This window comes from Ochotona princeps, chromosome 1, assembly GCF_030435755.1.
Source record: "Ochotona princeps isolate mOchPri1 chromosome 1, mOchPri1.hap1, whole genome shotgun sequence".
Taxonomy (NCBI): Eukaryota; Metazoa; Chordata; class Mammalia; order Lagomorpha; family Ochotonidae; genus Ochotona; species Ochotona princeps.
The window spans coordinates 158,784,837-158,926,434 of NC_080832.1; the positions used below are offsets into that span (position 1 = coordinate 158,784,837).

The following is a 141,598-nucleotide window of genomic DNA, read 5'->3' on the forward strand; positions in this document are numbered from 1 at the left end:
ACCTACCAGTTTGCATGAGACAGGGAAGGAGCTGATTGAGTAGGGCCAGGTTCCAGCGGCAGCCAGCAAGAGATAAGACTGGGGGCAGCCAGGGCAGGCCAGGATACAGCATCCAAAGACCAAGATAGGTGAGGGACTATGTCAAGCTGGGTTGAAGCAACCACTGGCCATGCAAGATCTGTGGCTGGGATTAGGCATGGTTGAGGAGCAAAGGTGACGCCCATTGGTGAGTGTGAAGGCCAGAGTGGGGACTGATGTCTAGTCTGGACATGGCTGCAGTGTCGCTTGGCACAAGTGTGGTCTGGATCTGGAGTACAACAGGCTGGGCTGGAACTCAGCACCCACTGATGCCCGTGAGAACCAGGGTAAGTGTAGAATTGTCTAAGCTAGGTCTCTCCCCTGTAAAGCCAGATGTGAGTTGTGTCTGCATGTGGACCAGGCTAAGCTGGGCTGTAACACCTAACAATAAAAATGAAAACGGGTGAGGGCTGGTCAAGAAAGGCCACTGTTCCTGCTAGGACAGGACTAAGTAGGGCTGACTCATGGACCATTGGTATGCTTGAGTTTTGGCATTGGGAGAGGTTCTGATGGAAGAGCCAGGGCAACTCCTCTGGTAGGACACAGTCCCTGTAGCTGAGCAGGGAACAGTACCCATTGGCAAAAATTTGAAGCAGGTCAGGGCCAAACCAGACTGGGCAAGTTCATATCATGCACTGGTGAATTCAAGCATTGGAATGGAGTGTGGGTTGAACCAGGTTTTGTCGCAACACACAGCAGTACACATGAGGGCCAGGACTTGGGACTGGCTGGGCTAGGCTAGGCTGCAGCCCCCACCAGCATGCCTGGAACCGGGGTTGGGCCAGGCCCGACCAGGCTACAGTACTCATTGACAAATGCCAAGGTGAGGTGAACCATGCCATACTTGGTTGCAGCACCCAACCAGTACATGTGAGACCATGTGGGGAGGGGATGGAGCCGGTAGGGAAATGTGGAGGGCTCCTCTGCTGGAATACCACTCCCACTGGAGAGCATGAGTTGGGATGGGGGCAGACCAGGTCAGACAGGGCTACACTACCTGTTGGCCTCATGTGAGCTGGATCAGGGAAAAGCCAGGCTGGGTTGACTGTTCCTACTGGTGCAAGCATAAGTCAGAGTGGGTGTGGGTTGGTTGGGCTTTGCCACTGTATCAGCTGGCAGATTATGGCACAGGGGATAATTCTGTCAAGTTAAACTGCAGAACCACCTGGAGAGTGCAAGATCCGGAAGTGGGAGTCAGCCCAGTAGAGAAACTATGGGCACCTTCCTCTTGGGTTGCCACTCCCACTGGTGAGCATGAGAACCAGGACTGAGGCAGGCATGACTAGACAGAGAGTGGCACCTTCCAGCACATGTGTGGGCTGGATAGTGGGGTTGGTTGGGTTGAACAAGGCTTCAATGCCCATTGACATGTAAGAGAGCTCAATGGGATGTGAGACAGACAAGACCAGTCTGTTGTACATACTGGCAAGCATGGGAACCAGGGCAGGGTGCTGGCCTGGTGGGGGTTATTACAGGTTGCTCCAATGAGGTGGCTGCTCCATGGGCATATGGGAAGGCCTTGTATGTGGTAGACAGGATTGGGCTGGACTCCAACACCCACTGGTTTGTGTAGAAGACATGGCTGGAGACAGAACTGACCCAGCAATTACAACCACCAGGATAAACTGATTGGGGTGACAAACTGTGCCAGACCTTGTATTGGCAAGCACGCACAAGAACCAGGTCTGAGATCACCTCAAATGAAGTTTCTCTGGGGATCCCCCAACTAATTGCTGGACTCAGAACCCCAATCACGGAGAGAATTGCTGTTCCATGGTCTGATCGTGAAGTGCATGTGTCAGAGCTGGACCTCCTCAGTGGCTTAAACAGAGCAGTGGACAGCACAGTCAGGTGCACATGGAGGGAATGGCAGTACATTTGAGTCTGCAGAAGACTCCTGGTACCATAACAAAGGATAGAGGACAGAACACATTGATCAACTACCCCAACCAAGTGTAGGCAGTGAATATCTGGGCAAACAGAGACTCTAAGGTGGACTGTGTCAGCCAGTGGATTCTGGAAAGATTTCATCGTGCTTGGAGTGGCAAGATCAGCAGTAATTCGGAAGTGCTGAACTATCAAAACTTCATGAGCAGGACCTTCAGGGCATGCCCCACGGCAGGGACCCTGGGGTGGTGTTGGGTGACTGTTCTCCATCCCATGGTGCAGAGGCCTTTGGGAGACTGGGTGTGGATTTCTCCTTATCTTCTCCCTTCCCCCAGATATAGAAAGGGAAAAAAGAGTGTGGAAATGGTGATCTCACCCACCTTCCTGTAGCCCTTGGCCCTTACCACCCTAATCAACTATGTAAAAATCATCCAAAAATAAAAAAATTAATGAAAAAAAAAGAAAAGCTCCAATATAGAATTGAGTTTAAACCCAATAAAATTACAATGCACTCCCCTGCCTAACTGGCAAAACAAGCGCTCTTTCATTCAGTCATTCATCCAACAAAAATCCACAGCACCTCTATTGCACGTCCGTGATGTGCTGGTATGAGACACATAGTGATGGTCTTGAATTAAATAGAAGTCTTTGCTTTTGCAGATCACAGAGATTGGTGGGCTGCCTCAAGAGGAGGTGCGAGTATCAAAGCTCAGCAAAGCATTCCAAGCCAGAGACCAAGGGCAGGAAACTATGTGGACAAAGTGCTATGGATGAACTAGCTCCCTACAGAATTGAAACCTACAGAGCAGAGCTTTGAGGGTCCAGCATGGTGGTAAAGTGTACTAAGCCACTGTTGTTGATGCCAGCTTCTTCCCACATGAGCAGCAGTCTGAATCCAGCTTCCTGCTGCTGGTTTCTAGCACACGTGTGGGAGAGCTGCAGGGAGTTGCTGACTCCTCGCTCCAGCCTGTCTCAGCCTCAGCCACTGTGGCCATTTGCAGTCAACCAGGGGGTGGAATATTTTCTCTCTTGCTCTTCCTGCCTCTCTCCCTGTCACTCTGCTTTTCTGATAGATAAATACATTTTTTTAGAATGGGAGATCAAAACCTCTGTGGTTTGAGAAAGGTCAGTCAGGTAAACAGCCAACAAAATTATAGCAGCCTCAGGGACCAGCAAGTGGCAAGGCGTTGAAACAGCAGAGCCCACAGGGCGCTGAGAAGGTTGGGAGGATAAGGTGCAAAGGGAAGCAATAGGGTAAAACAGACTGGGAAGGAAAACAGATTCCAGAGCCTTGAAGCTCAAAACTAGGAATTTAGATTGTGTGTCAAAAGCAACGACAAACCGCTAAATAATTTTCAGCAGGACAGCTGCATGATTCAACCCATGCTGACGCTATGCAGCAGAAAAAACTGCTACAAAGTAGTACAGACAAGAAATGGTGATGGCTTGGACCAAAGGACAAGAGTCGAGATGGAGCAGGTGGACAGATTAGACGGATGTCATTTAGAGGTAGACTCAGAGACACTTATTTGTGGTTTCTATGCGGAAAATAAGAGCAAAGGAAGAAACCAAGAAGCGCTCTCAGCTTCCGACTTCAACAACCTGAGTGGTTGGTAGTGTTGCTCTCGGAAGAAGGGACAGCCAAGAGAACAATCGTGAAGTTATGGCCGCTTACTGTGTGTGAGTCATCCCAGTAATCAGAGGGACGGTACTCCTGCGGCTCTGTAGAGAGGTCTGAGCTGGAGATAAAAATTGGAAAAAAATGAATATGGAAGCTGGATTTTTTTTAACATTTATTTTTATTGTAAAGTCAGATATACAGAGAGGAGGAGAGACAGAGAGGAAGATCTTCCATCCGATGATTCACTCCCCAAGTAGCCGCAATGGCCAGATCTGTGCTAATCTGAAGCCAGGAGCCTGGAACCTGCTCCAGCTTTCCTATGCAGGGAGCTGGATAGGAAGCAGGGCTGCCAGGATTAGAACTGACAGCCATGTGGGATCCTGACATGTTTGAGCCACTGGGCTACTGCACCAGGCCCGGAAGCTGGATTTTAAGGCAAACTAGTGTTGCCTGTAGCAAAGCAAATTCATTATCGTCACATAAAATCTAAAACTCAGTTTCTCAATGTCAACGGTCACATTTCCAAATACTTGGGAGCCAGTGGTTGTTTCACTGGAAAACACATTTCTAGAACATTTCCATCCTCTTAGAAGTTCTTATTGGATAGTGTTGGTGTAGAGATGGGAAGAACCTGGTATGATTCTATGTGGAAGGCCCAACTTGGAGTTCAATCTTCTCATGAAGAAGATGATACCCAGCCCAGTGACTGCGTGGGTGGAAAGCCAGAAGAGAGAAAGGGTGGGAGAGAAGCAACAGGCCAGCCTCGCTGCTGCTGGGACACATCCATGGGGTCTGTCAACACGCACCCGGTGGTGACCATAACAAAAGTTGCTTTCATCTGATGAAGGGACTTGGTGAGGCACACAAGAATGGGCAGCCAGCCTGTGGAAATGCAAGAGAGAGCAAATGCACTTTGTCATTTCCAGGGTAAATCTAAGTCAGCATGCTTCATTCAAAACCATCTTGAGAGCCTTCGGCTTTCTTCCATTGAACTTGGCCTTGGTGACAGGGCTGCCAGGTGAATGAAACAAATAAAAATACAGTCAATCCAATTACATTTGAATTTCAGAGAAACAACATGTGATTTCACACTACTTGTGTTAAATACATCCCAAATGGTGCATGGACATAATAACAATACTTCATCATTTCTCTGCAATTCGAATTCAGCTGGGTGGGCTGTATTTAGTCTTAGAATTTACTGCTCTATTGAAAACATGACAATTTAATTTCATTCTTTTCTGAAAATTTGGCAAATGACATTAAACTAAGATGCTGGCAGTACGTCTATATAAAACAATCTGTTGGCTATTTATTTATAAGGGAATCATATTGAACCCCTTTAAGAAGGGCAAAGCTTATTTTTATAATCCTCTGAAGCCTCTACATCACAGATAAACCTCATAAAATATTTTTAAAAGCTCCCAATAACTCTTTGAACATTTCCATTTACAGGCCCCACAGAATGAGCAAACTGAGCTCCACCGTCCCCGTCTGCGGCTGGCAGCCGGCGCACTGCTCACATCGCCAGCCGTTGCAGTTCAAAGCCACGAGTGTTCTTTGGCTGCCGCGCGGTAATGCACGTTTCCATTCATCAACCCATTAGAGCCCAGTTTTCTGATCCTCTCTCAGACAGCTCAGCTACCCACATGGTATGGTACTTTACGGTTGGTCTGATCAATCGTTTCAGGGAAGAGGCCTTGTGGAGTTGTGGGCCTGTGGGAAAAGAGGGAGAAGGAGAAACCCCGTTCCAGCCGCGGCCGTCTGTGTCTCCCTGACAGATGGATCAGAAGGGCCCTGCTGAGTAAAACTGCCACCTGTCTGCCCAGCGACGCCTCCGCTGCAGGAATAAAACATTGTCATCTAAGGCTCCTGAAGGGCATGGGTCTTAAAAACCCTAATTGAAAAACCTTCTTCTCGGGCTCAGCAGCGTGGCCTAGTGGCTAGGGTCCTCGCCTTGATCCCATATGGCCGCTGGTTCTAATCCCGGCAGCTCCACTTCCTCTCTGTCTCTCCTCCTCTCAGTATATCTGACTTTGTAATGAAAATAAAATAAATCTTTAAAAAAAAAAAAAAAAGAAAAACCTTCTTGAACATGGTCTGCTTACTTATGAGCTCCAGTCCTGATCCAGTTCTGGAAACCACCTTTTGGACATTCTTTACTCACCCTAAGCAATATAGTTATTAAAATCTTTTCTGGCCATTGCCAAAATGTAACCATAAATCCCCTAAGGCCAGTGCATCCAGGATTGTAGCATCAGTCATGGACTGCAGTCCTTGTCTCCATGGGTTAGTGCCTTCCAATGTCCATGTCACTGTCCCCCCTGTAAGCGTATGACTGTCCTCATGAACTCTACGAGGAGCTTACAGAATCAAGGTACAGCTCTCTGTTTCAGGATTATGTTGAAGTCCAAGTTCATCAGTAGATCTGCAAGGTGACTCAGAAACAAACACATCATGACACGTACATCAGAATTTATTCTCTTGCTGGGTGTGAAGCGCTCACCAGAGGAAGTACAGAGGGTGAAATGTGGCCTCTGCTGGCAAGAAGGCTGCAGGAGGCAAGAGAAACCAGACGCCCAGCAATTTGTTAAATAGCAGCACAAGACCACACATCATCATAAGCATAACAATCACCTTTTACAGATGTATTTCTCTTTATTGGAAAGGCAGATTTACAGAGAGAAGGAGAGAAAGATCTTCCATCTATTAGTTCACTCCCCAAGTGGCCACAATGGCTTGAACTAAGCTGATCCAAAGTCAAGAGCTTCTTCCAGGTCTCCCATGCACGTGCAGGATCCCAAGGCATTGGGCCGTCCTCCACTGCTTTCCCAGGCCACAGGCAGGGAGGAGGATGAGAAGTGGAGCAACTGGGACACGAACCAGAGTCCATATGGGGAGTGCTTGTCAGGGAAGGATTAGCCAATTGAACTGTCATGCTGGCCCATGATCATTTTTCATTAATAGAAAAATAAAACCACATTTGTAAGAATCTCTCCTTACTATTTTCTAGGGTTGCTGAAAACATTAAAGGTGAGCATTACATTTGGTTCTGCAACTGTGTGGCGGGACCTTCTGCCAAGGAAGAGCGGGGCGGGGGGAGGATAAACCAGCACTTCCGGAGAGAGGTATGGCGTGCTTCCTCTCGGAGCTTTTCTTTTTCTAGGAGATTTGTTTATTTACTTGAAAGTCTGGGCTACAGAGAGAGAGTGAGAGAGATATTCCATCACTGGTTTACTCCCCAGGTGGCAACAGAGCCCCCCCCCCCCGCACCAGGCAGGCTGAAGCCAGAAGCCAGGAGCTTCCTCCCACTCTCCCACAGAGGACTCCAGACGCTTGAGCCATCCTCCGCTGCTCCTCCCAAGCCATGAGTGGGAAGCCGGATTGGAAGCAGAGCAGCCTGGACATGAACTAGTGCCTCTTTGCGATTCTCACATCACAGGCAGTAGCTTTACTTACCTCAACCTAAGCTTTTCTTATTAAAATAGTTTCCTGGGTATTCTCTCATGAAGATGTTCTTCTATAACTCTTAATGCTTCAAATGATCTAATAAGTAGTTTTTTTCATGAAACAAAAAAATTATCAGGAATATATGCTTTTTTCTACGCATTCATAATTTTTTAGAATAAATTATTTTGATGATATTTACATAATTGAGAGGAATGCATGCCTATCTGAATTGCCAATTAGTGGGGAGGGTTGAGGAATGGGAGAAAGTGGATGAGACAGCTGCCTCCAATCTCCTTTTTGCTTCTGGCATCTGGGGAAAGTGAAGAGAGAAGGGGAGAATGCCACTTGTAGCAATCCAACTGCATCGGTGCCAGGAATGGGGGATAGCCACCCGATGCCATCCCAGGGTCCCCAGCATGTTCCTAGGATACTTCTTAAGTGGTTTCGATAATTGTGAAATGCTGTTGATTTCATTGCTCCAAGGTTGAGGAAATCCTTCCAAGGTCCATTGGCTGATATAGTTCAACTTAGAGTCTCGACTCACCAAGATACTTGTCCAGTTTGTTCTGCCCTCCATGGCCATGTCCCCTGCAGGCCTCATTGAACTGGCTGTCATGTCCCCCAGGAGGATCTGGGCATGCCATCCACCACACAGGCCTCAGCAACCATGGAGGCTCAGTTCTCACACTTGCACTCCATGGTTAGACCACAGATCCTATGATCGTCACCAGAGTTGGAGTTCTGAGTCCAATTATCCAGTTGAGACAGGAGGAACCACCAAAGGTAACCCAAACCAGACCCATGTGTGTGCCAACCAGTGTGAGTTCTGGCTCAATCTATCACCCACATCAGCCTACACACAAACTAGTGGTTGCAGTCACCTGGTCAGTTCTGTCCCAAGCCCCATCGCATAGGCAAACCAATGGATGCTGCAGCCCAACCCAACCCTGCCCACCGCACACATGGCCATCATACACATCAGCCGGAATTGCAGTCATGTCTGAACAATCCCCAATAACCCCAGGCCTGCCCTCAACCCCAGTTCCTGCACATTCTGGTATATGCAGCAGACTGGTCCAGTCCATACCACATCACGTTCAACTTTCGTACACATCAATGAGCATTAGAGCCTAGCTCAACTCAACTGACCCCACTATCCAGCTCACTCTCACGCTGACGAGCGCTACTGCCTGTACATCCAGGTCCATCCCTGGTTCTCTTGCTCACCTGTGGGAGTTGCAGCCCAGCAGAGAGGTGCTCACAGTTTCCCTACTGGACCTACTCCTAGTCCCAGATCTCGCACTTTCCAGATAGTTCTATGGTCTAGTCTGACAGAACTTGGCCCCCAGTCCCAGCACTTGCCAGCTGATGCAGGGGCAAAGCCCAGCCAGTCTGCACTTACTCGGGCTCAAACATACACCAGTGGACACAATCACTTAGCCCAGCCTGAGTCTCCCCCTAACCAGCTCACATGCAGTCCAATGACTGTTGTAGCCCTGCCCAGCCCGATCTGCCCCCAGTCCCAGCTTTCACAATCACCAATGGGAACAGTGGCCCAGCAGGGGAGCCCCTGCAGCTCTCCGGCTGGGCTTCCTCCACCCCTCAGTCTTATGTGTGCCCATGGGAGCTGTGCCCTGGCTGGCATGGCTCAATTTACCTCAGCATCCACCTGAGGTTGCTGCATCCTGGCTCAGCCCAGCCTGCCCTTAGTTCCGGCTCATGTTGGTAGGTGCCACCGCCTGGCCTGGCCCAGCCAGCACCCAGTCATAGCCCTAATGTAAACTGGGTGCCATTGTGGCTCAGTCTGGCTCCTCCTGAACCCCGTCCTGGTTCTCACATCTGGCAGCCTGGCCTGCCCCAGACCTGACCCATACATATGTCAGATGGTCCTGTAACCTAGCCTGGTCGGTCTGTTCCCAGCCTTGGTTCTTGGGTTCACCTGCAGGGACTGTGTCCTGACAGAGGAGCTCCTCAAGCTCCTCCATCAGGTCACCTCCCAGTGGCAGATCTTCACACACTTGTGGATCCTTGGCCTAGCCTGACTTGGTCCACCTCTTGTCCTGGCAGGAACAGTGGCCTTGCCCAACCGGCCCATACCCATTCTGCCTCTTAGTGGGGGCACTACAGTTCAGACCTCATATGGTTCAGTGAGTGCCAAGACCTAGCAGCCTATCCTAAATCTACCCTAGCTCTTGTGAGCACCAATGAGTGCTTGAGTGGTACATCCTAGGCACACCTGTGCCAAGAAATGCTGCAGCTATGTCCAGCCCAGTTTACCACACCTTTCCAGTTCTCATGCTCACTGATGGTATCACAGCACAGCAAGAGCAACCCCTTAGTTCCCCAACAAAACTCATTCACACCCATAGATCTTATGTATACTAGTGTTTGCTCTGACCCAGTCTGGCATAAGAAATCACCCAGCTTTGCCTTTACCATCAGATGCTGCAACCTGGCCTGGTCCTTACCAGTTCCAACTCACTGGGGGTGCTATAGTCTAGCACTACCTAGCCTGTCCCAACCCCTGGCTTTCATGCAAACCATTGTGTGATAGCCTAGCCTAGCTTGGACTGATCTGCACATGCCAGTATACTATGGTTTGGTCTGGCCCTACCTGGTCTGCACCCACAGAACCAACCCATACACCAGTCAAGAAGTGAAGCAGCCCTAGCCAGCCTGACCAACACCAGCCCTGACAGTCATGTTCACCAATGGGATGCTACAGCCCCCAGGGAGTTCCCCAAATTGCCCTACCAGGTCCACTACCAGACACAGATCTCACACATGCCAGCAGATGCTAAACCCTTAACCAACACAATTTGCCTCCCAGTGCTGGCCCTTGTGTGTTCTGGTGTTGTGACCTGGTCTGCCCCATACCCAATTCTTGGGCGCACCTGGGAGTGCTACAGCCTGGGCCAGCCCAGCCTGTTTTCAACGCTAGTACCCATGAGTGTTGTGAGTTCTAATGGACATGCCTAGCTCAGCTCACCACCATCCCAACCCTCAAGCAAACCAGCTGGTATGGCAGTCCCACAGGGGTGAGTCCATGATTCCCCACAGAATCTGCTCCCAGACCTAGTTCTTTCAAGAGCTGAGAAGTGTCACAGCCCAGCCTACCATGATCCATGCCCTGCCCCAGTAGTCACTGGTGGATATTGTGATCGAGCCCTGCCAGACAGGCCCTCAAGTCATGGCTTTTGTGTGCACTGGTAGGTGGTGTTTGATACCAACAATGCCAGCTCAGGTCTCCCACATGGGCAGGTGTATTGGGTTGGCCCCAAAAGGTCCTCTGGTTTCCCTCCTCTGAACCAACTGGTCTCAGACCCCTCATTTACCTGCAAGTGCAATAGCCACTCCTCACCTCTCACATTCTCCCTCAGCAGTCTTGCCTCCCACACATCAAAAAACCCACTTCCCTGATCAATCTAGAGCTCCCTACCCATGCCAATAGACCCCTATGCGCAGTCCTCTGGTGATGTGTAGTCTGGGGCCCTGTCTGCCTGCTCAGGGCCCATACACCTTGTGTGTAGGTCCCCAGAACCTGTCTGTTGAATGCCAGCATCCACACCCCACACATCTTTCAGAAAAAAAAAAAAAAAAAAGAATAGGCAACTATGCTGCATACTGGTATAGTTACCACAAATTTGGCTTTAACCAGGCCCAGAATTTCCACCAGCTAATAGCTACTTTTCTCCCAGCAGTGTAACGCTTGTCTAGGTACACTGCAACCTTGGCCATTGCCTGCAGCTAGAGTTCCTGAATATGTTCTTGATTATGAATATCCATAAAAAGAATACACTTAATGAATATGACAGAGGCTGGTGCCATGGCTCAACTGGCTAATCCTCCACCTTGTAGTGCTAGCATCCCAAATGGGTGCCAGTTGGTGTGTCTGCTGCTCTGCTTCCAATCCAGCTCTCTGCTTATGGCCTGGGAAAGCAGTGGAGGATGGCCAAGTCCTTGGGCTCCTGCCCTTATGTCGGAGACCCAAAGAGGTTCCTGTCTCTTGCCTTCAGATCAGCTCAGCTCTGGACAGTGCGGTCATGTGGGGAGTGAAGCAGTGAATGGAAGACCTTCTCTCTGTCTCTTCTTTTCTATATAAAATCTGCCTTTCCAATAAAAATACATATTCTTAAAAAGTATGACTGGGACAGTATTTCTCTTTGCAGATAATCTTTTAAAGAAGTTTAGCCAGGAAGCATGGAGAGAAGTAAGCAGACAGAGCACTCCTTTCATTAGTTCACTCTTCAGATGAACTCTTCAGCTTGTTTACTTTACAATACTGTGCACCCAGGGCCTAAGTCAGGCTCTCTCCACACCCAAGATCTCGTCCTAAGGAACAAAGCTACACTGGGTTACAATAAAGAGGATGGTCATACTATTGCTCCCTCCTGGCCCTCGCCAGAAAATGAAGTGACCAGTTAAGGCACAGAAGATGGGAGGAAGATGTCACAGTGAGCAGTAACATTGCGCCCTGAAGCCTTTGCCATGAGCCTTAGAATCCATGGGTCAAGCTGAGCTCTCCAAGAATGGACTCAATACATCGTAGAAGGAGGTTGCAGGATGAGACCACTGCATTTACGGGATGTGGGATTTACAGTGTTGATTTCCATCGCTGCTTCCTACGATTCATTCAGGACAAAAGCTCAGATCAGATGTATACACTGCTTTTCCATAAAATACAGCTTAACAATGCTAAACACTCTGAAGTCTTCACTTGGCTAACTTTTTAAGTAACATAAAAGATCAGGTAATAATGCATTTCGAAAATTAACATATTCATATGGCAAAGAAACAAGGATAAACAATAAGCAAAAATATGTGTCAGACTTTGTTAAGCAAAGGATATGGTAACTTTGCAGTAATAGTCTGTAACTCCATTTCTAGTTACTCTGTAACTAACTACTTTCTCCTCCAGCCTCTGCTACTGATGGAAGATAGCCACGCTTGGCAGTTCTGCCCAGGACGCCCTGGGAGACCACTTGTCTTGAGTCTGTGAAATGTTACACCAGGTATTTGTTGGATGTGAAGGAGGGAGCAAGTGGTGACAGAATAATAAATGTTATCACTGACCTGTGTCAGCTTTGCAAATGCCGGGAAGATCATTTCAAGGTGATTTCTCAGGCATCTGTAATAGATCATAAATCCAAAACGGCTGTGTGGCAGTGATACCTTGCACCCGAGCTTGAATACCTAGAAGAATCCTTAGACTGCAGATAGTAATGAGGAACAGAAATGAAAAGTTGGTTTCAAAAATACAAGAAAGAATGGCTGAAGAAAATCACAATTTCCACAACTACCTCATAGTCTTTCAATGTCCTCCAAAAGCAAGTCCAGATGGAGAAACTCATCCATTGTAAGATGCAGGAGAGGAGTAAGAGATGAACTCTCCACTTTTATTTTACTTTTATTGAAAAGGCAGATTTACACAGAGAGGAGAATGATACAGAAAGATATTCCATCTGCTGGTGCACAAGTGGCCACAATGGCCAGAGCCAGGAGCTCCTTCGGGGTCTCCCACGCAGGTACAGGGTCCCAAGGCTTCGGGCCATCCATTATTGCTTTCCCAGGCCACAAACAGGGAGCTGGAACAGAAGGAGATCAGCCAGGACACAAATTGCCACTATATGGGATCCCAGCACTTGCAAGGCAAGAATTTAGCCACTGAGTCATTGTGCTGGGCCCAAATTTTGCATTTATAATAGGACCTTTGGAATGCCTTTCTCTGAGACACTGGCGTCTCGGGAGTTGTGGTTGGTTCCATTGATTGAAAATTTTACCTCTCAGATTGAAAGGGCTTTCTCTGGCTACCCATTGTTCTTGCCTGTTCCCTTCCCACCTCCAATCTCTCTATCGGAGTCCTATTTCATTCTTTCTGACAATTTCATTTTCTTCATGGAAACTCAGCTTTTCACACATTGTTTCTATGGCCCACCAGTTTGTAAGTTCTATTTGAGGAGATCTTTGACTATCTCGTTGATCGCTTCTTCACACAGAAATAGTTCCAAGCATTTTTATTTATTGACTAAACTAATAGGCTGAATGAGTTCGATAGCTTAGGTAGCTTTTGCTAGGATAGATCAAATGAGAAGACACTTGTGAAAATAATTTAACTAAGCTAAAATTGCCCAAGACTGGAAAGCCAACTACTTGTCCTAAATTATCTTCCAAACTACACAAAATAATTCGATTCCTCATTCTATATTCCTGTTGAAATACAGTGTTCTTGTCCCCTACTTATGTTTTTGGGTGTTTGTTGTTGTTGTTTGTTTTTGCCAAGGCTACATATCTTTAGTTCCTCTCTGAGATGGCTTCCAGAATCTACCCTATCCTGTTTGAATACAACTGAAGTATCTCTTAACAGGAGCCTGTCCGAGTGAAATACAATACCTGGAGGTATTATGATTACTGCAAGAAGTCGGACCACCAAATTATATAGCTCTACCAATTTTTTACAACTGTATTAGTTTTACCTAAAATATCTCTTCTAGGAACTGTACTACTCTTCTTGAAAGACATATGGCATGCATGCTATGGTGATTAATTATTTGCAGAATACTTGTTTTTGTGCTGAGCAAAGTGCCTTATGGGGTTGAAAATAACTACATATTTGTCTTCACAGGCAAACCATTACACATAACCAGGATTCTTCAAGTTGGAAGAAGCCTAAAAAGGCCCCTCGGCTCGTTTCCTCTGATTATGAGAAATGCAAGCAGGCGTCTGAGTAGCTAGTGATGAAATGATAATGAGTAAGGTAGACATGGTGAAATCAAGCAATAAATCATTCGGTCCAGACAAGAAGGTCAACACACAAAGTTCACAAGGGGCAGAAAAAGTGGTGAGAATCTCACTGAAGACGTGACCTGAGCCTTGGGCTGTGCAGAGAAAGTGGTAGGTACAGAGACAAAGTTTGGAAAAAGCAAAATCCCTGAGGGTTCACACGATAGCACAGAACACAGTCTGTCTCTATGACAAACTCTCGCGAAGAAACGCACTGCAGCCAAACGGTTGGAACTGGAGTAAAATAAGCCAGATAAATATTGCATGTTCATGCTAATATGTGATGGTTAGAATGGAAGGAAGGAAGGATGAAATGCCTGAATTTATTAGTGTTGCTGCAGATATAGAGTTCTGTTCACTCTGTTTTGAGTAGATGTCAAGCAAAAGTGATGGTAATTATGCTCTATTAGAGTGACAATGATTTTATTTACTCTCTTAAAATTTAACTTTATATGAGTGAGGCTGAACATCTTTCCTTTTGATTACTGTGTGTAGCCTTTGCTTACTTTCCTGCTATGGACTATACACTACGATCTTTTTACTTACTGGATTCTTTCTTTAGTGGAGCCAATAAGCTTTTCACTAGAATGTAAATTAAAGATAATATGTGATAGCAGAAAACAAAGAAAACATTGAAAATAAAAACATACAAAAAGAATTACCCATAAAAATACCAATATGTTCTATAATACGTAATAACTTAAATAACTAAATAAAGGCTCTATAAAAGTTACAGTACAATTTTTATCAAATGATCCTCGCTGACACTGGAGAGCGTAAACTGCATGATTAGATCATTCTAGAGTAACTATGAGAAGATGCTATGATCAGTAGTAACCAACAACCAAATAGGAATAGAAGAAAATGTGTATCACTAAATTCTGTGTTGCTAGAGGCTGTGGTCCCACAACAATGGGAATATATTAAATGTCATGCGTTGTTCAACTCAATTAGAACAAGCCTGTATTACCAGCCCAGAGCAAATATCCCATGATGAAGAAATAGAGATTCCTAAAACTTATATAATCTTATTAGTCTATAAATACAGGATCGGATCTGCACTTAATTCTTCAGATTCAAGTGACCCATGGAGCACACTCATCTTGCTTACGCTTGCAGCACTGTGACACCATGGAAATGTCGCTGTATCTAGCGTCATAAGCCTTGTGTTTGATTATGGTCTCTGAAATGGACTCGGTCGTATATTTGGGCTTGGTCATATAATCACCCTGAAGGTAACTTCTTCATCACACGATCCAATATGCAGCTCCACCTCACAGTACTATCAGACAGCAATGTGTTTGGCAATGACTTCCACTAGTCACTCAACAGGTGTATTTGGAGATCCTACCCTGTTCTATACCCTACTGAAGCATCAGAGACTTACCTCTGGTTATGGAGCTTAACTGTGCAGTACACAAGATCACAGCTAGGAAGTAACTGGTCTGGCACACAGTGCTAAGGAAGAAAACAAAGCAAAGGAGGTGCCATGGCTTGAATGTGTCCCCCTAAAGCCGATGTCTGAAAACCTCATCCCTTGGGGATTAGCTGACTCTGCATGCAGTGAGTTAAGCTCTTGCTGTGACGGCAGCCTTGTGTATCAGAGTGCTGGTTGGAGTCCCAGCAGTCCTGCTTCTGATCCAGGCTGCTGTTCATGCACCTGGGAAAGCAGCGGATGAGGGTCAGGTGTTCACGCCCTTCTGCTTAGGATGGAATTCATGGCTCCTATAGTCAGCCTGGCCTAGCCCAGACCATGGCTCCCATGTTTCCAGGCAATGGAAGATCTCTCTCTCTCTTCTCTCTGTAAATTTGCCTTTCAAGTAGAAATAAATAGCTTTAAAATTTACATAATATTAAAACCCTACGTGGATGAAATAGGGGTTGTTTTCAAACACTTGTTTTAGTTTTCTAAGTGTCTCAAATTAGTTCCTGTCCCCACGTTGGGCATGGGAAGCCATGTTTGTCTGCTGCGTGGAGAGGGGCTGGTGCAGACAGAACTTCAGCACAGGTGAGCTTGCAGGCAGGGGCCCCAGTCCCTGCATGCTGGCTCCCTCTCTGCTCCATCAGATGGGGCTAAGTCTAATAGATATTTCCTTACATTTGAGAGGCAGAGAGACACAGAAATTAAGACACAAACACACACACACACACACACACACACACACACACACACACACACATCCCCTCCACTAATTAACTTACAAAAAAAGGAGTGAGACAAAATTGGGAGCTAAGGACTCAGTCCAGGTCTCTCCCGTGGGTGGCAGGAGAGCCAGCTACCTGAGCCCTGTGCTGCCACCCGGGGGCTGCCACACTGCAGAGTCAGGTGAACGTGGGAATCAGGAACTGGAGCTGGGTACTGAACTAGGTACTCTGAGACAAGATGCAGTCGCTTAACTCCTCACTCTACTGATTAACTTTATAGAACTGGTTAAACTTAACAGAGCAAAATGTCTTCTATTAAACAGAATTAGGTATCTCAGTAAATACCTGTAAAAGTGAAGTACAAAGCCACTTAAAAACTACAGTTATTGCTCGAAGACTTATGCTTTCAAAATGTGAAAAATTTCTACTGAATTGACCTTCTGTGCTGAAAGAAGCTAAATGGATTTCCTGAGTTCTTCTCAAACACGGTCCTAAAATAAACAATCATACATTTTAAGACCTCATGCAGAGAGGAAATGAAAATTGCCATTTCATTGCTTATCTTGTTTATTTCCCTCTAATTTGTCCTCAGGCTCGGTTCGGAGTTCTCAGATGTCATTTCAGCCAGGCACATGGTGACAGATCACCTTACGATGAAATCTTCCCAGTCAGTGCATAAAACCGATAAACAAAGTTGCTGGGCCTAGGAAACACTGATAATGATCTGTTCCACAAAGTCCTGATGACAGAAGCAACGGTGCTAGAGGTGCTATAATTTATTGCTTCCTCCTGAGCAGGACAGCCTCCAGACACATCTGTGACAAGCATGAAGGGAAGTGGCTCAGGGAAGCAGCTGTTGGTCGGTCTCAGGTTCCCGCACCTGCCACATGGTCCCTCGAGACTCCCAGCGTCATACATAGGGATGTTTTGCAGCCAGAGTTGTAACGCAGGGCTTTCAGGTCACTGTCTTTTGGCCTTCTAAGTATGTTTCCTCCCTGGCCTCTGTTAACAACTCGTCTGACCTCCATAAGGTTGCGGCAGAAGGTCCCGGTACTGTGATGGCATCCAGCCAAGACCCTGTGGTGTGACATTAGATGGAACTGATGCTCTTAATTTGAAAGAAGATTTATTTATTTTAAAGTCAGAATCACAGAAAGAGAGGAAGAGACAGAGAGAGAGCTTCTAGTTCATTCCCCAGATGACTGCAACGGAGGCCAGGAGCCAGGAGCTTCTACCAGTTCTCCCACGTCAGTCGCAGGTGCACAAGCACTTGGGCCATCTTCTGTAGTTCTTCTCAGGCCATTAGCAGGGGAATGGAGCAGTTGGGACATGAACCAACATCTATACAGGATGCCGGCACTGCAGGCAGCAGCTTTGCTGGCTATGCCACATGCCACCCCAGTGTTCTTATTAAAACACACACACACACACACACAGCTGGGCACAGTGCCATGGCCCACTAGGCTAATACTTCTCCAGCAAGTGCTGGTATCCCTTATGAGTGCCAGTTCATTGCTCAGCTGCTCCACTTCCCATCCAGCTCCCTGCTGTGGCCTAGGAAAGCAGTGAGGGATGGCCCAAAGCCTTGTGATCTTGTACCCATGTTGAAGACCCGGAAGAAGCTCCTGACTCCTGACTTCAGATCGGCTCATCTCCAGTAATTGTGGCCATCAGGAAGTGAACCAGTGGATGAATCTTTCTCACTGTCTCTCGTTCTCTCTGAAAATGTGTCTCTCCAACAAAAATAAACAAATCTTTTTAAAATATATATAATGTAAAAAGCCACAAACTGAGATGACTGTTAAAAAGGAAATCCTCACACATATTCTGTCCATTAGTGAAAAATCTCTGTAAAGGTTTACTAAGACATTTCTTTTGGTTTGGAATAAGCTGTTTGGAAAGGCTTTTGATTGTTGAGTCATTTATTTACTTGAAAGGCAAAATGGAAAAGGATAAAGAGATTACCCACACACTGGTTCACTCTCCAAACACCTGCAATGACCAGGGCTGGGCCAGACCAAACCTAGGAGCTAGGAGCTTCATCCATGTCTCCCATGTGAGTGGCATGAACCCACCTATTTGGACCACTATCTGCTGCTTCCAAGTGTTCTAGTAGGGAGCTGTGCCACAACACCCACCCCTGATCATTTTTGTTTTTCAAACTTTTAACCTCTCTCTCTCTCCTTCCTTCCTTCCTTCCTCCCTCCCTTCCTTCCTCCCTTCCCTCTCCCTTCTCCCAGTCCTTCCTCCCTAACTTTTCTCATTCTGAAACCCCACATGTCCCTCCCAGCGACCTCCAACCAGTTCTTGGACTTTTCAGATTCCCCTCCCTCACTTCCACCCTTCTGTCCTCACCCTTTAGAATGTCTTCTTACAGTGTATCTCACCTGTATCTCTGACTTCATCCACAGCATCACAGTGTGTCTCATTTCCACTTGGACAGAACTAAATGACATCTGTATGCCCACCTCTCTTCTAGTAACCTCCATTTGGATCTTCCTCCAACTCAACCTTTCAAAATGGGGATTGTTTTCTCTTGTACTCTTCATCTTCAGATCTGTTCCTCTCCCCGTATCTCCCAACTTGGCGAGGGCACCACTGTCCCCCATTCGCTAAGGACTCACAGGCCTATCCATTTTAACGTGTAAGTGTCCTTTAAATGCTGTCCATCTCTGTCCTATTGCCATCACCCCCATTTTAGCTGGGTCTTGATCATTCCTTCCTCATTGGCTGCGGGAGCCTCTTTCTGTTGCTTGCAACTACCCTACTCACTGCTGCTCCCATTGGTCATCACAAAATACAGATCTGAATATGCCACTCCCTCTGTGGAAGTGCACCCCTGAACCAGTCCATCAGATGCCCGAGGACCCCAAAACTCATACACTCTCAGCTTACGAGGGTGCTAGCAGGAAGCAGACTTCCTGTGTGGGACTGTGGCTGCCTCGCTGGCCAAGCATGGTGGGGACGAGCAACACCTCCCTGTGCCTCCTTCCTCATTAGTTGCTTGTAACTGAGCGTATCCCCTGCCTCAGTTAATTGGTTGGATTGTTGGAATCTGTTCCTGAAAAACATGCTTACTCCTTTGCCGCTACTGACATACATAAAGGCCTGACCTTCCTAAGTGGGCATACGAGACCGCTGTTGCCTCACCAGGGCTCCAGGAATTGAAAGACACTATTAAAAGGCCAAATATTAGTTATGAGAGTCCCAGAAGGTGCAGAAAGAGAAGCTGGGTTTAAAAATGTATTTAATGAAATAATCAGGGAAAATTTCCCTAATCTAGAGAAAGAATTGGGAAACAACATCCTGGAGGGACACAGAACTCCCAACAGGCTTGACTAAAAGTGATCTTCACCTTGACACATGATAATCAAGCATTCTTCAATTGAACATATGGAAAAGATCCTTAAATGTGCACATGAAAAATTCAATTGATATAAAAAGGAATGCCAATTAAATTCACAGGAGACCTCTCACAGAAAATTCTACAGGCCAGAAGAGAATGGAGTGACATATTCCAGATTCTAATAGAAAAAAAATTATCAGCCCAGGATAACATACCCAGAAAAACTTTCCGTTGTCTTTGAAAATGAAATAAAATTCTTCCACAGTAAAGAAAAGTTCAAAGAATTTGCCTCTTTCAAAACTGCTCTACAAAGGATACTTAAGGATATTCTCTTGACAGAGAAAATGAATAGCACCCACCAAAACCAAAGGCAAATGTGAAGAACATCCCAGCAAAATAACAACAGTAGACTAAATCAACGAACAACCCACTGCTAAAATGATCAGACCAAATTACCACCCATTCATATTCACCTGAATGTAAACAGTTTAAACGCATCAATCAAACACCATAGATTAGCAGACTGGATTATAAAAGCAAAACCCATCTATTTGTTGCCTAAAGGAGACACATTTCACCAACAAAGATTAACGGAAACTATATCTCATGGATTTTGATTTTTTTTTATTTCACCTCTTCAAAACATTTTATCATTAAATTCTTCACTGACTCATAGATCATATAGTAGCATCGTTTTCTTCAAGAAGATTCTGGATTTTCTTTTTCATTTCTACAGTGACACATCAGTCATTCAATAGCATGTTACTTAACTTCATGATGTTGTTAATTTGTTTTTTTTTTTTCTTCCTGTGGTTGATTTTGTGTTTGGGTTTTTCATTTAAGGGGATGTATAGTAACTGTGTAATGGAGAAGCAGCATGTTACTTAACTTCATGGAGTTTTTAATTTCCTTTTTTTTTCTTTCTGTGGTTGATTTTGTTTTGCGGCTTTTCATTTAAGCAGCTATATAGCAACTGTGTAATGTAGACTAACATATCCAGTGTGAGGATACAATGCAGTATGCATCTCTACTTCCAGAGAAAGATGGAGTCCCAATGAAACTGTTTTCTATATCTTAACAATAGGATGATGGACTCTCCGCCATTGTCCATGATGGATGCATAACTGTGGTTGAAGAACTATGCTATAGTAACGATATAGGGGAATTCAGTGAGGGTGGGAGGGAAATGGGAAGGCCATAAGGGAAATCCCAGGGCCTATGGAAAAGTATCATAAAATGATAATAATAAAAAGTACAATTAAACACACACACACACACACACACCAATAACAACCTGAAACAAACTGCAAAGGTAATCAAGATCCTCCCAAGTATCCAGTCTGAACTGCAGATGGCACTGCAAGCTCAATAGATTGTGCAGGTGCAGCCTTAAGCCATGCCCTGTGGAGGCGGGACCTTTGGGTTGGCCTATGGGGCATTGGTGGCCAGCAGAGGATCCAAGACACAGGAGAGGTTCTGAAAAAAATTTACTGAAAATAAAAGGTAGACACTGATGGAGAAGACAGTGTTGCTTACAGGCATTGCATACATGGTCATGGACTAAGGGGCTGAAGTTCTTGTACTGTACAATCTTTCAAGGGAAGTATGAACCTAAGAATCAGCTGTAGGGCCTGGCACCCTACCCTAATGACTAAATGCTCACCTTGCATCTGCTGGGATCCCATAGGGACTGCTTTGTATCCCAGTTGCTCCACTTCCCATCCAGCTCCCTGGCTGTGGCCTGGGAAAGCAGTGGGGGATGGTCCAAAGCCTTGGGACCCTGCACCTGCATGCGAGATCTGGAAGAAGCTCCTAGCTGCAGATCAGCTCAGCTCTGCCCTTTGGGGCCACTTGGGGAGTGAAGCAGTGCATGGAAGATCTTTCGCTCTATCTCTCCTCATCTCTGTATATCTGACTTTCCAATAAAAAATAAATAAATAGATCTTTAAAAATAAGTAAATAAGTCTTTTAAAAAAGACTTTGAAAGAAAAAGAATCAGGGACCTGCGGCGTGGCCTAGCGGCTAAAGTCCTCGCCTCGAACGCCCCGGGATCCCATATGGGAACCAGTTCTAATCCCGGAAGCTCCACTTCCCATCCAGCTCCCTGCTTGTGGCCTGGAAAGCAGTTGAAGATGGCCCAATGTCTTGGGACCCTGCACCCGTGTGGGAGACATGGAAGAGGTTGCTGGTTCCCGGCTTCAGATCGGCGCAGCACCGGCCATTGTGGCTCACTTGGGGAGTGAATCATCGGATGGAAAATCTTTCTCTCTGTCTCTCCTCCTCTCTGTAGATCTGACTTTATAATAAACTGAATAAATCTTAAAAAAAAAAAAGAAAGAAAAAGAATCAGCTTATTGGTATTTTATCAAATTATTTTAGGAAAATTCTATGATGCTAGGTTTAATTTAAAAAATATTTTCATTGTAATACATGAATAGATTATTGTCCTTTGGACAGGCATGGAAACTCCACTATCAGATATGTTTAAACTTCTCTAGTAGTTAGAATGAGTGACACAATTGATCTATATAAAAAGTTCCTTCAAATTCTTACTTCTCCACAACTTAACTTCTGTGTAAATGATGCTCTCAGTTCATAGTCAACAAACCTAGCTTACAGATCCTGAAAAAAACAAAGTAAACTTGGCTCAGGTGTACTCTGAAGCCTCGCCCCCAGGAGGCGGGGCTTCGCGCCGGTGGGCGGGGCTGCGGTGGCCACGCCCCCGAGGGTGGGGCGTCGGCGAGCCCGGCCTGCCGCGCGGCAGCAGGCGCGCCCGCGCCGTTTCCTAGGAGATGAAACACACAAGACGCCGGAGCTTCACAAGGGAGCGGACGAGGTGAGCCGCGGGCGCGGGCAGGTAATCCCGAGCTGGCTGCGGGGCCGCCACCCTCCGTGCGACCCGGGGCCGGCCGGCACTTCCCCTCGGCGCCCTGTGTCTGCCGGGACGCCGGACCAGGAGGCCGGTAGGGAACGGAGGGGTCCCGGCTGCGCACACCGCGGCCGGGAGGGTGGGAGAGGCTGCGCTTCCCGACCTCGCTCCCCTCCCTGCTCGGTCGCGGCTGGGGCCGGAGGGACGAACCCCCTCTGGATGTGCGGGGCGGGAGGCCTCAGAGTGGAGCTGTGAACTGTTCGGAAGTTTAAAAGCGGGAAGAACACTCTGGGTCCGAATCCCGCCTTCGCTGGGGCACACCCCAGATCACGCATAGATGGAATGGGCTCCCAGGCGACCTGCGCCCCTGGGTCCCGGCAAACAGCCCCAGGACTGCTTCTAAAGGTCCTGGTGCCAAAAAGCTGTTCCTTTACTGCGGATGGACCGCGTTAATTTCAAGGGACAACGGGTCAGTCGGGAGCAAGAGACCTGTTTCTTAGTGGTTAGCAATCCCAGCAGTGCAAAGAAAGAGATTTACCTGACGGTGTGTAATTGCCTTTTAGACGGGTATTTGTTCGGGGAACCAGGCCTCTCGGGGTGTATTTTAATCAGAAAAATGACTCATTGAGTCGCAATGGTGGTGGAGACAGAATTTACCTTTTAGCAGGGTCAGTTTTTTTTCTTCTATTGCAATAATTAGTCCTCTTTAAATGTCTTTAAACCTATCACTTGGGTAATAATAAATCTTTTTGTTTTGCTTTTTAAACAGTTTAGTGCTCTTAAAAACACCGGTTACTGTTTTGTTTTACAAATGTTAGTACGATCCTACAGGGGAGAGCATGAAAGTGCATTCTACAAAGACCAGCTGAATACCCTGCACCCTCCAGGTGCCCTCTCTGTTAATCTCTTTAATCCTTTCTAAATCCCTTACTAGCTGGGACAAAGCTGTTGAGAGCCCAAGCTTACAATAATTGTGCACCTAACTGAAAATAAGAAAACTAGAAAGGGTGTTTGATGAAACACTATGATTGAGATGCTAAATAAATGTTATTTTATTTAAATCGAACGCTAACTTTGTTTAATCCATACGAAGATCAGTAAATATCGCGTAGCCTGGTGGTAGACAATTCTAAGTCCCTAAAACAGTTAATTGAGGATCATATTTCCCTTGTGTTTTTGCTTGGTAGTGCCAATTATATGTCATAATCTATTCAAATATATAAGAAACCATGTCATGCATGGATGTCAAGATTTTTTTTTTTTCCTGCAAAACATATTTTTGTCTTCCAGCTGTATTTTTCGACGAACTTCAGGAAGCATGGTCATGCATCCCTGTTTTGCAAAATCAGTTCTCTCTAAATCTACAAAGAAAAATACGTAATTTAGAGACAAGTGTGGTACAAGTGTTGGGGAATGATAAACTACATATTTTAATTTACATGTAGTTTTAAAATTCTAGTTCTTTATTTCAAAGGCAAACAGAGAAAGACCAAGATCAGTGTCCCACTCACTGCTTCGCTCCCCAGGTACCTATAGCATCCGTGACTCAGGGGAACTCTCTCAGGCCTCCTGTGCGGGTGGCAGGGGGCGTTCCTTGCTGCCTCTGCAGGTGCACACGGACAGGAAGTGGGAATCAGGACCAGAAGTGCACCCAGGCACTGGGACATAGGATGCTGAGGTTGTCCCTGAAGAGCATCGTGGCACAGCGCCAAGCACCCGCGCCTGTGTGCTGCCTGCCGGTGACAAGCAGTATAGAACCTTGCTGTCCTTTCCCGGTGAATGCAGTCTGATTGGCTCCCACCCCGCAGAGTTGTATGTTGTAATTAGGGTTACTCACAAGAGGCCTTTCTCAGGTTTCTGTTAGACAGCACAGCGTATAAATCTACCCCCCTGACCTGCAGCCGTCCTCAGCTAGGACAAAGTGTATGTTTCCCATGTTCATGTGTTGCTCTAGGTTGCAAGCCAATGACTTGACACTCTGTAAGGAAAATGCATGTTCTTTTGTACTTTTCGCAGGGTATTCCTAAGGATGGAAGCACTGTTCCCTTGCCGTGTTCCCTGTTACCCTGTCTCATAAACCTTCACAATCTTGGGGAGGAGTCCTTGTTTACTGGATGAGCGACAACTGTGAGCGAAGCGATCCCAGGCTGTGACTTTGGCTGCGGTCTTTGTGCACGATGAACCGATACACAACCATGAGACAGCTGGGAGACGGCACCTATGGGAGTGTGCTCATGGGCAAGAGTAACGAATCCGGGGAGCTGGTGGCCATCAAAAGGTACCGCGCGTGACTCAGACGCTCCCCTCTGACACACCCGTTCCTGCTCTGCTGCCCTGAGCAGACAGCCACGTGCTGAGCGAGCTCTAGTTGAGGTCCCATGCACATTTGGCTGATGGGTAAAGCCAATCTGGAAAAAAAAAAGAAATTACCCGAGAGGAATATTCTCCTGATGTCCATGTTATGTTATTCTCAGCTCAGTAACACACCCTCCCACAAGTAGTTGTGTTATGTTGTTTATGATTAACATATCGGGCCTAAAGCTAAAGGGAATCTTTGTCATTTTTACAAACTGAGAACAGAGTAGAGCTTATTATTTCTTTAAAATAATAGACATCCAATCAGCTGGTCTTCATAGTGTCAAATTGAGCCTGGCATACAGGAAAGGAAATGAAATTAGAAAAACATTAGAAGAAAATGAGGATATTTTAGAGCAAAAATAAAGTCTTGGAATCCATTCATAGTTTTGGCATGAAATGTGCATTCCCAGGAACTTCCTGAAAACTCCTCCTCTGCCTTCGTTTCAAATGCTCTTTTGTACTTCAATAAATGTACGTATAAAGGCCACTTTCTAGGAACCTGTTTAAAGTGTCCGTCCATTTTCCTGAGCTTACCAAGCAAGTAGAATGAGGAATGGTTAGTTTGTTTCCTTTCATCGCCTGTGTTTTCTGTGCTACATCCTCAGAAGTTTAGTTGATTGAAAATATGCATCAGAGAATCTTCCACCCACTGGTTCCCTCCCCACATGGCCGCAACAGCCAGAGCTGGGCCAGACCAAAGCACAACCCATCCACCACCTGCCCTATAAAATGCATTGTTTTTCACAAATCCTGTAAAATACTATGATCAAAAACATTACATGTTTAAGGAAATAATTTTATAAAATATTTTCAGATTATCATTATCAAATGAGTGCACAGTAAGCGAAACAAAAAAAGTATCGAACCAGCATCCCACGTGGGTGGTAGCCTTACCAGCTAGCCGAAAGCACTGGCCCGCAGACCTTTTCTATATTTTCATACTGAACAATTAGAATTCATTTTTGATAATCGGATACGTCTGCTGATGGCCACATTCTGGCTCCTTTGCTTCCGGGCATTGTGTCTGGTCTAATGTGGGGAGAACAGGAGTAACACTAGCATACTCTCCCCTCATCTTTTATCAGGGAGTGATATGTCTTTGTCAGAAACTCCCAAGAACTTCCCCTAGACCTTACTTCCAAAAGAGAACGAGAAAGTACAGCTAGAATTGGAAATACTTGGGGGGCGGGGGGGGGCGGATACCGCATCCTGCCGAGCTTGCTGAGGCTGTATATTCATTGTTTCACAAATAATGCCACAGAACTACTGCTTGTATCATGTTTACTCTGCATCAGGTATTCTAAGTAACCTGGAGGTGATTTAAAGCATGTGGGGGAATCGCTTCTTGGCCCTTTGGCTCAGATCAAGTGTGAAGTGTACGGGGGAGGATGTGCGCAGGCGCAGGCTGTGTGTATGCTACATGTTTGATACGAGGAACTTGAACATGCTTGGGTTATGGTACCAATCCCATGAAGTTACTGAAGTTACTGTATTTACTTTTCCAGCCCCTAAACAGTAGCAGGTAGAAGCAAAAAGGTTGAAAGTAGCTTTCTAGCATCCAGACACTATTGGCTGCCCTAGCGCTCCTTGGAGTTGGAGACGATGGTTTAACTGGGAACTGGGATGCTGTTCCGTTGAAATAGTCGAACAGATAAGCCAGATAGCAGCAAGGCAAGGAGTTATTAGGAGGTAGTAGTGGAGTTTTTGAACAGTTCTAAAGTGGTAAAATTACTAAAGTGGTCAGAAAAGGATCACCAGGTATTGGTGAGAGCCCACCTGCAGCTACAAGGGGGAACAGAAAGGTGGATCTCCAGGGAGTGTTTACGTGACGTTTCAAGAATGGAAAGGCTAGAGTGGTGGCATGTTGGGAGAGGCGGGCCCTGAGGACACGTGTGTGTGACCTCGAGAAAATGGTGGAGAGAGGCTGAGCACGCGACCCAAGCTGCAGGAGGGCACAAGCAGAGCCAGGAATGCAGCGGTGGTGACAGCAGAGTGGCCAGAAGGGCGGATAAAGTGGAGTCAGGGGCAGTGGTGGTGACGGACAGGAAGTTATGATCATGCCTCCTGATGACATGGTGTTCCTGAGTGACCGTGGCAGGCTGGGGGTGAACATAGCTTTGTAGCTCAGGAGCTGTGAAGCTGGAGTCCTAGCAAAGCTTATCAGTAGGACCGTTTCCTCTGGCCATGACTCCTGAAGGTTGTGGACAGTGTAGAAACAAACACAGCTCATCCCAGAAGGCTTGGGTGTTTCATTCAAGCTGATGCAGAAGAACAAACTTGACCTGCAAGTTACAAATAGTAGACTCCTGATTTTTCTAATCTCAGTTTGCTCCTGTTATCCAAATAGCTTACATCCCAAAATACCCCATCAGGATCATCATTTTATCTTTGATGGTATACAATGTTCAGCCTCACCAGTGTGGGCTGTAAATGTTAAGGGTATAGCACTTTGGGGGCCGGTGCAATGGCTTAACTGGGTAATCTTTTGCCTGTGAGTACCAGCATCCCATATGGGTGTTGGTTCATGTCCTGGCTGCTCCACTTCCCATCTAGCTCCCTGTTTATGACCTAGGGAAAGCAGTAGAGGATGACTCAAGTCCTTGGGACCCTGCACTCATACGGGAGATGTGGAGGAGGCTCCTGGCTTCTGATCGGCTGAGCTCTGGCCATTGCAGCCCTTTGGGGAGTGAACCAGCAGATGGAAGATCTTTCCCTCTGTCTCTCCTTCTCTCCATAAATCTGATCTGGCTTTCCAATAGAAATAAATACATCCTAAAGAGAAAAGCATTTTGTGTAGCAAATGAAGAAGGGCTGCCTCCCCTAAGGCTCTGATGCACAGTAAATTGACGGTCTAGAAGTTAGTGGTGGTGGTTTTTTAGACTTGGAGCTGGTCAATGAAGAATGACGACTGGCAAGAGCACCAGCCTAAAAGAGATGGCCCAGAGACACAGGGTGGGGCGAGGCAGACATCAGAGAATGGGCACGCTGGTGTAACCTGAGACTGTGAACACCGGGGAGAAAGCTTGCAGGGGGCTGTGGCGCGTCGTGACCTTGGGTTCAGCACCAGGCTCACGTGCTGCAGCGTGAGCACACAGCGCAGGTGCTGTCATGGGCACACATGTGACACACTTGCCGTGGTTCAGTGACGTGCAGCTACACTTACTAAGACAAGCATTTGAGCAGTCTGGAAACACAGTCAGGGCTGGCTAGGATGGGTTAGAGGGTGAGTGGTTGTAGCTCAGAGGAAGAGACTGGGAAGACCCACAGGAGAGATTTCCCTTTTGAACACTGCCTTCAGGGGAGTTTATTCAGGGCACTGGTGAACAACCTTTGCTTTACCAGTTGCGGTTTCCTTGAAGAGGTGTAACAGACCATTTTTCTAGAGGATGGTCGTAATGAGAGCTCACCTCCTGCAGTTAGCCTGTATTGATTAAGCTCTGCCTTGCAGGCTTTGAGAAGCACTTCCGAAGGTCTCCCGTGTTCTCTCCGTGTTCCTGCGTGTGTGCCTGGCAGTTCATCCCGTCACTTAGCAAATCTGTGTTGAGAATCTACTCCGTGCCAGTGACTGGTCATGGTATTTGGGCATGTCCTCAAGGAGCTTATGAGGAACTAAACCTGAGACATTAGTATGGCAGAAGCGCATGAGCCATGTGGAGGGAGGAAGGTAGAGCAAGAGGGGTTAACAAGGATTACGATGGATCTTCAAAAAGCTCATAAAATTAAATTAGGTAAGTGTTTTTGGTGTGAACATTTTCAAAATCTGGGCATAGTTTTTACGTAATACACTCATTCTCCATGAGCTCTTTGAAGACCCCTTGGAGAGCTGCATTTCAAAACTTTTTGGGTAACAGAATAGGCTTGTCTTTAATTCTACTTTCCAGAAGCTTTTGGGATTGTCTTTGATGAGAGCTTCATTTCCTTGTGATGGGTAGTTGAGAGTAGCTCCAGATATTAATGAAATAAGGACCTGCCGGAAATGACTTCTCATTTCCCCTAACCGTGTCGTTCTTACTAGATGTTTCTCAGATTTCTTTCTCTGCATGTGCTTATACTGTGTCTTTCAGGTTCAGGTGCAGTGTTACCTTATCAAAACAGTAACAGATGGCCACGGTGATGTCCTTGTGTCTAATTTTCACTTTTGACTTGTGTTAACGTGTTTCCTCTGTTCGATGGGAAACACCCTGGTGACACTCCCTCATTTGTTCCTCATCCTGAAAACGTGAGAGAAGATGGCAGGGACCTAACAGGGACTGCCTGTTCTCAACCTCTCTTAGGAACTGAATTATCTGAGCGATGGTTAAGTTGTGAGGAAACTCCTGTCGAAGCGGTAAGGTGCATCACCTTAGGGAAAAATTTCTGAGATTAGTCACTTTCTGTAGCTGTCATAGAAAGTTGATCGAATCCATTGTCTGCATTTTTTTACCAACGCTTGAGTTTTCTTCTCTTGCCCCTGTCTGCTTGGCAGAGGCCTCTGGCGTGCCACATCCAAAACTCTGCTTCAGTACAAAGGTGGCTTTCCACGCCCCATCCTCTCTGGGTTGGTTCAGAGCATATCCCTAATCAGGTGAAAATATTCCCCAAGCTGCGGCAGGAGAGGAAACGTGGGAGAAGTCCTTTCGGACAAAGCGTAAACGTGTGAGTAAATGTTAGGTCCCCAGGAAGGGGAGCTGCATGACGCTCCTTTGGTGTTGGTCGGATGTTGCACAGGCAGGAACAGCCTGGGCTCTGTGGGAAGGCGGTGACTTCCGGTGAAGGAAGAGGAGGGACTTCCGACTTGCCCGCCATGAACCGTAGCAGAGTAAGAGAGCGAACAGCTCAGTCCTTGTACGCTGAACTTTTCCTGATCTGTTTCAGGATGAAGAGAAAGTTCTATTCTTGGGACGAATGTATGAACCTGAGAGAAGTGAAGGTAAGATCCCGGAAAGAGAACTGGGCAAAGTTCTTAGCTCTGCTTCATTCCTGAGGCTCGGAACTGAGCAACTTGCTCCCCGTGGAATCCACTCTGAAGATAATTTTACGTTTTTCTTTATTTTTTTGAAGCATTTATTTTCCTGCCTTTTGGTTCTGATGTCAGTGAAGAACAGAAAATAATTACTTTCGAACCTGAAAATTTTACCCTCACTTCTTTTTTTTTTTTTAAAGATTTGTTTATTTGTATTGGAAAGGCAGATCTGTAGAAAGGAGGAAAGAAGAGAGAAAGATCTGCTGTTTCCTGGTTTACTCCCCAACTGGCTGCAACGGCCAGACCTTAGCAGAACCCAAGCCAAGAGTCAGGAAGCTTCTTCCAGGTATCCCACGCAGGTGCAGGGTCCCAAAGTCGTCCTCTTCTGCTTTCTCAGGCCATAAGCAGGGAGTCGGAACGGAAGTGGAGGAGCCGGGACATGAACCGGCGCCCATCTGGGATGCTGGAGCTTGCATATGGCGGAATAGCTAGCTGAGCCATCGTACCAGCCCCCCTTCCTAAAAGATAACTTTTTAATTTACTACATGCTATTTCCTTGTATTTTATAGTTAGATGACTTGGACAAGTTTTTGAAGTTTTTTGGAATGGATATGTCACATGATTAAATTAGGGAAAAAAGTTAGTCCTATTGAAACCAAGCAAAAAGATGATATTGAAGTGTGCAGTAAACGTTTTTGCACTTACTATTCCTTACTCACAGGAATGAGTGCATGCCTTAAATAGACCTCTGGGACGTTTTAAAGTTGCAGGGGTATTTAAATGTAATTCGTTAGTAAAGCTAGGAGAAACGGAAATTCCTTAAGGTGATGGTTGGCTGTAGTTCATGAAAGGTTGTCAACTTGTGTGACTTCTCTTGTAGAAACTAATGCTTTTGTGCTGTTCCACAGTCCCTGAAGAAACTGAATCATGCCAATGTGATTAAATTGAAAGAAGTTATCAGAGAAAACGACCATCTTTATTTTATATTTGAGTATATGAAAGAAAACCTCTATCAATTGATGAAAGACAGGTATGTTATTATCCTATGAAAACTGTGATTTCTCCCTATTGTCCCTCATAAGTTCTCGGGATCCTACCAATATGTCATCTCACACAGTAAACCAACAAAAGAAATAGATTTTACCCCAGTCCTCTCTGTTGTCTTTGTCAAAGGGGAGCAGGAGCATCAAAGAGCCATTCACAGCGTGATTTTTTCTGTCACAACTCCTTAAAATTAAAGGTAAATAGTTCATGTAGGCATACAGACTTACCTGGTAATGTGTTTGCATTTAAAAACCTATCTGTCGTTTAGGAAAAACCTTGGGCAGACTTGAGAAAGTGGGCTTCTTTTTTCTCTTGTGAAAGGCAAATGAGAGAATTAGAGCCAGGAATCAGACATCTTTCTAGAAAGGATCTGTAAGTGAGTGGTGGGAGTCAGAGTTACCAGTCCCAGGGGGATTCTTGTTGAAATAGCTACCCGGACAGGGACTCGAGGTCTCCCCCTAGAGGCCAGTGCTAGTCTGGCTGCTCCTGGGAGCCGGAAGTCCATTCCACCTGCTTTGAGGACTAGGCCCTCAAACATTTAGAAATGCTCCCATTGTTATATTAATCTAATTTAGTGGTGATTAAATTTATTTGATCACTAAAAATGCTTTCATGATGATATATAGTCTTTAATATTTATTTTTTTTTTTTATTGGAAAGACAGATATACAGAGAGGAGGAGAGACAGAGAGGAAGATCTTCCGTCCGATGATTCACTCCCCAAGCAGCCGCAGCAGCTGGAGTTGAGCCAGTCATAGCCAGGAGCCTCTTCCGGGTCTCCCACGCGGGTGCAGGGTTTCAAGGCCTTGGGCCGTCCTCGACTGCTTTCCCAGGCCACAAGCAGGGAGCTGGATGGGAAGTGGAGCTGCTGGGATTAGAACCAGCGCCCATATGGGATCCCAGCGCATGCAAGGCGAGGACTTTAGCTGCTATGCTATTGCGCTGGGCCTGATATATAGTCTTTATACTTACAGATATTATATTAAATGGTCATATTAACCCCAATTTATCTCTTTGATCTGTTTAAAATGAATAACTATCAGTAGGAAAAAAGGCTGATAACTATAGTAAAAAATATTGATGAAAAGTTACGCAGTCATTAATGCTGAAAGTGAAAAGGATTATAAAAGTGCTTATAATGAAAAAACACATCCAATTGTATTTGTGTGACTTTGATGCCTGATATAAGGTGCAGGGAGGCATGTTAAGCCATTACTTGGGACACTTGGGACCAATATCGGCGTGCTCTCTTGAGTCTTGGCTACCCCATGCCTCAGGTCCAGCTTCCTGCTAATACATCTGGGAGACAGGGAGGCAGAGGATGATGCCCCAAGGGTGGGGGCCTTGCCACCCATGTGGGAAACCCAGATGAAGTTTCTTGGCTCTTGGCTTCAGCCTGGTCCAGCCATTTCAAGATGAACTGGCAGATGGAAGATCTATCTCTTTCGCTCTTTCTCTTCTCTCTCTCTCTGGCTCTGCCTTTCGCATAAATATTTGGGAAAAATGCACCTTTTAAAAAAAAGGTCATGCAGATTAGGACTTGAGTGGAATGCTGAAAAAATAAAAGCAGAGTTTTCATCACAGATATTGTTACACTTGCTGAAAAAAAAATAAGTGCATGAACAAGTAAGTACACGAAATAACTTTCATCTGATTTTAAATATATACATGGACCTGACATGAAGGTTGTTAATGAAGTAGATGAATACTCTAAAGAACCTAGGTTGGTTTTATTTATTTGTCTTCATTCCATGTGATGGACAGACAAGCAAAGACAGGTGTCCTGTGACTTCTCCCACCTACTACTTCACTCTGCAGATGCCCTGTAATTCAGGGGCTGGGCCTAAGCTGGAACTCATGAGTTTCTCACTCAGCTGTCAGGGACCCAGGTAGCTGAGCCATCACCACTGCCTTACAAGATGTGCGTTAGCGGGAATTGGTAAGGACTGGAATCCAGGCACAGCGCCCAGTGTGGGAGGCGGGCATTCAGTGTGACTTCTGAGACAGTGTGCCAAACACAGACCCCAGAACCAATGGAAATGTCATTATTCATCCCTGCATTTCTAAATGAAATTAAAAGAAAAGTGATATTGCTTAGACTGTTATGTAACTAGTAATGCCCAAGAAATAAAACAGTTATGCAGGATAAGGATAACTTAAACAGCATTTGTACATTTTATTTTTAGTGATTTTTTTTGAAACATTATATTGAGGATAGAAAGGGATCCAAAAGCCTTCTGTTCAAATAAGGTGCTTTTCCATTTCAGTTGAAGATGTACAAACCTTCTACACTGACACTTGTCACCAGGATTAGTACTAGTAATTGAGCCTTCAGCGTATAGCACTCTTTTTATAAACTGTCAGCAAGGGTAAAAATATTTCAAAATCTACTTGATAGTTTATGAAAGTGAATTAAAAAAAAGGTCAATAAAATATAATCCAAAATATTTTCAAATACAAGATAAAAACCAGTGTTTTCTGTATGTTTTGTGTTTCTAGCCCATCTGGCGGGACAATTTACAACACATTAAACACATATAACATAGCTAACAATATAATTTGGAAATACAAGCGATTTATCACAGTTGAAAGCATCTTTAATTGTCCCTCTAAATTAATCCAGTTAGTCAATATGGGATTTAATTCTTGGAAAATGTTTCAGTTATGATGAATTTGAAAAGCTTCTAATAATAACTTATAAAACAATAGCATAGCCATCAGGGTTGAACAGTTTTGCGCCAAGGCTGAGATCAGTATGCTTTCAGTCTTCATTTAACCCAACTAGGATGTGATTTAGACTTTACATAAATAGCCTATAAAGCTGTACTGCCCCAACCCAGCGGCCACACGTGGCTACTGAGCTCTTGAAATGGCTGAATTGAGCTATGGTTTAAATGTAAAACAAGCTACATAGCAGATTCCGGAGACTTGGTACAGACAAGAGAAATTTATTGACTTTATAGTGATTGCATGCCATAAATAATACTTGGTGTGTATTCGGTTAAATAAAACAGATAGTTAACACTTTATTTCACCTGTTTCTTTTGCTTTGTTAATGGGGTCCCTGGACAAATTTGAAGTCTCACAGTTGTGCTCATTAGTTGCTCTGGCTGTATTTCTAGTGGACAGCCTCAATATGCAGCACAAAACAGGAATATGCGTGCTGTAAAATTCCCTTAAAAGCCCCACAGCACAGAGTGCCACAGCTGGCTTAGCGGGTCAGCATCCTAAAGCCCCACAGCACAGAATGCCACAGCTGGCTTAGCGGGTCAGCGTCCTAAAGCCCCACAGCACAGAATGCCACAGCTGGCTTAGCGGGTCAGCGTCCTAAAGCCCCACAGCACAGAATGCCACAGCTGGCTTAGCGGGTCAGCGTCCTAAAGCCCCACAGCAGAGTGCCACAGCTGGCTTAGCGGGTCAGCGTCCTAAAGCCCCACAGCACAGAATGCCACAGCTGGCTTAGCGGGTCAGCGTCCAAAAGCCCCATAAGCACAGAATGCCACAGCTGGCTTAGCGGGTCAGCGTCCTAAAGCCCCACAGCACAGAGTGCCACAGCTGGCTTAGCGGGTCAGCATCCTAAAGCCCCACAGCACAGAATGCCACAGCTGGCTTAGCGGGTCAGCTTCCTAAAGCCCCACAACACAGAATGCCACAGCTGGCTTAGCGGGTCAGGGTCCTAAAGCCCCACAGCACAGAGTGCCACAGCTGGCTTAGCGGGTCAGCGTCCTAAAGCCCCACAGCACAGAGTGCCACAGCTGGCTTAGGGGTCAGCGTCCTAAAGCCCCACAGCACAGAGTGCCACAGCTGGCTTAGCGGGTCAGCGTCCTAAAGCCCCACAGCACAGAGTGCCACAGCTGGCTTAGCGGGTCAGCGTCCTAAAGCCCCACAGCACAGAGTGCCACAGCTGGCTTAGCGGGTCAGCGTCCTAAAGCCCCACAGCACAGAGTGCCACAGCTGGCTTAGCGGGTCAGCGTCCTAAAGCCCCACAGCACAGAGTGCCACAGCTGGCTTAGCGATTCAGCGTCCTAAAGCCCCACAGCACAGAGTGCCACAGCTGGCTTAGCGGGTCAGCGTCCTAAAGCCCCACAGCACAGAGTGCCACAGCTGGCTTAGCGGGTCAGCGTCCTAAAGCCCCACAGCACAGAGTGCCACAGCTGGCTTAGGGGTCAGCGTCCTATAGCCCCACAGCACAGAGTGCCACAGCTGGCTTAGCGGGTCAGCGTCCTAAAGCCCCATAAGCACAGAGTGCCACAGCTGGCCTAAGGGTCAGCGTCCTAAAGCCCCACAGCACAGAGTGCCACAGCTGGCCTAGGGGTCAATGTCCTAAAGCCCCACAGCACAGAGTGCCACAGCTGGCCTAGGGGTCAGCGTCCTAAAGCCCCACAGCACAGAGTGCCACAGCTGGCTTAGCGGGTCAGGATTTACTCTTCCAATTTACTTTGCTCCTCATGGGACCGTTTTTCGAATCTGGCAGTGGAATTCTTGTACAGTGGTGTTGGATTTGAGTTTTTATGAACATCAGCACAAAAATACTCTTTCATTTTAATTTGTGACCTTTAGAACTTTGAGCGTGTTTTTATCCAATGTCATGTGTCAACAGTGTCCCCAGGCCATTGGTAATGAAAGCTTGGTGGCTGGTTAACAGAATGAGGTGACTGTTTATGTGTTCGTTTCTTTACAGAAACAAATTGTTCCCTGAATCGGTCATCAGGAATATCATGTACCAGATTCTGCAGGGGCTGGCTTTCATCCACAAGCACGGTAGGCTTTCCAAGTCTCGTTTGCCTCTGAGAAGGCTGCCAGGGAACACACCGGAGTCATCTGAAAACTCTTAACTAATTTACATCAGTTAGGGGTCTACATGCATTCACTTATTTTTAATTTAGAAAATTTACAATTTCTCCAATACTTTATAAATTAGAATATCTATGCTCTGTAGCCATCTTCCTCTGTAGCAGATTTTAAAGCTAAATGTATTTGAAAGCTGGAGTTATAGACAGAAAGCGAGACAATGAGAGAGAGAGAATGAATTTTCCATGGGCTGGTCACTCCCCAAATGGCCACAAAAAGCCAGAAGCCTGGAGTTTCCTCTGGGTCTTCCACATGGGTACAGGGGCCCAAGCACTTGGACCATCCTACAATGCTTTCCCAGGCACATTAGCAGAGAGCTGGTAACCATATGGGATACTGGCACCCAGTATGATATGCCAGGGCACTGATTCCCAACCCCCCAGTTTTTTTTTTTTAAGATTTATTTATTTTTATTGGAAAGTCAGATATACAGAGAGGAGGAGAGACAGAGAGGAAGATCTTCTGTCTGATGGTTCACTCCCCAAAGTGGCCACAATGGCTGGAGCTCAGCCAGTCTGAAGCCAGGAGCCAGGAGCTTCTTCCAGGACTCCCATGTAAGTGCAGGGTCCCAAGGCTTTGGGCTGTCCTTGACTACTTTCCCAGGCCACAAGCAAAGAGCTGGATGGGAAGTGGAGCTGCTGGGATTAGAACCAGCGCCCATATGGGATCCCAGCACGTGCAAGGCAAGGACTTTAGCTGCTAGGCTACCACGCCAGTCCCCACCCCCCAGATTTCTTTAACAGGTTTTTCATGAGGCCACAGCTCAGTCAGAATGTCCTCATCTTGCCATCTCGCTTCCCCTGATTTTACGTGGAAGTTTTTTCAAGGCTCCATGTTGGGAAGACTTGGGTTCTTTCATTCCGCATGACCCGTTACTGGCATTTTAAATGCTTGCAGGTCCCCGAGGGTGGCATTTGGCAGCTTCATATAGTATTTACATCCGTTGTTTCTATTCCCCAAGGGAACTCAAAGCGGGTGACTCTCCTTATTTCCTTACATTTCTCATCCGTATATAGCTTTCACATATCTTCAAATAAAAAACAATTATTAGTCCAAAAAGTTAATGTTATTAAGTGAGCATTGGTTCAGAGTCACCATGTAATGTAATAGGTATTTAGAGAACTGTGCACCAGGGGCCGTGTTGTGGTGAAGTGGCTTAAGCTGATACCCGTACGCTGTGAGGGCTGTTTGAGTCCCGGGTGCTCTGCTTCTCATGCAGCTCCCTGCTCATGGCCTAAGAAAAGCAGCGGAGGACGGCCCAGGGATTTGGGTCCCTGCACCCACGGGGGAGACCCAGGGACTCCTGATTCCGGCCTGGGTCAACATAGACTGGAACAGTCATTAGAGGAGTGAACCAGCAGGTGGAAGATCTGTCTTTTCTTCCATCTCTGTGTAATTCTGCCTTTCAGGTAGATAAATAATATTTTTTAAAAGATAAAATAGAATTTAAAAATGTATATTTTTTTAAGAAGAAAACTTTGTGCCTTAGCATTGCTACATTTTGCACACATAAAACAATACTTCAAAATGTTCTGAAAGATAAAATTAAAATGTAAATGCATTTTGGTTCAAAAAGCTTTAAGATGCTTGCATGTCTTTTCGTAGTATGCATTCCCACAAGCTCTCGGAAGACCCCTTGCACTGAGTTTGCAATAGAAGCGGTAGGATGGTTGGTTTTGTCAGCAATGCAGCTGCCCCGGGGAATGGAACTGTGGCGGTAATTTCAAATGAAGAAACTAGTTACCATGTGTGGGGCTCCATTTTTATATGTTGGACTTCTCCAACAAGCAATTCCATTTAAGGAGTCCTGGGTTAAATTACAATGTGAAGGATTGCTGTCTTGAGCCTAACTAGAAAGTCCTCCTTAAGCATTTCTAGCCTTACTTAGATTGTTTCTATCTGGGCTTCCTCCCCACACCCAAGAGGTAGCAATGATCATAGTGTAATGATATTTGGCCCAGCACCTGAACTCTGAAGTGAGGAATAACAACATGTGTTGGATGGCTGTTCATTTTTACTGATGTATTATACTATGTGAACCTTCTTACTAAGTCATTCTAAAAGCGTTTAAAAACTAGCTTATTGGCCTTGGATGAAGGAAAAAGATGGCGCTATATGTCTCCTTAATCCCAGGCGTTGCTGGAGCCAGGAGAGGGAGAAAAGCTATGCAGGAAGTGGTGCAGCCACAGCACAGGATCACAGGGGGTCAAAAGTGGTGAGCCAGGAATCGGGGCTATGAGAACTATGGTAGAAGCCCAGCACATGGGCCCAGGTCTGAAATTCGCTGGAGGGAATGGCACAAGAGATTGAAAATGAAGAACCGGGTACCAAACACAGTCAATAAAATTGACCTGTAGATCAGTGGACAACACAGCGTAGAAACTTGCCCTGAGAAGAGGAGTCTGCCAAAGAGGATAGCAGTGACCAAGATCTAAAAAAGAGAGAGAGGCACAATGAATATTACTGATGCCTCCACTGCAAGGAGCAAAAGCCTTTGTCAACCTCAGAGTGAACTGAAGAAGACGGAGAAGATGGAGGATAAAGAATTTTAAAAGCTTGTTATAAAGCTTCTTAAAAACAATGAGAAGCACATACAAGAGTTCAGGGAACTTAAGAAATATGTTAAACAGGAAATAGCAGCAATGAATTAAACAAAAGCTGATGTGTTAGAAATTAAGAATGCAATGGAGCAAATTAAAAATGCAGTGGGAAGCCTCAATAATAGAATGAGTGAGGCAGCAGAAATAATCTCAGAACTGGAAGATATTTCTTGCCACTATGGGAAAACAATTTAAAAAGTTGTGAATGGATTGACTGAAGCCAATAAAAAAGTATTCAAGAATTAAGAGAGCATTATTAAAAGGCAAAATGTAAGAGTTATGGGAGTTCCAGAAGGTGCAGAAAGAAAAGCTGGGTTGAATAAAGCTTTCATTGAATAAAGTTGTATTCAATGAAATATTAAAGGAAAATTTCCCTAATATGAAGAAAGAATTGGGAAACAACATACAGAAGGGGCACAGAACTCCCAATAGTATTGAAAAGCAATCTTCACCACAACACATCATAATCAAGCTCTCTGCAGTCAAACGTAAGGAAAAGATTTCTAAACATGCACATGAAAATGATCAGTTAGCATTTGGAGAAGCCCCAATTAAACTCACAGCTGACCTCACAGAGAAACCCCTGCAGAGAATGGAGTGACGTACTCCAGACCATCATGGAGGGAAACTGGAAACAAATAGCTCACAATACCCAGAAGACATGCAAAGTCTTGCAGACTGGATAGCATGCTGCTAAATGAACACTGGGTTGTAGAGGAAATCAAAGAGGAAATTCAAAAACTGCTTGAAACAAATGAAGGCATCAACACAACATATCAATGCTTATGGGACATGATAAAGGCAGTGTTAAGAGGAAAGTTCATCTTAATCAATGCTTAAGAAATTTAAAAAGCACCAAGTAGATGAGCTGACCTTAGAGTTGAAGGAGCTAGAAAAACAGTAGCAAGGCAATGCCAAAATTAGCAAGGGGAAAAAATAACCAAAATAAAGGAGGAAAAAAAAAAACAAATACAGACCAAAAGAACAATATATAAGATCAGTGAATCAAAGAGCTGGTTCTTTGAAACAAATCAACAAAATAGACCACATTGAGGTTCCACCTCACTCCAGTGAAATTGGTCAACATTCAAAACTCTACCAACAACACCTGCTAGCATGGATATGGGGAGTGTAGGCTAGTACAAACACTATGGAAGTCAGTATGGAGAGTGCTAAGAGAGCTGAAAATTGACTTGCTGTATGGCCCAGCTATCCCACTTCTGGAAATATATCCAAAGGAAATGAAATCTGCATATGAGAAAGAGTTTTGTAATCCTATATTTATAGCAGCAAAATCTACAATAGCAAAGACGTGGAAACAACCCATCTAAAGAGAAGTGGATAAAGAAACTGTGGTACATCTACTCCATGGAATACTGCTCAGCCATTATAAAGAATGAAATCATACCCTTTGCAACCAAATGATCCCAACTAGTGACCACTATGCTCAGTGAAACAAGTCAATCCCAAAAGGACAAATATCATGTGTTCTCTCTGATATAAGGCAACTTTCATGCAAAATACAAGATCAGTAGTTCTTTCAATACTGCTGTTGCTACATCTTGGGGGGGAGTTGATATTTTTATTGTTATTTTAATTTATTCAGAGAAGTTTTTGTTTTCTTTATAAATTTCCTCACTGACTCCCAGGTCATACAATAGCATTGTTTGCTTCAGGAAGTCTTTGATTTGTTCTTCATTTCTTCAGCAACACATTGGTCATTCAGTAACGTGTTATTCAACATCATGCTGTTGTAAATGTTCTGTTTTTCTCTATGTTGTTGGTTTTGCTTTATGGATTTTCAGTTAAGGGGGTATATAGTAACCAGGTAATAGAGGCTGTCACACAGAGATGTGAAGACGCAATGCAGTGTGCATTCTTCTTCCAAATCAAAGATAGACTCCCAATAAAACTGTTCAATATATCTCAACGATAGGATGCTGGACTGTCTGCCATTGTCTGTATCTACAATGTAAGCTTACACTTAAATAGGCGAACGATGGACATGTGACTGTCCATGAAAGATCGTAATAATATGGAGGAAATCTATGAGGGGAGAGGACTTGAGAAGGAGAGGGGAGACCTATGGAACCGCATTGTAAAATAATAATATTAATAAATGAATAAACAGTTAAAAATAAATAAAGCTCCTCTCTGTGAATCTGCCTTTGCAATAAAAATAAATATTTTGAAAACTAAATCTTTCTTTTAAAAATAACTACTTTTACATAAATTAAATAAAGCTATATGTCAACATGATGATTTATTTTGTCTTCTCTTTTATATTACAAAGGCTTTTTTCACAGGGACATGAAACCTGAAAACTTACTCTGTATGGGTCCAGAACTTGTGAAAATTGCGGACTTTGGACTTGCTAGAGAGTTGAGGTCCCAGCCACCGTACACTGACTATGTGTCTACCAGATGGTGAGTAGCTCTGTGCCCGTCTCCTACGGCATGCGGGAATGTTGAAATACCCCTGGGATGGATGCACTTCCGTCTGGCTGGAGGCTCCATGTTTAATATGTAAAACCACAGTCCAGGACTGAATTGAAGATGCCCTGGAGATGGAATTGGCTCATGAATGCTATGATCAATGATGTAAGGGTATGATGGCAGATTTCAGCTTTGTGTTTTACTTTAAACCCAGATCTCAGAACGGCACCGGCCACGTGGTCGATTCCCGATAAAGTTTTGTCGAATGAATGACTGTCCACCACCTCCAGGATCCTGAATTTACTGTCTTCAGGATTTTTCTAAATCTGACAGTTGTTTATTTTCTTATACCGAGCTAAAATCTGATTTTACATAGCCTTTTTAGTAAAAGCAACTCTCTTTCCAGGAAGCAGCCTTTCCTGTAGTTTAAATAGCACTGATTGTATTGGTCCTTGTCTCCCGGAGGAGCAGCCCAGTTCCCTCACACACTCCACCCAGGACGTCACTCACAGAGGCAGAGCAAGCCTCAGGCCTGCGTGGGGACTCCCCTCACCACACCTTAGGCTGTTTCCCCCTCACGCTGTGCTGATGGAAACCAGAGGCGCCCACTGAACAGGGGGACAGAAGGCAGGGAGGTGACCTTCACCATTGCATGTCCCTGTGCCGCTGAAGATCACACCCTTTTTTTTTTTTAAGTTTATTCTTTGTTTTGAAAGAGAGAGAGAGAGATCTTTAATCTGCTGTCATTGCCCTAAATGTTCAACAGCAGGGCTGGGCCAGGAGCCCAGAACTTTAAAATAAAAATAGATAAATCTTAAAAAAAAAAAAACTCACCAACAAAAGACACAAACATGCTCACCGAAAGACATGTAATGGTCCCACCGCGAGCCACCTTGCTGTCCCTCACGCTTAGCATGGAAAATTACCTCAGTGAATATTTTACAGCGTCTAGAATGCAGAGTCCACGGCTAGGTGCAGCCAGGCAGGTGGATCTCACACGGACATGGATGAGAAAGAGACCAAGCCGCTGAAGAGAAGCCAGGAGTCTGAGTGCCAAGGGAGACAATCACTTTGCTTTTCCTATTTGCAAACAACCCGAAAGTCAGAAACTCAGCAGGCAGGGCTTCCTAGAGCTACGTTTCAGCTCATCTTTTTGCATTGATTTGTTAAACACTGATTTATTTTGAAAGTAAGACTTCCAGAGAGAGAGAGAGAGAGGGAAATTCCATGCGTCGGTTCACTCTTCAGATGATTCCTCTGGTGAGGACGGCCAGGCTAAGTCAGGAGCCAGAGCTTCATCCGGGTCTCCTCTGTGGGTGTCGGGGTCCAAGCACGCACCCGGCCTTTCTGCTAGCTCCTGTGTTGGCACAATCTTTCATGTTCTTTGTCCAATAGATGCATCATCCTCTCCTCGGCTGTGCTTTCATCTTTCCTTCTTTGTAGATGTCTCTTCTATAAATACCACGCAATACCATATTTATGCTCTGGGGCCAGTGCCATAGTATAATGGGCTAAACTTGTACCTGTGCCAGCAGCATCCCATATGGGCAATTTATGTCCCAGCTGCTCCACTTCCCATCCAGCTCCCTGCTTGTGGCCTGGAAAGGCAGTTGAGGATGACCCAAAGCCTTGGATCCTGCACCCATGTGGGAGACCTAGAAGCAGCCCTTGGCTCCTGGCTTCACATCAGCTCAGCTCAGGCTGTTGTGGCCATTGTTGGGGGGTGGCTGAATCAGTGGATGGAAGAGTGCAGGAAGAACCTCACAATTAAAGGACGCCAGCTTCTTTTGTGTCCCTTGAAACACTTAAAAATCAGTCACCTTTTTGTCTGATAACAGGTACAATGTTTTCATTGTAATTCATAGAATGAAGGTAAAGCTCTTAGACATTCATTCTGTGCAAGGTGGAACATCTGACGTTACTGCTGTTCTATTGTGGTTTCAGTTAAAAAGCTTAAAGTTGTAGATGAAAGTCTTGTCTTGTCGTGATAGAACAGATACAAAATTTTAGCTTAGCACATTTAATGAAATTCCAGGTTGACTGTGGACTAACCCAACAGAGCAAAAACACATATGCATGGGCTGTGAGACACAACTGTGTAGCAGCAATGCCTATAAAGGGTTTTTTTACTATTATTAACACACCGATGTGACTACAGAATATGTCAGATTTGCTTGCTGGCACTGTTGTCAGCTATTGCCTGTGAAGAACTACTTTGTAAGAAAATGTGGTTTGCAACACATCTTACGTCTGTAAACAAACCTTCTAAATTTATACTGTATTTGCTCCAAATAATTTGGAAAGCTTCCATGAGAATTTTTGATATTTTGAGTGCCAAAAACCCTGAAAGCTTTGAACCATAGAGCAAATTGGCTGAAAACGAAGTTTGAAAACAGAGAAAAATAATGATACTTATCCCTACAAAGGTAAAGAAAGAACTGGACAAATTAAGAGCTCCAACAGTATGCTCACTTTTTAAAAATAAAATATGAAAGTAGGTTTGTAAAATCTCTTGTAGAAGATCTTGTCTTTTTAAATGGGTTATATTGATTTTGTTAAAGATTTATTTATGTATCTGTTTATCTGAGGCAGAGTTACAGAATGAAATGGATGGGGATAAGACAAGAGAAGGATCTTCCATCGGCTGGTTCCATCCCCATGGCTTCAATGGCCAGGGCTGAGCCAGGCTGCAGCCAGGAGCCCAGAGCTCCATTCAGGTCTACCACATGGAGTGGTGTGGTCCAAGGACTTGGACCAGAAGCATCAACAGGAAGATGAATGGAAAACAGTGCAGCTGGGACTAGGTGTGCCAGTATTGCAAGGTGTGGCATAACCCATTGTAGCACTATGATGGCCCTTAAGCTGGTATACTTAGATTCTATCATGAAATAAAACAATGAAATGAAATTGAGAATACAGTGTTTCAGTGTCTGAGTTTGAAAAAATTGTTTCATAAGACAAAAGAATCACAAGAACGTGGAAACGTCAGGACCATAAGACAGCGTCATAAAAGGGGGCTGCTGCTTCGGCAAACAGTCGGGCAGTTCTTCAGCGTTAAAAATAGAGTTAACGTTGGATCCAGCAGGCCTCCACCTAGGGTTACTCCCAACAGAAACGAAACACTTGACACAGGTGTGTCCATAGAAATTAGTAGAAACCGCCACGATATCCATCAACTGTGGATCAATGCAACGGGCTGTTAACTGGCAATGAGAAGATGAAATGGCTCTCCATGCGGCCACAGGGACCGACCATGGGATCCGAGTATGATTCCACTGACACAACACAGCCCAGCACAGGCAAATCTTTAGGTACAGAAAGTAGATTAATAGGTTAATGGCTACCCAGAACTGGGGACATGGGGAACCGATGGATTAGAGATGTGGGAGAAATAGACTTTGGGGTTAACAAAAATGGTGTGACATTGGTAGTGGGGACAGGCATCTAGGATAGTGTTTCAGACTGAAGATAGCCACGACCCATCTCAGAGGACCTGATTTCTATTCCTGGCTGTGGCTTCCTTGTTAAGGCAGGCCCTGGGAAAGCAGCCATGATGGCTCAGATAACGGGGTTTCTGCCCGCCCTGTGGGAGACCCGGAGTGAGTTCCTGGCAGCTGCCTTGAGCTCGGCTCAGGCTCAGCCACTGTAGGCGCTGGAAGCACGAACCAGCAGGTGGAAGCTCTCTCTAACTGCTGGTGCCTCTCTGCCTCTCGGAATAACAACAGTGATATTAAATAGGTAAGTTGTACACCAGTGGATTATGTATCCATAGTGTTTAAACTATTTGTTAAAGAATTTTAGCTGAAAGCCAAACAGCATTACAAAGCATTTAGACTGAAATATCCATAGATTTCAATATGAAAAGAGCATTCAGGCTGACTCACATTAGCTGAATTTATTAACCACCCAGGGCAAGAGAAGATTTTTCCTAATTAAAAATATTGTCAATAGAGAAGACCTGTACTTTCTTTAAAAAAAAAAAAAAGATTTATTTATTTTATTGGAAAGGCAGATATACAGAGAGGAGAGAAAGGAAGATCTTCCGTCTGATGGTTCACTCCCCAAGTGACCCCAACGGCCAGAGCTGCGCTGATCCAAAGCTAGGAGTCAGGAGCTCCTCCATGTCTCCCACACGGGTGCAGGGTCCCAAAGGATTAGGCCGTCCTCAACTGCTTTCCCAGGCCACAAGCAGGGAGCTGGATGGGAAGTGGAGCTGCCGGGATTAGAACCGGCGTCCATATGGGATCCCGGGGCGTTCAAGGCGAGGACTTTAACCACTACGCTATCACGCTGGGCCCAAGACCTGTACTTTCAAAATGAGATAAAGCAGGGGGAAAATCCGCTAGCCTAGGGTTGTCTTTGTTAATCTTCCATTTGTCCTTCACGTGAATACACGTACGATGTGATACTTTGGTCAGGGTTTTCTTTTCTTTTTTTTTGCTAAAACATTGGGAGGTTCTCATTTCTCCATTTGCTCCTTCAAGTTCCTGCCTTAGCTGTGTGGCTGTTTCACATACGTTTGCACTGTGGTCATGTATTACGGAAAGTCTGACATCCAACAGGTCCCTGATCTGTGTCATTTGGTTGAAACATGTGACCGAATCGTAGACCGTCCTGCTGCCCGCCCCCCTTTAGCCCTGCAGTCCGGACAGCCTGACCTGCTGTGTTTTCCGCGTTAGGTACCGGGCTCCCGAGGTTCTGCTACGGTCTTCGGTTTACAGCTCCCCCATCGACGTGTGGGCTGTGGGGAGCATCATGGCTGAACTCTACACGCTGAGACCGCTTTTCCCAGGGACCAGTGAGGTTGACGAAATCTTTAAGATTTGCCAAGTTTTAGGGACTCCCAAAAAAGTAAGTAACCTCCCACCTACGTCACAGTAGTGTTTGAATATTTCTAACTTGCTAGGTTGCATTTGGTTTTGGAACTTGATCATTTGTAATTTATGCAGGGATGATCTGATATTTTTCATCTTGACATAAGCTACACTTCAACAACTTTTTCAGAATCCGTATTTCCAAAGGCAGAGTGGGAGAAGGGTTAAGAACCCAGAATCCCACCAAACTGAACAGAAAAGGTGCTTGTCTTGAAGAAGTTGGGGAAAACATTTGTCTACCTAGAAGTGTGACTTCGGATAGCTGGCTAGTTAAGTACACAGGTGCTGGCCTGCCTTGGGGAGGTCTAGTGGCATCCGTTCATTAACCCCCAGTTTGCTGGACCTCATTTTAATCATTTCTTGTTTCCTTTCACACATTCTGCCATAGATATTTGATGTCTTCCCAGTTAGCCGTTAGGTTTCTGGGATGTACTAAGTACGTCTGATGACGTGTTGATTAAATCAGTGTGCTCCTTGTCGTTTACTTTAGATAAGTAGATGTCAATATTGACACAACTGAGCACAGCTCTCACTTCCCAGACGTGAGCATGTGTGACACTGGGTATAACAGACATATACAGCGCGGGTCTCCGTGGGAACCAGCCTCTTTGCAGAGCGTCAGTGGTCCTCCGCAGAGTCATGCTGGTGGCATCAGCAATGACCACCGCAAGCATCATTAGCATCCAGTTAAAAACAGACTAGATTCTCATATTCTGAAATTTACAGAAGTGCTTTCCCGTTTCCTCCTAATTCAGAGTGGTTCTTTGTTCCCTTTATACTGTTGGCAGCGCCGAACCCTGAACTGATCTGATGTGTTTGTTAACATGCACCAACATTACAGTGCTCACCCATGAATGATTTTTAAGTGGATTACTGAAACCAGGTCTCTGTTTTTTCTCCCTTGCCTGTGCGTGGGTGTTCCCTAAAGAGTGACTGGCCGGAAGGATACCAGCTTGCTTCCTCTATGAATTTCCGTTTCCCCCAGTGTGTTCCCATCAACTTGAAGACGCTTATTCCCAATGCCAGTAACGAAGCTATTCAGCTCATGACCGAAATGTTGAGCTGGGACCCAAAGAAGCGGCCAACAGCAAGCCAGGTACAGCAAATCTCCATCCCGCCTTGGGAAAGTGTTGACATTCTACAGCAGGAAGAATGTTGTTGTTGCAAATAGAGGCCAGTCTAGTGTCGCCTGTGCGTTTAACCAAGAGAATTAAGCTCTAGGGCATCCGGTGTATGTGATAAATCATTTTCTAGGTGTGTAGCATCCTTGGAGGACTGCAGAAATGGCCGTTGTAGTGGTTTTCTGAGCTTTGTGGTTCGGGTGGAAGACGAGGCTAAAAGGCATCCATCTCTAAGGATAAAAAATGCTGGCATAAGAAAGACTTGTTAGGACGAAACCTGTCGTGTGAGCTAGAAGACATCTACAACAGGGCTTCTCTGCATTCTGTGGTTCAGAGAGAGGCACAGCGGTTCCCTGCTCCATGGGAATCACAGTATTGAGCCCTGGCTCTCCCACAAGAGGGCAGCACTGAGGTACCCACGGCGGCTGCCACATCTGTCTGCCACATCTGGCAGTCTCCAAGGCGAGTCCCACATTCTAAAATGCCGTGTTTTTATCTGCAGAGGGCTTCAGTGAAGGGCTGATCATTATCTTCGTTTGTATTCTTGTGTAAATATAACTATAAATTCTATGTGGAAATAACCCCAACTTGAGAAAATGTTTTCTAAATGGCCCCTGGGAGAACAAGTGGGAAAGAACAGTCAAGGTATAACTAAACAAGAGTCAGTCATCAGAGGGCGACAGACAGAGCAGGCAGCTTGCCATGTCCGACGTGATGACAACAGTGACAGTCCCGGCATAGCAAGTGACACAGAGCTCGGCGTTGCGGAATAGGAACATGAGCGCTGGATAAACTTGACAGTGCATGAGGGCGTTGAGGACAGTCAAGGCCAACTTCCCAATAATTCGGGGAAAAGTAAACTTAGATTCTTAGCATTCACCACACTTTGCAAATAAGTCACGGAAGGATGAAATAATAAAAGTGCTTTAAAAAGAAAAAAAAACTAAAGCATTGAACACAGAGCTGTTCAGAAATTCAGTTTAAAAACAGTGAAACATAAAAAAAAAAGAATATGAGTGGTGGTTCTTTGTGAAGTCTTTAACTTACAGATAATCCCAGTTTTCTTCTTGAGAACTTGCTATAAACGTCTCACCTTCTAAAATGATCGCATACTCTCTTCCTGAGCCGGAAGACATCCATCTGGCGGCTGTTTGGAGTTCACTGTCCTCTCCGGCAACTTCAATTGCTGTAGGTGATGCTTGGCCTAAGCAGCCCAGTCCCACCGCTTCCTACCAAGGAAGCCAAGGGCAGAGGTTAGGGGTGGGCCTGCCCCCGCTGCCTTGGCTCAGGAGCTGGCGCTGAGAAGGGGCACTCTGTAGCCGTACTGCCCCCAGCCTGCAGCTGCTGATCCTGGACTGTTTTCTTGTGGCAGCCCTGTCATGGGCTGCTGGTTGGGCTCGGTTCTCTGCGTTATTCACTCTTCACCTTCGTTCCTGGCCTCTCCCAGCAGGTACCACTGGCACCCCCAGCCCCATCGTTAGCGTAGAATGTCTCCCAAGGGGCAGACGCTGGTTGAGGATGCTGCTCTGGACTGTGCCTCGTGTTAGGGAACCCCCCCATCACACACACACACACACACACACACACACACACAACTGGACAGCTCATGTTTCCAACAGTGATTTAGCTATATATATATATATATATAATTTAAGATTTGTTTATTTTTATTGGAAAGTCAGATATACAGAGAGGAGGAGAGACAGAGAGGAAGATCTTCCAACCACTGATTCACTCCCCAAGTGGCCACAATGGCTGGAGCTGAGCCAATCCAAAGCCAGGAACCAGGAGCTTCTCCTGGGTCTCCCACGCAGGTGCAGGGTCCCAAGGCTTTGGACCGTCCTTGACTGCTTTCCCAGGCCACAAGCAGGGCACTGGATGGGAAGCAAGGCCACTGGGATCAGAATTGGCGTCAATATGGGATCCTGGCATGTGCAAGGCAACAACTTCAGCTGCTAGGCTACCACACCAGACCCAACAATATTTTTTATACATCCCTGCCATGCATGTTTTTGCTTTGCTGATGTAAATTAAGCTTTGAGATACCTGTGTTTGTAGTCACTTTCTTAGACTGTTTTACCACTAGTTATACCTAGGTAGACAGAATAACTGAATTTTAAATACAGCCATGGTTAATCATTTAAAAGAAACCCCATGTGGAAGGGTTTCTAAACTCACTTCTGATGCCTCTGGATCTACGCCAAGCTACTATCAATATCCAGTATTATACTCTGAATTAGTTACATCAAATTTAGCTAATGTTTATAAGCTACATTCTGTTTTTATGCAAATTTCTTAAATAAATAGAATGGTTGCTTTGCTTGGATGTTAAACGATGCTTCCCCTCTTAAATTTTCAGTGTAGAACTCCCTTCTCAAATCATTTTTCCCTGGTTATCTTTTTAAAGTCACGGTGTAAAGGGCTGTGGAAGGGAAAGTGATGCTCTTTCAAACGTTCACAAACTGTATTTCCGTGCTTTTTGTAGGCATTGAAACACCCATATTTTCAAGTTGGTCAGGTGTTAGGCCCCTCCACACACCACCTGGAAGCCAAGCAGCCCTTCAGTAAGCAGCTGCAACCGCTGGAACCGAAGTCGTCTGTGACTGACACAGAATCCAAGCCTCTGGCAGAGCTCGCGGATCAGACCCTGGGGCAGCCACAAGCCCGCCAGCAGCCACCCCCGAAGCAGCCGGGCCAGCAGAAGCCCCCAGCCACGCTGTTCCCAAGTATCGTGAAAAACGCGCCCCTGGTGAGTAGCCCCAACTGAACCCTAGTGAGCCAGTCGGATGGTTTCTGTTTGCGGGGGGCGTTTCTCTTCTCACGGCGTTATTCTGTGCTAAAGCCCCTGCTTCCGCTAGTAAGAAACATGAGCCGACACTGGTGTGGTTGGTGAAATGAAAAGCTCTCGGGGTGAAACCAGTAATATTTGCACCCACAGACTTCCTTTAACAGTTACTTTGTTGCAAAAGAATTAAAAGGAAAACATTGAATACTGAAGAATATAGGTCCTAAATCTTAAGGACTAGCAGGAACTATACACTTTGTAAACACCAGTGCGCGTGAACAGGCATAGTATAAAACTCCTCAGGTCCCTCCCAGCAGAATGCAAGTCTCAAGGCGGCAGATTTCAGCTTTGTGTTTTACTTTAAACCCAGATCTCAGAACGGCACCTGCCACGTGGTCGATTCCCGATAAAGTTTTGTCGAATGAATGACTGTCCACCACCTCCAGGATCCTGAATTTACTGTCTTCAGGATTTTTCTAAATCTGACAGTTGTTTATTTTCTTATACCAAGCTAAAATCTGATTTTACATAGCCTTTTTAGTAAAAGCAACTCTCTTTCCAGGAAGCAGCCTTTCCTGTAGTTTAAATAGCACTGATCGTATTGGTCCTTGTCTCCCAGAGGAGCAGCCCAGTTCCCTCACACACTCCACCCAGGATGTCACTCGCGGAGGCGGAGCGAGCCTCAGGCCTGCATGGGGACTCCCCTCACCACACCTTAGGCTGTTTCCCCCTCACGCTGTGCTGATGGAAACCAGAGGCGCCCACTGAACAGGGGGACAGAGGGCAGGGAGGTGACCTTCACCATTGCATGTCCCTGTGCCGCTAAAGATCACACACCCTTTTTATTATTGTTTTTTTGAATGTTTATTGTTTTGAAAAAGAGAGCGAGAGACATGGAGGGATCTTTAATCTGCTGTGCCATTCCCCTAAATGCTCAGCAGCAGCAGGGCTGGGCCAGGAGCCCATTTGCTGCCTCTGCTAGACGTGCAGAGTGCGCAGGGCCAAACCTCTGCTCTCCAGGTCCTTCGTGACTAGCAGGGATGGCACTAATCCTGTTTTCCTTGTCCAGCCTGGCTCGCAGAGCTGTCTCCTCCCTGTAAACACCTACCGTGGTTGTCATTTGTGCTACGCGTCACAGATAATGCTTCTTAACATGTGTATGTGTGTCTTATCTCGCTAAGTCAGAAAGAGTCCTGGAGATTGGAGACTGTTAGTTCTGATTGAAGGACTTGTGTGTAAAAGGCATTCCTCAAGTGATTAAAAGCTGTGACGTTTCTCTCCCTCCCCTCTCCGCCACAGAAGCCAAATGGCGCCCTGGGTCATAAAAGTGCCAGGAGACGCTGGGGTCAGACTGTGCTCAAGTCAGGAGACAGTTGGGAAGAGCCCGAGGACCATGACCTCGGAGCCTCGCATCCCAAGAAGCCAAGCATGGGTGTTGTCAAAGAAAAGCAGAAAAAGGATTCTCCAATTCGGTAAGATTCCAGGCCCTTCTATGCTCCGCTTTAGGGTTACTCATTATGTTTAAATGAATGTTAACCTCAAAAGACAAAAGGGGAGCTAAATATTGTTTTTCTCTACAAAACGCAAACCTTAAGGCTCCGCGCTTTGCACGGTAATGGATTGGGGCTGGGGGGTTAGTGAGTGTGTGTGTGTGTGTGTGTGTGTGTGTGTGTGTGTAGGGCAAGCTTCTTATCGGAGTTGGATGGTGCCCTTGTGAATTAAGATCATGGTCATTCCCATTTGAAGTTCCTGAGCTCTTTGCAGAGGGCAGGGGCCAACGTTCATGGTTGCCCTCATATTGCTTGCTTGCTGTTCTACACTTAGAGCATTTTCTTCTGAGTCTTTTCTGGAAGTTCCTCCCTCACCATCAATGTATCATTCATGTCTGGATTTAGGATGGGTTTTCGAAGCTCACTTTTAATTTTCTTTCTTCCTGGAGAAGAGAAACAGGGGAAAGAATTGTCTCACGAGTCAGGGAAACGTGCCTCATAGCTTCCTGGCACGAGAGGATCCGGAAGTCTTCCCTTTGGGGTACTCAGAGCCCTGAAGATCTGTGAAGACTCCCTAAGTACACATGTGCTTGGAGAATTCCTAGTCGATTGATTTCTAGACCCTCACACTGCCGTACAGACTCTTCCCTGAGATACTTGACAGGCAAAGCCCGCTTGGCTGACAGAGCCCCGCAGGTTGAGCCATTTCAGGGTGCCGGTCTGAGTTGTAGCCCATCTGCTTCCCATCTTCGGCTCCCTGCTGGTTCCCAGCAGTGACAGGCGATGGCTCAACTCACAAGGGAGACCTGGATGGAATCCTTGGCTCCCTGACTTCGCCTTGGCCCAGCCCTTGGCTGCTGTGGTCACCTGGTGAGTGAGCCAGCAGGTGGAAGATCTGTCTGTTTTCTGTTTTTCTTTCTCTGCCTTTCAAATAAGTACAGGAATCTTTAACAAACAAACAAACAAAAAGTTCTCAGTCCCTCTCCCACTTTAGAAGGTCATCTCTCGGTCATACTGAAGTTTTATACTGCAGTAGGGTACAGCAGCCTTTAAGGTGCTAAGCAAGGGTGAGACCAAAAGGCCACCATCCTGGCTGAGAAGGCTGTCTGTGGCTCCCTTGCTTCTGCATACTTGTCTTGGGGAGAAAACTTTGCATCAAATATAGGCTACCTGACCCCGTGTTGGCAAGCATAAAGGTGTGACACTCCTGAAGCACGTGGGTCAGTAACACACAATCCTTTAAATGTTCTAGAACGTTCGATAGGGTCGCTGGCCTTTACAAAGCCCACAATGAGACATTGTAGGTAATTTGGTGAAGATGCAGTGTTATACAATGAGATGGTTAAAATTTATTGTATCATTGAAGCATTCTAATTGCTAACAAGCCAGACAGTGTTTTATATTTTTTTTATTTACTGTTGACAAGTAACAAGTATACTTACTTCATTTATGTTGAAAATTACAAATGTTAATTTAAATGTGTACAGAGAACTACATCATTTTCTTAAAAAAAAAAAAAAAAAAGGTGGGGGCGCCCAGTGCAGTAGCCCAGCAGCTATGGAAGGAATAATGACACGCTGGGATCCCATATGAGAATCGGTTCTAATCCCAGCGCCCTGCTTGTGGCCTGGGAAAGCAGTCGAGGACAGTTCAAAGCCTTGGGACCCTGCACCTGCGTGGGAGACCCGGAGGAAGCTCCTGGCTCCTGGCTTTGGATTGGCTCAGCTCCAGCTGTTGTGGCCACTTGGGGAATGAACCATCGGAAGAAAGATCTTCCTCTCTGTCTCTCCTCCTCTGCATATCTGATTTTCCAATAAAAATAATTTAAATAAAATTTATAATAAATATAATAACTTTATAATAAAATTTCCAAATAAAATTAAATGAATCTTTTTTAAAAATCATTTAAAAAAATAGAAGCTTTGTGTCTGGAAACTAAATAGAAGGCGATTGGCAGTATATGTAGGTGACTTGAAAAATGATTTAATCAATGTCATTCTACTGTCATCTGAGCTTTATTTATATTTTCTTTATTTGAGAGGCAGAGAAGAAGGTCTCACGTCCATTGACACTAGCTGAGGCCCGGCCAGGTCAACACCAAGAACTCTCTTGTGTCTCCCACTTGGGAGACAAGGACCCGAGCACTTCAAGCCATAACCTGTTACCTCCCGAGGTGGACAATAATAGGAAGCTGGGACTGAGAGCAGACCTGGGACATATCACAGGGACCCAGACACGGGATGGGGGCTTTCCAACCTCCATCCTAACCACTGTGCCACAAGGACCCTGACACGAGATGTGGGCTTTCCAACCTCCATCCTAACCACTATGCCACAGGGACCCTGACACGGGATGTGGGCTTTCCAACCTCCATCCTAACCACTGTGCCACAGGGACCCTGACACGGGATGTGGGCTTTCCAACCTCCATCCTAACCACTGTGCCACAGGGACCCTGACATGGGATGCGGGCTTTCCAGCCGCCATCCTAACCACTGTGCCACAGGGACCCTGACACGGGATGGGGGCTTTCCAGCCTCCATCCTAACCATTATACCACAGGGACCCTGACACGGGATGCGGGCTTTCCAGCCGCCATCCTAACCACTATGCCACGGGGACCCTGACACGGGATGCGGGCTTTCCAGCCGCCATCCTAACCACTATGCCACGGGGACCCTGACACGGGATGCGGGCTTTCCAACTTCCATCCTAACCATTATACCACAGGGACCCTGACACAGGATGCGGGCTTTTCAGCTTCCATCCTAACCACTCTGCCGAAGGCCGCCCCCGATATAATCCTTGGGGTTATTAGTTTGAATTACTGCAAGTAAGATCTAGAATCATTTGTTCAGCTGATTCTAGCAAGGAAACAGTTGGTAAACATCAATTAGCCCTTACCTCTTGAAATTGTTGTTTTTATTCTATTGCTTTGATAATCTTTACATAGTTGATTAGGGCACAAAGGGTCAAGGGTTACAGGAAAGTGAGTAAACCATTGTGTGTGTGTGTGTGTGTGTGTGTGTGTGTGTGTGTGTATCTGGGGTAAGGAGGGAAATAAAGGGAGAAGCCCCACCCAACCTACCCATCCCAGGGACCCCGACATGGGGCGTGCTGCGAGGGCACTGCTCAAGTGGTTTTGATAGTTCAACAGTTCTGAATTACTGCCAATCTCGCCATTCCAAGCACGATGAAATCTCTCCAGGAAAAAAAACTACATAGATATGAATTTTCTTGTGATTATTCCTTCCATATTTTGGTTTATGTAATGCTTTTCATGGTCATGAACCATTATAGGCATGTATTATTATTATGCTACCACCTTCTATACTTCTACACCTTCTACCACCTTCAACACCTTCCTACACTTTCCTTTTAATTTTCAAACCCCAGTAAAAATGTCTCCACCGCAGACCGCTGCCACTCACCGGCTGGCTGCTTCCCCAAGCCCAGAAGGGGCTTAGCTCAAACCCTCAGCCTTCTGTCCTCCACACCACAGTGTTTCACCAACAGTAGGAACTCAAATACTTGGTGAAGTACACGCTCCTTGTCATTCACTACCCAGTTCCTCAGCAGCCAGGGCGGCCCCATCAAGAATACAATACTGAATACAATACTGAAGTCCAAACCTTTTGCTTACTGGTTGCCCTTTTGTTTTAAATCAGTAAAAGTAAGATACTCATATTTGCCTTGCTGCTCAGTAGACATTCTAAACAGACAGTTGGGTGTTAAGCAAAGATCTGAATGTGGTATAGCCTGTTCTCACCCGCGCTGGGAGAACTCGAAGAAAACACGGCCGAACACCTGAAGGGCCCCTGGGGAAGGAACCGCAAGGAGCCCCAAGGGTCCTGCTTGGGGGTGGGCAGGGGAGGAGGGGAGAAGCCTTTCCCAATGGGGAGACTTCCCGTTGGAAATGGGAGTGAACCCATGTGCTGAGGGGAAAGACCAGGAAGCAGAGATGGCAGGGTTGTGTCCAGCAAGCAGACCTGTCCGGTCTGGGGCTGCCCCACAGCGCTGGCCAGCTGTTCAAAAGGCCAATGAGTGTCCACTTCCAGGGCGTGGACTAGGTGGGTCGGATGCGGTGGCAGGGATTTCTAGCGGTGACTGTGGGTGTTTGGAGTGAGGTGATAGGGGCTGGGTAGCGTATTCAGATCCCAGCCAGAAGGTGGCAGGGAGGCATGTGGGGGCAGGGCACTCATGACGGCACTCAGAGGGACACCCTAACAAGAGCAGCCCCCATCCTCTGTGACAGCTGCCTCGGGCGCTGCCAAGTCCTCCATCCCTAGAGGGGATGCGGGGACAGAGAAGCAGCCTCGGCTACTACTGCACCATCCCCTCTGCCCACCAGGGACCTGGCAGGCTCTACACACACTGTTTGGGTGACACAGGGGGACATGGAGCTTCCCTGGCACTGTTGTGCCGGATTTTGAAATCCCCAGATAATCATCAAGTCTGAAGTCGCAGCTAAGGCATAAAGGTGGTTTATTCAGGTTAACTAAGGTCTCCCAGCCAAAAGCAAGCATGCGCGAGCCAGAGAGAGAGCCAGAGAGCCCAAGCCCTCCAGTTCTTATACATTTCAGGCTATTAATTATACAGTCATGATTTAGCAGGCTTCTATTGGTGGATTTGAAACAAGCAACTTTCAAAAAGTACAAATCGATGAGCTATACGGCAGTGGATCTTATCTAAAACCAGGGACCTCCTTCCTGAGGAGTGGTCTGCCTACGTGACCTGCCAGGTGTCCTGCCGGGTGTCACGTAGACTATCAGGCCTGGAGTTCACACAGCCCCCAGCCAAGCCATTAAGCCAGAATCACAAAAGGCAGAAAACATCCAGGTTCTTCAGCACATCTTTGCCCACTTCTCTCAGGCCAGCCAAGCCATGCCCAGACGACCCTGCTGGCTGCCCATGACTGTGATGGACACGGCTGTGACTGTCTTCCTTTGCCAAGCACACCGATGCCCACTTTGCGATCCCCCTCCCCCCAGCTGCCACAGGAAGAAGTACAAACGCATGCAAATTGCACCTTTGTGTCACGGATATTCAGAAGCCAGAGGCCGTTCCACGTGTCTGCTCTCTCGGGGTTCCCAGGGCACGGGTGGGGGGGCTCTGAAGGGAGCTGATGTCACACTGTGTGCTGTGGAAAGCCTGACAGAGGGTGGGTGAGAACCCTCGGGTTCTTCCCGCTGTAACCCTTTTTTATGTTGACCTTCCAGACTCCTGGAGGCCTTGCCCTTGGGCCCCCACCCCTCAGCACAGGAGAACAAGAGCCTAAGATTGGATGCTGAGCTATCGACCGCGTCAACAGCTAAACAGTACTATTTGAAACAGTCAAGATACCTTCCAGGTAAGCCGAGAAAAAGGAGGTGTTTGGTGTTAACTAGACTGTGGGCTCAGCACTTGTGGACCACTTGGACCCTCTGAGAGTCCCTCAGTTAAAATAAATCAGAATAACCACAGAGCTCCCCACTGGCCCCGCCTCTTGCCAAGGGCTTTCCCGGACCTCCTGTCCCTGCTACCAGCCGGAATCTGTTCCAGAAAGCAGAGCTATCAAAAGACGAGATGAGATGGGGCTTCCCAAAGGTCAGTCCTTTCCCACCACAGCTAGGCACTTAGGAAAAAAAAAAGATTGGATGTTATAAAAGATTGGATGTTATAAAAGATTGGATGTTATTGAAGAATTCTGCATCTTCCTCACAACCTGTTATCAAATGTAGACTTTCTTTCTCTTGTTTCCAACATGATCTGATATACATTATTAAAAATCATGCTGTTCTCTGAGCAGAACATTCCAGGGCTCACCTAGGGAACAGGGAGGCTGGTCAGGAGGCTCTTACACATGTCAGGCTGAGGGACTTGATGCCAGCTGCAGAGACCAAGGCAGGTGTGGTCTGGAAGTGTGGGGGTAGTGGAACAGGTGGGGGCTGCTGGCAGATCAGCCTGGGCCCTGGATGCAAAGCTGAGGGTCAGCTTTGGGGCTTTTTCTTCCCCTCAGCTGCAAGGTGGAAAGAAGTGATTTTAAGTGAGGAAGGGGGCGTGGACAGGAGGTAAGGGCCACAGGCAGGTGAGAAGATGCGGCTCTCAGGCTAGGGGCACACCTTGGAGAGGAGCGAAACTTCATGCATTGTCATCTCTAGGTACCAGGAGGTTTGTTTTAGTGGAGACACGATGAAAGAGTTCTAGTCTGTTTTCCCAAGGAAGGATGTCACAAAGTTTTCAAAACACAAATGCACCTATGGACACGTTTTCCCAGTTAGAAAAATAAGTAAATAAAAAATCACTGGCAATCCATGAATCAGTACTCTGTGGACGTGCGCCCCCTGGCGGTAGGAAGGTCTACCATAAATTTTGGGCAAGTTACAAATAAGTCCCAAGCACCCCACGTTCTTAGTTCTGCTACCTAAAATGGTTTCCCAGAATCTCGGCAAGGGTAACTGCAACCTGTACAAGCGTTTCCTTTTTAACTAGAATTCAACAACTTCTTCCAGTTACTTGGGATGAGAAATATGGCCATAATGGCGACTTTTAAATTAAATGCAAAGCTGCAAGGAACTTTGGAAGCCTACACTTGCTGTTACCCTCCTGGAGTTGCCTTGAAGATGGCCTTATGGAGCCTGACGATGTTTGACACCAGTTCTTGGTCAAACATTTGTTGAGCATCTGTTGTGAACAAGCAGTGTATACAGAGGGTAGACATCCAAGCAAACAGCAACCCTGGGGCCTGGCGCGGTAGCCTAGTTGCTAAAGTCCTCGCCTTGCATGTGTTGGGATCCCATACGGGCGCTGGTTCATCTCCCGGCTGCTCCACTTCCCTTCCAGCTCCCTGCCTCTAGCCTGGGAAGTAGAAGATGGCCCAAAAGCCTTGAAACCCTGCACCCACGTAGGAGACCTGGAAGAAGCTCCTGGCTTTGGATCAGCCCCGTTGCGGCCACTTAGCGGGTGAACCAGCGAATAGCAGATGTTTCTCTCTGTCCTCTCTGTAAATCTGATTTTCCAATAAAAATAAATAAATCTTAAAAACAACCCTGGACGCTTAACGCACGCACCACACTTATTTTTGTAACTAAATACATACAAATATTAAAAAAAAAAAACAGCTTTTGGTGGCCACCTTTTGTTAAATCCTAGAGCCACATACAAAAGGTCTAATTAAGCATCGAGCTTAAATTATGGGAGCTCCAGAAATGTACCGTATGATTGCAGGGCACCATGACGTTACACTCAAGGAATGGCAGATGTGTGACACTGGCCTGCAGGGATAGAGTTTCAGAGCAAGACTTTGAGATTCTGTTTTCTGTTATTTACAACGGGACTGTAGTCACCCGGCAGCTCACCCTGTAAGCCTTAGATACTTCAGTAGTGCAAGGTGGTTGCCAGGAGTGTATGCCCTGGGAAGAGTACCCAGGCCTCAGCCCGCCCGTTAGTCCCAGGAAGAGGACTCTAGGCAGTGCTGGCTGGAGCGGCAGCTCGGCTCACACCATCGGAGCCACGGAGCACGGTGGCTCCTCCTGTACCACTCACCACCCTTCCTTCTGCCCTGCGCACCCAGGGTACTGCGTCACGTCCCTAGGAGCCTCTTCTAGCGCTCGGCAGGTTCCCTCCTGTGACACACACTCCCACGGAGCTGGCCCTGTCCCCTCTGCAGCCTCTCTTCGCACCCTTCCCTGCCTCGCCACACCCCCTGCCTCTGGGTTGTTCCAGCACACCGCCCCCGCCGCCTATGGTGGTCCCCATTTTCACAGAAACATTGCCTTCCCCAATCAGCTCTCTTCCCAGTCGGCTCTAAAGGTCCAGAGGGAAGAAATGGGTGTACTCAGCTCATCACTTCCCCCCAGTACCACGCACGCTGCCTGGCATACAGTAGGAGCTCAGTAAATTTTAACTGACCCATTACTCTCCATAGAGGCAGAGGGGTTGTCCTCACACATTACAATATCAAGTGATGGCAGCCACTGCTTCTTCTTAACAGCGTTTGCTGTAGAGGAGGCGTAGAAGAAAATGCTTACAGCCCGAAGCACATTACACGATTCTAGAAGCAACTCTAGAACATGGGTATTTCCAACAAAACTGGAATCAGTATATTTTAAGTCCTTGAAGTAAAGCAGTTATCTCCAATGGTACATGCCTACTTCACAAACATCACTGCTCTTTAGGGATATTGCCAAGGCTAACTGGACTGAACAAAAAAATTTAAATATTAAGGGTATTTACAAAAGCCTGTTTGTGAGATTTTAAGTTGTTCCCTCTGCCTAGCAGTTTCTTTTAGGGGAAAAAAAAACCTGTCCTTAGTTTGAGTGATTCCCACCCCCAGCCTCACCTTAATTGTCAGGTTGTATTTGTAGATGTTTTATTAGCAGCCGAACCCCACAGGGAGTCGTTTCCTACAAGAGTGACCCTGGGAGTGGGTCACTTTCAGGCTCATTAGCCCTGCTTTCACCACAAGGAGGTGGTGCATCTGCTGGGGTGAGTCCTCCCTAAGGGGATCCAGGAGTCCTCAGGCTCGATTTCCAACCGCTGGGTGCGCGACCCAAAGCCCGAGACTTTGGCGCTGCCTTTGGTGTCCCACAAGCTCAACTCAATGTATCAGTAGAAGAAAACCAGCTCAAGGAGTCTCTTTCTTTAACCCCATGACCAAAGACCAGGGTGTTTCCCTACGTTTCATAGATTTTGGGCAATTATAAACCATTTGAACCATCCTCTTTTCCAAGTACATTCCAGCACCTTCTTTCTAGTTCACAGGTGAGAAGCTGTTTAGTTTTTACTTCTAACACACAGATAAGCATGGCAGGTGAGTCTTTAAGCACCTGCTTTGGAACTTGTCAGGTTTCCCTGTGTTCTAGGTCATGTGCATGTTTTTTCCTCCCTGCTCTAAGCAGTCACCAGGGGTCTGGCCTGAGGTGTGCGCTCAGTAGGCAACATCAGAATGCCATGTTGTTTGTTTGTTTGTTTGGTTTTGGAAGAAAAATTTTAGTGCCGCCTCAATTTTTATAAGCCATGTAGCAGAAGCATCAAATGTGTATTATTGCTTGTATCGTTAGAAATATCTGCTGTTGACAAAGCGCTCGGTCAATAGTGTTTGAGTTTGTTGTGTGGAGGGTTTGGACTCAGGTACGTGTTCATCAAAAAGCAAGCGCTTACCGTGCTGTGAGCTTACTATGTTTTTCCATCCTCCTGCCCAAGGTATTTCTTGTCTCTGTGCTAAGGTATTACATATTCTTCCTCTCCCCTAAGTATATGAACCTTCCTAACCTTTGAAACGCCTGCTGTGTTCTTCTGAGGTGTAAATCCCAAGAACGTGTCCTTCGTCGCCAATGGGAAGGATATAAATTCGTACCCTTGGAGTAATCAGTTGTTTCCGAAGTCTTTGGAACCTATTGGTGCAGAATTTGCTTTCAAAAGGAATAACGCAGGTAATGCAGAAATACAGTGAACGTGAAAACATACTTTTAAGTAGCTGGCAGCCACCCCCTTCCAGCCAGGATATGTGCACCCCCAGATACACAAAAGATTTGCTAAGTACTGTTTGAGCACAGGGAGTTAAGGGGGACCTTTTAGCGGATCCTCAGTCTGAGTTCTTTCCCCAAATGCATCTGCCTTAGCAAGAATGCTCTGTTTATAAAAGAAAGAATCCTCACTGGTTACCCGAGCGTGAAAATGCCTGGGGCAAGTAATTCTGATGGCTGAATAACAGGTTATTTTTCAGGTTAGGTTGTTTTTCATTTGTTCGTCCCATTTGCCATGAACTTTCTGGAGTGCCCTTGCTAGATGCAAGGAGTGAGTTCTAGTATCCACAGCACACAGGGTGACTCTCCTGAGGCGCCAGCGCAGCCGCACCACGGTCTACTTGCTGTGTCTCGGTTATGTGAAAATGAACCAGCCAGTTCACACAAGTCGGTTCAAATGACAGCATGCCAACTTGGAAACAGACAAGTGGCACCAAGTGAAAACTGTCACAGCGCATGGGAAAATGGTTTCTCCTTGGGGGATTTTTTTTTTTCTGTATCTTTCCATCAATCATCTAATCCATTTTCCTCTGCTTTTCCTTAAACACCCTCCTTACTATTTATCCTTTGTTCCCACCTGCCTCCTCTTTCTAGAAGAAAGCATAATTAAGCCAATTGAAAAACTCTCATGCAATGAAAGCTTACCTGAAAATGTAGAGGACCCACAAGGTAATTTCTGGGTGCCGTAGATGAGTACAAGCTGCGCTTTGAGACTCTTGGCTAGATTTCTTCTCAACACTTGCTCTTGACCCTGTCCTAGAAGGCCCAGGTGACCTGCTTTTAGGGGTCGCATCGCCAAGATCCTAGTCCTCCAGTGCCTGTGGTTCTCAGCCCACTGGGCTCATCTTAAATGAATCCTGGCAAGTCGAAGAAATCAAGCAAATGGCTCTCCTGAGAAGGAAAGGAGTATTTTCTAGTTTTGTGGTTAGTGCTCCTAGAATATTTTGTTTTTTGAAGTCCTGAAACCCATTTCCTAAGCCTCAGTGACAACAGTGCCTTACAAGAAACAAGTTGAGCAGCTCAGGAGCGATGGTGGATCCCCTGAGGTTCAGTGACCGGATCCCAGCAGAGCCAGCCACTGGCTCCAACCTTCAGTCTTGTATTTCACAAGGTGACTTCAAAGCCAGGATCATTTAAGACTTAATTTCCATCCGTTCTTTTTCTGAGCAATGTTCTCCTGTATGAAGTAGCATCCTATAACTGCTCAAAGTATGGCTCTTAGAACCTAGCATGTCCCCATTCTGCCCCTCAGAGCCTTTGTGGTTTGGGATGTTACTTAAGCCAGTTACCACACACAGAAGATGGGGCCAGGAATGCCTACCTAGGTATCAGTACACAACCATACCTAGGGGTTTGCTCACGTAGTAAGCATTCAGGAAGTGTTTGCTCTGAGCGTGTGGACAGGAGCAAGAGTTAGGTCTTGAAGCCCCCTGGAACGTGACTGCTGCTTCGAGTGTGCTTTGCCGTGCTCGCTCAAGTCAAGGAGCGACCACCAGTCAGAATAAGCACCCGAGGCAAGAAGGAAGGGCACGCGGCCCCTGTCCCTGCACCGCCAGTGCAGCTTGTGCGCTAAGGTCATAAACGTTATCCGGACTAATCTCATGTGCTTCCTGTGGAAAACCCGCCCAGGAAAGGCTGCTCCTTAACATGCGTTCAACAGCAAACACCTGCTGAGAGGCACGGGCCAAGCCCTGCAGCAGATGGCAGGGACCCAACGCTCAGTGGGCTCACACGTGAACAGACAACACTACTGACAGATCAGAGCTGCCTGCAGGGCGGTTCCAGGAAAGCACCCGGGACTCCCTTCTGCTTCTGGGGTCACTCAGCCTCTGCCGGCCTCAGGCCCCAGAAGCAGGCCCCACCTTGTCCTCCCAGGAGCCGCAGGGGCCTGGTCCTGCCTCGCTGACCGCCTCCATTCATAGTCTGTGTGCTCTTAGGTCTTTCTGCAGCCACCTTTTTGTCCCTTCTGTCTTCTCCACAGTCCTTTTGGTCATTTCCCCTTGACACACAGGTGTGCCTTGGGAGTCCCTCAGGGCTCTCTGCATGCCTCCAGCCCTGGGAGCTGGCTCCTGCAAGCCCACAGCTCCCGGTGTGTCCTGATCTGCAAGCCTCTCTGGCCACCATTTGCTCACTTCTCCAGATGACGATTCTCCTCCTCTGCGGTTCTTAGAGACCTACATGGCTGACCAAGCGGCCAAGTCACCTAAGAGGGGGTTCCCCTCAACCCCTCCCGGCTCTGCTGTCCTCTCCACGGCTGCCTCAGCTTACCTCCTCTGCTGCTGTTATTTCTACTCTTAATAGTGACCTCCCAACCTGTGTCCCACTTTTAAATCCTCGCTCTTCAAGTTTGTCCTTCTGCTGCCCATGATGATGGTGGTGGTGGTGGCGGTGATGATGATGATGGTGGTGGTGCTGATAAGGGCAAGAGCAGCAAGGATGGTAACAGTGACGATAATTGACATCCAGAAAATGCAAAATTCTAGGTCAAGTGCTATGCATACGGCTTATTCACTCCCTACAACAACCCTTTGGGAACAGATGAACTGATTCAGGGCCTTGAATTCCGGTGCTAGCCCAGTAGTCTACTGAGTCTGTTGAACTCAGGCAATCACTTTCCGGCAAGAAGCCACACGACATCGGTGATACGTGCCTGGGAGGGTTGTTCTATGGACTGAATCGGCACTGTTGGGAACAAGCCTAGTGAAATGTCTTAGAACACAGTAGATGCTCCAGGTAGCCTTTAGAAGTATTAGGGGTAGTATTCAAAATTATTCCATGACAATAGTCACCTTCTGACTGTGAAACTTTTTGCTGTGTCACTAGGAAACCTTGGAAGTTACGCTACTTACAACCAGTCAGGATATATTCCTTCGTTTCTCAAAAAAGAAGTGGGGTCAGCTGGCCAGAGGATCCACCTAGCGCCTCTCGGGGGCACAACCACAGGTAAGGACAACCTGAGGGCTCAGGATCGGCAAGCGAGAGAGGAGCTTCTCCCCTTGGTGTTTAACAGTCACTTTTCCCTCACTTGAAGTCTTTGTGTCTCATTAATATAACTGGTTTGGGAAGTGTTCTGTTTTCCTTCCCTTCCCCCACAAAATGTGGTTCTACAGTCTAAAATAATGACCAGAGCCTTCTGAAGCCATCTCTGTCTACCAGGCTGACGGGCAGGGTCCGATGGGGTGCTGTCCTTGGTCCTCACGCCCTCCCCTTTAAGAAAGAGGACTCACAAGTGACTTCGCCAAGGTCACACCACGAGGGAAGCCTAGTCTGTCTATTCTTGTCTAAGAAGCATGCAGTGCCACAGAAGGCGGCCCCAGCCCCCGGCAGGTAGTGATGCTCCAGGGTAAGTTAACACCTTCCTTGCTGTAAATGCCCTCTTAGCTTGTCCATATTGCCTTTTGTTCTGCAGTAACATTAGAACATGGAAGGGTCCAGCCCTCCACCCTCCGATGCCACGGTAAACCAAGGTGGGCTTGCTCTCCAGTGGCATTGCATAGAATCGGACCTGCACATGTGCAGCAGTTTGCCCTTGAAACTGAGGAAGGTAGACCTGTCCTTGAGCCCACCAGACCTGCCTGTGACTCTCCTCTGAGTTATGTTCGTCTGAAATTGAAGCACCTAAAAATAAACATCCAGGCAGCTGATTGGAAGTTTGGTCAGAGACCCATCTGCAGTTTAACAGGTGGCTGTGTAAGAATCCTCGCTGCCTGCCTGATTCAAATCTGGTATAAAAACCAGTGGGAATGACCCAATTTTGCAATTCACACAAGCATATCTAAAAATGTTAAAACATTGGATGGCTTTAGTTTTTTTTTTTTAATTTCTTAGCACAGAGCTGCTTAAAGGAAACAGTACTTAGCCACCTAACCCATGCAAAGGAGTACTTCCTGAGCTCCCTGCTGAAACTAAAACAAGGAAATGCGTTTGGAAAGCTTGTTGTATTTTGAATCAGCCTTTCCATGAGCCATCCACTATGACTGACCAGCAATTTTAAATATAACTGCAGCAACCACATAACCGTTCGCAGTACTTTTGTGACCTGCCGGATACGGTAGGTAACAAAACAGTAGGCCTTTATATTCTAATAATTTTGTCAAATTACCATTATATTCCTGCTTCCATTTTTTGTTAAGGAAATGCGTTCTCGTAACTTTGCATCTCTTCATTTACTCTGCTCATCAAATTCCCATGCAGATGGTGCCAGGGGGAAAGGTGTAAGAAGTAAATCCTGACCCCTCTCAAGTGGTCCATACAAGCCCTTAATTTAACACTGATGTGTAGGAGATGAGTCTTCCAGTCCTCCCACTCGGGTGACCTTTTCCCACGAGAACATAACACCAGGTCGTTCGCAGAATCGCTCAGCCATCCCCGCTCCCCTCCCCGCTCCTTCCTCCCCCTCCAGTGAGAGGAAAAAGTCAGTATCTTTCTCCTTCCTCACATAACAAGCTTCCTGTGTCTCCTCATCCCCTGCTTTTGAAGTAACCACAAGGATTTCAAAAAGGGACTGCTTTCAGAACACAGCCACCCTGCGCATGCGCCCTCCCCAGCTCCCTCACAGCAGGGGCTCATGTGCTTCAGCCTGCGGCACCATAAACATTACACTGTTACCCACAGCAGGAGCCAAGCTCCCTTTCTATGCCCCTTCCATCCGAAATTAAATACCTTAAAGAGACAAACGCCGTTTCTTAAATAAGCAGCCAACAAACATCACAGGGAGGGTAAGGTGAAGGGTGTGGCCCAGCCAGGGCAGAGGTGTATCCTGCCTCGCCAGGAGATCCAGGCTCCCTGGTCAGTCACTGGTTCTTCACCAAAGCCTATTGTTTCAAAAAAGAACTCCCAAGCCTCAACGCTCACCACCTCTTTCATGTCAAAATGACTCGCTCTACAAAGCTTGACAAAATTATAGAGGGTGTGGTTCCACTGAAACGCATTAGGTTGTATGTCATGACTAAAAAAAAAAAAAAAAACCAACTTTTTTTTTCCTTCTTCTCCAAATCCCTCACTTCCAATTCAAAAGCCTCACGCATTAGCTTAAGAGTTGTAGTTGTAGTTTGGCAGCTGGGAACAGCCCCATCCCTCCTCTTTCCCCCCTCCACCCCATAATTATGGGAGAAAAGGGGAAAAAGGAAAGTTGGAAGCGTTTGCCCCACCCACCTTCCCCCTCTGTGACTTTTCCCACCCTAACCAGTGGGCCTCACGGGCCTGCGTGCTTGTCAACTATGGGAACAACATCAAAAGTAAAACGAAAAATAAAATATGTTGTGACACAATGACACGGTGTGTTAAGCTGCCACCCACTTGGCATCTCATAATTGGGGCACCTGTTTGAATCCAGCTGTGCTGCTTCCAGCACAGCTCCCAGCTAACGTGCCTGGGAAGGCAGCAGGTGGCCCAGCTACCTGGGAGACTCTGATTTCCGTTCTGGTCCCTCTCCTGCTGTGTGGGGAGTGAACCAATGGATGGAAGATCTCATACTCTGTTTCTTCCTTTCTCTTCACTTCTGCCTTTCAGATAAATAAAAATAAATCTTAAAAAAAAAAAAAAGATCCTTTTCCCTTTCTGCATCTCTCAGTCCTCCTGGCCCTCCCTCGGTTCCCAGCCCCTCGTAGGTTCTCGCTTCGGTCCGTGGTGCTGTTTTGACCTGTGGCCCTCCAGGGTGTGCTACCTTAACAGACTGAAGCCTGTTACAACTGAAGAGATGTTGCTGGAAGACATGGTGCTCCATGGCCCTTCCACACCCACTGTCCCTGCCCATGTTTTTGAGCCCAGTAAGAGTGGGATGAGAGGGCCTGTCGCATCACTGCAGGGAGAGAACGCTTAGCCTCCTGACCCAGCCAAACCACGCAGCACTGGGGCTGACGGGCTGGCCTGGGCCACTGCACACCCACGATTTGTTCACTTTCGGCTGAGGTTAGCACAGCAGGACCACGTGCCCGCATAGTTTGCGCCCACACCGCCACTTTGGTAGCGAAAGTTTAAGAAGAAAACCCATGCCTGTCAGTATGTGCAAGCTAAGTGTTAACACAGCACAGTTAGACTCGTTTCAGTGGTGACATCTAGAGTTTAATCCGAGAGTGTCAGCTCCCACACGGTGTGAAGGATGCCCAGCCCCCAAACGGAGAGCCTGGGCAGCCCTCCGCATCAAGAGTCTTGGTTTCCACGTTGTCAGCTGGAAGGGAGGAGGGAACAGAAAGAACCAAAGAAGACATTTAGCATTGTCTGTGCGATGCTTTGTGGCTTGTCAGCTGAGCTGCTGGAGCCTTCTCAGCGTGCAGACTGTTCACAGAGCAAATGCTTCAGCAAGCTTGACATTGTTCTCAAGTCTGTAAGCAGATACATGTATGAAAAAAGCAAACCTCATTCTTAAAGTTTGGGGACTGTAGTAATGGGTCACCACTTAATGGTGGAGTTATCCTTCGCGATTTCTTCAATTTAAAAAAAATGAATTTTTTTTTTGATTCTAAAAACATTTTCACTTTTTTTTTTAAAGATTTTTATTATTATTGGAAAGCCGGATATACAGAAAGGAGGAGAGACAGAGGGGAAGATCTTCCATCCGATGTTTCACTCCCCAAGTGAGCCGCAACGGGCTGGTGCGCGCCAATCCGAAGCCGGGAACCAGGAACCTCTTCCAGGTCTCCCACACAGGTGCAGGGTCCCAAAGGATTGGGCCGTCCTCAACTGCTTTCCCAGGCCACAAGCAGGGAGCTGGATGGGAAGTGGAGCTGCTGGGATTAGAACCTGCGCCCATATGGGATCCTGGGGCATTCAAGGCAAGGACTTTAGCCGCTAGGCCACGCTGCCGGGCCCAAAACATTTTCACTTTTGAAAAATAGGATTTCATTATTGTAGCTCCAGGAGGCTGAAGTTTTGCTAAGACACAACTTCCAATGCATTCTCTGTGGTGATGCGTGCTGGAATGTTACAGACATTCCATAGCCACTAACCACAGTGACCAGCACTGTGGGCATTGTCCACCCAGACCCTCTCTTGGTCTTCTAACTCGGTATTGCTTCTCTAATTGTGAAATACGGGAACTGTCAGCCTTGTCCGAACTATAAATCTGAAATCGGGCTTTTAAGTTCCTGAAACTTCAATGGCTGCTAACATAATACTACACTAGAAGTTTTTGTCTTAAAATTAGAAAAAAAAATCACTTCAGAAACCAGCACATTAATACTTTGAGATAAATTCAAAATTTTTCCCATAAAACGAAAGGATGAATTCTTTTATTTTGGATTTTATAATCAAATGAGTAAAATTCTAATTCTGTTGTCTTTCAGAATATGCCTGGAACACAAAAGCTGGTCGGGGGCAGTTTTCAGGAACTACTTACAAACCTACAGCAAAAAATTTAAATATCGTGAACCGCGTGCAGCCCGTCTCCTCAGTGCACGGGAGGACAGACTGGGTGGCCAAGTACGGGGGCCATCGGTAGGAAGGCTGCGTGACGCCCCATGGCATGGCTCCATTGAGTGGACGGGAGTCCCCACCACCGGGAAATGTCCACAGATGTCTGTTTCTACTGAGTTCTGGAAGAAACTCGCAATAGTGGCTACTTCAAAGAGCAAAAAATCATCTCCTATTTTCTTTTTTTCCGCTAGAAGAAATGCGTTTTCTCAGCATCGTTGCCCTCCCTGCTGATAGATGGGTAGGGCTTTACAAAGTATTGAATAAACTATTTGCCAAAGTATCAAGTATTTGATCTGCCGGTTACTAGAACACAGGAAGACGCTCTGAAATGAAATGCCTCCAGAGAGTGAGGGAGTGGGTTAGGATGCGTTAGGTGCACCTGTCGTCCTAACCTGCTGAACACTTCGCTGAGAGCTTGTGCGACATTGTTTTTTCATCGCAGCGAGGCGCTGAGCCTTCAGTTCAGATGAGGCTGTGTTCTCCCGCGTGGAGAACTACCGCAATTATCATTTGTTTTTCTACTTTGAAACAATGGCAACAACGCCAACTCCAGTTCTGAGCAGGACGTGTGTCTTAGCAATAAATTGGTCTTTAGCAGAGAGTATCAAAATCATCCTGATTTTAGCGGACTTTGAGCAAGGTGATAGTGATGGTAACTCTCCAACCCAGTAGTCGGGTGACTTCTGTATTAACCAAGTCAAGACTCTCTTGTCTTCCTGTTATTAAGAAGGTTCTTGAAAGCACACTGTTTTTGTTCACTGGACCGACCTTTCTGTGTTCCTCCTAAACAGAATGACCCGTGCCAGCGGGGCCGCAAAACAGACGCTGGGCTGCTGTGTGTCGCTCACTCGGCCTGGCACATGAACTCAGTTGCCATAGCGGTGGCCTCTCTTAGTACATTATTTTTTTTTCCCCTTAGTTTCATTTCTTAGTGTTTAAAACAGACATTCTGAGCTACCGTATTTAAACCTGCCACTTGAAAGGCTGAACATTAGTACTAGATACTCTTTTTAAGGAATGGTAAGGTTAGCAACTTACTGGCATTGTTCTGTTATGACTTTGTAACATGCTGATCTAATGGGTTTCATCTTGTGGGCATTAACAAAAGGCACATTATAAAATAAAGGTAATAATAGGATATTTTTTTATAGAAGATTCAGCTGTTCAGATTTCAGATATCAAAAAATGTGAAAATGTAGTTTATCACAGTGGTAATAGTTGTGTTTGTACAGTGTTAATGTCTCTGAGCTCATATTCTTTTGTATTGAAACTTTTCAACCATGCATAGATATTTAAAATAAATATGATTCACTGCCCTTTTCATCAAAAGACTTTTATTTTTAGCAGGTTTGGGTTACAGAAATGTTAACCAGAAAGTACAATTGCTGTATAAACCCCTCCTTAATTTTCTCCATTTCTCATGTCTTCCGTTAGTATAGCACGTTTATTACAACTGAAGAGTCAACATGGACACTCTGTTACTAACTGAAGTCCATTTGAACAGGAGGAGTCAGCTCTTCCTGCTGTATGTCTGTGGCTTTGGAGAAAATGTATACTGTCAGGCACCTGCCATTGAGTAGTTTCAGAGGCCCTAAAAATCCCACTCTACTCACGTACTCACTCCACCTTCCTCTGAACGTCTGGCAACCAGTGGCTTTTCCAAACTGTCACTGCAGGCCTTCTTCCCCCAGGATATCAACTCAGAGTGGCTTCTTCCAGCTAGTCATGTGCCTTTAAGCTTCCTCTGCTTCTGTTCTTGATACAGTTTGTTTGTTTATTGCAAAACAATATTTATTGTTTGGATGTACAAGTTTGTTTTTCCATCTGCCTACCAAAGGTCACCTTGGCTGCTTCCAAGTCTGGGCAATTTTGAGTAAAGCTGCCAGAAACACTTATGTTTGTGTTGGTACAGTAGCATGTTTTCAGCTCGTCTGAGGGGACGTCAAGGAGGCTGGCTGCTGGAATATATGGTAAGAGGATGTTTGGTTTTGTAGGAAACTGCCAGACTGAACTCCAGACTGGCCAACACTGTGCATCCCCACCAGCAGTGAAAGAGGTGTCCCACTGGTCCACACCCTCCCCAGCACTGCGGCACCTGAGTGGCCTGGAGCCACCGTGGTGACAGCAGTGTCTTACTGCTGCCCTAATGTGCAATTCCCCAACAGCACATGCTGTCGACCTCTGCATATGTTCATCTGCCATCCTCTTGGGGGGCAGTATCTGCTCTAATCTTTTGTCCATTTTATTATGTGAGTGGTTTGCTTCCTGATGGTGACTTGGAACAGTTATTGTGTATTTTGGCCAACAGGTCGGGTTTTCTTTTGGAAACATTTTCTCTAAGTCTGTGGCCCGTTTTTTTCATTCCCTTGGGACTGTCTCACAGAACAATTTTCATTCTAGTGAATTCCAGCTCAGTTTCATAGATGACACTTCTGGCACTGTATCTCCAAAATCGTCAGTACACCTAAGGTCGGCTATGACATTCTCTTACCTTCTGGGATTTTGACAGTTTTGTATTTAACATTAGAGCCATGATTCATTTCAGAGGATGTTTGTGAAAGGTATGAGTTCTGCGTCTTTAAAAAAAAAATTTATATTGGAAAGGCAAATATACAGAGAGAGGGAAGGACAGAGAGACCTTCCACTTTCTGATTCACTCTCCAAGTGGCCACAACAGTCACAGCCAAGCTGACCCAGGGGTCAGGAGCCAGGAGCGTCCTCTGGGTTCCCCACGAGGTTGCAGGGTCCCAATGCTGCATTTCCAGGCCACGGAGCAGGTTGCTGAATGGGAAATGGAGCAGGTGGGGCACTAAATAGGAAGAGCAGCTGTGCCCATATGGGATCACTGGGCTTGAAGGGGGAGGATCAGTCAGTGGAGCCCTTGTACTGGGCTTTGTCTTCATGTTTTAAGTGAATTTGAAGGGCAGATAATGCCAGTCATCTGTGGGTTCACTCATCCAAAGCCCACGGCACTCAGGCCTGGGCCAGGTTAAATTCAGGAACCAGGGAGTCCATCGGGGTCTCCAGTGTGGTTAGCAGAGACCCCCCAAGCCTTTGAGCCATCGCCTGCTGCCTCCAGTGCACACTGGTAAGAAGCTGGAATCTGAGACAAGGCTGGAATTTGAACTCAGCAGGTATCCCAAGCAGGCTGCACCAAAACTTGATTCTCTGTTTCTCCTTTTGTTTTGACATTGATACTCTGGTTGTTCCAGCCCCAGCTGTTCAAGACTCAGCATTTCTCCATTGCCCTTGCTTGGTACTTAACATTAAGCTTAACTGTTATGTATACGACTGTCTTCCAGGTCTTCAACTCTGCTCCTCTGATCTGTAAGAATACTTCAAAGGGTTTGTGGAAAAAATTTAATTTCATTTTGTTACTAAAAAAACAATGATATCCATGCATAGTTTTTAATAACATGCAATTTCCAAGCAGTTTTAGAAAACCCGTTTGTCTGTGCTTTGAATACCATACTTTCTCTTTTTAAGACAATATTTTGATTTCTATTTGAAAGGCAGTTATAAAGAGAGTGAAGGAGAGATCTTCCATCTGCTGGTTCCCTCCACAAATGGGTTGCAACAGCTGGAGCTCGGCCAGGAGCCCAGAATCCCATCTGGGTCTCCAACATGGGTGGCAGGAGCCCAGCCATCTCCCACTCCTTTTCCAAATACATTATCAAGGACGAGGTGCTGGACGTGAAGTGGAAGGTCAGGTTCCAGTCCCAGATCCATCATTCATGGGATACCTGCATCACAAGGGGAGGTTGAAACCACTGCCCCACAGTGCTGTCTTGGTGAATGAAGCCTCCAACTTGTTTCTTTCCTTCAATTTTGTTAACTAACATGGGTCTTCTTCTCCATGTAAGCCTTAGAACCTGTGTGTACGGTCCAGGTAACTCACTGCATCTTCCTATCCATGGACATGGGATTTCTGCCCATTATTTTTTTAAGGTCTTCTTTCTTACATGAATTTCGTAGTTTTCCTCAAAGATATCTTGTATTTTGTAAGACTTAAATATGTGTGAGATGTGGGTTTGAAAGTGGAGTTCTTTTGGTGCTAAACTGTGCTTTTAATCTCAAAAAATTATTCATTATTGGCATATAGGAAAGCAAGTGATTTGTGCATATTAACCTTATATGCTAATGTCTACTAAAATTATGTGTTGGTTCCAGAGATTTCTTTGCAGAGTGTTTGGGAGTTTGTACATCCTCTCTCATCTGCAACCAAAAGCAATTTTCCTTTCTTTTTACAATACAGCATATCTTTTATTTCTTCTTCATGCTTATTGCATGAGTAGAATTCCCAAGATGGTGCTGCCTAGGAGTGGTGGGAGTGCACACTCTTGCCTTGTTGGACTTGAGCAGGCAAACATCTAATTTCTGTGCATTCAATGTGACTTCACTGTAGCTCCCTTGTAGACATGCTCCATCACACTGAAAAGGTTCCCTGCATCCCTAGTGTGCCTGGGAGTCTTCCTTTCCCTACCTCTGCTGATGTGATCCAGTTGAGGTGCCATCCTTACCTCATGGAGTTGAGAACTGGGCAGAGATCTCTGCGTCATGGACACACCTGGAGGTGCTTCTCTTTCTCTCTCTCCAATGCGCAACCTTCTGGCTCACCCACAATGGATATTTTGCCATGTGGGTTGTTAACACACTGGTTCATGAATATATGCTTATTTCCTCCCTATTAAACAAATCCTGTCCCTAGCTGTGCCTGTCTCTGCTTAGATTTCTTACCTGCGTGAGGCAAGAGCCTGGAATAGGTATTAACATGCTCAGCCCCACGCCACTAAGTAGTATGTTGATATATGTTGCCCTGACACAGTGAAAAAACACTGCAGTGTATCTCTGGAATCTTCCTCCCGAAAACCTGCAAGCTCCAGTCTAACCCTGAGAAATTTAAGTGCATTCTGTGAAATGCCTGCTCAATAGGCCTCCAGTCCCGTCCAGGCTACTCTGCTTCCAAGCCAGATTCCACTGACGTGTGTCCTGTGACGGTCGAGACAGGCTCAGGCTCTGCAGTTCCCGCTGCCACAGGAGAGCTGGATGGAGTTCTGGGTTCCCAGCTTGACTCCTGAGCAGTTACGAAATGAGCCAGCAGATGCACAAAATCTCCCATTGCTCATCTTCCAAGTAGATGAAAATAAATATTGTTTAAAAGCTGGTTTGATTAGTTCATTCAGCCAATCTACATAAGTGCCTACAATATACTAACCATGGTGTATATGGCAGTAACAGGAGGGTTATTTTTCCTGGCTTCACAAAACATATATTGTAGAAGCACACATTGGTAAATATACCAAACATGTATTTCCCAAATATGATGGGTACTATCAGAAGCGATGAGGTGCTGCAGAGACCAGAGGATGGATATAAACGTAATAAGAGGCCGCTGAATTACAGCAGTCTAGGAAACTAACTGTATTTGAAATAGGCCTTTATGCCTGGGTAGAGAATGCATTGTAGGCTGAAAGCATAAAAGATGTTATATTTTAAAAATAAAAAGAAAAGACGATGAGGCTTGGTCCTAGCACATATAGAAGAAAACTCATTCTGACTAGTTTTGGTCCACAGCCACACCACCCTGAACGCACCCCGTCTCACCTGATCCCGGGAGCTAAACAGGGTCAGGCAAGTTAGTACTTGGATGGGAGTCTTGGTATAGTACTTACTCCCTACTGCATTAAATAATTTTATTATTTCTACTAGCTTTTTACTTGCATTAGACTGCATAATTATATCAACTACAAAATATTTTTTCTACCTTCACTTTATAATTTCTCATGTTTTCTTGCTTCATCTAGTATCACAGGAACAATATCAATTATCTTGTTAGTGATAGCAGATATCCTATTATTTCTTTTTTAAAAAGATTTATTTTTATTGGAAAGGCAGATATACAGACAGGAGAGAAATATCCTCCATCCACTGGTGACCACAACAACTGGAGCTGAACCAATCCAAAGCCAGGATCTAGGAACTTCCTCTGGGTTTCCCACGTGGGTGCAGGGTTCCAAGGCTTTGGGTCATGTAGGAGATCCAGAAGAAGCTCCCGGCTCCTGGTTTCAGCTGGACCCAGCATTGGCTGTTGTGGCCATCTGAGGAGTAAACCAGCAGCTAGAAAAGCTTTCTCTAGCTCTTTCACTGAAAAACAAAACTTTTTAAAAAATCATGAGATATATTATAAAAAATCATGCATAAATCCTAAAGTTTCTCTTGTATCAAAGTTATTTTCCATGTAACATTATTTAAAAAGTGTATTTTAATTCCAGTTTTCCAATAACTTTTTGATGTATCCTCACAAACCTCACAAACTAGTTAACCAAAATACCCTTTGAAAAATTTGCCACAGGGCCAGAGCCATGGCTCAACAGGCTAATCCTCCACCTGCAACTGTCAGCATGCTCTATGGGTGCTGACTCATGTCCCTGCTGCTCCACTTCCCATCCAGATCCTGTGGAAGCCTGAGAAGGCAGAGGATAACCCAGCCTTGGTTCCTTGCACCCACGTGGCAGGCTCCCGGCTCCTAGCTTCAAAGCAGCTCAGTTCTAGCTGTTGTAACCATTTGGGGTGTAAACCAGCACATAGAAGATTTTTCTGTCTTTCTCTCCAGAATCTGCATTTTCAATTAACAAATCTTTAAAAAAAAAAAAAAAAAGTGTGTTGTTTTTCTTTTCCTTGCAATCCTAGTCTTAGAAATCCTCAGTCACTTAAAAAATAATTGTTGGGGGCTCGGCGGCATGGCCTAGTGGCTGAAGTCCTTGCCTTGAACGTCCCGGGATCCCATGTGGGCGCCAGTTCTAATCCTGGCAGCTCCACTTCCCGTCCAGCTCCCTGCTTGTGGCCTGGGAAAGCAGTCGAGGATGGCCCAAGGCCTTGGGACCCTGCACCCGCGTGGGAGACTCGGAATAGTTCCAGGTTCCTGGCTTCAGATCGGCACAGCACCGGTCCGTTGCGGCTCACTTGGGGAGTGAATCATAGGATAGAAGATCTTCCTCTCTGTCTCTCCTCCTCTCTGTGTATCTGACTTTGTAATAAAAATAAATAAATCTCCAAAAAAAAAAAGTAATTGTTGGGCCCAGCATAGTAGCCTAGCAGCTAAAGTCCTCACCTTGCACACACCAGGATCCCACATGGGTGCCAGTTCGTATCCAAACAGCCCCACTTCCCATCCAGCCTCCTGCTTGTGGCCTGGGAAAGCAGTCGAGGATGGCCCAAAGCCTTGGGACCCTGCACCCGCGTGAGAGACTTGGAAGAAGCTCCAGGCTTCAAATCAGCTCAGCTCCGGCCATTGCAGTCACTTGGGGAGTGAACCAGCAGATGGAAGATCTTCCTCTCTGTCTCTCCTCCTCTCTGAATATCCACCTTTCCAATAAAAATAAATAAATCTTAAAAAAAAAAAAAGGTAAATGTTTATGCAATGTATCATCAATCAACAACTTTCCTTTGTCCTGAAGTCATTCAAAGTAGACAATTCCAGAACATAACTTTAGCAAATGACATTCACTTTTCTCTGTTGTCTTCCCTGCTATGCAGACAGCTTCGGTAATGAAGACACTACAGAAAATATTATTTATAATTTTATTTTCAGTGATATTTCATTTCACATAATTTCCAATGGGGTCTGAGCTGTAAGACGAGCCTAAGAGCATGCATCCTAAATCTCACCAGAAGCATGTCTTCCCCGTGGCTCTGAGCGGGAGGCCAGCGCCCCCCAGTGTTGACACCTAGCATTTCACACTGAGATGAAACCAAGGCACGGGATCGCGCTCACAGGCTATCATTGAGTCCTTTTAAATAGTCGTGATGGTAACGACTAGTTCTTCCTGTCAGGTTCAGTGTCTTTTTTAAAGGTAAAATATCACACTATTCAAAAATGCCACATTTCATTTCCTGAATACATTGGAAACAATGAAGTCTGGAGATGTTTAATTCTTCCCGAGCCCAGGGACAGGATGCTTACTGATGGGGTCTGTCCAACATACTAATTCCAACTTTGGCGAACATCAGCAAACTGTTCAAAAAAACACAAAGCAAGCATGTTAGGGAAAGGACAGACCAGCTGCTGGTTTGAAAGGGACTACAACTCGGCAGGCCCCTCCCAACTGCACAGGGTGGGAGACCCACAGTGGAGCCATCAGGGAAAAAAATTTCCACTGCTGAAAGCATGGAAGCAAAGCACACATGAGCTGGGAGTTCCTAACACAACCTCCAACAACCTGAAGAGGTGAAGAAAGGAACAGGCCGGGCCCCAGGGTGACCGAGCTGATGCTGGTGCCTCCAGGCCAACTGTCCTGGCTTCAGCAGACACTCTGCTGCAAATACGAAAGTTCCCCACACTCTGCTGCAAATACAAAAGTTCCCCAACAGCACAAAGCCTAGTACATCATCTGCTTGGGAAAACAAGATTCAATCAAAATTTGCATTTTTAGCAGAATTTTCAGTGATAAAGGATACCTATACAACCAAAAATTAAGGACCGAAGGCTCCTGGCTACACAAGGGGCTGTACAACGAAGCTCCCGCCATTACTGAGAAAACTTAAGACGCAGCAGACACCAAATGTGAGGACAAAACCATTCCTACAGTGAACGATATGGCCATTCTGACACTAAGTCATCAGTTTTTATGTCTCCCCTACTTGTGTGTAAATGACTTCAGTTGGTGTCTAGCATTAGGTACAGTGAAACACATTTTTAAATGCAGGAGGTATCTTGGGCAATAAACTCTATATTGTTAAAGAAGAAAAACAGAATGGCAGGTACCTGGCACCTGCAATTAAACCCGCAGGCATGAATTTTCCAGAGTGGTAGAATCTCATCCCCATGATGCCAGCCAAGGTCCCGGACGTAGCTGGAGAGAAGAGGCGGAAAAGAGTCAAACATCTGCACACTCAGGACGACGAGGAGTGGGAAAAGCCTACCTTGGACTCCAGGGCGAGCCCCCCGCCTGGTCCTCAGAGGAGGATGCCTGATGGCTGCCACAGCGCGTGCGGCTGAGCGCCAACACGGACCCCGTAGAGCATTTCACAGCCCGCGCCCGAGCCTCCATTCAGCCCTTACGTCTTAACGCTTTTCAAAACCCACACTTCAACCATGAATGCCTGAGTTTCCTCCATAACTATAGGACATTTTTCAAGCCTCACAGATACTATTTCCTCTACCCCCGTACATTTTTTGTGCTGAGCAGCTACCAAGCCCCAAGGCCCACCCCGCTGCTGGAGGGCAGTCTGCCCTTTGGCGGTGTCTCGAGTGTGATGGAGAACACTTTCAACAATCACACCAGTACAAACTGGGTAATGGTGCCACAGGACTAATGCCACACGGAATGACAGGGGTGCACAGTCAGGAGCTCGCCCCAGGACTAGCCCGGGAAAGTAAGACGGAACGGAGACCTGAAATCACAGCGAGCAGCTAACAGGCCAGGCGAAAGGCGACAGCAGCGTAAAGACTCAGGGCAAAGGCAGCCAGGGCAGCCTCTAGGAGACACCTGTCAAGCAGAGCCAACAGAAGCAGAGTCTGTCAACACCAAGACGGGACAACTGGGGATTGGACTGTTATGACCCTAGGACAAGTCCCTCAAGGCAGGGTGGAGGGGGAAGGCCAGCAGCTGAAGAGGGAAGAAGGTTCGAGGTCTCTGACAGCACAGAGCTTCCAAGGAGAGAGAGAAGGGATCCACAGCCCAGGAGGAGCGGTCCCGGAGACGGACACGGGTCAAGGAAGGCTGGGAAGCTGACGGCTGGAAGGGCGTCCCAAAACGTGTGTTCGTCTGCCACGCGTGGAAGAGGGGGCTCGGCAATGAGCAACTGGCAGTCACTAATTTGTGCTGCAGCACGAGAAAGAAAGCTGCTGGGCAGACCGGGGGGCCATCATGGCTCCCCCTAACCCCTGCACAGCCTGCTCAGGGCACGCACTTGTTCTCCCACACTTCTGGGGACCTCAGCTGCGTCTGTCCTCACCGTGAGATACCCACACTGCTAGCACTGTGTCACACACGGGTGGAGCCTGACCAACACGTGCTGGATGCCACCCCGATTAAGACAGGCTCTTCCCTTCCCACACTCCTCACTGTGCACACAGCGTGCCTCCCAGGCCCACAAAAGCTCCTTTCTTGGCCATGTCTTGCTTCCCCAGTCAACCTGAGGGTACCCCGCAGGCCAGGCCCCTGCCTTTTAGGGCGAGCTGACTGCTGAGGAGGTGAACGGGTTTTCAAAGGAGAAACGCAGTCCCCAGCCCAGTGCTGCTGTTGTAACGCTCACGCCGACCACCTCAGCCGTGGACCACCTCAACAGCTAGCACATGCATTCCGGCCTGGCACAACCTTAGGAGCAATCTCATTGGGGAATTCTGAATTCATAAGGCATGAAAATGTTCCACAGCCTAACATACCCGTGGAGATGGCTCCATCTTTAGCCTAGCTTAAACACTGTCCCCTCAAAGACAATGGTCTCTTCATCATCCTGGTCCCATCCATTTCAGGTGCTGCTGGGGTCTGCTAGGCTGCTTCCTTCCTTCCCAGAAGATGGGAATAAAACCTCCCTTACTGCAAAAAGTAAATAAACAAACAAAAGAGATGCCAGCACAATTCCACCTACTTTAAAACTTCCCTTGGCAGCAGCAGTGAGCCTGAAGTGTGAAAAATCTGCCCTCTCCCACCGAAGCCGGGTTACTGTAGTTCTGTTTGCTTTCCTTTTTGGTGCAGACTACTGTGGACACACCACTAGCCTAAGGAGACACGAGGGATGCACCTACCCAGGAAAACCCACACGTTCCTCGGGTCCTGAGACAGCTGGTAGGCCCCCAGGCCTGCCAAGCTCCCGAAGAGGAGGCCCGCGGCCAGGGACGGCACGCTACCTAGAAGGAGGACACACACAGTGAGGCCGGACACGGGTGTCACCCACAGCAGCCACCCGCCCACCGCCAAGCAGCGACGTGTTCCCGGGAGACCAGGGCCCCAGTACCGCACTCTGTCCTTCCCAGACGGGCAGGGCACTTCCATTTCAAGAAGACAGACACCCTCTAAGACAGACACCATCTAAGAAGGGCAACAGCTCACCGCTTTACTGACTGGTCCTGGTTAGCCCGTCAAGGACCACTAGTGTACAAGGGCAGGGGAGCGAGACAGAGCCAACCCACTTAGAAACAGAGAGAACTGGAGAATCCGCTCTGTGCTGCCCACTGAGGCAGGGCTGCGGGCAAGGAGGCGGCCACGGGCACATCCCCCATGGAGTTCAATGTGAAGTCTGGGAACACAAGAGGTTTTCTCCCACTTCAAGAGCCCACAGAAGACACGCTGGGGTCAAGGCTGACTTATGGCAGTGGTGATAATGACCATCTGCTACTCCCCGCATCTGTAGATAAGGTAGCAGAAGCAGATGACCCCGCAAGAAGGCTGGCTCGGCTCTGCGCGATAATCTGAAAGCAGAGGCTCTCGGGGCATGCCAAGGAGGCCTGCTCTCAAGGTTGGGGCACCAACGACCCTCGTCGCTCCCAGGGGCTGCTCCCGGGAATCCCCGCTGCCCTGCAACAAGCACCCAGATGCCTTACCTGCTCTGGCGTAGCCAATGATTCCACCAGTGGCCACCAGAGCCGCATAGCCAAAACCAAAGTAGTGTAAAGGCACTCTGGAAACCCAAGAGAAACCGTGAGAGCCACGTCCAAAACACATCCCACACTGACTGGAAGGGGCGAAAACGGCCTTATTCTAAACCCATCCCTGTGCAAAGCCTTGGGAACAGCAGGGCTGGGACTCCAGTGCAGGCTTCTGCTCGGCCCCAACCACCAACCACTCGTCCACACCGCCTCGGGCCTCTGCACTTACAGCGGGCCCGTATTCTTCTGCATGGTCCTTCTCCTCCTGTGTCAGGCTGCAGGAGTTGACAGACACCTGGCCCGCACCTGTGCACGAGAAGTGAGGCCAAGATCCAGCAGCCGCCCCGGGCTGGGACCTCTCCCCACCGGGTGTGACATGTGCAGGCGCTTGGCACACAGCAAACGGCAGACCCGCCTTTGCATAGGACAAGCCACCCTCTTCGCAGGTTAACAGGATTATTTCTAACCTCCTGGACTCTTGGGTCAACTAGGAGGGAGGGAGGGCGCTGCTTTTCACCTCTGCCCTAGGAACTTAATCACTCCAAGACACCCAGCCCACAGTTCACTGTCACATTGGGACAGGGAGATGGCGCAAACACCAAAATCCAAGTTGGCACTGCCTGCGACACCGCACCCCTGGGACACGCGCTCCTGTGTTCAGGAAGTGTCCAGTGCCTTACAAACCCGTGACGGCGGAGCTTCCCCTTCGGGTTCTGCTTCCCTAAGATGGGGAAGGACCAGTGGGGCACGGGTGACTGGGAGTCCCGAATCGCGAGTTCCAAGCTGCGAACCAGCAAGAAGCGTAAGGCCACGGAGCGACAACAGCCTCGCGCGCCGCGGAACCTCCGCCAGAAAACACGCGCGACGAGCAAAGCACCCACGAAGCGGCCTACAAAGTCCTCGCCTGCGTCCAGGGCACCGAAGCCCTGAACACAGTTCCTCACAGTCACTCCGAAAGCACAACACCCCCCCCCCAAGTACCGGAATCGCCCTCCGGGAGTCCTGGGCTGCAGGTAGAGGGCACGCCAGCCGCCCGCAGGAATCGCAGCGCCCGCCGGAAACGGGAACCGGGGCGGGGCGGGGCGGAGAAAGGCGGGGCCCGGGGCCGGAAATGCTGGCGGACGCCGCTGCCCGGAGCAGGGCGCGACCAAGGTATGGGCGTGGCCCGAGGTTCCGCTCCGTCTGAGAGGCCCAATGGAGCTTGTGGGCGGGGCGTGGGGCGGGGCCCAAGGAGCTGTTATCCGGAGAACCAGTGGAGGTTGTGGGCGGGGCGTAGGGCACCGCATGTCGGCCCCTCGGCGGCCCGGAGCGTGTGGGCGTGGTCTGGGGGCGTGGCCGACTTACCGCGCCGTCCTGGAGACCCAATGGAGCCTGTGAGCTTGTGGGCGGGGCGTGGGCGGGGTCGGCGCTGGGACCCACCTGCTCCAAAGTTCCCCGGGTTTTGTCTCCTAAAGCTGGAAAGCCGGCGATTGCATCGGTCGGGTTTGTGGAGAGCTCCAGTGGAAGTCACCACTGCTGGGGGAGAGCGTTTGAAGACCCAGGCATGAAGGGACTTGTTAACAGGGTGTAAACCGGGTGTGGGCCTTCGGGGACACAAAGCACTCTGCCCACCCACGAGCCGGGCGGTGTGGTTCACTCCCGTTTCTGCATTTGCTTTGCGGAGGGAGGCCGCTCGGGACGCATCTCCACGAGCAGAGTAAGGTATTTATAATTTCCAGCAGCAGGGCCCCGTGTTCCCATTGTGGAAACTGGATATCTGGCTTGCCTTCGCCTTCTGTGTGGCCGCCTGCATCAACAATATCAACCAAAAGCAAAGCTGAACTTTCAGTTTGAAATCAATTCCTAACAGTATGTGCAATACTTATTTCCACATTGTATGGCTTTGTAACAGCAAAATCATCCATTCAGTAATCATTGCTCCAATAAATTAATAGATGACATTATGAAAAAAATTTTTCTCAACCTGCTTCATTTGCACATGCTTCTAAACCTCCTATTGTTGGAATTGTAATAATAATGTTTGTAGGGCCCGGCGGCGTGGCCTAGCGGCTAAAGTCCTCGCCCTGAACGCCCCGGGATCCCATATGGGCGCCGGTTCTAATCCCAGCAGCTCCACTTCCCATCCAGCTCCCTGCTTGTGGCCTGGGAAAGCAGTTGAGGACGGCCCAATGCATTGGGACACTGCACCCGTGTGGGAGACCCAGAAGAAGTTCCTGGTTCCCGGCATCGGATTGGCGCGCATCGGCCCGTTGCGGCTCACTTGGGGAGTGAATCATCGAACAGAAGATCTTCCTCTCTGTCTCTCCTCCTCTCTGTATATCTGACTTTGTAATAAACTGAATAAATCTTAAAAAAAAAAAAGTTTGTAAAAATGTGCCACTGTTCAGCGTGGCCCAGCCCTCGTCATACTTTGTCTTCTCCTTTTGTAAAATCCAGTCACAAATACTTTGGTTCAGGCCTGCCAAAGTTTCCTAATCTGTTCTTTACGCTTCTATACAAAATGCTTTGTCAGTTTCCTGCTTTTTAGGCCAGATCACAAGGATAACACGCCCTGCTGGCGACCCTCGGCTCCAGGAGTCAATGTTGTATGATTTATCCACCCATTTTCCCTATGGCTACCTCCTGTGGCTGCCCATCCACCTGATTCCCGTGGCCGTATAACTTTCTATAAAAACCCAGCTAACTCTGAATGAAAGGAGAGCTGACCCCAGCCGGTTGGTTGGTTAAGCTGCCTCCTCAATAAACTTTGCTGCTTTGCAGAGCTGTCTGGGCTGCACTTCTTGGGGAGAGGCTCAGGTTGGATGCTACACTCTCCCTCTACCTTGTTTTTTTTTTAAAGATTTATTTTTATTAGAAAGGCAGTTTTACGGAGAAGGACAGAGAAAGGTCCTCCATCAGCTTGTTCACTCCCCAAATGACTTCAATGGCCAAGGTTGGACAGATCCGAAGCCAGGAGTCACGAACCAGAAGCTTCCTCTGGGTCTCCCATGTGGGTACAGGGTCCCAGGGTTTTGGGCCATCGTCCTCTGCTTTCCCAGGCCACAAGCAGGGAGCTGGATGGGAAGGTGGGTAGCCAGGACATAAACTCATACCCACATGGGATCCTGGTGCTTACAAGGGGAGGATTAGGCAATTGAGTGCCATTGTACTAGGCCTGAACAACAAATACTTTTATTCAAAAAGGCAAAGAATTCCCAGTAAGGGTATTTTTGTCTAGTACCCAGCTTTTGCAAGGCTGAGGAGTAGGATAAAAGCAGTCAGTGTTAGCGCAGAGCACTGGAGGACAGCCTGGTCTCTCCCTGATGCTACGAGTCTCATGACCACCAGCTGCCCCACGCACAGTTCTGGACGGGGTGTGAGGGAAGCCAGTGATGCTGGAGCTACCTTGCTTAAGAAGCATTTTAAAAAGGCCTCAATAGTTGACAGATAACTTGGTGAAAAATACGTAATAGTGTTGGCCCAACGGAGAAGGCCCCAGACACCCGCATTCCATAGTCAGGTGTCTGGGTTTGGTTCCCCACAATCTTTCCTGACTCCGCCTTCACCCAGTGGGTAGTGGCAGTGATGGCCAAGTCCTCGGGTTGCTGCCTCCCATGTGTGAGACCATCACTCAGTTCCTAGCTCCCAGCTTCCACCATAGCCCAGCTCTGTCCTGGTAGACACACAGGGGTAGTAAGCACATGGGCGCACTTTCTCTTGCTCTTATGTGTATGTATCTCAAACAGATAAATAAAAAACAGATAAATAAAAATTTCAAAAACCAGGCCCAGCGCTGCTCCGACCAGCAGAGTCAGTAACATGGACAGGGAGAGGGTCTGAGGATGAAGCACCGATAGGAGACCAGTGATGGTAAAAGTCTCTCCAAAGTCTCGCTGTATCGCTCCTTCCCTCTCCTTGTGTACTCTTCCCCCCAAGTCCTCATTTAGCAGGATGTTGGATACAGATGAGTCCAATTAGCCTAGGTGTCTTTAGGCACAAGCCCAGTTCCAGCTCCTGCCCAGCTCAACCAGCACTAATCAACTCCTTAGCCCACAACAGAGCGTGACAGCCTAGTGAATAAATCCTTACCTTACACGCACCAAGATCTCATAGAGGCATCAGTTTGTATCCCAGCTATTCCACTTCCCACCCAGGTCCCTTGTGGCCTGTGAAAGCAGTAGAGAATGACACCAAAGCCTTGGGACCCTGCACCTGCGTGGGAGATCCAGAAAAAGCTCCTGGCTTCAGATCGGCATAGCTCTGGCCATTGCGGCCACTTGGGGAGTGAACCAGCAGACGGAAGATCTTTCTGTCTCTCCTTCTCTCTGTATATCTGCCTTTCCAAATTGAAACAAATCTTTAAAAAATTAAAAACCATGTAATGAGGGAGAAAATACTTGCAAACCATACATTTGGTAATATCCGGTGCATACAAAGAACTCAGTCACACTAACTCGGGTAAAATACTGGCCAATGAACTGAAGCACACTGGCATATCACTTTATACTTACTATGATTTTTCAAAAAGAAAAAGCGTTAGAAACGCCATGGAGAAATAGGAGCTCTTGTATACTGCTGGTGAGCGAATGAAGTGGTGCGGCCGCTGCGGGAAACAGGATGATTCCTTCCAAGCTACCCTAGGATCTGCCTGTGACCCAGCCACCCCACCCCACGGCACACAGTAGAACTGATAACAGGCCCTCAAACAGGCATCTGGAGGCAGAGGATCATCGCAACAGTATTTGTGACGGCCACAAGGCAAAAACAACCCCAAGTATTCCTGGTTTCTATATGTAACGCACTGAAGTTCTGAAATGTGCTACAACATGGATAAACTGACAGTCTTCAGCTACAGGACAAATGCTGACTTCGCAATAAAAATAAAATAAATCTTAAAAAAAAAAAAAAAGAACAGGCCGACCGCTACAGACAGGGGATAGAACAGTTAGCAGGGAGGGCAGGAGGGGGAGGAGCTGCGAGCTAGGCTGCAGCAACAAAGGAAGACTTGGGGACAGTGGCAGTTGCGGTGGGCCCTGGTAGTCAATGACACTCCATCACACACTTCAAAATAGCTGAAAATGAAATGTTTTACAACATGTGTATTAACAGTTTTAAATTGTCAAGGTCACTTAAAACAAAGAAAAATGGAAAATCTTAACAGACCAAGGATGACTAAGGAGACATGACTGCTAACAATGTAACCTGGCAGGGGTCCTGAAGTGGCAAAAAGGAATTAATGGAGTAACTGGCAAATCTGAACAGGCTGTAAATTAATCCAGTTAATTTCTTTTTTTTAAGATTTATTTATTTGAAAGTCAGATATACAGAGAGGAGGAGAGACAGGAAGGAAGATCTTCCATCCACTTATTCACTCAGCCAGAGCTGAGCCAATCTGAAGCCTGGAGCCAGGAGCTTCTTCCCGGTCTCTCATGTGGGTGCTGGGTCCCAAGGGACATGAACCGGCACCCATATGGGATCCTGGCACATGCAAGGTGAGGACTTTAGCTGCTAGATTACTGCACTAGGTCCAGTTAATTTCTTAGTTTTGGCAAATGTGCCATAGCTGGCTGAAGGGTATGTGAAAAATCTGTATTCTTTGTAACTTGTCTGTAAATCAAAAATTCAAAAACAAGGGGCAGGCCTTTGGCACAGCCGTTACATCACGGAGGCTGTCCCATCCCGTGCCCGAGTCCCTGGGCTGGGGTCCCAGCCTTGTGTCCAGTTTGCACCCCAGGAAGGCAGCATGCAATGGCTCAAGTGCTTGGGTCCTTCCTGCTGATACGCAGCCCGAGGCTGGCTGTTGTGGGCAGCTGGGAAGCTAAGAAGATGGAGGTTTCTGTCTCTGCCTTCCAAATAAAACAGAAATAAATGTAAATTCTTTAAACAAGAAACTGCTTGGAAGTCACACCGTGAATTGCTGGAAATAACTGACACCTCAGATTCCATGTTGCATTATTTGCCAACCTACCTAAAAATCGGCACGTCTCCATACAGTCCACCTCGGGATCAGTTCGTCTGTAGTTCACACGGATCTGCAATACAGGTTTTCATGTCCTGATTGCTATTTCCACCACCTCTTCACTTTGCAGCTACTTGAAGCTCACCACCCCCCAAATAACAAGAAGTATGCTACAGCGACGTGCCAACGGCCATGGCCAGCCTTTCCGGATGGTCTTCCAAGTGCTTTACCTCTACTGGCGAGTTCAGGCCGCACGCTGACCCTGCGAGGCAGGAATTCCCATTGTCGCATTGACGGTGACGCTGAGGGGTGCAGTAGCATGCGGAGCCACTCCTAATACCTCAAGTCTCGGATCAGAGACCAGGAAAGCCATCACCAAGCCAGCAGCTCCCAGTTCTCAGAGGTGTTAAGACACGCACTCTCCAGATTCCAAATCCTCCCAAATTTTGAATCCAGTTTGAAGTGTTTACAAGGCAGAGATCAGCAAAATTAATTCACTCGAAGCCGACTTCACCAGGTGATGCTGTGGTGCAGTGAGACAGGCTGTGGCCCGTGTCACTGCGGCCCCAGCTGGAGTGCAAGTTCCAATCCCTGCTGCTCTGCAGCCCACCCAGCTCCTTGCTAACGTGCCTGGGCAAGCAACCCAAAATTGCCTCAGTATTTGGATGTTCAGAGCCCTGCCACTACTGGGAGACCTGGAAGAAGTCCAGGCTCCTAGCTTTGGCCCGGGCCCAGCTAAAGCAGACATCTGGGAAATGAATCAGCATGTGGAAACTCTGTCTCCCTCTCTCCCCTTTAACTGCCTTTCTAATAAAGCAGCTAAATAAGTAAATCTGACTTTACCACAGAAATCAACAGACAAGTTAATACAGCCTATCTAGTCAGGATATAGAATTATCTGCACCCTGTGGAAATCAACATTTTTAAAGATTTATTTTACTTTTATTGCAAAGTCAGATATACAGAGAGGAGAGACAAAGAGGAAGATCTTCTGTCCGATGGTTCACTTCCCAACTGACCGCAACAGCCGGAGTTGCAGCAATCCAAAGCCAGGAGCCAGGAGTTTCATCCGGGTTTCCCACACTCTAGGGCTTTGGGGCTTCCTCAACTGCTTTCCCAGGCCACAAGCAGGGAGCTGGAAGTGCAGCTGCTGGGATTAGAACTGGCGCCCAATTGGGATGCCAGCGTGTTCAAGGCAAGGACTTCAACCACTAGGCCATCATACTGGACCCAGAAATCAGTATTTTAACAACAAGGGCTCAAGCACACAACAGAGAAAGGTCAGCCCCCAGCCAACAGTACTGGGTAAGCTGGTTATTGACACACAAGAATGAAATTGGACCTCTACCTCGCCCTACACCAACTGAAAGTGGATTACATGGATTAAAGACTTAGAACAAATAAGCCAACTAGAAACTGGGGAGAGGACCTGCAGCGCTATTTCTCCAAGCACGCAGCGCCGATCAGTGCCGGGTCTGGCTCCCAACCCCAGGACGTGGGGTGGTGGGTAGGTTCCTGCCGCTGCAGCAGGAGACGGGGATTCCGCTTGTTGATGCGGCTTGGCCCTGGCGCAGAGCCTGTGCAGGTGTCGGGGAGTGAACCAGCACATGCTCGCTCTGCTTCTCAGGTTAGGCACAGCCAGGTAAGCAGCCACTTGGGATGCCTACAACCACACTAGGGAGGGCCAGCAAAGGGCAAGCCTGAAAGAAGCCTCATGGCTCCTATTTACAGGAAACATCGCTATACCGTGCGGGATTTCTTACTCTGTGGAGAAACTCCTACGCTGTGAACTGGAGAAGAAATAAGCAAAATTGAAACAAAACAAAAAAGACACAACAGATCAGCAAAATGAAGCTGTTTTAAATAAATAAATAAAATTGATACACCATTAGCCTAACTAATGGGAGGGGAAGGAGAGAGAAGACTCAAATTAATAGCTAGGCATGAAAAAAAGAGATACCACTGAAACAAAAAGAATCATCCGGAAGTATTACAAACAGCCACATGCCAATAAACCGGAAAATCTAGAAGACAACCTCAATAAAATTCCTAGCATGAGGGGCGGGTATTTGGTGCAACAGTTGCGATGCCCCTGGGATGCCCACAGCTCGTGATGGCACACCAAGGTTCAAGCTTCATCTCTGCCGCCGACTCCAGCTTCTTGCTCCTGTACACCCGGGGCGGCAGCAGGCGAGGGCTCGGGCACCCGGGGAACTGCTGCCCTCGGGGGAAGCCTAGATTGAGTGCCTGGCTCCCAAGTTTGCTCCGCGTCAGCCTGACTGGCGAGGCATGTGCAGAACCAATCAGCAGATAGGAGACAGATCTGTGTGTCTCTTTGTCTCTCTCCCCAATAAAACAGAAAAGCATTTTAACTTAGTTTATTTTTAAATTAAACAGTGACAGAGAAACGAGACCTTCCGTCTGCTGGGGCTGTCCTCTGCCCTTTACTGCTGCGAAGCAGTACTAGTTTAAACAAGTTTGGCACTCTAGAATGTTCTTAGTCCTCAACTCAAGCACATGTCTGCTTCATAAGCATAGTTTATTTAAAATACTTAACATTTTTACAAAGTTTTACTTACCAGAACACTGACATGGACAGTGTTTGAGTTTGTTGTAACATACTTGCTGGAATGAAGATCTTTTTTATAACTTCCGTTACCAAAAACAAAAAATTTGCACTAAAATTATTAGAACCATCTGAAGAAGCCAGCGCAGGGCACTTTTTTCATACTTTCCCCATTTAGAAGCAAAATAACACTGTATCCACCATTGGTAAATAATGGTCAACATGTTTTTAATTATTAAACTATAATATTTTGACAAAAAAGTCTTTACTTTCATACATATCAAGTATGTATAGTTTACTTTGTATGTTACACATTAACACACACAACCATGATATATAATAAAGTGTTGTCTGCCTAAAATAATTTTACCATTGTTAGAAAAAATACCAAGGTACAATTTCTCCATGGGAAATCCCTTGCTTTCAGTAGGAAAAAAAAACAAACAAAAGCCACCTTAAATATTTGAAAAGAATGATTCACCTAAAAACCAGTTCTCTTGAGAAGGGAAGCCTGGGACTCACGCCGTCACGTCTGTTTTCTGCTTCTTCCTCTTCTTCCTCCCCGGCGTTCCCGCCGCTTTCCTCTTGCTTGCCGCCAGGCTGTCTCCCGCTGCTGGCTTCTCGTGGCTCCCTGCTGAACCACCTGTCTTTGTTTTAGGCTTTGCCTGCACTGCTTCTTCCTGCACTGCCGTGGCAGGTTCCTTCTGGATCATCTTGGACTGTTCTTTATCTACTAAAACATAAAGAGCATATTTAAAGAATCAGCTCATTCCCCTGGGATGAAATAAACATAGGCTGACATGACATGAAAGTCGAGTGTGGAGACCAGCTGCACGTCAGTAATTCCAAAGGTACAAATCGTGCAACACGGCTTGGCTTACCAGCAGCGGGCTCGGTCCCTGCAGGAAGGCTTTCCTTGGGGTCCGCTGCTGTGTCCAGCCACACCCCGAGGCACGTCAGCCTGGCCCCGGTGTCCACCTCACAGAGCAAAGATGGCGGTGCTTTCTGAAACACAAGAAACCCCTCAGCACGGCCCGAACACAGGAGCGTCAAAGAATTACCATCTTTTCTATGACGAAGTTAGCTAATTTTAAACTCACTGTATTTGCTAACATATAATATACTCTAAAGTAACTTCTTCTCTTAACTCAGGACCAAGATTTGGCCCTTGGCTGCTCGCAGAGCTGACCCTGAAGTACTCAGCAAGGAGCAATTCCAAGGCGAATGGCCATGTCTCGTTTACGCCCAGAGTTCAGCAAGGAAACGTACACAAACTCAACACTCAGCAAGCCATGTTCATGTGAGAGAATGAAGAACGTACGCCAAAACCATAGAAGGGAATTTAATGTATTGATTATCTGGTTCACAACTATTTGTTAATTGCATAATCAGGAAACCCAAAACTTCTCTTAGTCATGGCAGTATTTTTACCCAAGGCTTTGCAGAGCACCCCAATATCTGAAAAAATACATAAGTAGAGTGCAGAGGGAGCTGGAAGATTCTACCAGCACCGACCCATCGAGGCTAGCCGTAAGGAAGACTCGTGGGAACCTCCCCCAAACCACTAACAACCCTGCTGGAAGAGCTCTTGCAGGCTGACTGAACAGCCCACGGAAGCCCCCGCTCACTTCAGTGACACCGCAAGGACTGTCCTGGAGGGGCTGTGCGCGAGCGCTGGACACGCACCTTCTCCTGCTGCAGCCTCCACATTTTGATGAAGCCATCACTCGACGCAGTCACAAGGACATGGTGCTCTGGAGTCTGAAAACTGGACATGTCTTTTACCCTACGACAGAGATAGCAGCACTGTAAAAGACAACTTCCTGTCAAACGGTGCGACAAGACCAGCACCTCCACAGCCTCTTGCTTCCTCAGTGCCCCGGGCGCCTGCCTTCGGCGACCAGCGTCTACACTGTACATCCACACCAGTCACAGCTTCACACGGAAGGCAGCGTGCACATCATTTATCGGCCCTGGTGGCCCAATGGGTAAGAAGGCAGCGTGGACCGTCCACCGTCTTAAGGAACAGTGGCAAAGGCGATGATAGCTAACTACGCTCAGGTCGTCACAGAGGAAACACAGACACAGGAAACAAAGCCCCCCACTTGGGTAAGGAAAGAAGACAGCCACGGTGACGTCCAAGGCCAGCTCCTGTGTGCCCGTCTCCCTCCTCGCGGCTGCCAAGGCCGCTGTGCTATGCTGCCTTCATTTCCTTCTGCAATATGAAGGGGACTAACTGGTCTACCTCCACTTTTGTTCCCTTAAAATTCTTGACAATATGAACCAATTATATCGGTTTTATATTACAAATATGTATATATGCATATATAAATTTTATTTCTCTTCTGCAAAGCTGGGATTTGCTTTGAAATAGAGAGGAAGAAGCGGCTGGGCTTCACCGAGGCTTGTTCACGTAGTGAGGGGGAGCCTGCTTTACACTCCTCCGTGACAGAGTCAGACACACCGCAGCACAGGTGGCCCTCCACCTGCCCTGTGCCAGGCACGCTCCCCTGCTGTTTGCCCTCCGTCACCCAGGCCTGCAGCCTGTCCCTCACGCACCCCGAGCTCTCGCCCCCTCAGGGCCTCTGGGCTCTGCTGCCTTCCAGAACCAGCTCCTTTTTTGTCTTTTTTTAAAAAAATTATTTTATTTTTGATGCTGTCTACATAATTAAAAATGATGCATGCCCTTGAGGACCACCGATTAAAACAATATGGGATGCTCCATGAATTTGCGTGACATCCTTGCGCAGGGACCAGGCTAATGTTTTCTGTGTCGTTCCAACTTTAGTGTGTGTGCTGCCGAAGCGAGCACCTTTTTTTTTTTTAAAGATTTACTTTATTTTTATTGCAAAGTCAGATATAGACAGAGAGGAGGAGAAACAGAGGGGACGACCTTCCGCACCCTTTTTGTCTCTAAAGGTCTCACTCTTCCCCTCCTCAGAATCGTACCTCGATGAATTCACTTTACCATTCTTTAATCATACTATTTAACTCCTAATTAAAACTACATTACGTGTTTGCCCAGACTACACACACACACACGCACAGTAAAAGTGAAAATACCTTTTTTCATGAGCTTTAAATTTACAGAGGCATGTTAGTGAATCGCAGTCAAAAAACCGGACAGCTTCTTCGTCTCCAGCCACTGCGAGGACAGACTCCTAGGGGACAGAGCAAGAAGGGCAGTATCCAGAAATCACCGCGAGCTCTCAGCAGCCCCCGTGCGTGCGCAGCGCGACTCCGGGCACGTACTGAGAGAAACCGAACAGCAGCAACTCTCTTCTCGTTCGTGACGGTCCCGCTGACGGACGCAGTGTCAAGCCGATAGACGTCTATTTTATTCAGCGTGACAACTATGTATTTCTCTCCCTTGGGTGACCACTCCACTATGTGAGCATCTGCAAGTTAAAAAACAGTTCAAAACAGTTAAAATAAAGCTAAAGATAGTCCAATAGTTGAAAGTTAATATAATCAAAATACTTAATAAGTCAAAACAAAATGATCCAAGTAACAAAATCTCCCATCCATTATCCTATTTGATCTTTCCCAGTAAACTCATGAGCCACTTCTTGTGAATTAAGTGTTAGAAAAGAAACTGGCTTCAAAGTAACATCAAAAGCCGCATGTAATTGGTACGTGGCAGTCATGACAAGAATCCAGACATAGAATGGGAAAAACCACCTAAACCTGCACGCGTGCAGTCGCTAGCTATCGCCAGGGGAACCGGACGCGCATGCGCACGCGCTCAAGAAACAGGCGCATGCGCAAGGGGGACTGCAAGGAGTTCACGGAAAATGGAAATAACAGATAAGCTTCATCTGGGTGCCCCCCAAAAACGTCAGCATCCAGGCGCATAACACACCTATTCTGAAAAAACAGGCAGAGATTTCAGAATTAATAAACTCTCTTCATTCCATTCTGCATGAACTTTCTAAAGTATGTTTTATACCCATATTCCATTCAGTTATCAGAAAACACATTTCAAACCACCATACTCACTTTGTTTTATATTTTTTATGAATGCTGATCGTCCCTCCACAAGATTCCATGTTCTACAAAACAGACAGCTCACTTATAATATGATCTCCAGTTAACATGTTTTAAAAAATGAGCATAATGAAGATTTACTCAACTGGCAATTTTACTGAATAGCGACTATTTAAAGGCTCTGCCATTTTCCTAACAGTAAGCCTTAAAAGCTTTATTAGCAAGGCTGACACAAGAGCTCAACTGGCTAACCTTCGCCATCAGCACCAGCATCCCACACGGGCATCAGTTCATGTCCTGACTGCTCCAACTCCCTCCTCTTCGCTGCATACCTTACAGAGTCCAAGTTTAGAGTTATCTTACATTGAAGAAACGACTCACTGGCGTTCAACCGTCCCTCTGTACCACTATGACAGTAAGAGACTCCCTGGGGTAAAAGGCCACCAACTCAGTAAAGTCACTCTTCAGGCATGAGCAACTCACCTTAGAGTCTTATCAGTACCCACAGACAGGGCCAACTTGCCAGAGGGGTGGACAGAGAGGAAGGTCACGTGTCCTCTAAAACAAAATCAACAGTCAGCCCCCGTCTGAGTGGCACAGGGACAAGGCCACGGGCACGAGCCCACTCACTTGTGAGCCTTAATCGACTTGAGGCACTCCCATTTCTTCACATCCCACACACAGATGAGTCCGTCCTCCGCTCCACTGATTAGGTGCCTGTTGCCATGGAATTTCAGGCAAGTAATTGTTCCTGTCAAAAAAATGAAAATCATATCCATTTGAAATGCAAGCTTCATTTCTGCTCTGAAAGCTATGAGACAGTAAGGAGAACATCCAGTGTCTTAGTATTACTGAAATAAATTTTAAAGTCCAGACAGAAGAAAATAATTTTTCACATAAGAACACAGGATTACAAGTTCATGCAAAGCATGTCAGCTGAGGGGGTCTCTCCCTCTCTCCTTTCCAGAGGCGCCCTGTCTCCCGGATCCCTCCCCACTGCCAGGAGGCGCTCTCCCCACTGCCAGGAGGCGCCCTCCCCACTGCCAGGTGGCCCTCTCCCCTTCCTGCCTGTCTTCCTGTTCGCCTGTTCACTTCACAAATAAAATGTCTCTATCTGCAAACACAACACAACACAACAGCCGAGTTTCTCCAGCTGTAGACAGAGATTTGAACTAATTAATTCAGGTCCCAATAGTACATTTAGGAAAAGGCTATCTAAAACAGTGTGGCCAGATGGTGGCCGCATGCCTGCACCTTGGAAGCAGTGAGCTGGAGACCTCACCAGCCACGCTCTTTGACTGCTGTGCCTGCAGCCTGGGATCCAACTGCTCTTCTGGGAAAATCACAACAAATCCCTGACCCCTGCATTCCAGCTGTGTCCTCAGGAAGCCCCTTCCCAGCTAACACACCTTTCTTCATCTTCTCATTCTCGCAGAACACTCACTCTCCTCTGCCAAAACCGAAACTGGCTCTCACATTCCCCTAAGAGCACAAAACAGAGAGCTGACGCCGGTCAGATGGTCGAGCAGCCCAGCTGCCATCCAGTCCCCAGAGCAAGCCACACTATTCCTGTTCACTGTCCTCAGACCCAGTCAGCCGCCAGCCCCTCGGCACCTCGTGGCCTGTGAAGGCAGTTTGCTGGGAGAGATGCAGTCACTCAGGTACAGAATGTCCAATGGCTGCTTCTGCAGAGCAGCAGAGCTGAGACTCTACCCTGGTCCCACAGGGGTCCCACAGGGGTCCCACAGGGTCTGCCGCCTGGCCCAGGACGAGCGGAGTGTGGACTCCAAGCATGCCTCCTGGTCAGCCCCTCATGCTGAAAGGTCTTCGCTATGTAGTGTAACGCAGCAAACAATGACTGCACTAGTAACGCATGGGCTGCCGGACCACCTTCCTCTCCAAGAGGGACGGCAATGTTAACCCTGGTCTGTGTTCCTCTTTCTATAAAATCCCACTTCTTCCTTTGGAAATGTCTCTTCACATCTGCTTCCTAGCAAAGAACTTCTCTACCTGCAGCTGTCAAACAGGCCCCCGCTTGCTGCATTTCCCACATAGAATCCCCTCTAAGTCCGCCTTTTCTTGTTAAACACAGGTTTGCACAGGTCAGTTTTTAATATATTTCCTCCAAGCCTAAGACAGACAGAAGTCTTTCTTGAATGACCTGCTATTGGGGGACAGCGAGGAATGGAAACTGCTTAAATCCTTTGGCCTGGCATGGTAGCCTAGCAGCCAAAGTCCTTGCCTTGCACGCACTGGTATGCCATATGGGCGCTGGTTCTAATCCCAGCAGCCCCACTTCCCATCCTGCTTGTGGCCTGGTAAAGCAGTCGAGGGCGGCCCAAAGCCTTGGGACCCTGCAGCTGTGTGGGAGACCTGAAAGAGGCTCCTGGTTCCTGTCTTCAGATCAGCTCAGTTTCAGCCTTTGCGGCCACTTGGGGAGTGAACCATTGGACAAAAGATCTTTGTGTCTCCTGCTCTCTGGATCAGACTTTACAGTAAAAATAAAGAAATCTTAAAGAAAAAAAAAGTCCTCTGGAAAAGCATGACACTTGGGAACATTCAATACTCTAAATGTCCTGCTAGACACGGATGGCTGATGTGGATCTAAAGTTAGGGTACCAAACAGGACACCTCTCCTGTCTCTATAGCAAACACACCTCCATGGCTGACTCCCCCACGTCAAACACATTCTACTTGATCCTACTATTTCGAGTTCTTCCTCTCCTTTTCCTTCTCAAACAAATATCAAACTCTTTTCCTCTGTGCCCTGGGGCAAAGGCAAGGAAAGCCACACAGAACGTTCTCTACTGAGACAAGCTGCTTACCGTACCCACCATTCCTGCTACCACCTGTGCCAACTCCACCATCAGCCAGGAAGCCCAACCCAGGGTGGGGAGCCGGCACCCCGATCTCCACCCAGGCCTCCTCCACTTACAGCTGGGCTCCACTACCAGCTAACACTGCTCCTCATCCAACTCTCACTCAAGCTGTGCATTCTACTGTCTGTTTACCAAGCCACAGCTGCCCAGGCCTTGCGTGCCTCCCTGCACTCACTCCATCTGCTTTTTCTTCAAAAAATGGCAACCTGGGCCCGGCGCGATAGTGTAGCTGTCAAGGTCCTCACCTTGAACGCACCGGGATCCCACATGGGCGCCGGTTCTAATCCCAGCAGCTCCACTTCCCATCCAGCTCCCTGCTTGTGGCCTGGGAAAGCAGTCGAAGACGGCCCAAAGCTTTGGGACCATGCACCTGTGTGGGAGACACGGAAAGAAGTTCCTGGCTCCCAGCTTCGGATCGGCACAGCTCTGGCCGTTGTGGTCACTTGGGGAGTGAATCATCGGATGGAAGATCTTCCTTTCTGTCTCTCCTCCTCTTTGTACATCTGCCTTACCAATAAAAATTTTAAAATCTTAAAAAAAAAAAGGCAACCTATTTTCTCCAGCCTGTCCCTTAAACCACTCATTCACCCTCCTCTTCAGTTCCCTTTAACGCAATCCTATTACACACACTAACCAACCTATCAACCTCTCTCTCCCTACAGAAAGCCTGTGGCTCACTGTGAACACACTCAGAGACTCTTCAAACTAACGCTCCTTAATTCCCAGCTTCGCACTGTAGCTGGGCAGTCCTTCTGCTGGCCGTGCCCCGGCCAGGGCAGTCCTTCTGCTGGCCGTCCCCCGGCCAGGGCAGTCCTTCTGCTGGCCGTCCCCCGGCCAGGGCAGTCCTTCTGCTGGCCGTCCCCCGGCCAGGGCAGTCCTTCTGCTGGCCGTCCCCCGGCCAGGGCAGTCCTTCTGCTGGCCGTCCCCCGGCCAAGCACCTCTCACAGCCAACCCCACCCCTGCCCACCCCTCCCAGCACCTGCTCTCCAGGACACCGGGCATCTGCCCCATCTACTTCTGCAGCCCCTCCCAATGCCAGGTTAGCCTTCCCTGAAGCCTGGAGACATGCCTGCAGTTCCCTGTGGACACCAAACTTTAGACCTAGGTTCAAGTTCTAGTTGCATGGTTTTGTGACTTTGGCTAAGACATACAGAGCATTTAAACCTGGCGTTCTCTTCTATAAGCTGATGCTGTACCGGCTCCTTGCTAGCACACGGCTGGGAACAGGCTCTCCCTCAAGGAAAGTGGGCAACGAGGATGCCACGGCTGGAGGCTCGTGCTGCCTGGCCAGCCTCCGGAGTCTCCTGCCGCCCTGCCAGTTCCATACGGCCCCAGCCACCAGGCTCTTCAGATAATCAGCCATCTTCCGACAGGAGGCCGCCCAGGAGGCCTCACCCACCGGCTGCCTCTCCTCACTGAACTTACTACTTCCTCTCAGCTCCAACTACGAGCACCCTGAGAGCGAGGAACCACTTTCTTTTTTTCCTCCCATTTTTACATCTCCTAGCACTGAATCGGTGACACAACATACTCAACGAATCCCTAGCCTGAAGTCAAACGGTAAGGGACTGTCATCTTAGCAAAGCAGCGTTCTCACCACTGTGGTGCACCAGGGCCCCGTGCTCAATCTTCTTCTTCATGTCGTAAATGTGGATTGTTTCATCTTTGCTCCCAGTGACCACGAAGCGACTGTTGACGGCCACAGCCGACAGGGAGGCGGTGTGGGCGTGGTGGGTGAAGTGAGCCACCGCGGTCCATTTCTGCCGGAGAGAGCATCACACTGTGAACATGCCAGGCCACCCTGCCAAGGCTTCCCTCCAACGGAGGTCACCAACGGATCCTGCACATGGAGAACCACCCCCTGCCAAGGCTTCCCTCCCACGGAGGTCACCAACGGATCCTGCACATGAAGGACAGCCTCCACAGCAACACGTGGATTAGACCCAAGAGCAGGGACAGACAAGCTCAGAGGTGACAGTGCTGCCCAGGTGGTCTCCCTCCCGCACGGCAGTGCCTGGGCTCCAATGCCACCTGAGCTTCCAACCCCGGCTTTGTGCCCGAGCACAGCCAGCAGGCAGCAGGCGATGGCTCAGGTAGCTGGGCTTCTACCAGCTAAGCAGTGGGAAATCTGATTCCAATTCTAAGTTCTGGCTTTCGTTTGGCCCAGTCCTGGCTAACGTGGGCATTTAAGACAATGAACCAGTGGCCAGAAGATCTCTGTGCCTGCCTTTTACATACACAACAACAACAAAACAACAAATCTTAAAATGAGCACACCTCAGGACTGAACGAAGAATGCAAAGGAAAAAGCAAACTCAGTTGCATCATTTAACAACCAGGGCAGAATAATAAGCAGCAGCCAAGTCACTCTTGCCATTTTCTGGTTTCATCCAACCTGACACCAGGCAGAGAAGAAATTCCAGAGAGCTCTAGAATTACTGCGAGTACAGACAAAGCAGCAGGGCTCTATACATCCGGAGTCCAGGTCTCTTTTTGTTGGACTCTTGGCAATTTATCTGACTTCCTTTCGCGTATCCAGCAAAAATAGTTATCCTCTGCTACAATGTATCTGTCTGGTTTCCCCAGCCCCTTTACTGGCGAATCTACAACGCTCCACCTTTGCCTGGAACACAGCAAGTCCCCAGGAAACCCTGAATAAACTCCCGGGGCTCCCTGGAAACCTAACTCTTCGTGCCCTGTGGACACTTCATCTGCAGTGTATCACACGCAGCTGGCATCTCCCTAACAAGCACCGACCCTTCCTGACCGGCACTCACCCGCCGGGAACCTCACCTCGCGGCCGCCGCTCGCCTCCCCCTCCGGGCTTACGGTGAACCCGAACAGCACCTGCTCGTAGCAGCCCGCCACCAGCTCCATGCAAGCGCGCTCCGTGGACCCTGCACAGGGAGGAGAGCCCGCGCCGCCAAGGCTGGCCTCTGTAGAGGTCAGCAATGGACCCTGCACAGGGAGGAGAGCCCGCGCCGCCAAGGCCGGCCTCTGTAGAGGTCAGCAATGGACCGTGCACAGGGAGAGCACTGCCAAGGCCTCCCTCCCACAGAGGTCAGCAATGGACCGTGCACAGGGAGAGCACTGCCAAGGCCTCCCTCCCACAGAGGTCAGCAATGGACCGTGCACAGGGAGAGCACTGCCAAGGCCTCCCTCCCACAGAGGTCAGCAATGGACCGTGCACAGGGAGAGCACTGCCAAGGCTTCCCTCCCAGGCTTCTCTGCGGACCCACACGCCGGGAGGAGAGGGGGCCTTCCTGTCTGCGCGCTCACATTATACGTCATGACCTCAGGCCTGCCTAAAGGCGCCTGTGTCCGTGGAAACCGTGTCAGCGTTCCGAGGTCGTGCGAGCGCCCCGAACGGAGAATCAGGAAGGATATGCCACGTGAGGTGGCTTTCATCGCAAACAAACACAAAAACAAAAAACAAAAGCCATGGGGAGAGAAACCGGCATATTCTAGGAAGCTCTAGGAAGCAGAAAAACTCTTGCCCCGACTTCCGTGACGTCAGGGAAGGGGCGGAACCGAGCCGCCTCCAGGGCGGGGTGGGGATGGCGGCCGGGTCTCCGGGGTGGCGGGCCTGTGGTGTGGGCGGTGAAGGGGAGCCTGAGCTCCGCTCTTGCAGGGCTGGTGGCAGGGCGGGCTGTTGTTTTCCAGAGGGTTCGCGGTGAGCCGAGCAGGCCGGGGCGCGCCTCAGCCGTCGCTGCTCACCGCGCCTTCCAAGCTTGGCCCGGGCGTCCAGCTCGACTCAGATTGTCCAGCGTTAATGGAAGCGCGAGTAGCCGTTGCATTTGCTCTAGAGATTTCAGGTGTGTTAGCTGTTGCAGCTGCACACCCCTGAACAGACTGGCTCGGGACCAAAACCAGCAGAAAAGCGCGCGTTGGATGCCTGCAGCCCAGAAGGTCCAACCCCCCATTGGAACCAGACCCTTTTGTTTCCTGGTGCCTTGACCCACAGCTGCTGTTTGCCAGGGTCATGACCTGACATTGAATCCCAGCCGTGTGAGGTGGGACTTGAGAATCTTGAGAGCATCTCACCTGTTAGGCCACACCCCACCTCGGGTTGCCTCTTTGACAGCAGTGGCTTGAGCCGGTCGTTGTTCAAGCCGGAGTCATAGAATAAGGTTGGGTCTAGGGAAAACCAGAAACTGATGGAGCCAATCACAGATTTCAGAGGCCTTCATAGTCACTAGTAGAGGTGTGTGTGTGTGGGAGAGGGCAGGGATTTGGGTCAATTTCCTGGGTTTTGAATGACTTGAAGTTCTGCACAAAAATATAGATGTCAATCTTTGGAGAACCTGATAGACATTTTGAAAGATTACTGTCTCTCTAGGGTTGAGACCCACAATTCACTTGTTAAAAATACGGAAATGTGTCCAGAAAAGCGAACTTGCAGAGCATGTGACGAACTAGCTGGAGAACCGGTACTATTGGCATATTTGATGTTTCCTTGGCCTCGAACTTCCTGTTTCACGGAGAAGAAAGCAAGCCATTCTTATGTTATCCATGGCCACAGCAGTCATTTCCTGACTTTTTCAGATTGTAGGTTTTCAATGTCTGGAAAGAAAAAAAAAACACATCAGTGCAGAATGATACACTTGTTCAGCTGGGCTAGAACTGAGCACATTTCCTCTGAAACCTGTTCTTCCAGACACAGGATGTCAAAGCCTTTTCAGTCTGGTGACAGCCGCTCTTGCCAAGGAACAAACCAACTTGAAAGAGTTCATGAATCAACACAGAAAGCCAACAAGATTTCGGTGTGTTTTGTTTTGTTCACTTTTCAAATGAGTGATTGAAAGGCCTTTTGTGCTTGAGCCAAGATTGATGTATTCATTGTATCTTTATTGAGGGCTGGCTTCCTTGGATTTGGCTAAGAGAAAACAGCCAGGTGCCTTTCTTGGGTGATGGCCTAAGAGCAGGCGACCGTGGGGCAGATGAACTCTGCTAACGGTGTTGGAAGAAATCTAACATCCTACTCAGTGGTCTTGCTTTCCCAATGTGACAGGCAGCAGCTCCATTCACTTCTCAGGCTGGACGTGTTAGTTAGGCAGGTTGTCTTCCTGGGCACCTTTGGTTTCTTCTATGGGTAGAGCTACGGAGCTATAGAGATGGTGCCCTGCTGACCCTGGGCACTGTCCTAAGAGCCCATCCTGACAGAAATTTGCCTTGGTGGGCTTCGTGGGACTAACGCGAGTGCAACATGAGGTGTCTGCCTGAGGGGCTTTGACAGGGCAAAACCATGTGAGTACTTGCTCATCACTGCTGTCAACTCAGCATTTGGATCTCTATTCAGTGACACTTGGGAAAGCATGCTGAGGAAGACCTCAGTGTGGTCTATGTGCCATGGGGTCCTGCAGTGAGAGGGAACGTGGCTCAGCTCAGCAGCTCGGGCAGGCAGGAATGTGTCGGCAAGGTGCAGGGAGAGCCAGAGGATAGAGACCTGCCAACGGGGAGACATCCCAGCTAAGGAGGAGCCTGGCTAGTTGGAGCTGACAGCACGCTTGCTGGGGGCAGACCAGCGTCACCAGATGTCGCCCACAGGAGCTGCAAAGGATGAGGAATCAGGGATGAGGCTGTGCCGATCAGGTATCAGGCTGGGGGACCCGGGGTACTGGTCTAGCAGGAGTCTTGGCTAAAACTGGTTTCTGAGGGTCTGGGAGAAGGCCCAGGAGCCCAGCTAAAGCTTAAGACGGGAGGGACTGGCACCACCTCATGCCATATTGGCAATCCTGGGCCTGAGTCCCAGACCAACTTTGATGGCTCATGACATGGGTTCCTGACACCATCGTGGGAGTCCCAGACTGGATTCAGCGCTCCCAGCTTCAATCTGGCTAAGCCCCAGGCTGTTGCAGATATTTGGAGAGTGAACCAGTGGTTAAAGATCTCCTGTTTCGCCTTCCTTTTGAATAAATAAAAAGAAGTTTGGCTAGCAATGAATCTGTCAGGATGGAGTTTTCTTGTTCATGACTTCCTCCTTGATGTCACCTCATAGCCCAATATAGCTGCAGAGTAACTTGCCTTCCGCCATCACATATATGATCCCCTTATGCTAGGGTAGGGATCAGAATAAACATCCTCCTTCTAGCTGTGCAAATACACTGCCTGCTTAGTTTTCTTCAGTCCCCTTCCTATGACTCAAACGGGCCACCTGGCCACATCTGGGTACAAGGGGAGAACCACGAAATATAGCCTTTTAGCAGCCCTGAGTAGAACCAGGATTCTGTAACCAAGGAAGGAAAGAAAGCCATCTGGGGTGGGCCCTAAGCAATGTCTGCCCCAGCTGCCAATCAGCATCTCCCTTGAAGACCCAGAGCAGTTCACTGGGCTATAAGCGCCACTGTATACCCGTGCCAGTCGCCCTGCCTTGGAAATGAGAGGTGAGTGACATCATCTGGTTTGTTTCAACTCACTGTACTCATGATTTTGAAACATTATAGTGAATATCAAAATCATCACAGATTAGTTGCTGACACACTTTATGAAAAAGACTGAACACTTGAGGGTCTGTTTGCACTTGAAGTTTCTCGCTTCAGCCCTGCTATTAGGAATGGGCGGTGGCGGGCAATGTGGGGATGGGGGCTCCCCTGCGAACCTGCAGCCCCAGAACCCACCTCGTCAACCAGGCACCCAAGTAACTGGAATGCTCAGTGAGGTATGGGAAGCAGGGCTTTCTTGTGCTTCTTCAAAATAAAGAGTAGTGAGTCGTAGAAGTATTGCTTTCAAATTTTACCCTGTAAGTGTGCTAATGACAGAAGGATGGGACTCTACACTCCCCTGCTTCTTGATTCTGTAACTGCTTGGTGATGATGAGTTTCACCTGCAAGGGATTAAAAATAAAGGTTTCCAGGTACAAATGCCAACAGTTAACAGGTAATTAGGGAGGAGACATCAAGCTACGGCGTTTGTCTTAAGGTTCTAGTTTCTTTCTTTTTCTTTTCTAAAGATTTATTTTTATTACAAAGCCAGATATACAGAGAGGAGGAAAAAACAGAGAGGAAGATCTTCCATCCGATGATTCACTCCCCAAGTGAGCCGCAATGGCCGGCGCGCCGATCCGATGCCGGGAACCAGGAACCTCTTCCGGGTCTCCCACGCGGGTGCAGTGTCCCAATGCATTGGGCCGTCCTCAACTGTTTTCCCAGGCCACAAGCAGGGAGCTGGATGGGAAATGGAGCTGCCGGGATTAGAACTGGTGCCCATATGGGATCCTGGGGCATTCAAGGCGAGGACTTTAGCCGCTAGGCCACTGCACTGGGCCCAAGGTTCTAGTTTCTAAAAGTGGCCTTTTGCCTGTTTGGATGGTGGTGATAGAGGGTGGGTGGTAAGGGCTGGTGCTGAGGCCTGGCACGTAAAGCTGCCGGCAGCATGCCAGCATCCCAGAGGGGCACTGGTTTGTGTCCTGGTTGCTCTACTTCCTATCCAGCTCCCTGCCAATGAGAAAACAGTGGAAGATGGCCTAACTGCTTGGGCCACTACACCCACATGGGAAACTTTCTGGGAAAGCTCTGGGCTTTGGGTTTTAGTCTGGCCCAGTCTGTGCCATTGTGGCCATTTGCGGGGATAAACCAGTGGATGGAATCTCTCTCTCTTTCTCTCCTACTTTTGCTCATTGTAATTCTGCCTTTCAAAAACAAGACTCCACCATGAACATTCCCCCACGCGGTCCATACCCTGGGTCCCACTGGCTTCTCCAGGCCTGGCTGGAGAATGAATGTCAGAAGAACAATCTTCAGGCCATCCCAGTGTACCCCACCCCCGCCCACACCTTTAACCTTTGACTCTTTGACCCTTTGTCAATAACTCAAGCAGTTGATTGCCTACCAGGAGTATCCACTCAGCCTAATTGCTCTATCTCTGGGGTGGTTTTAAGGGGCCTCAGTCAGGCTTAGTCCACCAGCTGGAGTTTTTGACGCAGAAGTAGGAACCGTGGACTCTGCTGTCTGAGAAAATCCTGAGCACATGGCCAGACGGGAAAGTTTGGCAGGTTGGGGCAGAACTCGGCACAACACCTACTACCGCTGTTGGCCAAGGTGAGTAATGAAAGCCAGTAGCGTTCTGTTCTGTAAGGTTTGGCAACCGGCGGTCTACTCTTGCAGGTGGCTGTTTTTCAATGGCTAAAGCAGATACCATCCTTGGTGGGAACTTTCCAGAAGGAAGAAGGAGTGCGGAGGTGGGGGCTTGGGGAACCGTTGTCGGCTCACTGGTAATGCTGGGCACTGTTGTTCTGTCCCCTGCCTTCAGACTGAAGCTGGCATTCCAGCCTGGCCCAGGGTACCAGCATGGCGGCTGGTACGGGCGCCATGTTTTTCCAGCCTATAGCTATGGCTGTGCAAGAGCCAGAGATGGAACCAACCTCCTCCGTGCGTGTGCCATCCCAGAATACGCAGCTGGAGCTTTGGGTATGGCCAAGATGCCCCTCGTGAGAGTCATTCGCGTGCCCAAGGAGGTAAATGTGCTTTCGTATCCTCACAGCCCTGTGCTTCTCTGCTTACATTTCCACAGCCACCCGTGGCTTTTGTTCCGGTATACTTCCTGGGAATAGAGTTGATGACCTAAGGAGGAAAAGTTCTAACAGATTTCTTGAGCTGTAACTCCGCCAAAACAAAAACAAGAAAAAAAACCTTCAGTACAAGTTTAATATTCGCAGTTTGGTGACTCTGGAGTTAAGAAACTTGAATGGCAGACAGAGAAAGCCATTGGTCTTTTCCAGACACTAAACTGGGTTTGTTTTTACTGTAGCAGCAGACATAAATACACTTTAAAAATGCTTTAAAACGGTGTTGTGTTTGTTAAGCTTTTTTTTTTTTTCACCACAAATCCAAAAGCCAGACGAGTCACTCAAGGAGGTCTTTATTTCAGCAGGGGAAGTAGCCACGGGGTGGAGAGAAAGCAGGAGCAGACAGAAGAGCAGAGAGAGAGAGCAGGAGGAAAAAAGAGAAGGGCAAAGGCACCTTTATAGCCTCTAGGTGGGTATGGGGGTGCCAGGTCAGGGATTGGCACCCTCACGCATGAGATGAACTCCAGGGATAAATGCATCCGTGGATTGGTGCAGTGCAGCTTAAACCTGAAGGTCATTAAGCTTACTTAGGCAAGTGGGCTTTAAGGGGGCTGAAACCTAGGAGATTTATGGTAGTGCTGGGTAAACTGGTACTCAAGGGGACCGAAAGCTAGGGGATTTAAGGTAGTGCTGGGTCTTAGGCTCCTGGGGTCAGTTCCGGGATGCTGTTTGAGTCTGTTCTTACAGTGTTTCTAAACCATGTGGAGATACGCTGAAGTGAGACTCTCCGCGTCTGCTCTCTTCCCTCCTCCGCGGTGGAGGAGCACACGATGGCTGTGGGTCTGTGTCTTCTAGCTCTTCCCGGCTAAGCTAGCTAAGTACAAGTGGCCAGGCTGGCTCTCTGGCGCTCAGAGGGGTGGGGAATGGAGGAGGTTCTGTGGAGAACAGCTGTTGGATGGCGTGGTCCTTCCTGCTTTTCCTCCGCCTGTGGGTCTTGCTGTAAAAACGGCCTCTGTTGAAGTCGCTGTTGCGCCCTCCCTTATCTGACATTTGTAATGTTCCAGCCTCCAGAAGAAATGTCTGCAGGTGGGCGGGCTGGCTGACCTTGTGACCGCGGTGTGAGTTTGCCGTCTCTGTGCGTGGGGCGGGAGTGCTTGCTCCCTCTACATTCCCCTGGGGACAGTTAGCCAACGGGGTGAAAAGGAGGGCACGTGGCTGTGAGGGGTAAAGATCTGCTAAGGGGTTCCTTGGCACTCCTGCTCCCTGACTTTGCTGAGGTCCTTGGTCTACTTCTCTCATGCTTCTCCTGTTGCGTACGTGCAGTGATGTTTTCTGCTTGAGGATGTTTATGGAATACCACACTTCAACTTAATGTCTCGACTCTTGATTTTTTTTTTTAAAGCATTCATTTGTATTCATTTGAGCGTGGACGAGAGGCAGACAGGCACAACCCCTATTTTCTGGTTTATTCCATCAAGTTGCCTGTGACCTCCAGGGCTGTGCCATGCTGGCAGCCAAATCTAGATTCCCCCACGCTCATGTCAGACCAAGAGGCATCCCTGCTACCTCCCAACCTGAGCAAGAACTTAGGCAGGGAGCCGATGCTCAAGGCCCCGCACTCTGACACGGGATGCAGGCAGCTGGCTAGCATCTTGGCTGCTATGCCAAGCACCTGCCTCCAGCGCTCCATTCTTAAAACCTGTGTTTTCTTGACAGCTTTTGACCCAAAGTTTTGTTTTGTTTTTTTCTTTTCCCTGAAACTGTTTTACCTGTGCCTCTTGTATAGAACATCTTATGAATTTATTTTTCTTTTAGGTCAGTTTGGGTTTTCCCTTTCAGCAGATGTTTGATCTATGTCACTTTTCCCCTTTTCCTCCTTTTAAATGTTTCCACTGTAGGCTGGGATCTTAGCATAGGTGTTCTTACTTTATCCTTTGCTATTTTGGGGGGTGGGGGTTCATGTCTTTCTGGCTACTTATGGTTACTTCTAAAGACTTATTTGTTGTTATTGAAAAGGCAGATTTACAGAGAGAAGGAGAGACAGATCTTTCACCTACTGGTTCACTCACCAAATGGCCAAAATAGCCAGAGCTGAGCCAATCAAAAGCAAGGAGCCAGGAGCCTCTTCCGGGTCTCCCACGCGGGTGCAGGGTCCCAAGGCTATGGACTGTCCTCGACTGCTTTCCCAGGCCACAAGCAAGGAGGTGGCTGGGAAGTGAAGCAGCTGCGACACAAACTGGCACCCATAGGTGATGACAGTGCTTTCGGAGAGAGGATTGGCCAATTGAGCCATCACACCAGCCCTTATTGATGGTTACTTCTATAGCTTGAAATAGGGGAAGTATAAGGTAGGAGTATATTGTCTATTTCAGCAATAACAAGTTTTTCTTTCCACTCATAAGAGAACTTTAGAAAATTTCCTGGGGCCAGGCCCTTGTGATGCCCGTATCCCAGAATTCCTCTTCCTCTGACCCAGCTTCCTGCTAATGCACCTGGGAAAGCAGCAGATGGTCCAAGACCTTGTCCTCTGCCGCCCCTGTGGGAGACCTAGATGCAGCTCTGGGCTCTGCCTAGGCCTGGCCCAGCCCTGACTGTTGTGGCTGCTTGGAGAATAAACCGGTGGATGAAAGATTGTCTCCATCTCCTCTTTCTCAACTTGCCTTTCAAATAAATCTTTAAAACAAATGAAAACCAACGTCCCCTTTTACTCATTCTGCAAAACCTTTCTGTCTGTTCTTCTTGGTACGTGCTGGGATTTTTAGTTCCTTCTGCACTTGGAGTCCGTTGCATCAGGCATTCTAGCCTTCTTGTGGTCACGCTCAGCTATCTGCCTGCCGTGCTGCTGGGTGTTCTTCCTGGGAAGCCAGGCAGCCAGTGGAAGAACATAAGGCTTGTGGTGGGTCTTGTCCTCAGTTTGGCCTTTTCATCAGAAATTGTGTTTGCTGTGAGATACCAGGGCTTAGTGCCTGCTTCCCCCAACACATACACACACACACGACCCCCACCCCACACAGCCCCCCAACACCCTGTGTCGGCCTCTGTCCCTAGCCCTTATCTCTCCAAATTAAGGGATTGCATCCCCAGAGTACCCTGTCATTGACATTTTGATTTCATGTCCTTGACACTAGGGGAAGTAGATGGCTTGGAAGTATGTTTTAGGTCTTAAGGATCTGTCAGTATCGTCTTCCTGGACCAACTCTCACAGTGACACCTGTAACAGACAGGCCGTCTCCATGCACAGCCGCAGTGTGTCCTGCCCAAGGTGCGCTCAGACCGGGGCGAATGCTCTGTCTCCACACAATGTCAGCTCCCGCCACCCAGGACTTCAAGGAACTCAATTGGCAGGAACACACTTGGAGAGGGGGAACCATAAGGTTGCTTGTTCAGTGTGTTATATAAAGGAAAGGCCTCCCTTAAGCCCAGGTTCTTGGCTCCTTTCTAAACTGAGTACATTTTTGGTGAATTGGATGGTAACTGTATCCTTTATTTTCTAAACCAGGATGTGTTTCAGAGTGAAGGCAGGTGCGCTTTCAGGTGGTGAATCTTCATCTCCACTTTTGCTCTTGCTGGTGAAGGGAACCTTGAGCAAGCTCGCCAGCATTGTGAGCCACAGCAGCCCTTTCCAGATGGGGTGCATCTTTGAGGACAGACGGGCATGCTTAGAAAAGATGAGTTCTAGCAGGTGCACAGAGAAAGGAGTCACAGGTACATTTGCTGCTGCAGCATGGCTAGCAGGTCCACGTCATCCAGCTGAGATGGACGTCACGAATGCTTCTGCAATTCTCTCGTGGTGTAAGAGTGCGATTGGTTGGTCTGGGTCTCCATAGCCTGCATCCCTTCGTGGAGCACCTGGCGTCCTGGGTGTATTCTCAGCCAAGGGGTGAAGGTGTGAAGAGAATGGGCTCATGGGGTCTGTGCAGGTTGTCTTTGGAAGAAAGGAAAGGGAAGCCTTTGGTGGGCTTGCTGCGTCTTTATGCCTTTTCTTGTGCCTCAGTTTACCCATTCCATAACTGTGGTGTTATTGAAAGCTTCTGCTCGGAGAAATACAAATGAAATTTGGTCTATAGAGGGAAATTAGCACTTTAGACATTGGTGAGCTATAAATTGCCAGCTCATCCCCATTGCGTGTGTTGAGTTTAAACATGTAAATAATAGCACTTGTTCTTAAGGGGCTGATTTTCATCATAGGAAACCACAGGTCTGGCCAAAAACCAAGATGAAGACCCACTAGAAGGTAAGGTAGACCTGGTGTCGGGGTGGCTGAAAACAAAACCAAACCCCACTTCTAGTTTCCTCCTCCGCTTCGTCTGTTTGAAACTAAACTTCATTTCTAGGTTCCTCAATCACTAGTTGGAAACAGCACCCCTATTGGAAAATGTCAACACTGATGTGCCTAATCTGTCTGTGATATCTGATGATCTGCCTGCTGGCATGAGCTGCTGCTTTGGCAACTATGTGAGCACACTTCACTCACTGGGTCCTACCTTCTGCTTCATAAAGTAGACGCAGTACCAGGAGGTGCCTGTGGCCTTGACTGCCCAGCTCGCTCCAGGGTAGTCGGCATCTAGGTTCCTCTCGTATCGGCTTAGCTGCCAGTGCTGCTTGGTTTTCTTGGTCTGTTTGCCCAAGGAGGGCCCTGTATCTACACGCAACTTGTCTGAGGAAGGGAAGGACGTGAGCTGCTTCGTTCAGTACAGTGACAAGAAAGAGGAACGGAAATACGGGGAGCAGGGCTGACTTTTAGCAGGTCCCTGTGATCTCCTTCTCTAACGGAAGCCCCTGTCCCCTCCAGACATACCCAGGTTCATGGCTTTGGTGATTTATATGTTATGTTTTATAGATGTGTCAGTCTCTTTGACTCTATGCCTGATGGCCATCAGCGTTTGCATGTTAGCAGATGCTCAATGTTGAAATGAACTGAACTTAATACATTGTAAAGACTGGTGTATTTGAAAGTCAGAACTACATAGGGCTAAAGTCCTCACCTTGAACGCGCCAGGATCCTTTTTGGGCACCAGTTCTAATCCCGGCAGTCCCACTTCCCATCCAGCTCCCTGCTTGTGGCCTGGGAAAGCAGTGGAGGATGGCCCAAAGCCTTGGGACCCTGCACCCACATAGCGGACCCAGAGGAAACTCCTGGTTCTTGGCTTCAGATCAGCTCAGCTGCAGCCATTGCAGCCACTTGAGGAGTGAACCAGCGGATAGAGCTGTCTCTCTCCTCTCCATAAATCTGACTTTCCAATAAAAATAAATCTTAAAAAAAGTGAAAGAACTGCATAGAGAAAAAGGGGAGTTGGATCTTTCATCCACTGGCTTACTCCCTAGGTGGCTACCATAGCCAGGGTTGTACCAGGCCAAAGCCAGGAGCCACAAGTTTCATCTGGGTCTCCTCACATAGATGTAAAAGGGGCTCAACTATTGTTCTCCATCTTCTGTTGGTTTCCTGTGTGCGTGAGCAGGCAGCTGCATCAGAAGTGGAACAGCTAGGATTCAAACCGGCACCCACATGAAGTGCTGGTGTCACAAGTGGAAGTTTAGCCCACTGTGCCACAAAAGTAACTCTGAAACTGATTTTATTATATCGATTATGTAATTTGAAATCAATTATATCAATTAGATATATCAATTATCAAATATATATTTCAAATTATAGAATTTGAAATCTTCCTAAGCTATCAAGTGGTTCTCGTTTTTAGTACTATGATTTACATAGGAACCAAGGGTGTTTATTTCAGTGACCAGGGAATTTCTTTGAGGTTAGAGTGTAAGCCTGCTCTGCCTAGCTTAATTGGTTATGCAGATAATCTATGAAAAATATGTAGTGAAAAAGACCCCCTCTTGATCCAGGCTCCCAGGGCTCACACTTACAAGCCCTACAATTCCAGAGAAATGTCTTCAGAGTGGTGTTGGTCTCCCCTTCTGCAAAGGGAAGACATAAAGCAAGTGTGAGGATGATATCTAAAGTATAGCTGTATTTTCTTCTTTTTTTTGGAAAGTGGGTCAGATTTTGAGGGAAAAGGAGAGACAGAAAGATCTTACATCTGCTGGTTCACTTCCCAAATGGCCACAACTTCCAATCTAAAGCCAGAAGCCAGGAACTTATTTTGGATCTCCCAAGTGTGTATGGGCTCGAAAGACTTTGGAGCTATCCTTGGCTGCTTTCCCAGGTCACAAGCAGGGAGGTGGATGGGAAGTGAAGCAGCTGGGACATGAACCGGTAACCATATGGGATCATAGAAATTTCCAGGTGAGGATTTGGCCATTGAGGCATCATGTTCAGCCCACATCTGTGTTTTCTGTAATGGTTTCTGACATATAGTAACCCTCAAGTGTCAGCTGGCCATCAGGCTGGCATAACACTGTCCAGCAGAGGTGCACTGGGAAGCCACCCACACAAGGAATCTTATACCTTCTAGTAGGCCAGTTCTAAAGAAAAAAAAATCCAAGAGACAAGTACAATTTTACTACTTCATCTAATCCATCCATTACCAACTAAATGTTTGTGTCCCCTAAATTCATGCTGACCCCAAGCCCCCAAGGTGAAGGTTTTGGGAGATGAGTTTTCTGGAGCTGAGCAGGGTAAGATGAGGTGGTGAGGCTAGCTATGCTGGTACCCTGACCTTGGCAACTATGGAAAAATAGTGTCCTGTTTTACTTTCTTTTTTAAAGATTTATTTATTTATTATTGGAAAGGCAGATTTATAGAGAAAAGGAGAAACAGGTCTTCCATCCACTAGTTTACTCCCTCAATAACTGCAACGGCCAGAACTGAGCTGATCAAAAGCCAGAAGCCAGGAGCTTCTTCTGGATCTCCCACATAGTTGCAGGGTCCCAAGGCTTTGGGCCTCAGCTGCTTTCCCAGGCCACAAGCAGGGAGCTGGATGGGAAGTGGGGCAGCTGGAAGATGAACTGGCACCGCTTTGGGATACCAGCATCCCAGATGGTGCTTAACCCACCGCATTGGCGGCCCCGTGGCCTCAATTCTCAAAAAGAAATACAGAAGGCTCCTGCACACTTGGCTGGGCCTGCTATGGCTCACACAAGTCTGTTTTCTCACAGTTCTGGGGGCTGGAAATCTCCATTGACCCAGTTTCTGGTAAGTTTGGTGAGGCCCCTTCTGGGCTGATGAGAGCGCCACCTTGCTGTGTTCTCAGGGGACTGAGAACTGAGTTTCCTCATGGAATTCCATCATGACCCACCCTTATGAAGGCCCCCTTCACATTGGAGGGCAGGGCTTCCACTGGGAAGTGGGGGGCTGGGGATACACACATGTGCACCCCGAGGTATGCAAATAAATAGTATGAATCCTCGACAGTGTTAGGAAACAAATTGTCCTCCCAAGTGGATTAAGGCTCACAGAAGATGTGGCTTTTTCAGTTATGTCCAGATCCAGGAGAGGAAAAGGTAGATTAAATACTTAAAAAAAAAAAAAAAAAAGCGACCTGGGGACCTTTGGAAATCTGCCAACTTGAACTGACAGTCACCTCTCCTGCCTTCTTGGTAACTGCACACCAACCCCTGTCACAGGGCTTCAAGTTCAAGTTTCAAAGATAAGAAGAGGCCAGGTCCTCCTGTTTCTGAATTACAACAGGTATGTGAACCAAGCAGCTAGTCTTCCAAAAGCCAGCCAGCCCTAAGACACCTGGTGTGGGCTCGGTGTTCGAACCCACAGATGCCCCGGAACTTGAAGCTCATCACCGACTCTCCCCTTCATTTTGTGCTTTCCCTACATTGGTTTCATCTCCAAGGCACCTCTTGGATCTGCTTACTTCATCCCTCTGTCCCCACCTCGGTGCTTATGGGGCCTGTGACGCCACCTCCTTCATGGCTGAAGTCACTCTGCTCAAGAAGCCCTTTGGAAACACAACAGTTGCACCTGTTAACTTCAATGTCTCATACTTCCTGCTAAGGCTAGTTCAAAAGTCTCGTGTTTGGCCAATTCCAGAGGGCCAAATTCTGGTTTAAAATTCCTGTTTGTCATTGGCTTCTACAGATCCCAGTCTTCATTTGAATGTTGAAGTGTTAAACAAAGAATTTATGGCCAAAAGTGAAGAGCTCTACGATCTCCTCATCAACTGTCACTGGCAGCCTCTGGACTCGGTTGAGTCGAACATCCCAGACAACAGCCTGGAGTAAAGTCAGGCATTCATTAAACTGCCCCATGGTTGGATTCTTTTTTTTTTTTTTATTTGGAGGGGGAGGGAGTTGTCCCAAGAATATTCTGGATTCTGCAAATGTAAACTTCCTAGACCCAAATGTGATTGACATGATAAAATAGTATGTGAAATACATTTTGTCACTATTTTTTTAAAGATTTATTTTTATTGCAAAGTCAGATATACAGAGAGGAAGATCTTCTGTCCGATGATTCACTCCCTAAGCGGCCACAACGGCTGGTGCTGCGCCAATCTGACGCCAGGAACCAGGAACTTCCTCCAGATCTCCCACATGGGTACAGGATCCCAATGCTTTGGGCCACCCTCAACTGCTTTCCCAGGCCACAGCAGGGAGCTGGATGGGAAGTGGGTCTGCCGGGATTAGAACCGGCACCCATATGGGATCCCAGTGTGTTCAAGGCGAGGACTTTAACCACTAGGCCACCACAAAGTTTCACTGTCTTTGTTAGAAGTATATCAAGTGTATTAAGTCAGTTCCAGAGCTCATGTGACTCATGGGGAGAGTGCTGGGCTGTAAGACATTAGAGGATATGTTGAGTGAGTTGGGTCTGAGCTGAGGCGACTGGGGCCTGAGCTACCCTGGTGTTCCTGTGGTCCTGCGACACAAGCTTGCATGTGTCCTATCTAGAAGATCAGAGAGCTTTCAAAATTGAGAGCTGGAGTGCTCTCATTGACCTGCTCATTCCCCTAGTTGTCTCTAGGGACTGGAACTGGAGTAGGCCAAAGCCGGGAGCCAAGGGTACAGTCTCTCCCATGTGTGCATCAGGGCCAGGGACCTGAGCCATTATTGCCTCCCAGGGTCCACGTTAGCAGGAATCGGGAATTGAGCCAGGATTTGAACCCAGGTTTTCCAGTGTGGATGGTGAGTGGTCCAAGTGGAAAATATTTGCTTGTGTTACATTTTGAAAAGACAGAGATGTTGATTTCCTATCAGTTATAGCACTCTCCAGTTGCCTGCAACAGCTAGGGCTAGGCTAGATCAAAAACAGAAGCTGAAAACTCAATCCATGTTCCCCTCAGTGCCCAGGTGGCAGGAACCCAAGTACTTGGACCATCCCTGGCTAGCTTCTACAGTGCCCACTAGCAGAAGGCTGGACTGGAAGCAGAATACTTAGAACTTGAGCTAGCACCCAATAGGAGATGTAGGTGCCCCAAGCGGGAACCCGACTCTTATACCAAATGTATGCCCCTGAACTGGAAGTTTGATCTCCATTTTCTGACCCCCCAGTATGCTCTGTTAAGTAACTCTGTGGGAGGAAGGGACAATGGAGATGAATTGTCTATATTGAATGTGAATCTTATGACCTGAAGTCTAGAAGACTGGAAGTAGAGTTGATCGGACGGTGTGCACTGATAAGCTGGCCGGCCTTCTCTTCTGAAGGTTGCCTGACAGGTACTAACCCTTGGGCTAACGGGGCTCAAGCACCCACATTCCATGTTGAGGGCTAGGTGGCCGCCAGAAAGTGGCTTCCTCTGCCTCGTGGCATGGATCAGGTCTCCCAGTCTCCGCGCTAGTTGCTTTTTGGGGCCCAGCCAATGCCTTCCTCCCAGGACTTTCGTAAGCATGGTCTTGTTCTCTACCCACTAGATGTCAGTAGCACCCCTGTATCCCTGTTGTGACAACTAGAATGTCTGTGGACAGTGCCCAGGTCCCCCAGAACTGCTGGAGTAGGGTTAGATGTTTAGATGTTTTCCAAACTGGATCAGGATCTTTCGGAAACCTTGTGATATATATGTTTGTTATACATTATAAATATATACATAAACTTGTGTGTATATATGTTTATATACATATAGCTAGTTAGGGAAAGGCTGAGTTAGAGATCTTCCGTCCACTGATTGACCTGCCTTGAATGACCACAGCAGCCAGAGCTGGGCCAGGCGGAAGGCAGAGAAGCCAGGAACATCATGCAAGTTTCCCAGTTGGGTGCCAGGGCCCTAAGCCCTTGGGCCATCTTGCCCTGCTTTCCCAGAAACAGGTTCTTAAGCATCTTCCTGAAAATTAGATTCAACAGAACTGGGGTGGCACCCAAAGGTTTTCAGTTCTCTAAAATGTTTGTGAGCAGAGATGCCGCTGTTGGTGTAGATACCGCACTGTGAAAACCACAGGCCCAGAGAAATCTTCGACTAGCTTCGTTTCATTCTATCTAGGGCAGCAGATGAACTTCCTGTTTCACGTTGCCATCCCTGACACACAGTGTGCAAGCACCCCCTTTCCCCACCTCCACCCCAGAGCTCTGACTTATCAGGGATCCACAGTCCTGCTCCGGCCATGTGCTTGGAACCCAGGCCGAGCCCGGGGTGTTCCTCTTTGCAGGATCTGAGCTCTGCTGCTGGTGATCAACATACAGAAAAGATACTGGCTATGAAATTGGCGGAGAAATTTCCCCCTCATTTTTATTTTTTTTTATTAATTACATTGCATTATGTGACACAGTTTTATAGGCACTGGGATTCCCCCTACCCCTCCCCAAACCCTCCCCCCATGGTGGATTCCTCCACCTTGTTGCATTGCCACAGTTCAAGTTCAATTGAGATTCTTTCATTGCAAGCATCTACCAAGCATAGAGTCCAGCATCTTATTGTCCAGATAAGTTCAACGGCTTGTTGGGGAGACCATCTCTGGTCTGAAGGTAGAGCGGCAGAGTATCATCCCTACCAATTAAAAGCCCCGACATAACATCAGCAACAATTTATAACGTTGTGGAATTAAATGACATAGTATTGAGTAACCAATATGTTAAAAAAAAAAATGGAAGTTCTTAACCATATCCTGTGACTTCTTCATTGACATTTCAATTTTAGTTTATATACAACTGGGTTCTATACACCTTAAAATGGCTATAGATTACTATTCAGCTGTCTCGTGTCTATTTTCATTATAGTATTTAGCATTTTATAGCGTTGAAGCATAATTTTGTTGAACATGGCTTTTTTTCAGGTAGTCTAGACTGGCTTATAACTCTAACAAGATATTTGTCAACAGTTTAGGTGCAGAACATTTTTAGGAGGGGTGTGCAGAGAAATCTTCAATACCCTAGTGAGGAGTAACTAATCTTTGTGTCCCACCTAGTGAGGTATAAGTGAATCCACGCTGACCATTTCCTGTCTGATTCTAAGCTTTCCTTGTTGTTCTCTATTCTAGATATTTTTGTTCGCTTGTTTGTTTTGAGAGATTTCTGGAGCGATCCTGATGGTCATTGCCAGAGAGGGTGGGGACCCAAAGTTGTAACCAAGCTAGGACCAGAGAAAGCTCCCCTCCCTAGTCCCGAAGGAAGTTTACTGTTCTGTTTCTGTGGACCGCTCAGTGTTCCTGGCTGTTGTTCTGACGCCCTTGGGTCCTGTGAGGAAGGATTTGGACTTCTTCCATCCCATGTGGGAGATCCAAGCGGGAGTAGATGACCTCAGAGTTCATGACCTCCGAAGGTACTCCAATTCCCCGAGGTCTCCTTGGCAGTTGGGATGTAGACCTTGGTGCTCATACTGATAGTCCTTAGTGAGGATCTGGGAGTCTCCAGGTTGGGATGCAAACCTCCTCCTGCCCCCTGCTCCACTCTGGGGTCTCCCCCTTGTTTTTAAAGCAAGAAACAAGACAGTTGTGTTCTATTCTGAGAATTGAGTTTAAATGTGAAACCTGGCAATGTGGTAGCTAGTTCATGATTTAAAAATGCCAGCGTTGCAGGTGTGGCAAAAGAGGAAGATGGAGAAGACTTGAATTTACAATGGCATTGAGCTGTGGAATTAGCCAACTTTGGGGGCTTTCTGCATCTCGACTTGTTAACCTGCTGATGTTCCTGAGTTCACAACGGGTTACATCTCAAAAAAAACCCTCAGGTACATTAAAAATACAAGTTGGGAAGGAGCTCCATATAGCTGACTTACAGACCACCACAGCTCAGCAGGCCTCACACATGCTCAGCTCTCCTAGCCTGCCCATAAGAGAACTTGTTGAGTAGTTCACTGACCCACAGGTGGGCAGACACGGGCAGGAGTTTGCAGGGCAGAACTGTTTTCAAAAACAAAACAGTGGCAGCACCACACACTGTAGAGCAGGGGTCGTTGCTATCCCTGGTGACCCTGGGGACTGACTGGGAGCCATGGTCATTGCCACTGCCCCATGGGGTTGCAGAGGGTCAGACTGCCTGGCGCTGCCAGCCCTGGGAAAGATCGCAAGTCAGCCTGCTGGGCTGGGCTTGGCCTAGTAGTTAGAATTCCTGCATTGCACATCAGAGTGCCAGCGGTCCATGCCCACGTCTGGCTCCTGACTCCAGCTTCCTGCTAATTCAGACCCCAGGGAGGCAGCAAATGACGGCCCAAGTGACTGAGGCCTCCCCACCTCCCCAAGTGGGGTGCCTGGATTGAGTTTCTGCCTCCCAGCTTTGACTAGCCCAGGCCTGCTTGTTGTACGCACGGAGGGCAGGGGGATGAATTAGTGGATGGGAGCTCTGTCTCTTTGCTTCCCAATAAATAAAGCTTTAAATTCAACATTCTAAGCAGAGCTTCTACTGAATGCTTCTACATCCTAGTCAAGTGGAAAGATTGTAAGTCAGCTCATCCTCATTTGGGCACTGTTTCTGTTACCTTTTTAAACTGCTCTCAGTGTTTGTTCCTGGTAGCGAAAACGTCCCAGCAGACACACATAGCATGTGTACAAAGGGGTCCGTGCCTTTAAGAGAGCTGTCTCTGGGGCTATGAATGACTTAAGCCTTTTAAGCTACTTCCTGTTTTACATCAGGCACATTTCAAACGCTTAATCCCACATGCAAAAAGGAACTACCAAATTAGGACACACGCTGTAGAATATTTCTCTTGTAGCAGCTTTGAGTCGCACTGGTCTAATAGATCATGAGATGAGGTCAGGTCAGCTTCTTAACCTTTACCCAGTCACTTATTCCCCATCCTCTCCTCCAAGACATTTTAAAGCTCATTTGCATCTATTTGAAGTGCAGAATGGGGTGGGGAGAGAGATCTTCCATTTTCTGTTTTACTCCTCAAATGGTCACAACACTCAGGCATGAGTCAGGCCGGAGCCATGAGGTTCATCTGGGTGTGCATGGGGGACGCAAGCCCTTGGGTCATCACCTGCTGCCTGCCGGAGGGCATGTCAGTAGGGAACTGGAGCAGAGGTGGTGGAGCTAGGCAGCCGCTTAACCCACACGCCTGCACCGCCCATGACTGACATAAATTTACAGATATTTATGTTTATTTGTATAAATATATATTTATGTAAGTATATATTGTATAATTTGTATAAGTATACTCATATGAATATATACATATATACTTATGCAAATACACACACACACACTTATTGAAGTTGTGTTATACCTTCCCTATCTGTTCCTTATACACTGGATTTTCGTCCCTTCCTTCTCCTCTGTCCCTTTGACAATGCTTGCATTACAGTGAGTAGTCTGTCCGCTCACCACAAGGGATCTGGGTTTTGTTAAAACTGTTGGAAAGCAACCAAAGGACGGTGAGAAAAAAACTCGGCCTGAGTTGCTTCATATCGTACTTGTCTTTTAAGATCTGTTTCTTGCGCTTGAAAGGCAGAGGTTCAGGCAGGGGGTGGGAGTCTTCCACCTGCTGATTCATTCTCCAAACGGGCCTGATAGGAGGGGCTGGAGCTCCATCCTGGTGGGCCAGGGAGTAGCCATTTGGGCCATCTTGGACTGCCTCCCCAGGTATATCAGCAGGGAGCTGGATGGGACTCAGCTGAGTAGCTGGACTGCTGAACCACGTTCCAATACGGTCCCATATGGGATGCTGGGTGGGCAAGTGGCAGCTTCGCCTACCGTGCCACAATGCATTACTCTGTCACAAGCCCACCCTCACCCTCACAAGGCTTTTCTACTGTTTGATTGGACCCCTAGGCTCCCTTGTTGATATTACCCTTTCCATTAGCCCTGCTCCCCCACCTCCCCAAAAAAGAAGAAATTCCCTACTGGTGCTCTAACTGCCGTGGTCTGAGTGCTTCCGGATGAATCGCGTGAGCCGCCGTGTCCTGGCACAGCCCGCTGGTGCCGGGGCTGAGGCTGGCCACGTGATCTGCCTCTGCAGCTGGGAGGCGAGCAGAAGCCCACGCAGGAGTGTTGCCGTGGGCTGAGTGGCTCTTTCACAGCATTTCTACTGTCAGTGACGTTCCCAGAGTGAGAGCCTGTAGGGCGACTGAGGCACAAGCGAGAGGGCAGCTGAGGCAGGGCACGGCAGCAGATCAGCGTGTTCCCCTCCCCCAGGGGCTCCAAAAGTTCATGGAAAACTAGGAGCTATGAGAAACCAACAAAACCTCTGTGGAGTTCCTTCCGTTTCTTTTCTCCTGGAGCTGCTGAAGTCCCCTTGTATTTTTCAGCTTTGGCAGCTGAAACTTGCAAACTTGCAGTAATAGCAGACCCAGGGGGCGCTCTGCTGTACTTCTCTGTTTTTGGTTTTTCACAGTACTCAGTCACTGTGCCTTTCAGATGAAGACACCTTCAAAGCTTAAGTGAAGGGCTCAGAGGCGGTAAAGGGATAGCAATCTTTCCTGCCCTACAGAACTGTCAGGGGTCTCTAGGCCTCACAGGGATCCTAGGAGAAGCCTGGAACTGCCCAGGCTCACCCAGTACATGTTGCTGATCTTACTGAACCCATCTTCAACGTGGCTACGCTAGGATTTGGCAGTCAAATGCAGAGAGCAGAACCAAAGCAGCAGGGAAAACATTTGAATCTAGTAAAGCAAATATTAGAGAAATGTTTTCTTGCATGCTTAAAGAAACAGCCAGTTTAATGTGCATTAACGTTCTCAGCTCTTCTACTAGCGTGCAGAAACAGCCAAAGGCAATGGAGAAACGGATGAACTTCACTGAGTTCAAGCAAATTTTTATTTATAAGAATAAGAAACAGGACAGATTTGGCCTGGGCAGTTTGTTGTTGTTGTTTTGCCACTCCTTGGTCTATTGGAATGCCTTTGAAAAATTTCAAATAAAAATTGTAGTTGTAGGAAAACTTAGTCAAAACTTGGCCAGACAAATTATGAGTATTTCTTAGTGCACAGAAACCTAGAGATCACGATCAGTGATCTTTCTAGAGTCAATAAAATATATGGATTTATAAGGGATATGAATTCTGAATGAATAGTTAGAAGTTGGCTGATGGGTGATGGTGCTTCCAAAATTTTAGGTAATATTGTAATTTAAGTTTGGTGGGACAGCATACAGGAATGCTTTCAAAAGTTCATGCAAAAGGGAGATAAAGGATAAATTTAGAGGCCAGTGTGGTGGTGCCCCAGGCTGGAGCACTGGCTGTTCCACTTTCAACCCAGCTTCCTGCTGATACCTGGGATGGCAACAGCAGGAGATCCAAGTCCTTGTACCCCTGCCACTCACGTGAGAGATTAGAATGTAGTTTCAGGCTCCTGGTCTGGCTTTTGCAGTTATTTGAGAAGCAAACCAACAGATAAAAGTTCAATCTCCCTCTCTCTCTTTCTTTCTTGCTTCCTCCCTCTCTCCACTCCTTACCTCCCTCTGCTCTCTGTCCCTCTGTCTTTCAAACAAATAAATAGATCTTTTGTTTAAAATATCTGAGTGGGTCAGACTCATGCACCAGCCCACATGGCAATCTGGAGTTAGATTTGTTAGCATGGAACATTGCTGACCACCTCATGCCAGTCCATGCGAAAGCTAGGACTGGGGACCTGTCTAGCAGGACTAGATCCCAGTACCTGACTGAATGGACAGGGGATGGGTCACATTAGGGGTAGATTCTGTGGGGAATAGGTGAGACAAATCTGTGGAAATACAAATCCTGCTGGTTAGCTCAAGAGTTGGGGTGGTGAAGAGTTGAGCTAGGTGTGACCATGGAACCTGCCACACTCATGGCTACAGGGACCGAGAATAGTCTGGGCAGGTCCAGGCTGCAGCACCCACATGGGCATCCTAAAATAGGGTGTCAGAAAGGACGGGCTGCAACATTCACCAACTCATTCTAGGCCAGGATGAAGGAGCAGGCTATGCTGAGCAAGGGCCTAGCACCTGCTGGCATGCGTGAGATCTGGGTCTGGAAGTGGGCTGAGGTAGGGAACTTGGGAAACTCCCCTAGCGGGTCATAGCTTCTGCTGGTGACCACATGCTCTAGGCCTGGGGGTTGGGCAAGCTAGGCAAGGTAGCTCCAACTGTTGGCTAATCTGTGGGTTGATTTTGGAAGGGGGCAGACCAGGCAGGCCTGAGCAAACCTTAGCTCACTGGCAAGTGCAGAAACCAGCCTGGAGCACAGGTCATGCCAGGCTAGGCTATCACACCTACCAGTTTGCATGAGCCAGGGATGGGAGCAGACTGAGCAGGGCCAGGTTCCAACACCTGCTAGCTGGATGTGAGGACGATCTGGCTGCAACAACTGTCACCCCATTGATCGCCAGGGTTGATTCGGCTGATCTGGCTGGCTAGACGGGTGTCCCCTTCCTCCCTCACCACTCCATGTGCGTCCCTCCCAAAGCTGTGCACTCGCTCGAAGAGGACGACCATCCCCGCTGGACGAGGACTGGTCTTCGGTCAGGGGTATATGAGTAGCTGCGCTCCCCTGCTAGAACCTCCAAACAAGCTCTCAAGGTCCAACACCTACTAGCAAGAGATGGGACCGGAGGAAGGCCGGGGCAGGCCAGGGTACAGCATCCAAACGCAAATACCAAGACAGGTGAGGGGCTGTGCCAAGCTGAGTCAGAGCAACCACTGGCTCTGTGGCTGGGATTAGGCCTGGTTGAGGAGCAAAGGGGACACCCTGGCTGGGTTGTGGTTTCCATTGGTGAGTACAAAGGCCAGAGTGGGGACTGCTGTCTAGTCTGGACATGGCTGCAGTGTCGCTTGGCACAAGTGTGGTCTGATCTGGAGTGCAACAGGCTGGGCTAGACTCCAGCACCCACTGACTTGTGAGAATCAGGGTAAGTGTAGAATTGGCTAGGTTAGGTCTCTCCCTTGTAAAGCCAGATGTGAGTTGTGTCTGTGTGTGGACCAGCCTAAGCTGGGCCGTAACACCTAACAATAAAAACCAAAATGGGTGAGGGACAGTGAAGAAAGGCCACTGTTCCTGCTAGGACAGGACTAAGTAGGGCTGACCCATGAACCCACCAGTGTGCATAAGATTTGGCGTTGGGAGAGGTTCTGATGGAAGAGCCAGGGCAACTCCTCTGGTAGGACACAGTCCCTGTAGCTGAGCAGGGAACAGTACCCATTGGCAAAAAATTGATGCAGGTCAGGGCCAAGCCAGTCTGGGCAAGTTCATATCGTCCACTGGCGAATCCAAGCATTGGAATGGAGTGTGGGTTGGACCAAGTTTTGTCGCAACACATGGCAGTACACATGAGGGCCAGGACTTGGGACTGGCTGGGCTAGGCTAGGCTGTAGCCCCCACCAGCATGGCTGGAACTGGGGGTGGGCCAGGCCTGACCAGGCTATAGCACTCATTGACAAATGCTGAGGTGAGGTAAGTCATGTCATACTTGGTTACAGCACCCAACCAGGACATGTGACACCATGTGGGGAGGGGATGGAGCCGGTAGGGAGGCTGTGAGGGGCTCCCGTGCTGGAATACCACTCCCACTGTAGAGCGTGATTTGGAATGAGGGCAGACCAGACCAGAAGAGGGCTACACTACCTGTTGGCCTCATGTGAGCTGGATCAGGGCAAAGCCAGGCTGAGTTGACTGTTTCTACTGGTGCAGGCATAAGTCAGAGTGGGTGTGGGTTGGTTGGGCTTTGCTACAGCATCAGCTGGCAGATGCTAGCATGGAGGCCAAATTCTGTCAAGTTAAACTGCAGAACCATGTGGAGAGTGCAAGATCCAGAAGTGGGAGTGGGCCCAGTAGGGCAACAGTGGGCACCTCCCTCCTAGGTTCTCATTCCCACTGGTGAGTATGAGAACCAGGACAGGGGCAGGCTTGACTAGACAGAGTGGCACCCCCTGGACATGTGTGGTCTGGATAGTGGGGTTGGTTGTGTTGAACTAGGTTTCAATGCCCATTGCCATGTAAGAGAGCTGAATGGGATGTGGGACAGACAGGACCAATCTGCTGTACATACTGGCAAGCATGGGAACCAGGACAGATGGCAGGCCTGGTAGGAGTTATTACAGACCCTACTAGGATCCTACTAGGCCGCAGCTCCCACTGGTGTACGTGAAGGCCAAGCGTGTGGTGGGCAGGATCGGGCTGGACTGCAATACCTATTGGTTTGTGTAAAAGACAGGGTTGGAGACATAACTGACCCAACATTTGCAACCACTAGTGTGTGCATAACCTGATTGGGGCGACAGACTGTGCCAGACCCTGTATTGGCATGCACGCACAAGAACCAGGTCTGGGGTCACCTCAAATGAAGTTTTTTGGGGGATCCTCCTAACTAATTGCTGGCCTCAGAACCCCAACCATGGAGAGAATTGCAGTTCCATGGTCTGATCGTGGAGTGCATGTGTCAGAGCTGGGCCTCCTCAGTGGCTTAGACGGAGCAGTGGACAGCATATCCAGGTGCACATGGAGGATATGGCAATCCATTTGAGTCTGTAGAGAACACCAGATACCGTAACAGAGCACGGAGGACAGAACAAATTGATCAACTACCTCAGTCAAGTGTTGACAGTGAATAACTGGGCAAATAGACTCTAAGGTGAACTACTGTCAATCAGTGGAGTCTGGAGAGATTTCATTGTGCTTGGAGTGGCAGTAATTCAGAACTGTTGAGCTATTGAAACCTCTTGAGCAGGACCTTCAGAGCATTCCCCACATCGGGGACCCTGGGTGGTGTCGGGTGCCTATCCTCCATCCCAGGGTGCACAGGTGATTGGGAGGCTGGGTGTGGCTTCTCTCCTTGTCTCCTCCTTCCCCCAGATACAGGAAGGAAAAAAATATATATAAAAGTTGTGATCTTACACATCTTCCTGTAGCCCTTGACCCCAATCACCCTAATCAACTATGTACAAATCATTAAAAATAAAATAATTAATACTTTTTTAAAGTGAGAATTGTTTGGTGACCAAAAAAATAAGATAAGCACAATGGGAGAAAAAAAAGGACGGGTTTATTTTAGTGTGAAAAAATTTGAAATCCACGCAATTATTTTTAATCATAAACATTTTTTTTAAATTCTTGAAATATTTCTTATGTACATTTTCAAAATATTTTGAATATATTTTTATTAGTGGAAGGCTAGACTGAAGCAGGACCCTGGAATTTGATGCAGATCTCCCACATGGATGGTGTGGAACTAGCAACCTCTTCCTCTCAGGGTGTCCTTCAGCAACAAGGTACACTCAGTCATGGGGCCAAGAGGTGACCCAGGTAATCTGGTATGGGATGTGGTGTCGTCCCAAGCAACATCGTAACTGCTCTGCCAAAAGCCCAGAACTCAAAACATTTTTTTAAAGATTTATTTATTTTTACCACAAAGTCAGATACACGGAGAGGAGAGAGAGAGAGAAAGATCTTCTGTCCGATGATTCACTCCCCAACTGACCGCAATGGCCGGTGCTGCGCCGATGCAAAGCCAGGAACCTGGAACCTCTTCCGCGTCTCCCACGTGGGTGCAGGGTCCCAAAGCTTTGGGCCATCCTCGACTGCTTTCCCAGGCCACAAGCAGGGAGCTGGATGGGAAGTGGAGCTGCCAGGATCGGAACCAGCGCCCATATAGGATCCCGGTGCGTTTCAAGGCTAGGACTTTAGCCGCTAGGCCACGCCGCTGGGCCCTAAAACTTTTTTTCCCCCACCAAAATAACCTTTTCCCTGCATTTCCATGACCCGTTGGACATACTCTTACAGAACATGACATGCAGAACTTGATGAACTTTGACTAACAGAATGTGGCTCTAGGGTAAGACTAACTCAGTGATAAAGATACAGACGAAATGATCAGCGTATCTGGAAAAGGCTCCCACACTGTGGGTGGGATGGCTCCGTTGCTTCCGTATCGTTCTGTGCCTCACTACTGCTCCTGGGAGGTGACCCGCATCCCGTATGTGTGTGAAGTTTGTCTTCTTATTCTCCTCTACCGTGTAGGGTCGCAGTGATTTAGGAAGCAGCACACAGAGGATGGTGGGGCTGAGAAAGCAAGGATGCCCTGGTATCTCCCATCGCTGGAGATTGCTGGTTCCTTCTGACTCTTCTGCATTTTCACAGAGCGGGACAAAGCTCCGACGTGATCAGGGGCCTCCGCTCATGACACTGAACTCAAGCAGCAATGATTAAAGATAAGTGAGGCTATGTCCAGCTGCCACAAGAGCCAAGCGTTTCATGGTGTCCCCAAGTCAGACGGTTCCAGCGAGGCCTGTACTGGAACACTAACAGCAGCATCAAGCAGTCACCCCCAGCTCTTTTATGACCTTCTGTTGGATGTTAACAGTGCTAACCCCCACAACTGTTCCTGTTTTATGGAGCGAGCGCTGCAGGTCACAGATCAACGGAGGGCATTGTTACTGTCATCACAGTTCATCCATGGGATGGACGCAGGAGAACACGGACAAGAAATGTTCTGTGCTCTAAGGGGAGAGAGAGAGAAGAATGCAAATAAGGATGCGAAGTGCCCTATCCCTTATCAGAGGACCTGGGATCAAATCCTGTCTCTGCTTTTGTGTTTTCTTCACCCATGCAGTGGTAATTCAGTGGCACATTTTTCGACTCCATGGTGCTGTGAATTTTTTTGCTTTAACTCCATACCTGTGGTTGACTTTGTTTTGTGGCTTCTTGTTTAAGGGAATGTATAGTGATGGAGTCATAGAGACCACCATATTCAGATGTGAAGATACAATGCAATATGCATCCCTACTTCCAAATCAAAGATGGGCTCCCAGTGGAACTTTTGGACATATCTAGACAATGGGATGCTGGACTGTCTGACATTGTCTGTCCCAGCAACGTCGGGGCACACTTAAATAACAGGCTGATGGAATTATGACTGCTTATGAAGAACTATACTATTGTTATAATATGGGGCAAATCAGCGGAGGGGTGGGAATTTAGGGGAGGAGAAAAATCCTAGTCCCTATGAAACTGCACCATAAAATTCAAAAATAAAAAAAAGAAGGGTAGGGAAATCCCAAACCCTATAGAATTGTACCATAAAATTCAAAATAAAATAGAAAAACATTATACATATTTAAAAAAAAATTCTGCCTTTGCTTCTAATCCAACTTCCTGCAAACGCACCAGGCAGGAGCGGATGGTAGCCTGACTGCCTGGGTTCCTGCTCCCCGTGGGACAGGCCCAGGTGGACTTCTAGGTTCTTGGCTATGGCCTGGCATAGACCCAACTGTTGCGGGCACTTGGGGAGTGAACCAGCAGATAGAAGACTCTTTCTCTGTGTGTCTTTGTCACTTTGCCTTTCAGATATGTACATATATAACTGCATATTTTTAAATGCAAAAGCAACCTTGTATTCATCATAATTGATGACTGATGCCCAGAAAAATGTATTTCTGGTGATCAATTTTAGTGCATTAAGAATGACAAAAACTGGGCCTGGCGCGATAGCGTGGTGGTTAAAGTCCTCGCCTTGAACGCGCTGGGATCCCATATGGGTGCTGGTTCTAGTCCCAGCGGTCCCACTTCCCATCCAGCTCCCTGCCTGTGGCCTGGGAAAGCAGGCGAGGACGGCCCAAGGTCTTGGGGCCCTATACCAGTGTGGGAGACCCGGAAGAGGCTCCTGGATTCTGGCTTCAGATTGGTTCATCTCCAGCCATTGCAGCCGCTTGGGGAGTGAACCATCAGAGGGAAGATCTTCCTCTCTGTTTCTCCTCCTCTGTATATCTGCCTTTCCAATCAAAAATAAATAAATGTTAGAAAGAAAAAGAATGACAAAAACCATTGAGCAAATAGGATTCAATCCCACTTCTTCGGAGGTGAATTTAGGATTGTGTGAACCAGTAGTTAACAGACACTTGCTTATGACTGAGTAACCGTTGGAGAGGAGGCTGGGAGGATTAAGCTGTTACGGTTAAAAAGATCGAGGAGATGCTGGGGTGTAGCCGGTTAAACCCTAACCATAACCCTATAGCACCGACATCCCATTTGAGTCCTGAGTTTGAGGACTACTGCTGCACTTCCAATCCAGCTCCCTGCTGGTGTACCTGGGAAAGCAGTAGAGCATGACCCAAGTGTTTGAGCCCCTGTACCTACGTGGGAGATCCAGGCGAAGTTCCAGGTACCTGGCTTCGACTTGGCCCAGAACCAGGCATTGTGGAGTGAATCAGCAGATGGAAGATTTCTCTCTGTGTGTAACTCTTTCAAATACATGAATAAATCATTTAAAAATAAGAACAACAGGTGCCGAGAATGAATCCACTGTGTCCTTTAGGCAGTGTGCTGTAGTGCATACTGACAATCAGGGTGTTTTGGGATCCATTGATGATAAACTTCTAGTCCTGCCTGGATTATAGCTGGCATCTCAGCAGCACCCATCCTGGCCTAGCAGGAATCCTGAGAGGGGATCAGGTTTAGAGACAGAGTAGGGGTGTGTGTGCGTGAGACATTGTATCATCATGCGTTAAGCTGTTGTCTGCAATGCCAGCATCCCATATGAGCACCAGTTCAAGTCCGAGATGCTCCACTTCTGGTCCCGTTCCCTGCTGATGTGCCTGGGAAAGTAGCAGAAGGCTGCCCAAGGGCTTGGGTCCCGCTCCAAGATGGTGAAAGCAGCTGCTTGCTACAGAGGAGCTCCAGCCCAGGTAGGGTGTCGTAGGCTCACCCTGCCCCCTGCTGTGGCTACCCATACCGGGCTTGGAGAAGCACGCTTTTGAAGCAACTTTATCGCTTACATTTCTTGTGTTGGTAAAATAACATGAAACTGGTCATCCTGTCACCGAGTGTGCGGTTGTGTGCCTTGCTGTGCCTTCACGTGACCATGCATCTTCTGTCACCATCCCATCTCCCCAACTCTTTGTCTACTCAGCCTGGGACTCTGTCCCCTTCACATGGGAACACCCCATTCTCATTCCCCCGGCCGCAGTAAGTTTGAGTAAGCGTTCCATAGACACAGAACATTGTACCATTTACCTTTCTGTGAGTAGCTTGTTTCACTTAGCACCACATGGTGGAGGTTCATCTGTGTTAGATTGTGTGTCAGCTCCCATCATTTTTCAGGCTCATTCGTCTTGCCTTGACCACATCTGCCACACTGCGTGCATTCATTCATCTGCCGGTGCAGATTGGGGTGATGTCCACCTCATGATTATTACAAGAAAGGATGCTGGGCTTGAGCCCCAAGCACTCTAAGCCATCACTGCTGTCACCTCTCAAGGTGCCGGTTGGTCATGCGCAAGGCCAGATCTTTACCAGCCCAGAAGCCAGCTCCTCTGTTTCTTTCTACTCTGGGGACCACAAAGCCAGACTTATTTCCAGAGATTTCTCAAGATTTCAAGTGTTTGGGCCCGGCATAGTAGACTGGTGGCTAAGGTCCTTGCCTTTCTTGCACTGCAATCTCATATGGGTGGTTCGTATACTGGCTGCTCCACTTCCCGTCCAGCTCCCTGCCTGTGGCCTGGGAAAGCAGTGGAGGATGGCCCAAAACCATGGGACCTTGAGTTGCCTGGGAAACCCAGAAGAAGATCCTGGCTCCTGGCTTCAGATCAGCTCAGCTCCAGCCATTGTAGCCACTTAGGGAGTGAATCAGCGAATGGAAGATCTGTCTGTCTCTCCTCTGTAAATCTGACTTTCCAATAAAAATAAATAGATCTTGGGCCTAGCATGGTGGCCTAGCAGCTAAAGTCCTCGCCTTGAATGCTCCAGCATCCCATATGGGCGCAGATTCTAATCCTGGCAGCCCCACTTCCCATCCAGCTCCCCGCTTGTGGCCTGGGAAAGCAGTTGAGCATGGCCCAAAGCCTTGGGACCCTGCACCCGCGTGGGAGACCTGGAGGAAAGTTCTTGGCTCCTGGCTTTGCATTGGTGCAGCTCTGGCCATTGCGGTCACTTGGGGAGTGAATCATTGGATGGAAGATCTTCTTGTCTATCTCTCCTCCTCTCTGTATATCTGAGTTTGCAATAAAAATAAATAAATCTTTAAAAACCATATCTTAAAAAAATATTTTTCAGGTGTTTGGTTTAATCTTTCTCACAGGATGATAAGGTTCTTAGCATTCCATCCCTTTGTGACTTTCGGACTTTAAGGTGCCTTTCTGTCTTTACCTACTTATGAAGTAGCCGGACTCCTCACTGGAGGGACACTCCTGTATTGAGCTGCTGCACAACAGGTACGTGTGCACACCTCTGAATGGGTCATAAGGCAGTCCTACGAAGCAGTCACTGTGGATTGAAAGCGCCAATTACAGCAAATTGAACTTTATTCTAAAGTCATTTATCAAGTAGATTTTGGGGACACACTGAGTTATGCCACTGCCTGCGATGCCTGGCTCCTGACCCCGTCTGTCCTGGCTGCTGTGGCAATCACTGATGAAAGATCTGCTCTTGTCACTTGGCAGCTCAGCCTTCCAAAGAACAGAGTTCAAAGCATGTCATTTCTCTTCCAGTGACCTGACATGCGTACTGAGAGTTCACAGGCTGTTCACGGTTCCACAGTGTGTCCTAGGTGACCTTTAGGAGTGCATACTCCAGAGTAAGAGTCACTGGGGTCTTTTATTGTTGAGTGTTTGTACCGGTCTTCCCAAAGCAGCTCTTACTTTGGCAGCAGGTACCAGTCTAGCTGCACTGGGACCTCACTCTGATTGAGCATTCGTTCTCGAATCCGTAGTTCCAGGCATTCCACTGTAAGCGGGTACGCCTCCAGCTGCAGCTTGTTAGCAAACATGCTGGGCGACTCGTACAGCCACTTGAGGTCCCCAGGTCCGTAGACACACATACCCTGCCAATAATGGCCTGCAGGAAAGAGAAGACATCAAGGAAAACAAAGGAAAACAATAAGCAAAACCCAACACATCTGACATCCTTGACAAAAAAGCCCCTTTAGATCTTCTCGGTATTTGAACTCTCAAAGCATGAATGCTCACTGTGTAAGTGATGTGGCTTCAATTTTCCAGGAAAAGATTATTTATTAGCAACAGCAACAAGGTGAGTCAAACAGAGTTTGGTGGGAGAACGAAAGTTTTTCAAGCTGAGAAACTAGATATTCTCTTAAAGCACGGCTTCATTTGATAAACAAATGCAACCGCAATAGGGCAGCCTTGCAAGATGAGTCAGATATCTGGTAACTCGTTGAGAGGCTCACAAGCTAAGGAGAGCTGCTTAAAGTACGAAAAGAAACACTACAGACTCTAGAACCTGGGACTGTGGGAGTTAGGAGGCCAAGAGAGGGATAAATCCGTGTGTGAGGTAGTCACTTTTTTAATTGCCTCAAACAACAACTACGTTGGATCCACCTGCTTGTCTGTGTAGCCACCCAGGGCGAGTCCGAATGGCCTGTGCAGGCCACAAGGGACTTTGCTTCCGGCCATTGGTGACTTCTGTCATCTTATACAGAACACAGCACTACGTGGAGAGTTGAGGATTCACACTTCTCCCCGAGGGGGTCTCCTCCTCGACTTACAGTCCCTCCCCCAGCTACAACCCCCAGAAGCCAAGCCCTTCTCACTTCATGGCTTCCCTGCCTTCCCCAGCGCACCCAGAGACCATGCTGGGGAAGCCTGATCAGAAAGTTTCTCCCTCTTCTGTTTCTATTTTCATCTCTTTTGCTGCTTCAGTTGCCAAGCTGCCTTGGGGAAGGAGGGAGCAGGGTGAGAGACAAAGGATTCGTGGAGCCAGCTGTGCCAGTGGGGAGTGATTCAGGGGTACAGGATCTGGAGGCACAGGGCTGGAGTGGGACTCTTTGTCAGAAGGATGTTTTACTCACATTTATACAAAAACCAACTTGGATCATTTAACTAAAGACAATTTCCATTCTCACTGCTCTGCTAGAGGCTAATGTGGAGTTGTCAGCAGTGTTATGGCAAGGTCACCTGTGACGTTCAAAGAGGACTGGGGGGCGGGGGCAGCACGATGGCTCCATTGGCTAACCTTTCATCTGCAAGCGCTGACATTCCCTGTGGCACTGGTTCATGTCCCAGCTGCTCCATTTCCCACACAGCTTTCTCCTAGCGGCCTGGGAAAGCAGTGGAGGATGGCCCAAAGCCTTGGGACCCTGCACCCATGTGGGAGACCCAGAAGAAGCTCCTGGCTCCTGGTTTTGGATCGGCTCAGCTCTGGCTGTTGTGGTCACATACGGAGTGAAGCAACGGATGAAAGGTCTTCCTCTCTGTCTTCCCTCTCTCTGTAAATCTGGTCTGCCTTTCCAATAAAAACAAATCTTTTTAAAAAAATCCACAAGAAGGAAATACCATCTCATGCCCTGTGTTCATTCCCATGGCGAAAATATCATCCCGACAAAGGGAGAGGGGAATGAGAAATGAAGGGGCAGCACCACGGTGTAGCAGGTGAAGCCACCAATTGTAGTGCTGGCATTCCATACAGGCACTGGTTCAAGTCCTGGCAACTCCACTTCTAATCCAGCTCCCTGCTAATGGCCTGGGAAGGCAGCAGAGGATGGCTCAAGTCCTTGGGCACCTGCATGCATGTGGGAGACCTGGGGGAAGCTCCTGGCTCTTGGCTTTTGACTGAGGCAGCTCCAGCCATTTCAGCCATTTGGGAGTAAACCAGCAGATGCATGATTCTCTCTCTCTGTCTCTCTCTCTCGTCCCTCTGTCCCTTTCCCTTTCTCTCTCTGTAAATCTGCCTCTCAAACAAAAGTAAATACAACTTGCAAAACAATATTACCATGGCAACCTTTATGAGTCTCTTCCTGGAACATCCACTTCACAGCTCTCAGGCTTGCAGCTGGGACTTCCTGGGCCATGGATCCTGGGGCATCTGCAGAATTCATGGAGAGAAAGAGACGAGGCACGGAGATAAGTCCCTGGACTTGCACGCTGCCCGCGCCAGGACCTAGGAATCGCGAGCTGCCTTAGCTGCTCGCCCCCCCCCCCCATGGACTCTCTTTCACGGTGGCATTGTGTTGTAGCATGACTCCACATCCCCTCTCAAGATTGCAGTTCCCAGACCAGCCACCTTTGGTAGTCAGAGGTTCTGATGGAGCATCCTGCAGTGCACCTGCGAGGCGGTAGACAAAGCACAATTCTACCCTCACACGGGAGACCCAGATGGAGCTCCGGCCTCCTGACCCAGCCCTGCCCTGGCCGCTCTGCCTTTAAAATAAATCTTTCTTGTTTCTGTGTTCTGTTTGCTTGTTTTTAAGGCAGATTTACAGAGGAGAGAGAGAGCAAGCTCTTTCATCAGCTGGTTCATGTTCCCAATGCCTGCAATGGCCAGAGCTGAGCCAATCTGACTCCAGGAGCCAGAAGGCGTGGGGCCTTGCACCTGCATGGGAGACCCAGAAGAAGCTCTTGGCTCTTGACTTTAAGTCAGTTCAGCTTGGGGCTCGTCAGCGTGGCCTAGGGGCTAAGGTCCTCGCCTTGATCCCATATGGCCGCTGGTTCTAATCCCGGCAGCTCCATTTCCTCTCTATCTCTCCTCCTCTCAGTATATCTGACTTTGTAATAAAAAAATAAAATAAAATCAGTTCAGCTCTGGCAGTTGTGGCCACTTGGGAAGTGAATCAGTAGACGGAAAATCTTTCTGTCTCTCCTTCTCTCTGTAAATCTGACATTCCAATAAAAAGAAATAAATCTTTACAAAATATATTGGGCCCAGTGCAATAGCCTAGTGGCTAAAGTCCTCACCTTGCACACACCAGGATCCCATATGGGTGCCAGTTCATATCCTGGCAGCCCCACTTCCCATCCAGCCCCTGCCTGTGGCCAGGGAAAGCAGTCAAAGATGGCTCAAAGCCTTGGGACCCTGACCCGCATGGGAGACCCAGAAGAAGCTCCTGGCTCCTGGCTTCAGATCAGATCAGCTCCGGTCATTGCAGCTGCTTAGGGATTGAATCAGTGGGTGGAAGATCTTCCTCTCTGACTCTCCTCCTCTCTGTATATCTGACTTCCCAATAAAAATAAATGAATTACATATATAAATACATATTTGCATATAAATAAGTATAAAATTAATATAAATAGATCTAATCAAGTGTATATACATGATCCTTGTATGCATCTGGGCATGCTGTCCACAGTATAGACATCAGCAACTGAGGAGGCCTAGTCCCCGTATATGCACTCCAAGGTAGGCCATCATATCCTATCATTTTTCATTGTGGCCAGGGTCTGAGTCCAGCAGTTTAGTTGGTGAGTCCCCAAGACACCTCGCATGGGGTGACCTCCAACCTGACTCTTGTGCCCCAGCCAGTGTAGGGTCAGGTGGGGTCTGTCATTTGCACCAGCCAATGCACGTACAGGTGCATTGTCAGTTTCAGCCCCATACCTCACACATACTAGACCGGGTCATGGCCTAGTTGGGGTGATCCCAAATCACCCATATCCCATCCAGCTCTCATGCACACCCATGGGTACAACGGCTTGGCTCAGTCCACCATTGCCTTAGACCTGACTGTCACGTGACAGGTGCTACTGCCTTGTCCAACCTGGCCCACCCGTACTGGTTCTTGGGCTCACCAGTGATAGACACAGGGGAGTGCCCACAGGTCCCATGCCAGGCCTATTCCCAGCCCCAGATCTTGTGCCTACCAGAAGGTATTGTAGTCAAGCCTTACCTGACCCGTACCCAGTTCTGACACTTGCCGGCTGCATCCTACCCTGGCTGGCCCACACGCATTCTGGCTGTTTTGACTGCCACAGGTACAGCAGCCTAGCCCGGCACCTTCTCACACTCACCTCGGGAAGCAGCTGTGCAGCAGGAAAGTCCTAGAAACTGCCTACTAGACTCTCTCCCTGCTCTGCGTCATGCACATACCAGCTGGCGCTACAGCCGTGTCTAAGATGGCCTGCTCCCAAGTCTTGGCATTCAGTAGCAGGTTCCGCAGCCTCAGCCCAGCTCAACTCTTGCCAGCAGGTGCAGCAGCCTAGCACAGCCTGGTCTACTCACAGAGCCAGCCATCATGTGAACTGGCAGGTGCTGCAGTCCTACACGGCCTGGCCTGCGCCGTGTCCTGATTCTCATTCATGATAATGTGTGCTGTGGACTGGTCCAGCCCGCCCTACCTCCCGACCTGGCTCACACATATGCCCATGGATACTGCAGCCCAGTCCAGTTTGGGTTGCACCCAGTCCGGCTCTTGAGCTCACTAGTGGAAGTTGTGCCTAGCAGAGGAGTTCCCCAAGTTCCCCTGCAGGCCCACTCCCAGCGATGGATCTTGTATGTGTTATTGGGTGCTGCCGCCTAGACTAACAAGACTGGCCCTTGGCACTCACCAGCTGATACTATGACCTAGCCTAACTGATCCACACCCATTCTGGCTCTCACTGTGGGAGCCTAGTCTGGTGCTCCCCTAGACCTGGGTTTCATGTGACCCAGCAGGTACCGTAGCGTAGCCTGGCCTGTCCCACACTCATTCTCACAAGAACTACAGCATGCTGGAACCTAGCCCAGTTTGGCCTGCCCCCAGACCCAGTCCACATCCGTGCTAATGGATGCTATAGCCTTGCCCAGCCTAGTCAGCCCACAGCCCTGACTCTCACATCACTCTCACCAGTGGGAGCTTCAGCTTAGCAGAGGAGTCCCCAGAGTTCCCCTGCCAGGCCCACTCCCAGCCCCAGGTCCTGCATGTGCTGATGGGTGCTCCAACCCAGCCTGGCATGGCCCACCTGCAGCCTCAGCTCTTGCTGGTGGGTGTTGTAGCTTAGCCTAGCTGGGCACAGCCCACACTCTGTCCTGGCTCCTTGTGCAGGCCAATGCATGCTGAGACATAATAGAGTTCTCCAAGTTCCCCCACCAGCCTGTTCCAAGCTCTGGCTCCCACAAGTGTTGGGTGAATTCTGTGGTTTAGCATGCTCAGCCAGGTGAGTTCTGTGGTCCAACTATGTTCAGCCTGTCATTATCTCCAGCTGTTCGCGTAAGCTGGCAGGTGCTGCAATCCCAAAGAAGTGAGCCCCAAGTCCCCTACAGAAATCTCCCAGATCGGCTCCTTTGCGCTCGCTGCGGCCTGACCCAGCCAGCCATGACCTCCAGCTTCTGTGAGCACTAGCAGGCCGCGGGGATGCTCTTTAACCTGCCCATGTCTCCCACATGGGCGGGTGCTTGGCCTGACCCAGACATGCCTTCTGATTCCTCCCCCCCTCCGCCCGTTTTAGACCACTCCATCTCAGCCCCCTCGCCCATCTGCAGGTGCTTGGCCCAGTCTGTGGGACACCCCAGAAGTCATTCCTCCCCTGTCAATCATGCCCTCAGCCACTCCCAATCCAATAAGCCGCCAGACCCTTTACCTGGGCAATCTGCAGTGTTCCTTCTACCCCCGACTTGGGGGCCAGGGTGGCATGTCCCAGCGGCATTCCCAGCCTTCTCCAAAAAAGAACAAGCAACCATGCTGGCACTTTTTATAAAGTTAACATAAATTTGGTATTAACCAGGACCAGAATGCCCACCAGCCATTGGCTGCTTGTCTCCCAGCATTGTAACATTGCCTAGGTACAAAGGAACCCAGGCAGTTGCCCCCAGCTGAGGGTCTTTTCATTCTGTATTCAATGAGATTTTGAAGTTTTATACACTAAAGTTTCAAATTTTTAAAGGTTAATTTTGCACATTTTTTTTAAAAAGAGCTATTCATATGAGGGCCCAGCATGACAGTGTAGTGGTTAGAGTCCTTGCTTTGCATGCACCGGGATCCCATATGGGCGCTGGTTCTAACCCCAACGGCCCTACTTCCCATCCATCTCCCTGCTAGTGGCCTGGGAAAGCAGTTGAGGACGGCCCAAAGCATTGGGACTCTGCGCCCGCGTGGGAGACCCAGAAGAAGCTCCTGGCTACTGGCTCCAGATCAGCTCAGCTCTGGCCGTTGTAGCCACTTGGGAAGATGAACCACCGGACGGAAGATCTTCCTCTCTGTCTCTCCTCCTCTCTGTATATCTGCCTTTCCAATAATAAATAAATAAATCTTTAAAAGAAAGCGAGCTATTCACATGAAAGGGAGAGATACAGAGAGATAGAAAGGTTGGGAGAGAGAGAGAGACAAAGAGGTCTCCATATGCTGGTTACTCCCCAAATGGTCACAGCAGTCAGGGCTGGAAGAGGCAACAGCTAGGAGTCAGGAACTCCATCCAGTCTCCCGCGTATGTGGCCCCAGCACGTGGCTCATCTTCCACTGCTCTCCCAAGTGCATCAGCGGGCAGCTAGAACTGAAGTGGATCAGGTAGGACTTGAACCAGTGCCCATTTGGGATGCCTGTATTCAAAGTGCCAGCTTAATCTGCTGCCCCACAGAGCCAGGCCCAAGATCTAAGTTTTTATTTTTTAAAAACTTGTTTATTTTTATTTGAAAGGCAGATGAACAGAGACAGGAATAACAGAGAACTTTAATCTGCCGATTCACTGCCCAGAAGCCCACAAGGGCCAAAGCCGGGTCCTAAGCTGGGAGCCAGGAGCTTCCTCCCGGTCCCTCAAGTGGCTGCATGGGCCCAAGGACTGGGGCTGTTTTTGGCTACTTTGCCAAGCTCATCAGCAGGAAGCCCGATCGGAAGTACAGCAGCCGTGACTTGTGGGAGGCCAGCACCTCGGGCAGCAGCTTTACCTACTGTGCCATGGCGTTAGCCCCTTTTGCAAATATTGTTCAGCTGTGGCTAGCTGAGTCTCCGGAGAACAAGCTGCTGGTATGGACAGCTCACAGCATTAGCATTTTTGTGTGATTTAGGATCTGCAGCGAGGATTCAAACAGATAAATTACTTCCCTGAATTTCTTTCTTAAAAAAAAAAAAATAGATGGTGGTGGGGAACCTGCAGGGTAGCCTTGAGGCTAAACTCCTAGCCGTGCACACGCCAGCATCCCATACAGGTGCTGGTTCTAATCCCAGCAGCCCCACTTCCCATCCAGCTCCCTGCCTGTGGCCTGGGAAAGCAGTTGAGGACGGCCCAAAGCTTTGGAATCCTGAACCTGTGCGGGAGACCTGGAAGAGGCTCTGGGCTCCTGGCTCTGGATCAGCTCAGCTGCAGCCATGTGGTCACCTGGGGAGTTGAATCAGCAGATGAAAGATCTTCCTCTCTGTCTCTCCTCCTCTCTGTATATCTGCCTTTCCTATAAAAAAAAAAATCTTTAAAAAGTAGAAATAGTTTTATTCATGGGTTGATAAGTAACAGTGATATAGGCCTAAGGTTTCCTATTTGATATTTTGATACACATTTTCCTTATAAAAGAAACTGACCTTCACCTGGTTACCTAGATATTTTTTCTTCCTTCTCTCTTTTCTAAGTGATATGAAGTTCAGCTTTAAGCAACAAACTCAACCTATGTTGACAGCACTATTGTATACCAAGATAATCCAAGGTGATCCAAAAGCAAATACAACTGATAAGAGAGAATCAAGCAAGGTTACTGTGTATAACTGAATACATCCAATTAACATAGGAATGTGTCAGAAGGAAACAGATAAGAAATGGCTTTAAAAGACATAACACAGGTTGGGAAGTTAATATCCACAGAGGAATTGAGACAAGGAAGAATGAAGCTATGTAATATCTTCACATATTGTTTAAAAAGAAACTACAAGAGTAATACCTACCAGTTTAAGATTTAAAATTTTTAAATATCAGCATTTTAATTTGATCAAAAATTTATAATAAGGACTGAAGCATATAAACTGAATTTCTTTTTTCAAAAAATTGTAATTGTGTATTTGAGAATCTTTCATCTGCTAGTTCCAAAAGTCAGGAACTTACCACTTCATCTGGGCTTCCCACAGGGGTAACAGGTGCCCAAGGACTTGAGTCACACACTGCTGTCACAGGAACACTCACAGGGAGCTGGTTGGAAATGGAGCCATTTGGAGAGAGAACCAGTGGATGAAAAACCTCACTGTCTCTTTCTCTGTCTGCCATTCAAATAAACAAATATCAAAAAGATCACATTTCTGGGGCCAGTGTGGTGTCATGGCACGCTAAGCCTCTCTGTATTAGCACCAATATCTAATGTGGGCACTGGTTCACGGCCTCATTGCTCCACTTCCAGTTCAGCTCCCTGCTATGGCCTGGGAAAGCAGCCAAGGATGGCTTCAGTTTTCGGCCCTTGCACCCATGTGGTAGACATGGAAGAAGCTCCTGGCTCCTGGTATGGAATCAACTGAGCTCTGGCCCTTGCAGCCATTTGGAGAATGAACCAGCAGACAGCAGGCCTGTCTAGGTCCCTCCTTGTCTCTGTCAAATTTACCTTTCAAATGAAAATAGTGCATCTTTTCAAAAGTGATGAAATTTCTAAGGAAAACTTTTAAATTCAGTATTATCTATAAATGAATCTATCTTTCAAGAGTTGAAGACAAACACCAGAACTCAAATGACTTTCACCACCTTAAATAATTACTCAAGAATGCACTCAACTGCATCAAATATTCATCTACGAAAGAGATAAATGGCTTTTGGGGGGGTGGTTTAGAATTGCCATCTTCCGGGAACTGGCCTAAATGACCAGTGTGAAAAGAAAGAAGAGAGGTACTCAACTGACACTCCTTAGGCCTCTTAGGGAATGTGGATTTGCTTCTTGGGCCCCCCAAAGCATGTGAATCTGCTAAAAAGGTGATTTTATAGAAATGTAAAGAAATGGGTACTTTCAAAACAGAATGTCCATTAACATTCCTTTCTTTTTTCTCCCAGATGTTGATTTTGTTTTATGGCTCTTCATTTAAGGGGATGTACAGTAGTTGTGTAATGGAGACTGTCATATCTAGTAACATGTCATTTAACTTCACGGCATTGTAAATTTCCTCTTTTCTTTCTATTGTTGATTTTGAAACATGACTTTTCATTTAAGGGGATGTACAGAGTAGCTGTGAAACGGAGACTAACATTCAGATGTGAGGAAGTAGTGTGGTATGCATTTCTGCTTCCAGACAAAGATGGACTTACACTGAAACTGTTTACTATATCTTGACAATAGGATTCTGGACTCTGCCATTGTCCAGGCCCGCAATGATGGATATATGACTGAGTATGAAGAACTATATGTTAGTAATGATATAGAGGAACTGGGGGGGAGGGAACTGGGGAGGGGATACGGGAATATGAAACTGTACTATAAAATAATAAGAATAGGGCCCGGCGGCGTGGCCTAGCGGCTAAAGTCCTCGCCTTGAAAACCCCGGGATCCCATATGGACGCCGGTTCTAATCCCGGCAGCTCCACTTCCCATCCAGCTCCCTGCTGTGGCCTGGGAAAGCAGGAGAGGACGGCCCAGTGCATTGGGACCCTGCACCTGCGTGGGAGACCTGGAAGAGGTTCCAGGTTCCAGGCATCGGATCGGCGTGCACCGGCCCGTTGCGGCTCACTTGGGGAGTGAATCATCGGACGGAAGATCTTCCTCTCTGTCTCTCCTCCTCTCTGTATATCTGGCTGTAGTAAAATGAATAAATCTTAAAAAAAATAATAATAATAATAATAAAATGTATAAAAAAAACTAAAAAAAAAAACATTCCCATGGCAACTCTGAAGCGTCGCAGCCTAACCCAGCTTGCTGCTGCTGTTGTAAACACAAGGACTGGATGTTTGAGCACGTTACGCACGCTAAGAGCAGAGCTGGCACGCAGAAACCCATGAACAAAACCTAGGGGAGCCAGAGAAGCCAGAGAGAAGGGTGGTGCTGTGCCAGCCTGCTCTGCCCAGAGAAGCCTGCCTTATCCAACACTGGGATTGACTCCCTAGGAATCCATGGTGCAAAGGCTATAAAAATAACCACGTAAAATGTACATGTCTTCACTGAGTAGGAGTGTGGTGTCCTTTCCTTCAAATGTTCATTGTGTTTAAAAATAAAAGAGTTAAATGGAATATGAAAAAAAACAGCCAGCAGAGAAAGATTTCCGCTTGCTCTTGGCACTGCTTGGAGCTCAGGAACTGGAAGAAACTTTGTCTTCACAGCAGAGGCAGACTTGGAGTTAACGTACTGTGTCTTCCCTTCCTGCCAACATTTCTACTTTGGACAGAAAAGATTTCTTTCCCATTACTTAGACTTTTCTTTTCCCTTTGATGACTGAGATGTCTACACTTCCTTTACAATTTTGAATGTAAGACTGATGATAGGCATCTTTTTTTAAAAAAAATATTTATTTTTATTGAAAAGTCAGATTTACAGAGTAAAGGAGAGACAGAGAGAAAGATCTTCCATCCATTGGTTCACTCCCCAAGTGGTCACAATGGCTGGAGCTGAGCTGATCTGAAGCCAGGAACACAGGAGTGTCTTCTGAGTCTCCCACGCAGGCACAGACTCCCAAGGCTTTGGGTCATCCTCGACCGCCTTTCCAGGCCACAAGCAGGGAGCTGGATGGGAAGCAAAGCAGCTGGGATACAAACTGGCACCCATATGGAATCTCCGTGAGTGCAAGGCAAGGACTTTAGCCACCAGGCTACTGCGCTAGGCCCCAGGCATCTTTTATAGACGTCATGCACATGTATATTTAAGATTTACTTATTTATTTGACAGAGTGACAGGGAAAGGAAGAGACATGTGATCTTTCCTTCACCACTTTACTCTCTGATGTCAACAACAGCCCTGCTTGGACCAGGCTGAAGCCAGGAGTCCAGAGCTGCATGGGGCCACAGCAGCCCAGGCACGTGGGCCATGTGTCTTCTGCTGCTTTCCCAGCTGCATCATCAAGGGGTTGGAGCGGAAGTGGAGCACCCAGAATTCCAAGCAGCACTCCACCATGGGATGCTGCCATCACGCACACAGCAGCTTACTCCTCTGGGCCGCAGCACTAGCCCCCGTTACAGGCTTAACAGGGTGCTTCTGAGATTCCCCCTTATGAATAAAACACCTGAGGATAAACACCTGGCCTAGCCATGACTGTGCCCGTGTTCTGCACGCCAGTGCCTGGGTTCCATGCCCACCGTCCAGCATCTAACCCCAGCTTCCTGCCACTGCAAAACCTAGGGGGCAGTAGGTGATGGCTCAAGTAGCTGGGATCTTGTCAATCAGGAGGGTGACATGGGTTGGATTCTTGGCTCCTAGATTTGTCCCAGCTAGTGACAGACATTCGGGGAGTGAACCAGTGAACAGCAACTCTCTGTCCCTCTGATTCTCAAATAAATGGAATTTTGCTAGAGATTTTTAGTAGGTGGTTTTAAAATCACTTTATCTGCAAGATTTCTTATTTAGCTTTGCTGTCTGTGTGTGTGTGTGAACAAAGCAGGTACACGTTGTTGCAACTGCCTCAAGTGCGCTCATCTGAACTGGTGTCGGAAAGTGGGGCAGATTGGTTTTGTGCATCCGGGAATTTCCACCTTCCACCCCTTGGAGAAATCTAGTTTACTGGCACTTTCAGAGGCTTTCAGAAAGGAGCGTCTCCAGTTGGCCTCTTCCCATTATGTGCTGCTACTTAACTCTGCTCAGAAGCTCCTCTATGCACTCTGTGGTTCAGAGTTTCAACTCTCTCCACTTTTATCAAAGAGCTTCAGGGCTGGCATGGTGTAGCATGCTGAGCCTCCCTGTACGGTGCCAGCATCTCACGTGGGCCCTGGGTTCTAGCCCTGGCTGCTCCACTTCTAATCCAGCTCTCTGATGTTGGCCCAGGAAAGCATCCAAAGGGTGGCTTAAGTCCTTGGTCCCTGCATCCATGTGGGAGAGCAGGAAGAAGCTCCAGGCTCCCACCTTCAGATCAGCTCAGCTCCTGCCAGTGCAGCCATCTGCAGAGTGAACCAACACATGGATTTCTACCTCTTCTCTCTGTAAAAACAAACAAACAAACAAACAAACAACAAAAAAACCCCTTTCAAATAAAAATAAATTTGTAAAAAAAAAGAAAGAACTTTTTAAAAAAAAATTATTTACTTAAAAGGCAGAGTTTCAATACTATGACAATTGTAAATGGTAAATTGTTGTAAATGGTCGTTGATGTTATGTTGGGGATTTTTATTGACCAGGATGATATCCTGGCAGCTCTACCTTCAGACCAGAGATGGTCTCCCCAAGAAACCGTTGAATGTATCTGGACAATGAGATGCTGGACTCTTTGCTTGGTACACGCTTGCAATGGAAGACTCTCAACTGAATTTGATTTGTAATACTGCAACAAGGTGAAGGAATCCACCATGGGGGGTGGGGAGGGAGAGGGGTTGGGGGAATCCCAGAGCCTATGAAACTGTGTCACATAATGCAATGTAATTAATAATTTAAAAAAAAGTCAGAGTTACAGTGAGAGAGAGAGAAGGAAAGAACGAATTGATCTTCCATTCACTGGTTCCCATTATGAATGACCACAAGAGCGAGGGTTGGATGACTGATACTCCCAGGAGCCTGGAAGCCCATGCTGTGCTGTGACCAAGGACTGCCATCCCAGGTGCATTGTAAGGGAGCTGCATTGGGAATGGAGCTGCTGGGGCCTGAATCGGTGCCCATTTAGGATGTGGCATTGCGGATGGTGGCTTAACCTCTGTGCCATAATGCTAGACCCTCACATTTTAAAAAAATAGAATAACCCCCCCCCCCCGCAGAGTTTTTGCTGCTTTTCATCACAAATGTGAACTCTCTTGATCTGAGGATCTTAGCTTCCAGGGCATGCTCTAACCAGGGGGCACAGTAAAGGATCCATCAAATTCAGAGGTGAGACTGGCTTCTGCTACTTAGCCAACAGAGAATATAAGTGTAGCCGGAGTGGTGGATGTAACTCTTTGGGCAGAAACTGAATAATCACCAGGGACAAGACAGACTTTAGCTAGAGCCCAGGGGATTTTCTGGGGATACATGGTACTTTCATGCTTGATATCTGGGTCTCAACTTGGTTGACAGGGACCCAAGTACCTGGATCATCTTCCCAGGATCATTAGAAGGGAGCTGAATGGGAAGCAGAGCAGCAGCGACTTGAACCGGACCATCTGAGGTGGAATATGGGCGTTGTAAACGGTGGCTTAATCGACTGCACCACCATAGCCTCACCCGCAGGAGAAACAGCTAAAAGACCATGATACTTCTGTTCATTTGTACTGCCGGTGGACAGAGGCTGGGCCCAAGCCCACAGTTCTTCCTTGTAAGACGGCTTTTCATAACATGCGGGCTTAAACCCATACTCCCACAGTGCTTTGACTGAAAACATAAAAGTTGGCAGGCCAAAAAGAAACATGACAGGAAGCCGCACTCACCGGGGATCTTATTCAGCGTAATCCAGAAGTGTTCATCGGGGCCGTAGGTGTCTTGGGACCAGGAGAGCAACTCAGTGGCTCTTTTGTCAAAAAGAGCAAAATGAACGAACTTCCTTGTCAGGGCGACATACATTGAACCGAAGTGGATCTGCAGTTCTTTGGGGGGCGGGCTCTTCCTCAAGCGTCTTTGCCGCAGGAAAGCGTGGGAACTCGTTCTGTGCGGCCTGTGGACATACCTGACCCTCGTGGCC

General features: G+C 47.8%; 4 protein-coding genes, 1 long non-coding RNA gene and 1 other non-coding gene across 7 annotated transcripts in view; 2 read left to right on the forward strand and 4 right to left on the reverse strand.

The window, feature by feature from the left end:
• The first annotated feature begins 24,315 nt into the window (after positions 1–24,315).
• MAK (male germ cell associated kinase) lies at positions 24,316–67,619 on the forward strand. 2 transcript variants are annotated; one of them, XM_058672530.1, is made up of 13 exons: positions 24,316–24,454; positions 29,389–29,443; positions 30,385–30,506; positions 35,202–35,281; positions 40,265–40,397; positions 45,086–45,257; positions 46,209–46,376; positions 48,887–49,150; positions 50,486–50,658; positions 55,895–56,025; positions 59,957–60,088; positions 63,005–63,124; positions 67,465–67,619. In XM_058672530.1, the coding sequence occupies exons 1-13, from the start codon at positions 24,354–24,356 to the stop codon at positions 67,617–67,619; spliced, it is 1,806 nt and encodes a 601-aa protein (XP_058528513.1). In that variant the 5' UTR covers positions 24,316–24,353. The 2 variants fall into 2 exon arrangements, with proteins under 2 accessions (XP_058528513.1, XP_058528519.1); XM_058672536.1 differs by having other exon boundaries at positions 46,266–46,376.
• Positions 67,620–75,460: 7,841 nt separating this feature from the next.
• Positions 75,461–80,268, reverse strand: TMEM14C (transmembrane protein 14C). Its single transcript, XM_004596546.3, has 6 exons — positions 80,166–80,268; positions 79,414–79,490; positions 79,140–79,216; positions 78,345–78,446; positions 76,359–76,446; positions 75,461–75,608 (listed from the first exon to the last, which is right to left on the reverse strand). The coding sequence occupies exons 2-6, from the start codon at positions 79,434–79,436 to the stop codon at positions 75,554–75,556; spliced, it is 345 nt and encodes a 114-aa protein (XP_004596603.1). The 5' UTR covers positions 79,437–79,490; positions 80,166–80,268; the 3' UTR covers positions 75,461–75,553.
• Positions 80,269–87,913: 7,645 nt separating this feature from the next.
• PAK1IP1 (PAK1 interacting protein 1) lies at positions 87,914–97,513 on the reverse strand. Its single transcript, XM_004596545.3, has 10 exons — positions 97,348–97,513; positions 96,152–96,314; positions 92,306–92,426; positions 92,159–92,233; positions 91,688–91,740; positions 90,941–91,086; positions 90,752–90,849; positions 89,375–89,474; positions 88,570–88,693; positions 87,914–88,421 (listed from the first exon to the last, which is right to left on the reverse strand). Exons 1-10 carry the CDS (start codon positions 97,429–97,431, stop codon positions 88,207–88,209), a joined length of 1,179 nt encoding a protein of 392 aa, XP_004596602.3. The 5' UTR covers positions 97,432–97,513; the 3' UTR covers positions 87,914–88,206.
• LOC118758380 (U6 spliceosomal RNA) lies at positions 90,394–90,500 on the reverse strand. Its single transcript, XR_004995677.1, has one exon. It is a non-coding gene; the product is annotated as a U6 spliceosomal RNA (small nuclear RNA).
• A 5,353-nt stretch (positions 97,514–102,866) lies between the features above and the next one.
• C1H6orf52 (chromosome 1 C6orf52 homolog) lies at positions 102,867–111,242 on the forward strand. Its single transcript, XR_009246629.1, has 3 exons — positions 102,867–103,006; positions 107,246–107,291; positions 111,051–111,242. It is a non-coding gene; the product is annotated as a chromosome 1 C6orf52 homolog (long non-coding RNA).
• Positions 111,243–127,796: 16,554 nt separating this feature from the next.
• The window catches only part of LOC101533291 (N-acetyllactosaminide beta-1,6-N-acetylglucosaminyl-transferase), a 14,464-nt gene continuing 662 nt past the window's right edge, over positions 127,797–141,598 (reverse strand). Inside the window, exons 1-3 of the mRNA XM_012930182.3 lie at positions 141,348–141,598; positions 129,946–130,038; positions 127,797–128,055 (exon numbers count right to left, since the gene is read on the reverse strand). The exon at positions 141,348–141,598 is cut by the window's right edge and continues 662 nt beyond it. Of these exons, the coding sequence (XP_012785636.2) occupies positions 127,856–128,055; positions 129,946–130,038; positions 141,348–141,598 (544 nt within the window). The 3' untranslated portion in view covers positions 127,797–127,855. The remainder of the gene's footprint in view (positions 128,056–129,945; positions 130,039–141,347) is intronic.

What these genes read in the sequence shown, in the direction of transcription:
- MAK (XM_058672530.1), top strand. Translation starts at nt 24,354, where the DNA reads ATGAACCGATACACAACCATGAGACAGCTGGGAGACGGCACCTATGGG. An exon ending in ACAGTCAAGATACCTTCCAG is followed by an intron (nt 56,026 to 59,956) that starts GTAAGCCGAGAA and finishes TGTTCTTCTGAG; the next exon opens with GTGTAAATCCCAAGAACGTG. An exon ending in TCTCGGGGGCACAACCACAG is followed by an intron (nt 63,125 to 67,464) that starts GTAAGGACAACC and finishes GTTGTCTTTCAG; the next exon opens with AATATGCCTGGAACACAAAA.
- PAK1IP1 (XM_004596545.3), bottom strand. Translation starts at nt 97,431, where the DNA reads ATGGAGCTGGTGGCGGGCTGCTACGAGCAGGTGCTGTTCGGGTTCACC. An exon ending in AGGCGAGCGGCGGCCGCGAG is followed by an intron (nt 96,315 to 97,347) that starts GTGAGGTTCCCG and finishes TCTCTCCGGCAG; the next exon opens with AAATGGACCGCGGTGGCTCA. An exon ending in AAGTCGATTAAGGCTCACAA is followed by an intron (nt 92,234 to 92,305) that starts GTGAGTGGGCTC and finishes ATTTTGTTTTAG; the next exon opens with AGGACACGTGACCTTCCTCT.
- TMEM14C (XM_004596546.3), bottom strand. Translation starts at nt 79,436, where the DNA reads ATGCAGAAGAATACGGGCCCGCT. An exon ending in GAACGTGTGGGTTTTCCTGG is followed by an intron (nt 76,447 to 78,344) that starts GTAGGTGCATCC and finishes TCTTCTCTCCAG; the next exon opens with CTACGTCCGGGACCTTGGCT. An exon ending in GGTTTAATTGCAGGTGCCAG is followed by an intron (nt 75,609 to 76,358) that starts GTACCTGCCATT and finishes TTTTTTGAACAG; the next exon opens with TTTGCTGATGTTCGCCAAAG.